Genomic DNA, 144,179 nt, shown 5'->3' on the forward strand with positions numbered 1-144,179 from the left:
CTTCTTTGAACTTGACCATTCAAAGTGAGAGGAAATAAAATTTAGATTGGCTTGGTCAGATTGCTCAAACTTCAACTAGAATCCAACTAAGCATTGAATCATGTTGCCATTTACCCACTAAAATTCAACCCAGCACAGTCATATAAAGTTTCAATCATACTGAAGCATTGGTCAGATCTGATCGGGGCCTGTACATGCACCTGAATGTTATCATGAATCATATCATGTCTAACTAGGTATAGCCTGTGGTATGAATTACCAAGTATTACATAGGCCAACAGCAAATACTTGATGGTTAGTTAAATTCTTGGAAATGTAGATAAATATAATCTTGCTGTGCTTAGATGCTTTTTTACTGCAATTGGGTTTCATGTTTAGGGTTTTGTGAGAAATACAAACAATGCATTATTTTTATCATGAAACAGCATACTTGCTAATACCGTTTATTTAGGTTAGACAATTTATATGATCATGGATTCATGGTCACAGACCGATTATTTGGCATTCTATATTTGGAACAGATAAATAGATAGACAGCAGATATATATTAAGGAGACATATGTATATGGATATGTATGTAAGTTTGTATGTATGTATTTATATACATATATGTATGTATATATGTGTGTGTGTGTATGTATGTATATATGTATATGTATGCATACATGCATATATTTATGTGTGTATGTGTGTGTCTACCAATATATATACATAAAAATAATGAGAACCATTATAAACTTTGGCAAAAACTGGTCTAGATTCTAGCATTACTCTTCCAAATCACATTACTAGAATCTTTTTCAGAAAATATACTACCATACTCCAGATTTCAATAAAGATAATGGCATTATTTTAGTTCACCGCTCTTCATTTTTTCCAAAAGAATACATTTTTCTCCCTACGAGCTTCAGGGCAATATTTTGTTTTATTTGTTCTTACCATTCTAAGTTCAAGTGATGCTGTTTTGTCTTTAAATTGGAGAACGCCCATTTTATCCTTTTATTGCTGGTTTTATTTGTTCTTTATTTTAGGAAATTACGAGCTTTCTGGAGAAGAAAAATTTTATTTCTTCACTTCAAGAACACGCAAGTATCCAAATGGGAGCCGTCCAGCTTGCACTGCTGGTGGTGGATATTGGAAAGCCAAAGGGTCTGAAAAGAAAATCTACAATGATGATGAGCTAGTGGGAGTGAAAAAAACTTTGGTATACTATAGAGGAAAGGCTAAAAAAAATGGTGTAAAGACTGACTGGACAATGCAAGAGTATATAAGTGAGATCACAACTTGCAAGTCTGGTGATTCAATGAAGGTAAGTGAACAATGATTTAAGATAAAGCGAGCTTTATAAGTATTTATTATTCTTCCTTATTATCTTTTGGACATGTTTCTTTTTATAACAAAATCGTGCATTAAACATACTTATAAAGTTGACATTGTTTCTTTTTTCTCTTTCTTTCAGCTTGATGATTGGGTCTTATGCTGCATTCATAAGAAAAGAGGTGCTGTAGATAATCCTCATAAGCTACAAAAAATTTCTCAAGCTCAATCAGACATGCCAACTGAACAATATATAAATAATAATCAAAGCTATCAGACTTTTATTGACTCAAATGGTAGCTATGGTAATGTCATTATGGCACAACTATTAGTAGCAGCACCAGATATGCAAATTACTGAATTTAATGGTAGTATGGTCCCACCATTAGCAGTAGAACCAAGTGTGCAAATTACACCAAGCATACAATCGACTGAACTTAAGGATATGGTCGCATCATCAGCAATAGCATCAAGTGAGTAAATGATTGATTCTGATAGAATGCTATAACAATTAGCAGTAGCAACAAGGATGCAAATGACTGAATTTAATGATATTTTCCAACCATCAGCAACAGCACCAAGTGGGCGGATGATTGATTTTAATGGAATGATATCATAATTAGGAGAAGCCTATGCTGAGCTAATGGATAATCATGGTTACATGGTACAAAAACCAGCAATATCTCCAACTGAGTCAATGACTAATTTTAATTATATGGCACCACGATTTGTAGCAGCACCAATCGAACAAATGATTGACTTCAATGATATGATACAGCTCTCTGAAATTGCTAATTTCAATACTATGAGACTACCATCACCATATGCACCAATGATTGAATATAATGGGATCATGAGCATTCGCAATAATCATTCAACTGAGCAAGGTTTCCAGCAGAACTTGAGCGATGCAACAACATCTGGCAGAGATCATGTGGATCAGTTTGAAATGGCATATGGTGAAAGAGATAGTCATAGATCCAATGAAACTACTTTGTTATCAGCCAGCAATTGAAATAGATAATATTTTAACTGATAGTATCGAACCAAAAGAGTTAGATGCTGATGAACATAATAGACATGATGCTAGTTGCAGGCATGCTGAAAATTTTACTAAGCCGGATCCATGATTTGGCTTTGGATTTTTCATTTTAGGATTTCTCCATAGAATTACCTTATTAGAATTACGAAGTGCAAGAACTTGAATTTTGGGTTTGGCATTTTTATGATACTTAGCATAAAAAATGTGTTTGTTTTTCTAGTATTTTTTTGAGTGCAGAAAGAAAAGAAGTGCAAGCAAATTTAAGGCAAGCATTTGCTCTCTTCCGATAAAAATATGCATTTGTTACATAGATGGTTAGGAGAGCTTTTAGAAGTTTTTGAACTTTATAGTTGATTCTAGTATTCTACATTTGATACTGAAGTTAGGTAGGCTTATTGTTCTTGCTAAGGGGAGGGAAGGGAAACATATGCATAGTGATTCTACATTATGATATACTAGGATCACCTAATTATATTTCTCCAATATCTTTTCCAACTGTATCTGAATATCTTTAAATATCCTGCATTTTTGTAGCTTAGTGCCTTCTTAAAAATATTAAACATGACAAGATACTTTTAAAGAAATATTTATTTATTTGAAGTAGTCAACAGTCATGATTGCCTAATTACAATTCTTTAAACCCTCATATTAATCAACAAGAACTAACTTTCAAATGATGAAAGATTTTTGGTTTCATAGCCATTTTATATAGTGAGTGTTGCCATGAGATTTGAGATTCAATGTCATTTCAATTAAAAAAAATCTGTAAAATATGTGGTAGATACACTGCCATGTTTATTGAATAATGAAAGTCATCATTATATTGAACTTTCTAAAGTATTCTATGAAGCTTTTTATGGTAGGAACTTAAACTCTACTAACTATAGTTTTAACATTTTGTTAGAATATCAGCACCAAGGTTTAAGGTACATAAAAGTGGATGTGGAAAATAACTTGCAACTTGCCAGAGATGGACAATAAAATCCTTAGAAGTTCTTTTAAAAGTGAATCTTTTCTAGATGCATTAAAATTGCTGGACTGCTATATTACCTTAGTTGCAATTCAAAGAGGTTCTAGTCAAGGGCTAACCTGTGCATAACATATTTCTTTTTCTATTTCTTTTTTTATTGAAAAAACCTAACATGTTTCTTGGGCTACCCAATTCTAACCTAACCCTTCTTTGAACTTGACCATTCAAATTGAGAGGAAATGAAATTTGGATTGGCTTGGTCAGATTGCTCAAACTTCAACTAGAATCCAACTGAGCATTGAATCATGTTGCCATTTACCCACTAAAATCCAACCCAGCATAGCTGTATAAAGTTCCAATCATACTGAAGCATTGGTCAGATCTGATCGGGGCCTGTACATGCACCTGAATGTTATCATGAATCATATCATATCTAACTAGGTATAGCCTGTGGTACGAATTACCAAGTACTACATAGGCCAACAGCAAATACTTTATGGTTAGTTAAATTCTTGGAAACGTAGATAAATATAATCTTGCTGGGGTTAGATGCTTTTTTACTGCAATTGGGTTCAATGTTTAGGGTTTTGAGAGAAATACAAACAATGCATTATTTTTATCATGAAACAGCATACTTGTTAATACCGTTTATTTAGGTTAGATAATTTATATGATCATGGATTCATGGTCACAGACCGATTATTTAGCATTCTATATTTGGAATAGATAAATAGATAGACAGTAGATATATATTAATTAAGGAGACAAATATTATGATGGCCAGACTATTGACATGTGAAAGGATCATAGGTATTGGCCAAGTATGGGGGGTTATAAAGCTAAGCTGAATTTAATGGTATGGTCCCATCATTAGCAGCAGAACCAAGTGTGAAAATTACACCAAATGTGCAATTGACTGAACTTAATGATATGGTCGCACCATCAGCAATAGCACTAAGTGAGCAAATGATTGATTCTAATGGAATGGTACAATAATTAGTAATAGCAGCAAGGATGTGAATGACTGAATTTAATGGTATGTTCCAACCATCAGCAATAGCACAAAGTGGGCAGATGATTGATTTTAATAGAATGACACCACAATTAGGAGAAGCTTATGCTGAGCTAATGGATAATCATGGTTGCATGGTACAAAAAACAGCAATATCACCAACTGAGCCAATGACTGATTTCAACTATATGGCACCACGATTTGCCGCAGCACCAATCGAACAAATGATTGGCTTCAATGATACGATACAGCTCTCTGAAATTGCTGATTTCAATGCCATGAGACAACCATCACCATGTGCACCAATGACTGAACATATTGGGATCATGAGCATCCACAATTATCATTCAACTGGGCAAGGTTTCCAGTAGAACTTGATCAATGCAACGACATCTGACAGAGATCATGTGGACCAGTTTGGAATGGCATATGGTGAAAGAGATGAAGTCATAGATCCAATGAAACTGCTTTGTTATCCACCAGCAATTGAAATAGACAATATTTTAAGTGATAGTATCGAACCAAAAGAGCTAGATGCTGATGAACGTAGTAGACATGATGCTTATGATGCTGGTTGCTGGCATGCTGAAGATTTTTCTAAGCCAGATCCATGATTTAGCTTCGGATTTTTCATTTTAGGATTTCTGCCATAGAATTACTTTATTAGAATTATGAAGTGCCAGAACTTGAATTTTGGGTTTGGCATTTTTTTGTGATACTTAGCATCAAAAAGATGTTTATTTTTCCAGTATTTTTTAGAGTGCAGAAAGAAAGAAAGTGCAAGCAAATTTAAGGAAAGCATTTTCTCTCTTCTGATAAAAATATGCATTTGTTACATAGATGGTTAGGAGAGCTTTTAGAAGTTTTTGAACTTTGTAGTTGATTCTACATCTGATACTGAAACCAGGTAGGCTTATTGTTTTTGCTCAGGGGAGGGGAGGGAAATATATGCATAGTGGTTTTGCATTATAATATACTAGGATCACCTAATTATATTTCTCCAACATCTTTTCCAATAGTATCTGAATATCATTAAATATCCTGTATTTTTGTAGCTTATTGCTTTCTTAAAAACGTTAAATATGACAAGATACTTTTAAAGATATATTTATTTATTTGAAGTAGTCAACAGTCATAATTGCCTAATTACAATCCTTTAAACCCTCATATTAATCAACAAGAGCTAACTTTCAAAAGATGAAAGATTTTTGGTTTTATAGCCATTTTATATAGCGAGTGTTGACATGAAAATTGAGATTCAATGCCATTTCAATTAAAAAAAAAATCTGTAAAACGTGTGATAGATATACTGCCACGTTTATTGAATAATGAAAGTAGTCATTGTATTGAACTTTCTAAACTATTCTATAAAGTATTTTATGGTAGGAACTTAAACTCTACGAACCATAATTTTAACATTTTGTTAAAATATCGGTGCCAAGGTTTGCTGTACCGTACCATATGCTGGTACCAAATTGGTATGCATCTTTATACCATACCAATTGTCAATATGCCTGGCCATCTTGTACTATAATATCTACCAACATTGTAATAAAATAATACCGATATGGGATCCAATACTGAGATAGTGAGAACCTTGATCAGTATTAATAAAGACTAGCAAATACTGCACATAGAAACATGAGCATTCCAAGCATTTAACTAAATGAGATTAAGTGATGCAAGCCTTCTATGATAGCTTAACACAAAAGATGTTCTATGATGCTGCGCTTGTTGGCATAAAAACATGGATATTAAAACTATCATAACAAATTTTTTCATAGACATTAATCATAGTGAACTAAGCAGGACCTAGTGAGTTGTTGAAATTTTTAAAGAGAAGGAGGCTGTGTATCAAATAATAATGAATTAAGGATCTCGCTGGTAATAGGTGGCGCGGCAATACATAGTGGCTGAAGTAAACAAAAGACAGCAATTTGTAAAGGCACCATATCAAAACTACATCTTTTCCCACTAATGATAAGATTGTTATCTTTGATATTATTTAAAGAACTTGTTTAGTTTGCATTATGATGCAGCACATCCATGTGTTGATGGGTACTAAGAGGGTGCAGAGTCAAATCCAACAATTAACCTGAATCACATTCTTGAATTCCTTCAATGTGCCCTTGTTGTGCCTTGCATCATATTGCGAGGCAAACCGTTTCCATCATTTAACTTTGCTGTCATAATCTTCAATACTTTATTTCATTGTCTGCAGAACAATTATGATCAGGCGAATAAACTTGACATGTATACCGGTCATAGTTTGATAAGAAAATCTGCCATCGGTGAATATTATGTTCTGACCTAAGATTCTTTCCATTACTTCAGTAATAAATATTCATTAATTGCATGGGTATCACAATTTGTCAGCAATTTGTATTTCAGTTATATGTATACTTCTTACCATAGGAAGAACGTTATAGAGCTTTTGATCTTTTCTCTATGCATTTGTTTTTTCAAAGATGGACTCCAGCTTGATGGACCCACTGGATATAGTTCACCGTGTTCTGGGTCTGTGATGAGTGAACATTGGTTACCGACTGCGACATCACATTCAGGGGCTCTCAGAGCTTAAGAAGCCCCTCAATACCAAGCTGGAGCAACTGAGATCAGTAAGTCCACTGAATCATTTGCTCTATTTATTTGGTGTATGTAATACTAATTTTTCCTGTATTGATGGCTGCAGGACTTCCAGGAACTGAGGATCACAATTCGGAAGAGACAGGAGGATGCTGCTGCTAGTTTAAATAATTTATGGGTACTCAACCAGCACTTAGACTAAATGCAGCATTATATTTGGCTCAGGGACATGTTGTTTTATGTTCATGTCGTGGCAATATATAAAGAGTTCAACAAGATTATTTGACTTCATATCAGCTAGAAAACTCTGAAAAAACTCGGGCTAAGTCATAGGAACATGTAACAAAATTGGAGTTATTTGTGGGCTGTCCTCTACCTGTAAGACCTCTTCTTTGGTTTTGTAGCGATCCCAGTCCATTAGATCAGATTTTTTCAACATAAATTCTCACTAGCTACAAGACAATATGGCAATTACTGTTTTGGAATAGTAATAATGACAATTCCTCAACCACTTATGTACGTGTATACAGATAGAGATGCCAAACTGTTTATTTGAGGTGGACACTAGCTGTATCTTTCTATTTGGAAATAAGATGTTACTTTTACCTTTCAGATGGAAGATGCACCTGAAAATTCTGAGGGAAGTGAGAAGGAGATAACTTGGAGAAAGCACAATCCATCTCACTGGGTAGCACAGTGGATGGTACAACATCATGCAATATTCCGATGGTCCTTCTTTCAAGAATTTGTTCTAGGTACTCTTACTTCCCAGAATGCCTCTTCCACTGCTTATCCAGAATTCCAGACATGGTTCGATCAATTATTGCCCCTCTAATTGCATCGAAAAGCTTCAAAGTTTATATTCTTGTGTAGCAGAGAAACATCACTCTTGGTCGCGAACTTAAACCCTAAAAAAGGAAGTGAGAATATTGGAATGAATTGAAGTAATGAATATATATATATAAGGTGATTGCAAGGTCCAAAATATATGGAGAAGAAAATTTTAACTTTAGGTGGTTGTTGGAGAACAGATAATAACCATGTAATTAGAAGAAAAATGCTCAGTGAGCTGAGAGGTGAAAGTGTCGAATTTTCTTTTTTTGGATCATTTCCCTTTTCTTTTCAGAAAAAGAAAGGGTTGCTGCAAAGCTGTCTTGGAATCATTTAGATCGCATGTATGGACAACACCAGACAACGTGGTCGAATGGAAGGAGAACAGGGGCTATGGCAGAGATCTAGTAGCTATTAATACTAAAACCCCCATGTCTTAGGCTGCATCACAATTATTGTTAAGAAGGGATGTCCAATATATAATAATGTCCGGTGGAGGATTCTAAAATGAAGCGATTCAAGCGTCTCCATTTCTAACGTGCTTGTGACCAGGCCCAACCTGAGGCCACGAGGAGAATTAGTCTCGGCCTGGCCCAACCTTGGATTCGACCCTGAACGCTTTCAGGCCCTGAGAAATAAGAACCAGCCCATGATGCATACTGGCTGGGCTGCATAAGGCTTGCACGCTTACTATTACCAAGATCGCGCTTCCCTCCTGAGCTGTGCAATTCACTCAGAAACTTGCGTAGATTCATGTTACATGCTTAGGAATTTTACCCACATCAAGTCATCGCTGGTCCGCCGAGGTCTTGCATCCATTTTAATATATATCTATATATATATATTAGATTTAAATAGTTGGAATAGAGCATATTCTCAAGACTCTGGATGGATCTCAAACTTTCAGTAGAGTACAGCTCTGGTTATTTGTATCGGAGACGGATTGTGCACTTCGGTCCAAAGATGGACTCCCTTCGGGCGGATGCACACCGTCGATCGGTGGGTGATCCAACGGTGGACTCGCGTATCCTTGCGCGCGGTGCGGAAAGGCGGACCTCGGCGCGTTTAAACGTACTTGGACTCTCGCGGCAGCTTGGGCACCGGCGACTATAAATTTTCTTTTTTTTTCCAGTTTTTGGTGGAACAGTAGTAGCTTTGAGGCCACCAAAAGCTCAGCCATACATGGAGATGGACCCAGAAAATATTGAAGCAGTGATTCACCAAAGATATGGAGTTCCAGAGGGGGAGAATAGCGGCCCTTCTTTGAGGTTTCCTCCTGGCTTTAACTTCAACCCGAACGATCAAGAGCTGATACGTTTGTATCTCGACCGCAAGATCAAGGGTGAGCCATTGCTTTACAATGTATTCAAGGATGTCAATCTTTATGATTACGACCCGGAAGAACTAGTTGGTTAGTACCATAATTTCTTTTTCTCTATAATTTAGAAATATACAGAGCAACTCAATATCTAACGACTTATGTATGTTTCAACTGTAATATCTTATTGTTTATGACATGTTTGTTATGCAATTCTTCTACGTGAGATTTTTTTTTTCCTTCCTTGCAATCAAAAAAATATATATATTTCATGGAATATCTTAGTTCAATAGTTTTAGTTTTTTTAAAAAAAATTGGTTTATATATGTTAGGTACTCATCAAAGAAATTTTTATTTAGAATATATAAAACAACTTCATATCTAGTGGTTTATGCATGTTTGACATGTAAAATCTTATTGTTTATGACATGTTTATCATGTAATTCTTCTATGAGGATCTTTTTTCCTTTGCTTGCTATCAAAAAAGTATATATTTTTCATGGAATATCTTAGTTCAATGCTTCAATAGTTTAAGTTTTTTTTTTTAAAAAAAATTATTATATGTGTTAGTGCTCAGGAAAGAAGTTTTTTTTTTTTAATTAAGAATATATAAAACAACTTGATATCTAATGGTTTATGCATGTTTCACATATAATATACCTTATTGTTTATGACATGTTTATCACATAATTCTTCTTTGTGAGATCTTTTTTTTCCTTGCTTCTCATAAAAAATTATAGATATTTTTATATGGAATATCTTAGTTCAATAGTTTTAGTTTTTTTCTTTAAAAAAAATTGTTTATATGTGATAAGTATCCAATAAAGAAGTATGAGATTGAGAAAAATTAATAGGTGAATGTTCCAGCTTCCTTTTTAGGATTTGTTTGGAAGTTCCTACAAGATTGCAGAATTTGTGGATTGCATCGTCCATTTAAGCATGGCTCTGTATCAACCAAATACCATCCAACCCAAAACCTCCTATCTCAAAGGCTAGGATCTTAGGAAGCCCAAGATAGATGGACTAATAGAATCAATTCTCACAGAATTTTTGGCCTTATTCTGTAGAAATATCTAAACAGGCCCTTATTTTTTTTTTAAATTCTAACCTTTCTACCAACTGAAGTTTAAACACTTTGATTTCGTCAAATAATAGACCCCTCTAGTGCAGTTATTTGTCCCCCCTGAAACTGTCAGCATGGTAGGCCAACCATGCATCACCTGGCAGACTTGTTCAGTATTCACAACATAAGGTTAGTATTTACCGACTACATCTGGTACTTACCTGACAATTACATTATTGTAAGCACTCCCATAGGAGCCAGCCACGTTTTTAACCTACGGCCTCAAAGATGGGAGCAATCTCCTTAACCATTAAAGGTTCAGAACCAATGTGCTTCCATGAACCCATTTAACAAAAATTGTAGTTTCTTTATTTACTGGTAAAGAATAGAATGTTTTTTTTTTTTGTCCTTTCTTTTTCCTCTGTCTTTCCTGAGATTTTAGTTCCGAGTTAGTTTCTATGCTGCAGCTATGGTAACATGCACTCAGCAGCTGAGATTATAAAAATTATTTGCTTCCTTGAACTATGTTTCTGATATTATAGCTAAAAATAGATGACGTGTAGAGCACAATGCACAAGTGTAAATGAAAACAAGATTTCAGAATGAGCCCATTACCATGGTCTAGCACTTTAGATTAAGTCTGCACAGCATTTGATTTTGGTGGTACAGGGCCCTTCTTGAACAACCAATAATATGCTTGTTGGAAACTTGAAAAACCTGAATGGCACAGTTGTTTGTCATCATTACAGCGATACTATGTTATTAACTTAGCCTTTTTATTTGTTTGAAATGATGTTATAAACTTAGTACCACCACATATGTTGTGTTTATTTGAAAAAGAGTAATGAAGATAACAGTTTATAATGGAAGAATAACAGCCTTATTTTCTCCTTTTTCTTTCACTTAAAAAAATTAGTTTTTCAAATCAAACAATGTTCTATGATTAAAATATTAGTTCATTATATGTATATGGATATGTATGTATATATGTATGTGTGTGTGTGTGTATGTATGTATTTTGTATGTATACGTATGCATACATGCATATATTTATGTGTGTATGCATGTGTCTACCTATATATATACATAAAAGTAATGAGAACCATTATAAACTTTGGCATAACTTAGTCTAGATTCCAGCATTACTCCTCCAAATCACACTACTAGAATCTTTTTCAGAAAATATACTACCAGACTCCAGATTTCAATAAAGATAAATGACATTATTTTAGCTCACCGCTCCTCTTCATTTTCTTCAAAGGAATACATTTTCTCTCTATGAGCTTCAGGGCAATGTTTTGTTTTATTTGTTCTTACCATTCTAAGTTCAAGTGATACCGTTTTGTCTTTAAATTGGTGAACGCCCATTCTATCCTTTTATTGCTGTTTTTATTTGTTCTTTGTTCTAGGAAATTACGAGCTTTCTGGAGAAGAAAAATTTTATTTCTTCACTTCAAGAACACGCAAATATCCAAATGGGAGCCGTCCAGCTCGTGCTGCTGGTGGTGGATATTGGAAAGCCACAGGGTCTGAAAAGAAAATCTACAATGATGATGATGAGCTAGTGGGAGTGAAAAAAACCTTGGTATACTATAGAGGAAAGGCTAAAGAAAATGATGGTGTAAAGACTGACTGGATAATGCAAGAGTATATAAGTGAGATCACAACTTGCAAGCCTGGTGATTCAATGAAGGTAAGTGAATAATGATTTAATGTAAAGCGAGCTTTATAAGTATTTATTGTTCTTTCTTATTATTTTTTGGATATATTTCTCTTTATAACAAAATCACACATTAAACATACTTATAAAGCTGATATTGTTTCTTCTATCTCTCTCTTTCAGCTTGATGATTGGGTTTTATGCTGCATTCATAAGAAAAGAGGTGCTATAGACAATCCTCACAACCTACAGAATATTTCTCAAGCTCAATCAAACATGCCAACCGAACAAGATGCAAAGAATAATCAAAGCTATCAGACTTTTATTGACTCAAATGGTGGCTATGATAATGCCATTATGGTACAACGATTAGTAGCAGCACCAGGTATGCAAATTACTGAATTTAATGGTAGTATGGTCCCATCATTAGCAGCAGAACCAAGTGTGCAAATTACACCAAGCATGCAATTAACTGAACTTAATGATATGGTCGCACCATCAATAATAGCACCAAGTGATCAAATGATTGGTTCTAATGGAATGCTACAACAATTTGCAGTAGCAACAAGGATGCAAATGACTGAATTTAATGGTATGTTCCAACCATCAGCAATAGCACCAAGTGGACAGATGATTGATTTTAATAGAAGGATGCCACAATTAGGAGAAGCCTATGCTGAGCTAATGGATAATCATGATTGCATGGTACAAAAATCAGCAATATCTCCAACTGAGCCAATGACTGATTTCAATTATATGGCACCACGATTTGCAGCAGCTCCAATCGAACAAATGATGGGCTTCTATGATAAGACACAGCTCTCTGAAATTGCTGATTTCAATGCTATGAGACAACCATCACCACCAATGACTGAACATAATGGGATCATGAGCATCTGCAATAATCATTCAACCGAGCAAAGTTTCCAACAGAACTTGAGCAATGCAATGATATCTGGTAAAGATCATGTGGATCAGTTTGGAATGGCATATGGTGAAAGAGATGAAGTCATAGGTCCAATGAAACTGCTTTGTTATGAGCCAGCAATTGAAATACACGATGTTTTAAGTGATAGTATTGAACCAAAAGAGTTACATGCTGATGAACGTAGTAGACATGATGTTGGTTGCAGGCATGCTGAAGATTTTAGTAAGCTGGATCCATGATTTGGCTTTGGATTTGTGATTTTAGGATTTCTCCATAGAATTACCTTATTAGAATTATGAAGTGCAAGAACTTGAATTTTGGGTTTGGCATTTTTTGTGATACTGAGCATCAAAAAGGTGTTTGTTTTTCTAGTATTTTTTTTTGGGTGTAGAAAGAAAAGAAGTGCAAATTTAAGGAAAGCATTTTCTCTCTTCTGATAAAATATACATTTGTTACATAGATGGTTAGGAGAGCTTTTAGAAGTTTTGGAACTTTGTAGTTGATTCTAGTATTCTACATCTGATACTGAAGTTAGGTAGGCTTGTTGTTCTTGCTAAGGGGATGGAAGAGAAATATATGCATAGTGATTCTGCATTATAATATGCTAGGATCACCTAATTATATTTCTCCAACATCTTTTCCAACTGTATCTGAATATCTTTAAATATCCTGCATTTTTGTAGCTTAATGCTTTCTTAAAAACATTAAACATGACAAGATACTTTTAAAGATATATTTATTTATTTGAAGTAGTCAACAGTCATGATTGCCTAATTACAATTCTTTAAACCCTCATATTAATCAACAAGAACTAACTTTCAAATGATGAAAGATTTTTGGTTTTATAGCCATTTTATATAGCGAGTGTTGCCATGAGATTTGAGATTCAATGTCATTTCAATTAAAAGAAATCTGTAAAACATGTGGTAGATACACTGCCATGTTTATTGAATAATGAAAGTCGTCATTGTATTGAACTTTCTAAAATATTCTTTGAAGCTTTTTATGGTAGGAACTTAAACTCTACTAACTATAGTTTTAAGGTACATAAAAGTGGATGTGGAAAATAACTTGCAACTTGCCAGAGATGGACAATAAAATCCTTAGAAGTTCTTTCAAAAGTGAATCTTTTCTAGATGCATTAAAATTGCTGGACTGCTATATTACCTTACTTGCAACTCAAAGAGGTTCCGATCAAGGGCTAACATGTGCCTCACATGTTTCTTTTGCTTTTTTTATTGATAAAAACCTAACATGTTTCTTGGGCTACCCAATTCTGACCTAACCCTTCTTTGAACTTGACCATTCAAAGTGAGAGGAAATAAAATTTAGATTGGCTTGGTCAGATTGCTCAAACTTTAACTAGAATCCAACTAAGCATTGAATCATGTTGCCATTTACCCACTTAAATCCAACCCAGCACAGTCGTATAAAGTTTCAATCATACTAAAGCATTGGTCAGATCTGATTGGGGCCTGTAGATGCGTCTGAATGTTATCATGAATCATATCATGTCTAACTAGGTATAGCCTGTGGTATGAATTACCAAGTACTACATAGGCCAACAGCAAATACTTGATGGTTAGTTAAATTCTTGGAAATGTAGATAAATATAATCTTGCTGCGGTTAGATGCTTTTTTACTGCAATTGGGTTCAATGTTTAGGGTTTTGAGAGAAATACAAACGATACATTATTTTTATCATGAAACAGCATACTTGCTAATACCGTTTATTTAGGTTAGACAATTTATATGATCATGGATTCATAGTCACAGACCGATTATTTGGCATTCTATATTTGGAACAGATAAATAGATAGACAGCAGATATATATTAAGGAGACATATGTATATGGATATGTATGTATGTTTGTATGTATGTATTTATATACATATATGTATGTATATATGTATGTGTGTGTGTATGTATGTATATGTATGCATACATGCATATATTTATGTGTGTATGTGTGTGTCTACCAATATATATACATAAAAATAATGAGAACCATTAGAAACTTTGGCATAAACTGGTCTAGATTCTAGCATTACTCTTCCAAATCACATTACTAGAATCTTTTTCAAAAAATATACTACCAGACTCCAGATTTCAATAAAGATAATGGCATTATTTTAGTTCACCGCTCTTCATTTTTTTCAAAAGAATACATTTTTCTCCCTACGAGCTTCAGGGCAATGTTTTGTTTTATTTGTTCTTACCATTCTAAGTTCAAGTGATGCTGTTTTGTCTTTAAATTGGGGAACGCCCATTTTATCCTTTTATTGCTGGTTTTATTTGTTCTTTGTTTTAGGAAATTACGAGCTTTCTAGAGAAGAAAAATTTTATTTCTTTACTTCAAGAACACGCAAGTATCCAAATGGGAGCCGTCCAGCTTGCACTGCTGGCGGTGGATATTGGAAAGCCAAAGGGTCTGAAAAGAAAATCTACAGTGATGATGAGCTAGTGGGAGTGAAAAAAACTTTGGTATACTATAGAGGAAAGGCTAAAAAAAATGGTGTAAAGACTGACTGGACAATGCAAGAGTATATAAGTGAGATCACAACTTGCAAGCCTGGTGATTCAATGAAGGTAAGTGAACAATGATTTAAGGTAAAGCGAGCTTTATAAGTATTTATTATTCTTCCTTATTATCTTTTGGACATGTTTCTTTTTATAACAAAATCGTGCATTAAACATACTTATAAAGCTGACATTGTTTTTTTTTTCTCCCTCTTTCAGCTTGATGATTGGGTCTTATGCTGCATTCATAAGAAAAAGGGTGCTGTAGATAATCCTCATAAGCTACAAAAAATTTCTCAAGCTCAATCAGACATGCCAACTGAACAAGATATAAATAATAATCAAAGCTATCAGACTTTTATTGACTCAAATGGTAGCTATGGTAATGTCATTATGGCACAACGATTAGTAGCAGCACTAGATGTGCAAATTACTAAATTTAATGGTAGTATGGTCCCATTATTAGCAGCAGAATCAAGTGTGCAAATTACACCAAGCATACAATCGACTGAACTTAATGATATGGTCGCATCATCAGCAATAGCACCAAGTGAGTAAATGATTGATTCTGATGGAATGCTATAACAATTAGCAGTAGCAGCAAGGATGCAAATGATTGAATTTAATGGTATGTTCCAACCATCAGCAACAGCACCAAGTGGGCAGATGATTGATTTTAATGGAATGATATCACAATTAGGAGAAGCCTATGCTGAGCTAATGGATAATCATGGTTACATGGTACAAAAACTAGTAATATCTCCAACTGAGTCAATGACTAATTTTAATTATATGGCACCACGATTTGTAGCAGCACCAATCGAACAAATGATTGACTTCAATGATATGATACAGCTCTCTAAAATTGCTGATTTCAATGCTATGAGACTACCATCACCATGTGCACCAATGATTGAATATAATGGGATCATGAGCATTTGTAATAATCATTCAACTGAGCAAGGTTTCCAGCAGAACTTGAGCAATGCAACATCTAGCAGAGATCATGTGGATCCGTTTGAAATGGCATATGGTGAAAGAGATAAAGTCATAGATTCAATGAAACTACTTTGTTATCAGCCAGCAATTGAAATGGACAATATTTTAGGTGATAGTATCGAACCAAAAGAGTTAGATGCTGATGAACGTAATAGACATGATGCTAGTTGCAAGCATGCTGAAAATTTTACTAAGCCGGATCCATAATTTGGCTTTGGATTTTCCATTTTAGGATTTCTCCATAGAATTACCATATTAGAATTATGAAGTGCAAGAACTTGAATTTTGGGTTTGGCATTTTTTATGATACTTAGCATAAAAAATGTGTTTGTTTTTCTAGTATTTTTTTGAGTGCGGAAAGAAAAGAAGTGCAAGCAAATTTAAGGAAAGCATTTTCTCTCTTCTGATAAAAATATGCATTTGTTACATAGGTGGTTAGGAGAGCTTTTAGAAGTTTTTGAACTTTGTAGTTGATTCTAGTATTCTATATTTGATACTGAAGTTAGGTAGGCTTATTGTTCTTCCTAAGGGGAGGGAAGGGAAACATATGCATAGTGATTCTGCATTATAATATACTAGGATCACCTAATTATATTTCTCGAATATCTTTTCCAACAGTATCTGAATATCTTTAAATATCCTGCATTTTTGTAGCTTAGTGCCTTCTTAAAAATATTAAACATGACAAGATACTTTTAAAGATAATATTTATTTATTTGAAGTAGTCAACAGTCATGATTGCCTAATTACAATTCTTTAAACCCTCATATTAATCAACAAGAACTAACTTTCAAATGATGAAAGATTTTTGGTTTTATAGCCATTTTATATAGCGAGTGTTGCCATGAGATTTGAGATTCAATGTCATTTCAATTAAAAGAAATCTGTAAAACATGTGGTAGATACACTGCCATGTTTATTGAATAATGAAAGTCGTCATTATATTGAACTTTCTAAAGTATTCTATGAAGCTTTTTATGGTAGGAACTTAAACTCTACTAACTATAGTTTTAACATTTTGTTAGAATATCAGCGCCAAGGTTTAACGTACATAAAAGTGGATGTGGAAAATAACTTGCAACTTGCCAGAGATGGGCAATAAAATCCTTAGAAGTTCTTTTAAAAGTGAATCTTTTCTAGATGCATTAAAATTGCGCGACTGCTATATTACCTTAGTTGTAATTCAAAGAGGTTCTGGTCAAGGGCTGACCTGTGCTTAACATGTTTCTTTTTCTATTTCTTTTTTTATTGATAAAAACCTAACATATTTCTTGGGCTACCCAATTCTAACCTAACCCTTCTTTGAACTTGACCATTCAAATTGAGAGGAAATGAAATTTGGATCGGCTTGGTCAGATTGCTCAAACTTCAACTAGAATCCAACCGAGCATTGAATCATGTTGCCATTTACCCACTAAAATCCAATCCAGCATAGCTGTATAAAGTTCCAATCATACTGAAGCATTGGTCAGGTCTGATCGGGGCCTGTACATGCACCTGAATGTTATCATGAATCATATCATGTCTAACTAGGTATAGCCTGTGGTACGAATTACCAAGTACTACATAGGCCAACAGCAAATGCTTGATGGTTAGTTAAATTCTTGGAAACGTAGATAAATATAATCTTGCTGGGGTTAGATGCTTTTTTACTGCAATTGGGTTCAATGTTTAGGGTTTTGAGAGAAATACAAACAATGCATTATTTTTATCATGAAACAGCATACTTGCTAATATCGTTTATTTAGGTTAGATAATTTATATGATCATGGATTCATGGTCATAGACCGATTATTTGGCATTCTATATTTGGAACAGATAAATAGGTAGACAGTAGATATATATTAAGGAGACAAATATTATGATGGCCACACTATTGACATGTGAAAGGATCGTGGGTATTGGCCAAGTATGGGGGGTTATAAAGCTAAGCTGAATTTAATGGTATGGTCCTATCATTAGCAGCAGAACCAAGTGTGCAAATTATACCAAATGTGCAATTGACTGAACTTAATGATATGGTCGCACCATCAGCAATAGCACTAAGTGAGCAAATGATTGATTCTAATAGAATGGTACAATAATTAGTAATAGCAGCAGGGATGCGAATGACTGAATTTAATGGTATGTTCCAACCATCAGCAATAGCACCAAGTGGGCAGATGATTGATTTTAATAGAATGATACCACAATTAGGAGAAGCCTATGCTGAGCTAATGGATAATCACGGTTGCATGGTACAAAAAATAGCAATATCACCAACTGAGCCAATGACTGATTTCAACTATATGGCACCACGATTTGCCGCAGCACCAATCGAACAAATGATTGGCTTCAATGATACGATACAGCTCTCTGAAATTGCTGAATTCAATGCCATGAGACAACCATCACCATGTGCACCAATGACTGAACATATTGGGATCATGAGCATCCACAATTATCATTCAATTAGGCAAGGTTTCCAGCAGAACTTGATCAATGCAACGACATCTGACAGAGATCATGTGGACCAGTTTGGAATGGCATATAGTGAAAGAGATGAAGTCATAGATCCAATGAAACTGCTTTGTTATCAACCAGCAATTGAAATAGACAATATTTTAAGTGATAGTATCGAACCCAAAGAGCTAGATGCTGATGAACGTAGTAGACATGATGCTTATGATGCTGGTTGCTGGCATGCTGAAGATTATTCTAAGCCAGATCCATGATTTAGCTTCGAATTTTTTATTTTAGGATTTCTGCCATAGAATTACTTTATTAGAATTATGAAGTGCCAGAACTTGAATTTTGGGTTTGGCATTTTTTTTGTGATACTTAGCATCAAAAAGATGTTTATTTTTCTAGTATTTTTTTTAGTGCAGAAAGAAAGAAAGTGCAAGCAAATTTAAGGAAAGCATTTTTTCTCTTCGGATAAACATATGCATTTGTTACATAGATGGTTAGGAGAGCTTTTAGAAGTTTTTGAACTTTGTAGTTGATTCTACATCTGATACTGAAACCAGGTAGGCTTATTGTTTTTGCTTAGGGGAGGGGAGGGAAATATATGCATAGTGGTTCTGCATTATAATATACTAGGATCACCTAATTATATTTCTCCAACATCTTTTCCAATAGTATCTGAATATCGTTAAATATCCTGTATTTTTGTACCTTATTGCCTTCTTAAAAATGTTAAATATGACAAGATACTTTTAAAGATACATTTATTTATTTGTAGTCAACCGTCATAATTGCCTAATTACAATCCTTTAGACCCTCATATTAATCAACAAGAGCTAACTTTCAAAAGATGAAAGATTTTTGGTTTTATAGCCATTATATATAGCGAGTGTTGACATGAAAATTGAGATTCAATGCCATTTCAATTAAAAAAAAAACTGTAAAACGTGTGATAGATATACTGCCACGTTTATTGAATAATGAAAGTAGTCATTGTATTGAACTTTCTAAATTATTCTATAAAGCATTTTATGGTAGGAACTTAAACTCTACTAACCATAATTTTAACATTTTGTTAGAATATCGGTGCCAAGGTTTGCTGTACCATACCATATGCTGGTACCAAATTGGTATGCATCTTTATACCATACCAATTGTCAATATGCCTGGCCATCTTGTACTATACTATCTACCAATATTGTAATAAAATGGTACCGATATGGGATTCAATACTGAGATGGTGAGAACCTTGATCAGTATTAATAAAGACTAGCAAATACTGCACATAGAAACATGAGCATTCCAAGCATTTAACTAAATGAGATTAAGTGATGCAAGCCTTCTATGATAGCTTAACACAAAAGATGTTCTATGATGCTGTGCTTGTTGGCATAAAAACATGGAGCAACTGAGATCAGCAAGTCCACTGAATCATTTGCTCTATTTATTTGGTGTGTGTAATACTAATTTTTCCTGTATTGATGTCTGCAGGACTTCCAGGAACTGAGGATCACAATTCAGAAGAGACAGGAGGATGCTGCTGCTAGTTTAAATAATTTATGGGTACTCAACCAGCACTTAGACTAAATGCAGCATTATATTTTGCTCAGGGACATGTTGTTTTATGTTCATGTCGTGGCAATATATAAAGAGTTCAACAAGATTATTTGACTTCATATCAGCTAGAAAACTCTGAAAAAACTCGGGCTAAGTCATAGGAACATGTAACAAAATTGGAGTTATTTGTGGGCTGTCCTCTACCTGTAAGACCTCTTCTTTGGCTTTGTAGCGATCCCAGTCCATTAGATCAGATTTTGTCAACATAAATTCTCACTAGCTAGAAGACAATATGGCAATTACTGTTTTGGAATAGTCATAATGACAATTCCTCAACCACTTATGTACGTGTATACAGATAGAGATGCCAAACTGTTTATTTGAGGTGGACACTAGCTGTATCTTTCTATTTGGAAATAAGATGTTACTTTTACCTTTCAGATGGAAGATGCACCTGAAAATTCTGAGGGAAGTGAGAAGGAGATAACTTGGAGAAAGCACAATCCATCTCACTGGGTAGCACAGTGGAAATTAATATTTCTTTGGAGAGTCCTGTTATAAAATCTTCTCCTTGATGTGTTGTAAGTAAGAACATTTAGCAATGGGAGTAATATTAACCATGGTTGACTGTTATGTAGCATGGCTACATGTCAAATATCTTTGGGAAAGAACTGAGAAACATCTATCTCATTGACATATTAGTACTCCTAGTGTTGCAAGTCTGAAAAAAATGTTTCATATTGCAGACCTACATTTGAGTTGCTACTTGAGCAAAGGCTTTATCCCTTTCATTAGGTTTAAGGTAAATCATAGTAGATGTGGAAAATAACTTGCAACTTGCCAGAGATGGGCAATAAAATATTTAGAAGTTCTTTCAAACATGAATATTTTCTGGATGCATTAAAATTTCTGGACTGTTATATTACCTTAGCATTGTAACTCAAAGAGGTTCTGGTCAAAGGCTAAGCTGTGCCTAACATATTTCTTTTTTTTTTTTTTTTTATTGATTAAAACCTGACATGTTTCTTGGGCTATCCAATTCTAACCCAACCCATCTTTGAACTTGACCAATCAAATTGAGAGGAAATGAAATTTGAATTGGCTTGGTCAGATTGCTCAAACTTCAATTAGAATCCAACTGAGCATTCAATCATGTTGCCATTTACCCACTGAAATCCAACCCAGCATAGTTGTATAAAGTCCCAATCATATTGAAGCATTGGTCAGATCGGATCGGGGCCTATACATGCACACGTTATCAAATAGGGCACAAGAAGTTTGCTCACCTAAAAAGGATCTGGCTCTGATCTTCCAAGTGATAACAATTTCTTTTTGGTAAAATTATGATAATAATTTTGACATCTGCTGTTAGCAATTATATAACTTTCATAGAGCTACAATGCTGGTAGTAATCATAAAGCATTTTACTGCAACATGTACCCATGTTTCAAGCCAATGTAGTGGAGGACGGGCTTTCTTCTTGTCTAGCCGAGAAAAGTTGAATTTGCTTATGGTCGGGAGACCCTCTAAAAACTCTACCACCAACAATAATTCCAAATAAGATAAAGTTGTCACTCCAACCTACAAGGCAAAACTATTGGAAAATGATAAAAAGAAAAAATAATAAACATGCTTCAAATATTTGATAGGCTACTCTATTAAATAACTTTAATGGGATAACTGGTTTGGCATGCATTTTCACCAAGATAATATCTGTACTAAAGTGCAAACAAGTTGAACCGAGTTACTCAAGCTTGGCTTGAGTCCAAACTCTACTCGGCTCAGTTTTTATGGAGTATAATTTTTTGAATCAAACTCGAATAGCAGGATGCTCGGCTCTAAAACTGATAAATATATTTGAGTGTGTGTGTGTGTGTGTATATATATATATGTGTTAAGATTCAAATTTCGAACTCGAATTCGAGTATAGTTCGATTGATATTTAAGTCGAGTATAATTGATCTCAAATTTTACCTATTTTTCATTAAACTGAGTTTGGGCTTGAGGTATTAAAGCTCAATCGATCTCGAATTAAATTTCGGGTTGAAATATTTTGAATGGAGTTGAGCTCGAGCTTCCAACTATTTAACTTGACTCGGTTCGATTGCACCACTAATTTATACAACTTTCAAAATTATTGTAATATATAATTTAGAACTATATTGCTGCATGTATGCATGGTTTTATGATTGTGGTTGTATTGGTTTATTAGTATGCTACTTTTATTACATGGGATCAAATTGCCTTGTGCGCCTAAGAAATATAGTCCAAGAGCTCTCACAGAATAGAGAGATTTTTCTAACATATCAATTTTAAAACTAATAACAATTATCTAAATTATAAATAAAATAATAATTAAAATAATATATTATTTTATTTATCTATTTTATTATATTTATTTTATATATTTTTTAAATAATTAAAATAATTAAAAATTATATTATGTATAGTATAGATTACACGTTATTAGATAAATTTTATGAAGATCGACAATCCTGATTTTGCAAAGCCTCTTCTCACACACTCTTCAATTCTCTCAATAGCAGAGCCGATAATGCTGTCTGTCCGTCGTCACTACCATCAATAATAGTAGTATTTTTGAGTTCGAGATCAGATAAAAATATATAGATATAGTGATAGATGATGGTTTTACGAGTTATCGATTAAAAATGTTAAAATTTTAAATTTTAAATTATTTTAAAAAAAATTATCTCTCTTAACGTTTAGAAAAAAAATATATTTTTTAAAATTTAAAATAATCTGAAATAATTTGCAGGCTCCTCAACTTTAGATAGAGAAATAGAAAAACAACCTCCCAACGAACGGAGATGAAATGACCGTCCCGTTTTTCCCAAATCCCACGACATCTCCCCGTACTCCCTCGCCCTCGGACGCATCCCATCCGCCTCCTCATCTCCCCCCATTATCCTCCCCTCTTCTCCTCTGCCGCTGTGCCCTGCCGCTGGCACCGGTCTAGCCGTCGAGGGCGCCTTCCACCCCGGCGTCGAGACCGCCGCCCCGCTCCGTGCCGAGGGCGTCGAGGTGCGCGACGCCGTCGTCGTCATCGACCGCAAGCAGGGCGGCCGTGAGAATCTCGCTACCCAGAGCATCCGCCTCCACACGCTCACTACGCTGTCCGATGTCCTTCGGGTGCTACACTGGCGGGCGGGAGATCCCCGCGTAGGTCCGCGGTTAGGTGCAGCAGAGGAAACCGCCGGTAGCGGGTCTTCCCCACGGTGGCGACGCACTCCGCCATCCCTGCCGAGCCCAGCCTCCCGCCGCCACCATGCCGCCTTTGAGCTCTTCCGCGACCTCTTCCCCCACATCAAGTCATCGCTGGTCCGCCAAGGTCTTGCATCCATTTTAATATATATCTATCTATCTATCTATTTATATATATATATATATATATATATATATATATATATATATATATATATATATATATATATAAGCATATTCTCAAGACTCTGGATGGATCTCAAACTTTCAGTAGAGTACAGCTCTGGTTATTTGTATCGGAGACGGATTGTGCACTTCGGTCCAAACATGGACCCCCTTCGGGCGGATGCACACCGTCGATCGGTGGGTGATCCAACGGTGGACTCGCGTATCCTTGCGCGCGGTGCGGAAAGGCGGACCTCGGCGCGTTTAAACGTACTTGGACTCTCGCGGCAGCTTGGGCACCGGCGACTATAAATTTTCTTTTTTTTCCAGTTCTTGGTGGAACAGTAGTAGCTTTGAGGCCACCAAAAGCTCAGCCATACATGGAGATGGACCCAGAAAATATTGAAGCAGTGATTCACCAAAGATATGGAGTTCCAGAGGGGGAGAATAGCGGCCCTTCTTTGAGGTTTCCTCCTGGCTTTAACTTCAACCCGAACGATCAAGAGCTGATACGTTTGTATCTCGACCGCAAGATCAAGGGTGAGCCATTGCTTTACAATGTATTCAAGGATGTCAATCTTTATGATTACGACCCGGAAGAACTAGTTGGTTAGTACCATAATTTCTTTTTCTCTATAATTTAGAAATATACAGAGCAACTCGATATCTAACGACTTATGTATGTTTCAACTGTAATATCTTATTGTTTATGACATGTTTGTTATGCAATTCTTCTATGTGAGATTTTTTTTTTCCTTCCTTACAAACAAAAAATATATATATTTCATGGAATATCTTAGTTCAATAGTTTTAGTTTTTTTTTAAAAAATTGGTTTATATATGTTAGGTACTCATCAAAGAAATTTTTATTTAGAATATATAAAACAACTTTATATCTAGTGGTTTAAGCATGTTTGACATGTAAAATCTTATTGTTTATGACATGTTTATCATGTAATTCTTCTATGAGGATCTTTTTTTCTTTGCTTGCTATCAAAAAAGTATATATTTTTCATGGAATATCTTAGTTTAATGCTTCAATAGTTTAAGTTTTTTTTTTAAAAAAAAATTGTTATATGTGTTAGTGCTCAGGAAAGAAGCTTTTTTTTTTTTTTAAATTAAGAATATATAAAACAACTTGATATCTAATGGTTTATGCATGTTTCACATGTAATATACCTTATTGTTTATGACATGTTTATCACATAATTCTTCTTTGTGAGATCTTTTTTTTCCTTGCTTCTCATAAAAAAATTATAGATATTTTTTTATGGAATATCTTAGTTCAATAGTTTTAGTTTTTTTCTTTAAAAAAAATTGTTTATATGTGATAAGTATCCAATAAAGAAGTATGAGATTGAGAAAAATTAATAGATGAATGTTCCAGCTTCCTTTTTAGGATTTGTTTGGATGTTCCTACAAGATTGCAGAATTTGTGGATTGCATCGTCCGTTTAAGCATGGCTCTGTATCAACCAAATACCATCCAACCCAAAACCTCCTATCTCAAAGGCTAGGATCTTAGGAAGCCCAAGATAGATGGACTAATAGAACCAATTCTCACAGAATTTTTGGCCTTATTCTGTAGAAATATCTAAACAGGCCCTTTTTTTTTTTTAAATTCTAACCCTTCTACCAACTGAAGTTTAAACACTTTGATTTCGTCAAATAATAGACCCCTCTAGTGCAGTTATTTGTCCCCCCTGAAACTGTCAGCATGGTAGGCCAACCATGCATCACCTGGCAGACTTGTTCAGTATTCACAACATAAGGTTAGTATTTACCGACTACATCTGGTACTTACCTGACAATTACATTATTGTAAGCACTCTCATAGGAGCCAGCCACGTTTTTAACCTACGGCCTCAAAGATGGGAGCAATCTCCTTAACCATTAAAGGTTCAGAACCAATGTGCTTCCATGAACCCATTTAACAAAAATTGTAGTTTCTTTATTTACTGGTAAAGAATAGAATGCTTTTTTTTTTTTGTCCTTTCTTTTTCCTCTGTCTTTCCTGAGATTTTAGTTCCGAGTTAGTTTGTATGCTGCAGCTATGGTAACATGCACTCAGCAGCTGAGATTATAAAAATTTTTTGCTTCCTTGAACTATGTTTCTGATATTATAGCTAAAAATAGATGACGTGTAGAGCACAATGCACAAGTGTAAATGAAAACAAGATTTCAGAATGAGCCCATTACCATGGTCTAGCACTTTAGATTAAGTCTGCACAGCATTTGATTTTGGTGGTACAGGGCCCTTCTTGAACAACCAATAATATGCTTGTTGGAAACTTGAAAAATCTGAATGGCACAGTTGTTTGTCATCATTACAGCGATACTATGTTATTAACTTAGCCTTTTTATTTGTTTGAAATGATGTTATAAACTTAGTACCACCACATATGTTGTGTTTATTGGAAGAAGAGTAATGAAGATAACAGTTTATAATGGAAGAATAACAATCTTATTTTCCCCTTTTTCTTTCACTTAAAAAATATAGTTTTTCAAATCAAACAATGTTCTATGATTAAAATATTAGTTCATTATATGTATATGGATATGTATGTATATATGTATGTGTGTGTGTATGTATGTATGTATTTTGTATGTATACGTATGCATACATGCATATATTTATGTGTGTATGCATGTGTCTACCTATATATATACATAAAAGTAATGAGAACCATTATAAACTTTGGCATAAACTAGTCTAGATTCTAGCATTACTCCTCCAAATCACACTACTAGAATCTTTTTCAGAAAATATACTACCAGACTCCAGATTTCAATAAAGATAAATGACATTATTTTAGCTCACCTCTCTTCATTTTCTTCAAAGGAATACATTTTCTCCCTATGAGCTTCAGGGCAATGTTTTGTTTTATTTGTTCTTACCATTCTAAGTTCAAGTGATACCGTTTTGTCTTTAAATTGGTGAACGCCCATTCTATCCTTTTATTGCTGGTTTTATTTGTTCTTTGTTCTAGGAAATTACGAGCTTTCTGGAGAAGAAAAATTTTATTTCTTTACTTCAAGAACACGCAAATATCCAAATGGGAGCCGTCCAGCTCGTGCTGCTGGTGGTGGATATTGGAAAGCCACAGGGTCTGAAAAGAAAATCTACAATGATGATGATGAGCTAGTGGGAGTGAAAAAAACCTTGGTATACTATAGAGGAAAGGCTAAAGAAAATGATGGTGTAAAGACTGACTGGATAATGCAAGAGTATATAAGTGAGATCACAACTTGCAAGCCTGGTGATTCAATGAAGGTAAGTGAATAATGATTTAATGTAAAGCGAGCTTTATAAGTATTTATTGTTCTTTCTTATTATTTTTTGGATATATTTCTCTTTATAACAAAATCACACATTAAACATACTTATAAAGCTGATATTGTTTCTTCTATCTCTCTCTTTCAGCTTGATGATTGGGTCTTATGCTGCATTCATAAGAAAAGAGGTGCTATAGACAATCCTCACAAGCTACAGAATGTTTCTCAAGCTCAATCAGACATGCCAACCGAACAAGATGCAAAGAATAATCAAAGCTATCAGACTTTTATTGACTCAAATGGTGGCTATGATAATGCCATTATGGTACAACGATTAGTAGCAGCACCAGGTATGCAAATTACTGAATTTAATTGTAGTATGGTCCCATCATTAGCAGCAGAACCAAGTGTGCAAATTACACCAAGCATGCAATTAACTGAACTTAATGATATGGTCGCACCATCAATAATAGCACCAAGTGATCAAATGATTGGTTCTAATGGAATGCTACAACAATTTGCAGTAGCAACAAGGATGCAAATGACTGAATTTAATGGTATGTTCCAACCATCTGCAATAGCACCAAGCGGACAGATGATTGATTTTAATAGAAGGATGCCACAATTAGGAGAAGCCTATGCTGAGCTAATGGATAATCATGATTGCATGGTACAAAAATCAGCAATATCTCCAACTGAGCCAATGACTGATTTCAATTATATGGCACCACGATTTGCAGCAGCTCCAATCGAACAAATGATGGGCTTCTATGATATGACACAGCTCTCTGAAATTGCTGATTTCAATGCTATGAGACAACCATCACCACCAATGACTGAACATAATGGGATCATGAGCATCTGCAATAATCATTCAACCGGGCAAGGTTTCCAACAGAACTTGAGCAATGCAATGATATCTGGCAAAGATCATGTGGATCAGTTCGGAATGGCATATGGTGAAAGAGATGAAGTCATAGGTCCAATGAAACTGCTTTGTTATGAGCCAGCAATTGAAATAGACGATGTTTTAAGTGATAGTATTGAACCAAAAGAGTTAGATGCTGATGAACGTAGTAGACATGATGTTGGTTGCAGGCATGCTGAAGATTTTAGTAAGCTGGATCCATGATTTGGCTTTGGATTTGTGATTTTAGGATTTCTCCATAGAATTACCTTATTAGAATTATGAAATGCAAGAACTTGAATTTTGGGTTTGGCATTTTTTGTGATACTGAGCATCAAAAAGGTGTTTGTTTTTCTAGTATTTTTTTTTGGGTGCAGAAAGAAAAGAAGTGCAAATTTAAGGAAAGCATTTTCTCTCTTCTGATAAAAATATACATTTGTTACATAGATGGTTAGGAGAGCTTTTAGAAGTTTTGGTACTTTGTAGTTGATTCTAGTATTCTACATCTGATACTGAAGTTAGGTAGGCTTGTTGTTCTTGCTAAGGGGATGGAAGAGAAATATATGCATAGTAATTCTGCATTATAATATGCTAGGATCACCTAATTATATTTCTCCAACATCTTTTCCAACTGTATCTGAATATCTTTAAATATCCTGCATTTTTGTAGCTTAATGCTTTCTTAAAAACATTAAACATGACAAGATACTTTTAAAGATATATTTATTTATTTGAAGTAGTCAACAGTCATGATGCCTAATTACAATTCTTTAAACCCTCATATTAATCAACAAGAACTAACTTCAAATGATGAAAGATTTTTGGTTTTATAGCCATTTTATATAGCAAGTGTTGCCATGAGATTTTAGATTCAATGTCATTTCAATTAAAAAAAATCTGTAAAACATGTGGTAGATATACTGCCACGTTTATTGAATAATGAAAGTAGTCATTGTATTGAACTTTCTAAAATATTCTATGAAGCTTTTTATGGTAGGAACTTAAACTCTACTAACTATAGTTTTAACATTTTGTTAGAATATCAATGCCAAGGTTTAAGGTACATAAAAGTGGATGTAGAAAATAACTTGCAACTTGCCAGAGATGGGCAATAAAATCCTTAGAAGTTCTTTCAAAAGTGAATCTTTTCTAGATGCATTAAAATTGCTGGACTGCTATATTACCTTACTTGCAACTCAAAGAGGTTCCGATCAAGGGCTAACATGTGCCTCACATGTTTCTTTTGCTTTTTTTATTGATAAAAACCTAACATGTTTCTTGGGCTACCCAGTTCTGACCTAACCCTTCTTTGAACTTGACCATTCAAAGTGAGAGGAAATAAAATTTAGATTGGCTTGGTCAGATTGCTCAAACTTCAACTAGAATCCAACTAAGCATTGAATCATGTTGCCATTTACCCACTTAAATCCAACCCAGCACAGTCGTATAAAGTTTCAATCATACTAAAGCATTGGTCAGATCTGATTGGGGCCTGTAGATGCATTTGAATGTTATCATGAATCATATCATGTCTAACTAGGTATAGCCTGTGCTATGAATTACCAAGTACTACATAGGCCAACAGCAAATACTTGATGGTTAGTTAAATTCTTGGAAACGTAGATAAATATAATCTTGCTGCGGTTAGATGCTTTTTTACTGCAATTGGGTTCAATGTTTAGGGTTTTGAGAGAAATACAAACGATACATTATTTTTATCATGAAACAGCATACTTGCTAATACCGTTTATTTAGGTTAGACAATTTATATGATCATGGATTCATAGTCACAGACCGATTATTTGGCATTCTATATTTGGAACAGATAAATAGATAGACAGCAGATATATATTAAGGAGACATATGTATATGGATATGTATGTATGTTTGTATGTATGTATTTATATACATATATGTATGTATATATGTATGTGTGTGTGTATGTATATGTATGCATACATGCATATATTTATGTGTGTATGTGTGTGTCTACCAATATATACATAAAAATAATGAGAACCATTATAAACTTTGGCATAAACTGGTCTAGATTCTAGCATTACTCTTCCAAATCATATTACTAGAATCTTTTTCAGAAAATATACTACCAGACTCCAGATTTCAATAAAGATAATGGCATTATTTTAGTTCACCGCTCTTCATTTTTTTCAAAAGAATACATTTTTCTCCCTACGAGCTTCAGGGCAATGTTTTGTTTTATTTGTTCTTACCATTCTAAGTTCAAGTGATGCTGTTTTGTCTTTAAATTGGGGAACGCCCATTTTATCCTTTTATTGCTGGTTTTATTTGTTCTTTGTTTTAGGAAATTACGAGCTTTCTAGAGAAGAAAAATTTTATTTCTTTACTTCAAGAACACGCAAGTATCCAAATGGGAGCCGTCCAGCTTGCACTGCTGGCGGTGGATATTGGAAAGCCAAAGGGTCTGAAAAGAAAAACTACAGTGATGATGAGCTAGTGGGAGTGAAAAAAACTTTGGTATACTATAGAGGAAAGGCTAAAAAAAATGGTGTAAAGACTGACTGGACAATGCAAGAGTATATAAGTGAGATCACAACTTGCAAGCCTGGTGATTCAATGAAGGTAAGTGAACAATGATTTAAGGTAAAGCGAGCTTTATAAGTATTTATTATTCTTCCTTATTATCTTTTGGACATGTTTTTTTTTATAACAAAATCGTGCATTAAACATACTTATAAAGCTGACATTGTTTCTTTTTTCTCCCTCTTTCAGCTTGATGATTGGGTCTTATGCTGCATTCATAAGAAAAAGGGTGCTGTAGATAATCCTCATAAGCTACAAAAAATTTCTCAAGCTCAATCAGACATGCCAACTGAACAAGATATAAATAATAATCAAAGCTATCAGACTTTTATTGACTCAAATGGTAGCTATGGTAATGTCATTACGGCACAACGATTAGTAGCAGCACTAGATGTGCAAATTACTAAATTTAATGGTAGTATGGTCCCATTATTAGCAGCAGAATCAAGTGTGCAAATTACACCAAGCATACAATCGACTGAACTTAATGATATGGTCGCATCATCAGCAATAGCACCAAGTGAGTAAATGATTGATTCTGATGGAATGCTATAACAATAAGCAGTAGCAGCAAGGATGCAAATGACTGAATTTAATGGTATGTTCCAACCATCAGCAACAGCACCAAGTGGGCAGATGATTGATTTTAATGGAATGATATCACAATTAGGAGAAGCCTATGCTGAGCTAATAGATAATCATGGTTACATGGTACAAAAATCAGCAATATCTCCAACTGAGTCAATGACTAATTTTAATTATATGGCACCACGATTTGTAGCAGCACCAATCGAACAAATGATTGACTTCAATGATATGATACAGCTCTCTAAAATAGCTGATTTCAATGCTATGAGACTACCATCACCATGTGCACCAATGATTGAATATAATGGGATCATGAGCATTTGTAATAATCATTCAACTGAGCAAGGTTTCCAGCAGAACTTGAGCAATGCAACATCTAGCAGAGATCATGTGGATCAGTTTGAAATGGCATATGGTGAAAGAGATAAAGTCATAGATTCAATGAAACTACTTTGTTATCAGCCAGCAATTGAAATAGACAATATTTTAAGTGATAGTATCGAACCAAAAGAGTTAGATGCTGATGAACGTAATAGACATGATGCTAGTTGCAAGCATGCTGAAAATTTTACTAAGCCGGATCCATAATTTGGCTTTGGATTTTTCATTTTAGGATTTCTCCATAGAATTACCATATTAGAATTATGAAGTGCAAGAACTTGAATTTTGGGTTTGGCATTTTTTATGATACTTAGCATAAAAAATGTGTTTGTTTTTCTAGTATTTTTTTGAGTGCGGAAAGAAAAGAAGTGCAAGCAAATTTAAGGAAAGCATTTGCTCTCTTCTGATAAAAATATGCATTTGTTACATAGGTGGTTAGGAGAGCTTTTAGAAGTTTTTGAACTTTGTAGTTGATTCTAGTATTCTACATTTGATACTGAAGTTAGGTAGGCTTATTGTTCTTCCTAAGGGGAGGGAAGGGAAACATATGCATAGTGATTTTGCATTATAATATACTAGGATCATCTAATTATATTTCTCCAATATCTTTTCCAACTGTATCTGAATATCTCTAAATATCCTGCATTTTTGTAGCTTAGTGCCTTCTTAAAAATATTAAACATGACAAGATACTTTTAAAGATAATATTTATTTATTTGAAGTAGTCAACAGTCATGATTGCCTAATTACAATTCTTTAAACCCTCATATTAATCAACAAGAACTAACTTTCAAATGATGAAAGATTTTTGGTTTTATAGCCATTTTATATAACGAGTGTTGCCATGAGATTTGAGATTCAATGTCATTTCAATTAAAAGAAATCTGTAAAACATGTGGTAGATACACTGCCATGTTTATTGAATAATGAAAGTCGTCATTATATTGAACTTTCTAAAGTATTCTATGAAGCTTTTTATGGTAGGAACTTAAACTCTACTAACTATAGTTTTAACATTTTGTTAGAATATCAGCACCAAGGTTTAAGGTACATAAAAGTGGATGTGGAAAATAACTTGCAACTTGCCAGAGATGGGCAATAAAATCCTTAGAAGTTCTTTTAAAAGTGAATCTTTTCTAGATGCATTAAAATTGCGGGACTGCTATATTACCTTAGTTGCAATTCAAAGAGGTTCTGGTCAAGGGCTAACCTGTGCTTAACATGTTTCTTTTTCTATTTCTTTTTTTATTGATAAAAACCTAACATATTTCTTGGGCTACCCAATTCTAACCTAACCCTTCTTTGAATTTGACCATTCAAATTGAGAGGAAATGAAATTTGGATTGGCTTGGTCAGATTGCTCAAACTTCAACTAGAATCCAATCGAGCATTGAATCATGTTGCCATTTACCCACTAAAATCCAATCCAGCATAGCTGTATAAAGTTCCAATCATACTGAAGCATTGGTCAGGTCTGATCGGGGCCTGTACATGCACCTGAATGTTATCATGAATCATATCATGTCTAACTAGGTATAGCCTGTGGTACGAATTACCAAGTACTACATAGGCCAACAGCAAATGCTTGATGGTTAGTTAAATTCTTGGAAACGTAGATAAATATAATCTTGCTGGGGTTAGATGCTTTTTTACTGCAATTGGGTTCAATGTTTAGGGTTTTGAGAGAAATACAAACAATGCATTATTTTTATCATGAAACAGCATACTTGATAATATCGTTTATTTAGGTTAGATAATTTATATGATCATGGATTCATGGTCATAGACCGATTATTTGGCATTCTATATTTGGAACAGATAAATAGGTAGACAGTAGATATATATTAAGGAGACAAATATTATGATGGCCACACTATTGACATGTGAAAGGATCGAGGGTATTGGCCAAGTATGGGGGGTTATAAAGCTAAGCTGAATTTAATGGTATGGTCCTATCATTAGCAGCAGAACCAAGTGTGCAAATTATACCAAATGTGCAATTGACTGAACTTAATGATATGGTCGCACCATCAGCAATAGCACTAAGTGAGCAAATGATTGATTCTAATGGAATGGTACAACAATTAGTAATAGCAGCAGGGATGCGAATGACTGAATTTAATGGTATGTTCCAACCATCAGCAATAGCACCAAGTGGGCAGATGATTGATTTTAATAGAATGATACCACAATTAGGAGAAGCCTATGCTGAGCCAATGGATAATCATGGTTGCATGGTACAAAAAACAGCAATATCACCAACTGAGCCAATGACTGATTTCAACTATATGGCACCACGATTTGCCGCAGCACCAATCGAACAAATGATTGGCTTCAATGATACGATACAGCTCTCTGAAATTGCTGAATTCAATGCCATGAGACAACCATCACCATGTGCACCAATGACTGAACATATTGGGATCATGAGCATCTGCAATTATCATTCAACTGGGCAAGGTTTCCAGCAGAACTTGATCAATGCAACGACATCTGACAAAGATCATGTGGACCAGTTTGGAATGGCATATAGTGAAAGAGATGAAGTCATAGATCCAATGAAACTGCTTTGTTATCAACCAGCAATTGAAATAGACAATATTTTAAGTGATAGTATCGAATCAAAAGAGCTAGATGCTGATGAACATAGTAGACATGATGCTTATGATGCTGGTTGCTGGCATGCTGAAGATTATTCTAAGCCAGATCCATGATTTAGCTTCGAATTTTTCATTTTAGGATTTCTGTCATAGAATTACTTTATTAGAATTATGAAGTGCCAGAACTTGAATTTTGGGTTTGGCATTTTTTTTGTGATACTTAGCATCAAAATGATGTTTATTTTTCTAGTATTTTTTTGAGTGCAGAAAGAAAGAAAGTGCAAGCAAATTTAAGGAAAGCATTTTTTCTCTTCTGATAAACATATGCATTTGTTACATAGGTGGTTAGGAGAGGTTTTAGAAGTTTTTGAACTTTGTAGTTGATTCTACATCTGTTATTGAAACCAAGTAGGCTTTTTGTTTTTGCTCAGGGGAGGGGAGGGAAATATATGCATAGTGGTTCTGCATTATAATATACTAGGATCACCTAATTATATTTCTCCAACATCTTTTCGAATAGTATCTGAATATCGTTAAATATCCTGTATTTTTGTACCTTATTGCCTTCTTAAAAATGTTAAATATGACAAGATACTTTTAAAGATACATTTATTTATTTGTAGTCAACCATCATAATTGCCTAATTACAATCCTTTAAACCCTCATATTAATCAACAAGAGCTAACTTTCAAAAGATGAAAGATTTTTGGTTTTATAGCCATTTTATATAGCGAGTGTTGACATGAAAATTGAGATTCAATGCCATTTCAATTAAAAAAAAAATCTGTAAAACGTGTGATAGATATACTGCCACGTTTATTGAATAATGAAAGTAGTCATTGTTTTGAACTTTCTAAATTATTCTATAAAGCATTTTATGGTAGGAACTTAAACTCTACTAACCATAATTTTAACATTTTGTTAGAATATCGGTGCCAAGGTTTGCTGTACCATACCATATGCTGGTACCAAATTGGTATGCATCTTTATACCATACCAATTGTCAATATGCCTGGCCATCTTGTACTATACTATCTACCAATATTGTAATAAAATGGTACCGATATGGGATTCAATACTGAGATGGTGAGAACCTTGATCAGTATTAATAAAGACTAGCAAATACTGCACATAGAAACATGAGCATTCCAAGCATTTAACTAAATGAGATTAAGTGATGCAAGCCTTCTATGATAGCTTAACACAAAAGATGTTCTATGATGCTGTGCTTGTTGGCATAAAAACATGGAGCAACTGAGATCAGCAAGTCCACTGAATCATTTGCTCTATTTATTTGGTGTATGTAATACTAATTTTTCCTGTATTGATGTCTGCAGGACTTCCAGGAACTGAGGATCACAATTCAGAAGAGACAGGAGGATGCTGCTGCTAGTTTAAATAATTTATGGGTACTCAACCAGCACTTAGACTAAATGCAGCATTATATTTTGCTCAGGGACATGTTGTTTTATGTTCATGTCGTGGCAATATATAAAGAGTTCAACAAGATTATTTGACTTCATATCAGCTAGAAAACTCTGAAAAAACTCGGGCTAAGTCATAGGAACATGTAACAAAATTGGAGTTATTTGTGGGCTGTCCTTTACCTGTAAGACCTCTTCTTCGGCTTTGTAGCGATCCCAGTCCATTAGATCAGATTTTTTCAACATAAATTCTCACTAGCTGCAAGACAATATGGCAATTACTGTTTTGGAATAGTAATAATGACAATTCCTCAACCACTTATGTACGTGTATACAGATAGAGATGCCAAACTGTTTATTTGAGGTGGACACTAGCTGTATCTTTCTATTTGGAAATAAGATGTTACTTTTACCTTTCAGATGGAAGATGCACCTGAAAATTCTGATGGAAGTGAGAAGGAGATAACTTGGAGAAAGCACAATCCATCTCACTGGGTAGCACAGTGGAAATTAATATTTCTTTGGAGAGTCCTGTTATAAAATTTTCTCCTTGATGTGTTGTAAGTAAGAACATTTAGCAATGGGAGTAATATTAACCATGGTTGACTGTTATGTAGCATGGCTACATGTCAAATATCTTTGGGAAAGAACTGAGAAACATCTATCTCATTGACATATTAGTACTCCTAGTGTTGCAAGTCTAAAAAAAATGTTTCATATTGCAGACCTACATTTGAGTTGCTACTTGAGCAAAGGCTTTATCCCTTTCATTTGGTTTAAGGTAAATCATAGTAGATGTGGAAAATAACTTGCAACTTGCCAGAGATGGGCAATAAAATATTTAGAAGTTCTTTCAAACATGAATATTTTCTAGATGCATTAAAATTTCTGGACTGCTATATTACCTTAGCATTGTAACTCAAAGAGGTTCAGGTCAAAGGCTAAGCTGTGCCAAACTGTTTCTTTTTCTTTTTTTTTTTTATTGATAAAAACCTGACATGTTTCTTGGGCTACCCAATTCTAACCCAACCCATCTTTGAACTTGACCAATCAAATTGAGAGGAAATGAAATTTGAATTGGCTTGGTCAGATTTCTCAAACTTCAACTAGAATCCAACTGAGAATTGAATCATGTTGCCATTTACCCATTGAAATCCAACCCAGCATAGCTGTCTAAAGTCCCAATCATATTGAAGCATTGGTCAGATCGGATCGGGTCCTATACATGCACACGTTATCAAATAGGGCACAAGAAGTTTGCTCACCTAAAAAGGATCTGGCTCCGATCTTCCAAGTGATAACAATTTTTTTTTGGTAAAATTATGATAATAATTTTGACATCTGCTGTTAGCAATTATATACCTTTCATAGAGCTACAATGCTGGTAGTAATCATAAAGCATTTTACTGCAACATATATCCATGTTTCAAGCCAATGTAGTGGAGGACGGGCTTTCTTCTTGTCTAGCCGAGAAAAGTTGAATTTGCTTATGGTCGGGAGACTGTCTAAAAACTCTACCACCAACAATAATCCCAAATAAGATAAAGTTGTCACTCCAACCTACAAGGCAAAACTATTGGAAAATGATAAAAGGAAAAAATAATAAATATGCTTCAAATATTTGATAGGCTACGCTATTAAATAACTTTAATAGGATAACTGGTTTGGCATGCATTTTCACCAAGATAACATCTATACTAAAGTACAAACAAGTTGAACTAAGTTACTCAAGCTTGACTTGAGTCCAAACTCTACTGATTCAGTTTTTATCGAGTATAATTTTTTGAATCAAACTCGAATAGCGGGATGCTCAGCTTTAAAACTGACAAATCTATTTGAATATATATATATATATATATATATATATATATATTATTAGGTAAAGATTCAAATTTCGAACTAAAACTCAAGTATAGTCCGATTGATATTTAAATCGAGTATAGTTGATCTCAAATTTTGTCTATTTTTCATCAAGCTGAGTTTGAGCTTGAGGTATTAAAGCTCAATCGATCTCGAATTAAATTTCGAGTCAAAATATTTTGAATGGAGTCGAGCTCGAGCTTCCAACTATTTAACTTGACTCGATTCGATTGCACCACTAATTTATACAACTTTCAGAATTATAGTAATATATAATTTAGAACTATATTGGCGTATGTATACATGGTTTTATGATTGTGGTTGTACAGGTTTATTAGTATGCTACTTTTATTACATGGGATCAAATTGCCTTGTGCGCCTAAGAAGTATAGTCCAAGGGCTCTTAGAGAATAGAGAGATTTTTCTAACATATCAATTTTAGAGCTAATAACAATTATTTGAATTATAAATAAAATAATAATTAAAATAATATATTATTTTATTTATCTATTTTATTATATTTATTTTATATATTTTTTAAATAATTAAAATAATTAAAAATTATATTATGTATAGTATAGATTACAAATTATTAGATAAATTTTATGAAGATCGACAATCCTGATTTTACAAAGCCTCTTCTCACACACTCTTCAATTCTCTCAATAGCAGAGCCGACAATGCTGTCTGTTCGTCGTCACTACCATCAATAATAGTAGTATTTTTGAGTTCGAGATCAAATAAAAATATATAGATATAGTGATAGATGATGGTTTTATGAGTTATCCATTAAAAATGTTAAAAATTTAAATTTTAAATTATTTTTTTAAAAAAATTATCTCTCTTGACGTTTAGAAAAAAAGATATTTTTTAAAATTTAAAATAATCTAAACTAATTTGCAGGCTCCTCAACATTGGATAGAGAAATAGAAAAACAACCTCCCAACGAATGGAGATGAAATGACCGTCCCGTTTTTCCCAAATCCCACGACATCTCGGACGCATCCCATCCGCCTCCTCATCTCCCCCCACTATCCTCCCCACTTCTCCTCTGCCGCTGTGCCCTGCCGCTGGCACCGGTCTAGCCGTCGAGGGCGCCTTCCACCCCGGCGTCGAGACCGCCGCCCCGCTCCGTGCCGAGGGCGTCGAGGTGCGCAACGCCATCGTCGTCATCGACCGCAAGCAGGGCGGCCGTGAGAATCTCGCTACCCAGAGCATCCGCCTCCACACGCTCACTACGCTGTCCGACGTCCTTCGGGTGCTACACTGGCGGGCGGGAGATCCCCGCGTAGGTCCGCGGTTAGGTGCAGCAGAGGAAACCGCCGGTAGCGGGTCTTCCCCACGGTGGCGACGCACTCCGCCATCCCTGCCGAGCCCAGCCTCCCGCCGCCACCATGCCGCCTTTGAGCTCTTCCGCGACCTCTTCCCCCACATCAAGTCATCGCTGGTCCGCCGAGGTCTTGCATCCATTTTAATATATATCTATATATATATATATATATATATATATATATATATATATATATATATATATATATATAAAAGCATATTCTCAAGACTCTGGATGGATCTCAAACTTTCAGTAGAGTACAGCTCTGGTTATTTGCATCGGAGACGGATTGTGCACTTCGGTCCAAAGATGGACTCCCTTCGGGCGGATGCACACCGTCGATCGGTGGGTGATCCAACGGTGGACTCGCGTATCCTTGCGCGCGGTGCGGAAAGGCGGACCTCGGCGCGTTTAAACGTACTTGGACTCTCGCGGCAGCTTGGGCACCGGCGACTATAAATTTTCTTTTTTTTCCAGTTCTTGGTGGAACAGTAGTAGCTTTGAGGCCACCAAAAGCTCAGCCATACATGGAGATGGACCCAGAAAATATTGAAGCAGTGATTCACCAAAGATATGGAGTTCCAGAGGGGGAGAATAGCGGCCCTTCTTTGAGGTTTCCTCCTGGCTTTAACTTCAACCCGAACGATCAAGAGCTGATACGTTTGTATCTCGACCGCAAGATCAAGGGTGAGCCATTGCTTTACAATGTATTCAAGGATGTCAATCTTTATGATTACGACCCGGAAGAACTAGTTGGTTAGTACCATAATTTCTTTTTCTCTATAATTTAGAAATATACAGAGCAACTCGATATCTAACGACTTATGTATGTTTCAACTGTAATATCTTATTGTTTATGACATGTTTGTTATGCAATTCTTCTATGTGAGATTTTTTTTTTCTTTCCTTACAAACAAAAAATATATATATTTCATGAAATATCTTAGTTCAATAATTTTAGTTTTTTTAAAAAAAATTGGTTTATATATGTTAGGTACTCATCAAAGAAATTTTTATTTAGAATATATAAAACAACTTTATATCTAGTGGTTTAAGCATGTTTGACATGTAAAATCTTATTGTTTATGACATGTTTATCATGTAATTCTTCTATGAGGATCTTTTTTTCTTTGCTTGCTATCAAAAAAGTATATATTTTTCATGGAATATCTTAGTTCAATGCTTCAATAGTTTAAGTTTTTTTTTTAAAAAAAAAATTGTTATATGTGTTAGTGCTCAGGAAAGAAGTTTTTTTTTTTAATTAAGAATATATAAAACAACTTGATATCTAATGGTTTATGCATGTTTCACATATAATATACCTTATTGTTTATGACATGTTTATCACATAATTCTTTTTTGTGAGATCTTTTTTTTCCTTGCTTCTCATAAAAAATTATAGATATTTTTTTATGGAATATCTTAGTTCCATAGTTTTAGTTTTTTCTTTAAAAAAAATTGTTTATATGTGATAAGTATCCAATAAAGAAGTATGAGATTGAGAAAAATTAATAAATGAATGTTCCAGCTTCCTTTTTAGGATTTGTTTGGATGTTCCTACAAGATTGCAGAATTTGTGGATTGCATCGTCCGTTTAAGCATGGCTCTGTATCAACCAAATACCATCCAACCCAAAACCTCCTATCTCAAAGGCTAGGATCTTAGGAAGCCCAAGATAGATGGACTAATAGAACCAATTCTCACAGAATTTTTGGCCATATTCTGTAGAAATATCTAAACAGGCCCTTATTTTTTTTTTTAATTCTAACCCTTCTACCAACTGAAGTTTAAACACTTTGATTTCGTCAAATAATAGACCCCTCTAGTGCAGTTATTTGTCCCCCCTGAAACTGTCAGCATGGTAGGCCAACCATGCATCACCTGGCAGACTTGTTCAGTATTCACAATATAAGGTTAGTATTTACCAACTACATTTGGTACTTACCTGACAATTACATTATTGTAAGCACTCTCATAGGAGCCAGCCACGTTTTTAACCTACGGCCTCAAAGATGGGAGCAATCTCCTTAACCATTAAAGGTTCAGAACCAATGTGCTTCCATGAACCCATTTAACAAAAATTGTAGTTTCTTTATTTACTGGTAAAGAATAGAATGTTTTTTTTTTGTCCTTTCTTTTTCCTCTGTCTTTCCTGAGATTTTAGTTCCGAGTTAGTTTCTATGCTGCAGCTATGGTAACATGCACTCAGCAGCTGAGATTATAAAAATTATTTGCTTCCTTGAACTATGTTTCTGATATTATAGCTAAAAATAGATGACGTGTAGAGCACAATGCACAAGTGTAAATGAAAACAAGATTTCAGAATGAGCCCATTACCATGGTCTAGCACTTTAGATTAAGTTTGCACAGCATTTGATTTTGGTGGTACCGGGCCCTTCTTGAACAACCAATAATATGCTTGTTGGAAACTTGAAAAATCTGAATGGCACAGTTATTTGTCATCATTACAACGATACTATGTTATTAACATAGCCTTTTTATTTGTTTGAAATGATGTTATAAACTTAGTACCACCATATATGTTGTGTTTATTTGAAGAAGAGTAATGAAGATAACAGTTTATAATGGAAGAATAACAGTCTTATTTTCCCCTTTTTCTTTCACTTAAAAAAAATAGTTTTTCAAATCAAACAATGTTCTATGATTAAAATATTAGTTCATTATATGTATATGGATATGTATGTATATATGTATGTGTGTGTGTGTATGTATGTATGTATTTTGTATGTATACGTATGCATACATGCATATATTTATGTGTGTATGCATGTGTCTACCTATATATATACATAAAAGTAATGAGAACCATTATAAACTTTGGCATAAACTAGTCTAGATTCTAGCATTACTCCTCCAAATCACACTACTAGAATCTTTTTCAGAAAATATACTACCAGACTCCAGATTTCAATAAAGATAAATGACATTATTTTAGCTCACCTCTCTTCATTTTCTTCAAAGGAATACATTTTCTCCCTATGAGCTTCAGGGCAATGTTTTGTTTTATTTGTTCTTACCATTCTAAGTTCAAGTGATACCGTTTTGTCTTTAAATTGGTGAACGCCCATTCTATCCTTTTATTGCTGGTTTTATTTGTTCTTTGTTCTAGAAAATTACGAGCTTTCTGGAGAAGAAAAATTTTATTTCTTTACTTCAAGAACACGCAAATATCCAAATGGGAGCCGTCCAGCTCGTGCTGCTGGTGGTGGATATTGGAAAGCCACAGGGTCTGAAAAGAAAATCTACAATGATGATGATGAGCTAGTGGGAGTGAAAAAAACCTTGGTATACTATAGAGGAAAGGCTAAAGAAAATGATGGTGTAAAGACTGACTGGATAATGCAAGAGTATATAAGTGAGATCACAACTTGCAAGCCTGGTGATTCAATGAAGGTAAGTGAATAATGATTTAATGTAAAGCGAGCTTTATAAGTATTTATTGTTCTTTCTTATTATTTTTTGGATATATTTCTCTTTATAAAAAAATCACACATTAAACATACTTATAAAGCTGATATTGTTTCTTCTATCTCTCTCTTTCAGCTTGATGATTGGGTCTTATGCTGCATTCATAAGAAAAGAGGTGCTATAGACAATCCTCACAAGCTACAGAATGTTTCTCAAGCTCAATCAAACATGCCAACCGAACAAGATGCAAAGAATAATCAAAGCTATCAGACTTTTATTGACTCAAATGGTGGCTATGATAATGCCATTATGGTACAACGATTAGTAGCAGCACCAGGTATGCAAATTACTGAATTTAATGGTAGTATGGTCCCATCATTAGCAGCAGAACCAAGTGTGCAAATTACACCAAGCATACAATTAACTGAACTTAATGATATGGTCGCACCATCAATAATAGCACCAAGTGATCAAATGATTGGTTCTAATGGAATGCTACAACAATTTGCAGTAGCAACAAGGATGCAAATGACTGAATTTAATGGTATGTTCCAACCATCAGCAATAGCACCAAGTGGACAGATGATTGATTTTAATAGAAGGATGCCACAATTAGGAGAAGCCTATGCTGAGCTAATGGATAATCATGATTGCATGGTACAAAAATCAGCAATATCTCCAACTGAGCCAATGACTGATTTCAATTATATGGCACCACGATTTGCAGCAGCTCCAATCGAACAAATGATGGGCTTCTATGATATGACACAGCTCTCTGAAATTGCTGATTTCAATGCTATGAGACAACCATCACCACCAATGACTGAACATAATGGGTTCATGAGCATCTGCAATAATCATTCAACCGGGCAAGGTTTCCAACAGAACTTGAGCAATGCAATGATATCTGGCAAAGATCATGTGGATCAGTTTGGAATGGCATATGGTGAAAGAGATGAAGTCATACGTCCAATGAAACTGCTTTGTTATGAGCCAGCAATTGAAATAGACGATGTTTTAAGTGATAGTATTGAACCAAAAGAGTTAGATGCTGATGAACGTAGTAGACATGATGTTGGTTGCAGGCATGCTGAAGATTTTAGTAAGCTGGATCCATGATTTGGCTTTGGATTTGTGATTTTAGGATTTCTCCATAGAATTACCTTATTAGAATTATGAAATGCAAGAACTTGAATTTTGGGTTTGGCATTTTTTGTGATACTGGGCATCAAAAAGGTGTTTGTTTTTCTAGTATTTTTTTTTGGGTGCAGAAAGAAAAGAAGTGCAAATTTAAGGAAAGCATTTTCTCTCTTCTGATAAAAATATACATTTGTTACATAGATGGTTAGGAGAGCTTTTAGAAGTTTTGGAACTTTGTAGTTGATTCTAGTATTCTACATCTGATACTGAAGTTAGGTAGGCTTGTTGTTCTTGCTAAGAGGATGGAAGAGAAATATATGCATAGTGATTCTGCATTATAATATGCTAGGATCACCTAATTATATTTCTCCAACATCTTTTCCAACTGTATCTGAATATCTTTAAATATCCTGCATTTTTGTAGCTTAATGCTTTCTTAAAAACATTAAACATGACAAGATACTTTTAAAGATATATTTATATATATATATATATATATATATATATATATATATATATATATATATATATATATATATATATATATATATATATATATATATTAGATTTAAATAGTTGGAATAAAGCATATTCTCAAGACTCTGGATGGATCTCAAACTTTCAGTAGAGTACAGCTCTGGTTATTTGTATCGGAGACGGATTGTGCACTTCGGTCCAAAGACCGTCGATCGGTGGGTGATCCAACGGTGGACTCGCGTATCCTTGCGCGCGGTGCGGAAAGGCGGACCTCGGCGCGTTTAAACGTACTTGGACTCTCGCGGCAGCTTGGGCACCGGCGACTATAAATTTTCTTTTTTTTCCAGTTCTTGGTGGAACAGTAGTAGCTTTGAGGCCACCAAAAGCTCAGCCATACATGGAGATGGACCCAGAAAATATTGAAGCAGTGATTCACCAAAGATATGGAGTTCCAGAGGGGGAGAATAGCGGCCCTTCTTTGAGGTTTCCTCCTGGCTTTAACTTCAACCCGAACGATCAAGAGCTGATACGTTTGTATCTCGACCGCAAGATCAAGGGTGAGCCATTGCTTTACAATGTATTCAAGGATGTCAATCTTTATGATTACGACCCGGAAGAACTAGTTGGTTAGTACCATAATTTCTTTTTCTCTATAATTTAGAAATATACAGAGCAACTCGATATCTAACGACTTATGTATGTTTCAACTGTAATATCTTATTGTTTATGACATGTTTGTTATGCAATTCTTCTGTGTGAGATTTTTTTTTTCCTTCCTTACAAACAAAAAATATATATATTTCATGGAATATCTTAGTTCAATAGTTTTAGTTTTTTTTAAAAAAATTGGTTTATATATGTTAGGTACTCATCAAAGAAATTTTTATTTAGAATATATAAAACAACTTTATATCTAGTGGTTTAAGCATGTTTGACATGTAAAATCTTATTGTTTATGACATGTTTATCATGTAATTCTTCTATGAGGATCTTTTTTTCTTTGCTTGCTATCAAAAAAGTATATATTTTTCATGGAATATCTTAGTTCAATGCTTCAATAGTTTAAGTTTTTTTTAAAAAAAAAATTTGTTATATGTGTTAAGTGCCCAGGAAAGAAGTTTTTTTTTTTTTTTTAATTAAGAATATATAAAACAACTTGATATCTAATGGTTTATGCATGTTTCACATGTAATATACCTTATTGTTTATGACATGTTTATCACATAATTCTTCTTTGTGAGATCTTTTTTTTCTTGCTTCTCATAAAAAATTATAGATATTTTTTTATGGAATATCTTAGTTCAATAGTTTTAGTTTTTTTTTTTTAAAAATTATTTATATGTGATAAGTATCCATTAAAGAAGTATGAGATTGAGAAAAATTAGTAGATGAATATTCCAGCTTTCTTTTTAGGATTTGTTTGGATGTTCCTACAAGATTACAGAATTTGTGGATTGCGTCGTCCGTTTAAGCATGGCTCTGTATCAACCAAATACCATCCAACCTAAAACCTCCTATCTCAAAGGCTAGGATCTTAGGAAGCCCAAGATAGATGGACTAATAGAACCAATTTTCACAGAATTTTTGGCCCTATTCTGTAGAAATATCTAAACATGCCCTTTTTTTTTTTTTTAATTCTAACCCTTCTACCAACTGAAGTTTAAACACTTTGATTTCGTCAAATAATAGACCCTCTAGTGCAGTTATTTGTCCCCCCTGGAACTGTCGGTATGGTTGGCCAACCATGCATCACCTGGCAGACTTGTTCAGTATTCACAACATAAGGTTAGTATTTGCCGACTACATCTGGTACTTACCTGACAATTATATTATTGGAAGCACTCTCATGGGAGCCAGCCATGTTTTTAACCTACAGCCTCAAAGATGGGAGCAATCTCCTTAACCATTAAAGGTTTAGAACCAATGTGCTTCTGTGAACCCATTTAACAAAAATTATAGTTTTTTTATTTACTGGTAAAGAATAGAATGTTTTTTTTTTGTCCTTTCTTTTTCCTCTGTCTTTCCTGAGATTTTTGTTTCGAGTTAGTTTCCATGCTGCAGCTATGGTAACATGCACTCAGCAGTTGAGATTATAAAAATTATTTGCTTCCTTGAACTATGTTTCTGATATTATAGCTAAATTAGATGACGTGTAGAGCACAATGCACAAGTGTAAATGAAAATGAGATTTCAGAATGAGCCCATTACCATGGTCTAGCACTTTAGATTAAGTCTGCATAGCATTTGATTTTGGTGGTACAGGGCCCTTCTTGAACAACCAATAATATGCTTGTTGGAAACTTGAAAAATCTGAATGTCACAGTTGTTTGTCATCATTACAACGATACTATGTTATTAACTTAGCTTTTTTATTTGTTTGAAATGATGTTATAAACTTAGAACCACCATATATGTTGTGTTTATTTGAAAAAGAGTAATGAAGATAACAGTTTATAATGGAAGAATAACAGTCTTATTTTCCCCTTTTTCTTTCACTTAAAAAAAATAGTTTTTCAAATCAAACAATGTTCTATGATTAAAATATTAGTTCATTATATGTATATGGATATGTATGTATATATGTATGTGTGTGTATGTATGTATGTATTTTGTATGTATACATACGCATACATGCATATATTTATGTGTGTATGCATGTGTCTACCTATATATATACATAAAAGTAATGAGAAGCATTTTAAACTTTGGCATAAACTAGTTTAGATTCTAGCATTACTCCTCCAAATCACACTACTAGAATCTTTTTCAGAAAATATACTACCAGACTCCAGATTTCAATAAAGATAAATGACATTATTTTAGCTCACCGCTCCTCTTCATTTTCTTCAAAGGAATACATTTTCTCCCTATGAGCTTCAGGGCAATGTTTTGTTTTATTTGTTCTTACCATTCTCAGTTCAAGTGATACCATTTTGTCTTTAAATTGGTGAACGCCCATTCTATCCTTTTATTGCTGGTTTTATTTGTTCTTTGTTCTAGAAAATTACAAGCTTTCTGGAGAAGAAAAATTTTATTTCTTCACTTCAAGAACACGCAAATATCCAAATGGGAGCCGTCCAGCTCGCGCTGCTGCTGGTGGATATTGGAAAGCCACAGGATCTGAAAAAAAAATCTACAATGATGATGATGAGCTAGTGAGAGTGAAAAAAACCTTGGTATACTATAGAGAAAAGGCTAAAGAAAATGATGGTGTAAAGACTGACCGGATAATGCAAGAGTATATAAGTGAGATCACAACTTGCAAGCCTGGTGATTCAATGAAGGTAAGTGAATAATGATTTAATGTAAAGCGAGCTTTATAAGTATTTATTGTTCTTTCTTATTATTTTTTGGATATATTTCTCTTTATAACAAAATCACACATTAAACATACTTATAAAGCTGATATTATTTCTTCTATCTCTCTCTTTCAGCTTGATGATTGGGTCTTATGCTGCATTCATAAGAAAAGAGGTGCTGTAGATATTCCTCACAAGCTACAGAATGTTTCTCAAGCTCAATTAGACATGCCAACCGAACAAGATGCAAAGAATAATCAAAGCTATCAGATTTTTATTGACTCAAAAGGTGGCTATGGTAATGCCATTATGGTACAATGATTAGTAGCAGCACCAGGTGTGCAAATTACTGAATTTAATGGTAGTATGGTCCCATCATTAGCAGCAGAACCAAGTGTGCAAATTACACCAAGCATGCAATTAACTGAACTTAATGATATGGTCGCACCATCAATAATAGCACCAAGTGATCAAATGATTGGTTCTAATAGAATGCTACAACAATTTGCAGTAGCAACAAGGATGCAAATGACTGAATTTAATGGTATGTTCCAACCATCAGCAATAGCACCAAGTGGACAGATGATTGATTTTAATAAAAGGATGCCACAATTAGGAGAAGCCTATGCTGAGCAAATGGATAATCATGATTGCATGGTACAAAAATCAGCAATATCTCTAACTGAGCCAATGACTAATTTCAATTATATGGCACCACGATTTGCAGCAGCTCCAATCGAACAAATGATGGGCTTCTATGATATGACACAGCTCTCTGAAATTGCTGATTTCAATGCTATGAGACAACCATCACCACCAATGACTGAACATAATGGGATCATGAGCATCTGCAATAATCATTCAACCGGGCAAGGTTTCCAACAGAACTTGAGCAATGCAATGATATATGGCAAAGATCATGTGGATCAGTTTGGAATGGCATATGGTGAAAGAGATGAAGTCATAGATCCAATAAAACTTCTTTGATATGAGCCTGCAATTGAAATAGACAATATTTTAAGTGATAGTATTGAACCAAAAGAGTTAGATGCTGATGAACGTAGTAGACATGATGCTGGTTGCAGGCATGCTGAAGATTTTAGTAAGCTAAATCCATAATTTGGCTTTGGATTTGTGATTTTAGGATTTCTCCATAGAATTACCTTATTAGAATTATGATGTGCAAGAACTTGAATTTTGGGTTTGGCATTTTTTGTGATGCTGAGCATCAAAAAGGTGTTTGTTTTTCTAATTTTTTTTTTGGGTGCAGAAAGAAAAGAAGTGCAAATTTAAGGACAGCATTTGCTCTCTTCTGATAAAAATATACATTTGTTACATAGATGGTTAGGAGAGCTTTTAGAAGTTTTTGAACTTTGTAGTTGATTCTAGTATTCTACATCTGATACTGAAGTTAGGTAGGCTTGTTGTTCTTGCTATGGGGAGAGAAGGAAAATATATGCATAGTGATTCTGCATTATAATATGCTAGGATCACCTAATTATATTTCTCCAACATCTTTTCCAACTGTATCTGAATATCTTTAAATATCCTGTATTTTTGTAGCTAATGCTTTCTTAAAAATATTAAACATGACAAGATACTTTTAAATATATATTTATTTATTTGAAGTAGTCAACAGTCATGATTGCCTAATTACAATTCTTTAAACCCTCATATTAATCAACAAGAACTAACATTCAAATGATGAAAGATTTTTGGTTTTATAGCCATTTTATATAGCGAGTGTTGCCATGAGATTTTAGATTCAATGTCATTTCAATTAAAAAAAAAATCTGTAAAACATGTGGTAGATATACTGCCATGTTTATTGAATAATGAAAGTAGTCATTGTATTGAACTTTCTAAAATATTCTATGAAGCTTTTTATGGTAGGAACTTAAACTCTACTAACTATAGTTTTAACATTTTGTTAGAATATCAGCGCCAAGGTTTAAGGTACATAAAAGTGGATGTAGAAAATAACTTGCAACTTGCCAGAGATGGGCAATAAAATCCTTAGAAGTTCTTTCAAAAGTGAATCTTTTCTAGATGCATTAAAATTGCTGGACTGCTATATTACCTTAGTTGCAACTCAAAGAGGTTCCGATCAAGGGCTAACCTGTGCCTCACATGTTTCTTTTGCTTTTTTTATTGATAAAAATCTAACATGTTTTTTGGGCTACCCAATTCTGACCTAACCCTTCTTTGAACTTGACCATTCAAAGTGAGAGGAAATAAAATTTAGATTGGCTTGGTCAGATTGCTCAAACTTCAACTAGAATCCAACTAAGCATTGAATCATGTTGCCATTTACCCACTAAAATCCAACCCAGCACAGTCGTATAAAGTTTCAATCATACTGAAGCATTGGTCAGATCTGATCGGAGCCTGTACATGCACCTGAATGTTATCATGTATCATATCATGTCTAACTAGGTATAGCCTGTGGTATGAATTACCAAGTACTACATAGGCCAACATCAAATACTTGATGGTTAGTTAAATTCTTGAAAACGTAGATAAATATAATCTTGCTGCAGTTAGATGCTTTTTTACTGCAATTGGGTTCAATGTTTAGGGTTTTGAGAGAAATACAAACAATGCATTATTTTTATCATGAAACAGCATACTTGCTAATACCATTTATTTAGGTTAGACAATTTATATGATCATAGATTCATGGTCACAGATCGATTATTTGGCATTCTATATTTGGAATAGATAAATGGATAGACAGCAGATATATATTAAGGAGACAAATATTATGATGGCCACACTATTGACATGTGAAAGGATCATGAGTACTGGCCAACTATGGGGGGGTATAAAGCTAAGCTTTATGAAGGTTTATCAAGGGGCGCCAGTTGCATGGTGTCCTCTCAGACAAGGATGGAGAAAAGGATGAATAATGGAGCAAGGTGGCATTACCTAAAAAGCTAACAGCATAACAATAGCATTCATCTTAAAGAGCTGCAAGAGGGAACATTGATTTGCCTAGTGCTCCATCCACTAAGCTATGAGATCAACTTACCAGGAGACATATGGATATCAGCAGATATCAGGATCCAATCTATATCTATCATGGATGCTCGCACTCAACTATATTTATCATTCTCAACTTTAGCAGTCTTCTGAATCGATGGCCTTATGGCACCTAATTGATTTAGGATCTACAAATCTACTTATACTGCACCGATCTTTGCATCTTGCGCTTTGCTCTTTAGTGCATGCATGTCTATCTTCAAGATCAAAGCCTCTCATTCGATCTTCTTCTTTTTTCATTTTGGTGGCTCACCTATCTAAAGTTTAAGGATGTTATGAGGGAGTGCACTTAGTTCAAGTTTCATTTTGAGTCGCATGATAGTTAAATCCACTTGATATGCTGCATTACTAGTTTGCCTTCCTAGCTTTGCTCATTGCAGAGCTCAAACTGACTGCTTCACTTCTAAGTTAAAATAAAAGCAAAGGCTGCTACTAGTTTTCCATCTTAATGGGCACTTTTGAAGTATTTGTTTGTTCAAAATATACTTAAAATCAAAACTTCTGCTAGATTTACACAGCTAAACTTGGAGTAGTGCAACTGAAGTCACTGAACAAGGTCACTCTTTGCTATGCTTGGCAGGGAACCAGAAACTATGACATGCTGGATGGCACCACAGTAGCAAATTTATTTGCAAATATGGTGATATCTTCTTTCCCAGCATGCACCTTTACAACCACATTAAAAATATTCATAGTTTTGAGATGTGCAGCATATTGGAAACCCTAGAAAAGTGCAAACAGTCTCATGAGCTAATAACTATTCAATGTGTTGTCAAGAGAAGCTTTTTACCCTCCACTTGTCTGGGTTCTCCTATCCCTCTAGCCTATTAATAAACAAATCCTATCTCTTTGCACTCCAACTTTCTAAAAGACTAGCTAAATGGGTTATTGGATTGAAGCATAGAAAAATTAGATTTGGGATTGGCATTTGATAAGAAAGAAAAAGACAACCTTCTATTCATTGGATGCAACAAAATTCTCTTTTTTTTCCATAAAAGTAAGATCTAAATCCAAACAAAAAGAAACTTGTTATATGTGACCTTTGATGTTTCATGGCTCCTTCTGCTTTATACTGCTCACTCCATACTGACTTGGATCCCATATATTGCCACCATCAGGAAGCCTACCTAAATCTCATATTCCTACTAAAATGGCCATTTTTTAAATCAGCATCAGACCTTTTTCTCAAAAGCATATTAGCACTGAACCAAAACCTTACAATCAACATCAAAGTTACTAATCTGGATCACATATTTTGCTTAACAGAAAAAAAGCTATGCAAGGCTAATGGTGATAGAAAAACAGGATGATCTCCATCAGATCACATGAGAAAGGGTGGTCATTCCACCAGACATGATCCATGTACCTCAATCTCTCTCCCTCTCTCCCTCCCCCACCACCCACACCACCCCTACCCCCCCCCCCCCAACAACCACAACAGGGGTGTGAAGCCACCTGTTATTCTTCCATTGGCAAGCTCAAACCACAGCTCATTTAATTGAACCTATAGGAAAGCTCTAATCGCCCTCTCTTGCTCAAAGGGAGTACCAGTTTGATACGACAAATGAGTTCTATTATTCCTTTTGTTGTGTTAATTTATGGCTTACAATAGAGGATCAAAAGGCTAAAGGGTTGGTGAGAAAATTATAAGCTATGCCCTTTACTAAGTTAGAAACCACCCACCATCTGCATTCTTTCTTGCTTCCTAACACAGAGAAGTCAATGCACCGACTAGACCTGGCTCTCCCAAATACTCTGAAAAAAGAAGAGAGAGAGAGTTTGAGCTTTTAATAGGTGTAAGAAAAGAAGCTAAACAATAAAAAACTTTTTGAAGTATCAAAGAATCAGGTGTTTTTCTTTCCCTCTGGAATAGCTGATGCCAGCCAGCAATTATAGAGAGGACTATAATAGAAATGGGGTAGCTTTGTGCAATATAGGTTGGCCCTTACAATTACATCATCCATGATGGAATCGATTCTCCTTCTTCTGATCCAAAAAAGTACATTCTGATCTTGAATAGTTTGGTAATAATGGTGCATATGATCGTGGGGCATCTTAATTTATTATGGCGCTATTTCTCCTTCAAGATAAAAATGAGCTCAAAATTTGATATTTTAATTTTTTTTATTAAATTTAAAATAATTATCTATTTAAGTTTCAAATAAAAAAAATTTATTTGAAATATAACTTAAAGAGCTCAAAATTTGATATTTTAATTTTTTTATTAAATTTAAAATAATTATCTATTTAAGTTTCAAATAAAAAAAAATTATTTGAAATATAACTTAAAAGCAATATCCAAATGAGATGAAATGATCCAATTATCCTTGCAGTTATAAAATAACAATACACTATTATAAAGTAATACTGTACTATTATAAAATGATACTGCATTATAATAAAAGCAATACTATACTTATAAAGTAATACTACACTATTATAAAGTTATACCATATTATTATAAAGCAACTCTATATTATTGTGAAGTAATACTATAATAAAGGAATATTACACTATGATAATGTAATACTACCTTATTGTAAAAGAATACTACACTAATATAATATAATACTATTTTATTATAAAAAAATACTATACTAATATAATATAGTAAAATAATATTATATTATTATAAAAAAATATTATATTAATATAATATAATACTATCTTATTGTAAAAGAATACTGTACTATGATAATGTAATATTGTGGTATTTTAAAGGATATAAGGATAATTTCAATCAAAAGCCTTTAACTTATGTTTAGAATGGATAGGTATTTTTTCATAAAATTCATTTGGGGAGCTTCTTTTAACTTGAAAATAGAGCTGGAGATTTATCTCTAATTCTCTAATAAAAATATAAGCTTAATTACTTTAAAAATATTAGACTTTTTAGGATTTTTATTTATATCCTAAACTTTAATTCATTGTAATTAGCTCCTTAAACTTTTATAAAGTTGTAATTTCTCTGCTGAGTGCTATTTCCGTCTGACAATCGTAATGAAAATATCATGTGTTATCATATGATACAGTAAAAATTGGTGTGGCATAGAATTAGTTGATGTGGAATCTTAAACTTCTTCTTCTTCCATATTTCTTTTTTTTAGCTATATTTTTTACTTTTTATTTCATCTTTTTTTCTTTATCTTTTTGGAGCATAACCCACCTGAAAAGAAAAAAAGGGAGAACAAAGTATAGAGGATTAGAATTAGTTATTCTTTTCTTCTTCTTAACTTTTTTTTTTAAATTTAGATTCTTCAAGGTTAACTTTATGAGTTTATAAGATTAATTATAGATCAAACAAAAATAAATAATTTAAATCATTACAAACCTAAAAACCTTATTAATCATACAATTTTTTAAGCAAATATAAATAAAAAAAAGAAGACAACTAAGATCTCCGTGACCTTAAAGTTTAAATTACTTGATAAAAAGGATGGTGATGGAAGCAGCCTTAATGATGGCTGTGACCTCTGTAGAGAAGGGTTTAGAGATGGTGATGGTATAGATAGAGATATCGATGGTGGTGTAGGAGGCAGTAGAGTTTTAGAAAAGATAGTAGTGGAGAGAAAATGATGAAATTGGAAGAAAAAATCCTAGCTAAAAAGAAGAAATAGAAAAGAATGTATTTAAGATTCTACATCAACTTTTATTACGTATTACATAATAGCACGTGATATTTTCATTACGGTCATCAAATAGAAATATCATTCAAAGAAGAAATTATAATATTATAAAAGTTTGAAGATCTGATTGCAATAAATTGAAGTTCAAGATAAAAATAAAAATTCTCAAAAAATCTAAAATTTTGAAAGTAATTAAGCCAAAAATATTTTTTTTTCATTTTTTTTAAACAAGTGAACATGTATTACAAAAAGAAAGGAAAAAGAAAATAAGTAAAGAGGTTGGAAGACCCTACCACCATGTAAATGGAGAAAGAGAATGCTGAGAAGTAATTTATGTAATTTTGACTTTCTTTCTTTCCTGTTTTTTTTTACTTACTTTTTGTAATCTCTTAAATAATTTTATATTCACAAGAAATTCTTCACTTTCTATGTCCAAATAATAAGTTTAAATTTTTTATGTTTGTATGATAAATAGTTGTCTAAAAGTTCTCTCCATGGACATTCATCCACCAGTCAGGATTAGAATATGTGAGATGCATGGGACAAAAGTAGGACTGTTTTAATTCTAAATCCAATTAAAAATATTTAATAACATGAATTAATAAATATATTTAAATTGTTGGGGTCGCACCTATCACATTTCTTTCCCTTAAGGATTTAACCAAGTCAGACATGTTTTAGGAAATGGGAATAGCTATTAGACTGTGGCCAAGAGGGCCTTGGGCTGCTTTTACATAAAAGCAAGAAGTTTTGCATGTGAAAAGTAAAACGTTGGGCATCATATATCAAAGCTTTCGTGTCAATGTCATTGATCCAAATTAGTGACATATAATATGGCTTTTTCTTTTTCATGATAATCTACTTCTCTTTTCCTTACAATAATAGGTTGCTAAGAATTTTCAATATTATCATATAACACCTAGATAAAAAGCCTAAGATCAAAAGATTGGATCACGAGAAAGCGGCAATGGCAGCATTAGCTATTTGTAGCAAGAATTCAATGATCCCTCTCTTTTCCATATTAATCATCAATGAGTACTTTTACAAAAGGGAAAAGAAAAAGAAAACCTTGCATACTCTCCAACCCTAAACTAAAATTCAAATTTAATTACAAATCAAATCAAATTCATCCATAAATATCATGATGTATCTATAGTCAATCCCAATCTCAAACAAGATCGTGCTGTAAGGATCTAAAGTTCTCCAAGTAGATCATGTACACTAGCTCTATTACGATACTATTTATAATAATCTAGAACACCATCAAAAAAAAAAATCTAATCAAAAAATATTATTATTATTTTTGATCTGATTAATCAAGATCTATTTAATGAATCTTCGATATAGACTAAAATATATATTCTCATGGGTCCTCGCATAAGTTTAACCTATGAATCAGCCACATCATTAATCAAGATTTGAAGAGCCTAATGATAATGACATGAGTGGATATGATGAATGTTTCATGCTTTCATCTAAATCAATTATGTGCTTTCAATGTTTGTCAAACCGTATGGATGGCCATGATAAGCTCTCCATGTCAGGAGGGCATTTTTGTCCAGATACTGACGCCGAGTTCGATGGACGGTGATTTCCATCTCCCATACCCTCCGGTGCCTACACACGAGCGTGTGTCATTTCCTGTACCTCCCACAAAACCCACAAACAAAACACCGACAAATCCTCCCACCCTTCTCTCTTTCCTGCTCCCTTCCGTTTCTTTTCTCTCTATTTACATTCCCCTTTCCCTCTCCGCTCGTTTCCACTGCCTTCATTCCACTCTCTCTCTCTCTCTCTCTCTCATGGCCTCATCTGAAGAAGGTCCAGAACCGCTGAAATACCAGGTAGTTGAGTTTAAAATCCAATGTCTTTCCTCTGCTGTGCTCTGTTTTTTTCTTTTTTTCCCTTGCCAATGAAAAGTTCCATGGAAAACAAGGTTCAAAGTAATGGTTTTGTTGTGGTGTAGACTTTGACCTTGAAGGTCTCCATTCACTGTGAAGGTTGCCAGAAGAAAGTGAAGAAGGTCCTCCAAAGCATCGAAGGTAAACTCTGTCAGTTTAGGATTCCCCTGTTCTTCTCTGTTCTTGAGTTCTCTTCACCAAGACTGGATTTTTATGGAGTTCGCTTCACCAAGATTGGATTTTTATGGGGTTATCTTGGAAATTTCTCAGGTGTCTATAAGACTACCATCGACTCGCAGCAACAGAAGGTGGTCGTCACCGGGAACGTTGAGGCGGAGACCCTGATCAAGAAACTCCTCAAGAATGGGAAACACGCCGAGCTCTGGCCGGAGAAGAAGCTCAACAACCCCGGCGGCGGCAAGAAGAACAAGAACAAGGCCTCCAGCAAACCAAACGAGCCGTCGGAAAACCCCGACACCGATCAAACCCACAAGGCTTCCGGCGATGATCCTTCTCCCGACTCCTCTACTAAGTCCGATGGCGAAGCCCCGAAGAACGGCTGCAAGGATTCCCCAAAGGCCGATAAAAAGGAAGCTGGAAACTCCCCGCCACCTGTGAAACAAGACGCCGGCGCCGCCAGCAGCGGCGGCGGTGGCGGCGGCAAGAAGAAAGGTAAAAAGGGTCAGAAGGAGAACAATGGCGGCGGCGGCGATGGAGGTGATGTTCAAGTGGTGTCAGAGGAGATTGGCAGCAAAGCAAGTGGTGGCGGCTTTCCGACATTCAATTATCCGGCATACCCGGCATCGCAGCCACCGGCCTATGTGGTAAGCTACAGCTCAGTGCAGCCAACTGCGAGCTACGGCGGTGCCTACTATCCGATGCCGACCAATCAGAGCGGTTATTTTTACTCCGGTGCGTACCACCCGATGCCGACCAATCAGAGCAGCTATTTCTACTCCGGTGCGATGGCAGCGGTGGCGCCAGGATCGTACTATGTCTTTAGTGATGAGAATGCCAATGCTTGCAGAATTATGTGAGGAAGTTGGAATCCTGATCTTATGCAGGCCTTTTGTACCCATGGTGTAGTGTAATTTGCAGTAGTTCTAGTTGTTAGACTGAAAGTATGTATGAATGAATGAATGATGAATGAATGTGGGAGTGTTGAGCTTATACTACTTGTGTAAGTGTAATGGTTGGAAAGTGGAGGTGAACACTGTTTGTTTGGATGATTCTTGTAGCTTTTTAAGAGTGTAGATTGTGGAAAAGATGGGAAAAGTTGAGGGTTTGTTGCTTTTTGTAGTTGTTTTCCATTAGGTGGTCGTTACAGGAAGCAAAGTTGACATCTTATTTTTGAGTTAGGGTTTCCCTCCTTTGTTGAGGGTGAGGACAATGATCTCAAGCTGTGGGGTAACTGGGGGAGTTACATTTACCTTTGAGCTGGGTAATTTATTTTTCAGGACTGTTAGATGTATGGCTGTTGGCAGCTTTTATCTATGTGTTGCATATGTGGCGTTTTGATTCATGTGGGACGTTGGATTCGAAGAGAAAGCAACAACTTTTGTTTGATGGCAATGTAAATTTAGCAAACTTCATACACTTTTGTGGTTGAAAAATTACATGTAAAAGCAAGTATATTTGTCAGATATTAACTAACCTTCTCTCAGCTTGAGGATATACTTAACCGATCACACCCACCCACCCACCCACCCCTGTAAGCAACAATTTTTGTCTGATAGTAAGAGTTGTTGGTGCTGCATGCTCAATTGGACACAATGCAGCTTTATCTACAGATATCCTTGTAAAGTTTGGTCCAACTTCTGTGTATATCATATAGGAATTTCTATCTGAATGTAGATACTTGCAACCTTGTTATGTTGATATTATTAAATTAATGTAAATTACTATTATTTGTACCATATTGAAAGTCGTATTTTTCTCGAACTTAATATAAAAATTTAGCATCTCAAAGAAAAAAGCCATTTATTGGAGGATTCCCTGAGTTTGATTCAGAAACGTTCAGGTAACTGATGAATATTTGGTAGTTCGTGAATCATCCAAATTATTTAAGAGTACTTCCTGAACTGCTAGTGCATTCATATATTATTATTATTATTAATTTTAATACAGTTTTTCTTTTTCTTTAGTTCTTGAATTCTTTCCTAGCCTATTTATTTATGAATGTCAAAGTTGTGGCCATTCATCATCACCTGAGGGTACCACACTTTTTCTCACCTTGGCTTCCATAATACTACAGTTTTATTGTAAATGCTCTCTCTCTCTCTCTCTTCCCCCATCTTATTATAATTTAAAGCATCTTTATCCCAGATTGCTTAAAAGAGGGTTGAATGGTTGTCAGAAGAATTTGAATGACAATTGTCATGTTTAAGCTTGTTTGTGGGGGGCCCTTCTCAATAAAGCGAACTCCATCAATTCATGTGCAATAGTGCAGATATATTCCTTAGGTCGATAATGAAGACAAACACCAAAGTTTAAGCTTCTTGGGTCAAGTGGGATTTTAACTGCATGTCTTGAATCAACTGATAATGTGATAGTTGGAGGGAAAAATAGGATGATAATAAAATGCACAGGGCCTCATCTGAGTGTCAGTGGACTGACACTTTCGTTTCAAGGCACAAGCTTAAACCTAATGGTGCGAAGATGACCAAGTTTGAGCATGTTGACCCCTTCTTTTGACAAAGTTGACTGAGTGTCTTAAAAAAAAAAAAAGCTCTTTTTACAATTTTTTTTTTTTAAAAGAAGCTCTACCCTCCGACGTTCATTCATTCTAGCCATGAACCATTAAGGTGGCAAAAATCTAGGGAAGGAAAAAACATTGAAGGCCACAAGTACTTGGTGTGATATATTTCTTATTAACACTATTGTTCACCATAGACTTGGTTTGCGAAGGATTTTATCTTATTGGAATATATTTCATGGGAAGTTGATGCCTGGTAGTTCCAATTTTCAACAGAGTCACTTGGATTAACTTGGCGTCATTCACACATACACACACACAAAAGCAAAAAGAGAGGCCGTATAAGCTATCCTACCCGTGTCCCCAACTTGGGACCACTTGACAGCAATAATGTCGTATTTTTCATTTTTTATTATCTATTTCCCAAAAACTTTGTTTTGTAGTTTTTTGGTTTGGTAGATAGAAGTTGTTTTCATTTTTTATTATCTATTTCCTAAAAACTTTGTTTTGTAGTTTTTGGCTTGGTAGGTAGGAGTAGTGTTCCAAATTGTGTCACAACTGACTCAGGTCTGCCCAGCTCAGTTAATGCGACTTCTTAAATATAAGGGCATGGAGTGCATTAGTAAGAAGGCCACTTAGGCTGGGATATTTTGAGATATTTGAATATCTAAGAAATAGTAAAATAGAATGTTCGAGTCTAGATAATTTAACACAAGAGCCGCTCGGTAGATGCTTATTCCATGCTATTTCCAAATTGCCAGATGGCCAGGGTTATCCTTATGAAATGCTTAGGCCTCTGACTCTCCATCTGACCTTTGGGTCAGATGGGAACCTTCTTTTCCTGTCAAACAAAGTCTCTTCTACTAGAGACCACAATCTCTCTCTCTCTCTCTCTGTGGAAACTTGGGGGAGTATAAACATGAAGGTGAGATGTTGCGATTTCTTTAGTGATGGTAGCTACTCCCATCCCAAATTGTTGTTGGTATCACCGTTGGCATCTATCTAACAGGAGAAAAAGGACATGCACTTTCTACCATGGCCAATTGGCTACATTTTCCTCTATTTTACACCCTTCTGAGAACAATGCCATTGGTATCCAACATATATCCCCACCCAACGTCCTTATGGGACCACTTGGGTATTCTTAGGTACGCCTCAACTCAAATCTGCAGATCATGTCCCCCCATCAGGCCGAGATCTCGATATGCATGGAGACGAGATGAACATGCTCAGAATAATTTGAAGAACAACGAGAATAGCATCCTTAAGAGGCACTAGGCATATTTTTAGCAAAAGATATTAGACCTCGTGATGCCTTCTATTAAAAGTAGGAATCTAGCATGGGAACTGTTTGGCATCCTTCAAAAGACAAGCCAAGGACGATTTGCTAAAAAGATTTGTTGTGCTAGTGACATGGTAGAGAGACCTGAAACACATAAATAAATTTGTAAATCTTAATTGGAATCAAATGCATGGCTTCTTCCATAGGCATACCGTTGAACCATCGGAATTACCACTATACCATCTTGCTCCTGATGGCGTTCCTAATAGCTATCTCTATGTCCAAATCCACCTCATATCTTCGGAATTGCAGCGCTTACCCACGCTAACCTGAAATTAGGATGTAGAATAAAAATGTTATGTGCCGATGAGGCTACGAATTCCATCCCAGCCAACCAACCTAAAGAACATTTCATGCTGCGTCACAAGTTGAGATTTGGCCAACTTAAGTCAATGTTCATACCTTTAAGAGCAAAATGTAATTAGCAACAAATCGAGTTCATTACAAATGACACCTTAATTTATTATTCAAAAGATCTTTGACGATCCAAGGATTGATCCAAGAGCAGCAAGGATCATGTATTTGTAGTACAATTACCCAGTGTCCTATGGATCAGACCATCACTGCGGAGCTGGAAAGCCTGATCTCTGTAAAAGTAGTTTTGTATGATGAGGCAATGAAAGATGAAAAGAACATGTAATTCATGTAATAACGCACAGGCAATCTTACATGCCGTCAAAAACTCGAATTTTCAACAACTAGATGGTTATTGATGTGTTGATGCAGTAGATGTTCGATGGTCGATGCCGAGGAGTATCACAATGACAGTCACGTCATCATGATATTCTCTTCTCATACCAGCAGGGATGTCCATCAACTCTTCAAGACTCAGCCCTGCAGCCAACCAGATACAGGGATTAGGAAATTTACACAAGTCATGTGCAAAGCTCGATCAACTTTATGAGATATATTTAAGAACTGGGCCCAAGCTTGAGCAGAATCTAATGAGAATATATCAGGCATTCAGAAATCAAGTTGTCCTTTTTGTTAAATCCACCAAAAGTAGGTGTTGACTGACCAGAAAACATGCAACATTAATGGTGAATCACCACAATCATTTATCACTGGATGTACTGCAGAACTGGCTCAAGCTTGGGCAGAACTTAATGATAATATATCAGGCACTCAGATATCAAATTGTCACTTTTCTTAGATCTGCTGAAAGTTGGTTTTGATAACCAGAAAATACACATTCTCTGTTTGAAATTATTAATGGTGAATCACCACAATCATTTATCACTGAATGTACTTCGAATTTGTGTTAACTAAAGACTAACAGAAAAGGACAAGTACGTCACCAACCCAACCAATAATTGCAGACCACGGGAAGCATTCGTACTTGAAAAAGACTGTGCAGCCTGGATTGCATTGAATGATCCATGCATGTTATTGTAACTTGCAAGCAAAAGGACAATAGACTAGGATACATAACATGACAGTCCATCAAGCTGAAAATGAAGGCAATATGAATGGGGAAAAACTGACTAATTTTATCCATGAAATAATTGTGATACCATGAAGTCTTCTGAAACAAGAACAAATAATGCTAAATGTTCCAGGATCCATCCTCGTCTTCCCAAATGGAAAGCTATCAAACAACTACCATGTCAAACATTGTCATTTTGATAGCAGAAGACTCTCTCTCTCTCTCTCTCTCTCTCTCTCTCTAGCTTATCCAGCAGGAAACACTCTGTGCAAGACCATTTCTTCTCCGTACATTGAAGGCTTCAACTGCTTCAGCTCAAGATTAGTAACCTAAACCTTTTATAGTTAGTAGTTTGTACAAACCACAAACTATAACTCAAGCAAGTAAATCTAGTCACCCAAATCCAATAACCACCACCAAAATCTGACCAAACATTTTCTCATGATACTAAACTTTCTAAACGACATCCATCCAAACACAAATTCATAAACATAACCAAAATGTGAAGCTCAATTAACTAAATGTTCCTTTCCCCAAGGTAAATCTAAAATTAACTTGGCTAGCCATGACCAAACTCCTCTACAACCATGAACCAACTAGCCAAGGCAATTAATCTCAACCCATGAAACCAAGGCTGAATAGCCAATCCTATCTATTGTCCAACTAGATGAGCCCAGCCTAATACAATTGCATGATGGAAAGCCAGAACCTCCTCCTTGGCCAGAGAAGTGCATTATTATTTAGGCATCTTAAAGCCACTTTATAACTACTCTATGCAAGTCATTCTATCACCAGTCTAGAAGCCAACCTATATGCCACACGCTCAATTACCAACCCAACTAATCATATTTCTACATCTGTAAACACTTCCATTCTCATGTTGGAGGAGGTAGGAAGAAAACAAGTGCATCTTTTAAGAGAAACTTCACTCTTAGCAGCCCTAAGGATCCGTTTGGCTTACGGAAAGAACTTTCCTTTTCAGAAAGTAACTTATTGGGAAGTTACTTTTTGAAAAATTATTTTCTAAGAATAGGATTTTGGTATGTTTGGTTGACCATGGAAAAGTGACTTATTGCAAAGTAGTTTATGTTTAGTTGAGCACCCATTTTTCTGAGAAAACTATGTAGAGTACCTATCATACCTTTAATAAATATAAGACCACATCTTTTTGCTCCCAAATTTTAAATAATAATATTATATTAATATTAATATTATATAAAATTAATATATTATGATATAATATTAGATCATAATAATTTATTATATTAATATAAAACTAATATATATTAATATTATATTAATATAATATTAATACTTTAATATACTAAATTTATTAGTATAAATACTATATTAATATTAATATGAATATTATATTAGTATAAATATTAAAATAATACTTAAATATAATAAATATTATAATATTAATATTAATATAAACATTATATTATATTCATATAAATATTAAGAAAATATTAATATAATATTATATTAATATTTATAGGGACAATATTTAAATGATATTTTCGAGAATTTGTATGCTCCAAAATCACATATTTACAAAATCATCATCATCATAACCATCCAATGATATTTTGTAAAATCTTAGCCGTAGATCTTAAAAGGATATTTTTGGAAAGAAAAAAAATACCATTAATTCCAGTCTCATAGAAAGTTCCAAAACCTACCTCCCTCATGGATTTCCATTTTTCATGAAACGTAGGAAGTGTCTTCCCATGGAAAGAGATTTTTTCATTCTTTCTCCTCTTAAAACTCCAACCAAATAAGAGGTCCTCTTTCCACTTCTTAGGAATTGCCTCTTTATCCCTCTACTTTTTGTGAACCAAACGAGTCCTAAATATCTTTGCTTCATCTTCAATAACTCAAAGCCTTGGGCATTTGAAATTGACAACTAAACCCAAAAGCCTTGTCCACCTTCCTTCCACATCCAGACCCATTCTTAGCCTTTTAAAACTGTATTTAGGTTTTCTTTTTCTTTGAGCATTGATGGTAAATTTCCAACACCAGGGTTAAAACCCCTGGACCTCCCTCCAAGGGCAAGTCTTCTAGAGAGGTGTCAAACTAGCGAAGCTAGCTAAACAGCTATTGGCAAAACCATATTTAGCTAAACGGCATAAAAACATGATTTCAATTAGAAAGCTTAATGAAAGTTGTCTACTTGGACACAAAGGAGTTAAATTATTAAAGTATATGTCGACATGATATGATTATACCTGCCCCTTTGGCTGCTCGTGACATAAGTTGCTCCACAAGGAATTTTGCTGGATTGCTTGATGGTGAGGTGATAATAAAAGAATGTACCATCTTTACAACTTCCTCGTTACTAAAGAAGTCAAACAGTCCATCACTTGCAACTACAACGAATTGATCATCTTTTGAAATTCTGTGAATGTTGAGTGATGGTTGTGTTGAAATATATGGTGGACTCAAAAGGTTTGGAACTTGAAGAATACCCATTAGAGCATCATTCAATTTCTTCTGCAAATATTAGGAAAATATAAAATTCCAATTAAAAAGGCCGAATATATTTTATCTCTTAAAAACAACAAGAGACAAAAAGTATAATTTTTTAATCAATGTTTTACCTTTTTCAAATAACCTACTCCAAATGCACGAGTTACCTTGAGTTTTCCTTTCACCTTTCCATGTGAAATTGTCTTCAGGTCATCAGGGTGCTCAGACAAAAGCCTCATTCTCTCTGCCTCATTATCAACCGAGTGACAATCAGTAAGCTGAATTGCTTCCAAATTTTCAGCATTGATGCCTTTTGTTTTCGCCAATATGGCTCGGCTATCACCTAAGCTAAGTGAATATAAATCCTGCCCATGGATAAGCACAACCAAAACACAAGATCCTATTGAGACCAAATCAGGTCGGTCATCCATTTCCTGTTCAACCATATACAAGAAATCACTTTCTGCTTGTGCAAGAGCTTGTTCAAGACAACTAATGACAGAATTTTTGAATGCATCAGATGCGCCTTCCTCTTTTTGCACCATGGCAACACCCATATCATTAACATTGCTAGCTTCCAAAGACATATTTTCATGGAAACTATTGCCTTCTATAAGATATGGGAGGGAACTATCTGGACAAAAGTCATCTGGCATCATAACACTACTAGTCATCATTTTTGAGTTTAATGTGTTCAAATATAACCTAATGTTTTCATATAAAGTTCCAGCTAAAAAGTCAGCTGCATCTCGCCCATTAAAACCATCATAAATTGCACAGAAAAGCCATCCATTTTCTTCAGAACAAACTGCTTGGACTCTATCTTCCCCAGCAGCCCCACCTGCTATTTCCACTTCCATTGCATTGAGAAAGCCTTCACTATTGGAAGGAGCACTCATAGATTTCAACATGCTTGTGTCCCATTCTGAACAATCACTTTGAGAAGATATGAACCCACTTAAATTTGATGTATTGCTTTGCATAGAAGATGATAAAACATCCAAACTAGACAGTGATGGTGAAGAAGGTACTCTTTGGAATGTCTTTGGAGAATCCAAACTGGGCAATATCCCTGTTCCAATCAAACCATTGCAAATATTTGTGTTTGCTAAAGTGAAATTTGCACTTAGAGCAGCTCCTGATAAGCAAAAAAATGAACTTTTGCACACTTGAACCTTCTCGTTGTCATCATATGCAGTTCCTTGTCTACCCAAACATTGGTAGCCAAAACTAACATTAAGTTTCCCATCAGATTTGCTAAGCATAATTTACGAATAAACCGATCAAACAAATTCCTTGGAAGTGCTTTAGCTGAAACAATAATTTAGATCATGTATTAGATTGAGAACAATATCTATCAGACAATGAATCGGGTAAAGAATCAGGAAAAAGAATTATTTTCAATGACCATTTTATAGAAAAGAGATGTAGTATTCATATGATTTTTTGCCCTTCATGTATTCTTGATAGTTACAACAGATAAAAACTTTACTCCAAGACAGTTATCATAACAGATACAATAACCCCAAAGCATATCCAAACTTATGCAATTGAAAAAATAGTAAGTATATCAATATGAAGCTTTATGCAAGGATTAAGTTCACTACTCGGATGGTTGGTAATAGTTAGCAACTTTCACAAGACAGCCTCAAAGCCTTTGTACTTAATTAAGAAAAAGTAGACATATTCACGGTACTTTAACACGCTCCCATGCCCATGAGGATTGTAAGATGATGAATAGATTACTATGATATGATAAGCATGTGTAGTGAGATTGAATTGCTTTTTAAGTATTAAAATAATGGACATTGAAATTTTTCCATAGAATCTATAGAAATTCAATTACTTAACAATAGTGCCACGTAAGTATATACTGAAAACATGCAGTAATTAATGACCATGGCATCATACTATCTGCTGCCATACATAGATGCTGCGATAAAAGCTTACAAATAAAAAATATACTAGGTTAGTTTATAAACTCACTGATATTTGGTTACTGTGTTCCCCCTCACAATCGTGCTTGTGAAGTTCTAAAATGCTGCACAACTAAGGAAATATGCAGACAACTTATCATATAGTGTTCAATATCCATCGAATTTGTGTTATTCTTGGAAAAAGTCTACATGTCATTCTCTGTGTAGGCACGGCAGATAGCTCTACTGTGTAAACTTGGCTAAGATACATGAAACTTATGTGGATACTGTCTGACCTATCATTTACAGGTAACATATGGAGTTTAGTTTTTGTCTCTTACTTCATGTTCATGTGATCCAAATTTCTATCCTATTTGCATATGAAGTGGTAACAAAACCTTACTTGCCTTTTGCTTTTCACCTCTCCACTCTCTCATACTTCAAGATGAGAGGACTGTCCACCAGACCAGGATGTATTGCACAACATATAAAGTATGAACCCCACATATTTCAATACTTGGCTTTCACAAGCAAAATTACAGCTTTTGAATTAAACCCAAGTGTAAAGTTGCACATGGTCTCCTCAAATTAATATTGTATCAAACCATGATAAAAAAAATAATGATAAATGAATCTGCCATGCTGTAGTATTTTTTTTTACATTTAGCAAATAAAATATTTACAAAACAACTAACAGAACTTCAAATTATAGAAGCCTCTATTATAATATCTGAACACCAATATCAAAAACATCTTTGCAGACAACAGAAATTCACTTATATCAATGGTTACGGCCAAGGCCTTCCACACCTTTAATACTCAAGCAGTCTAGGTGTTTTATTAGAATCTGAGCTTTTACCATTGAGCCACGACAACCATAGCCATCTAGCCCCTTCCAAATATTTGGCTAAGATTTATGGATCCTTATTCCACTGAGCATTTCTATTTTGGTTTTCTTCCATTTCATATCCTTTTCCACAACCTCCATTAATGTAACCTAAGGTCTTCCCTTCCTTGTGTTACATACTTTAACACAATTTCAAGTACCTCCCTCTTTGGAGCACCCTCAGATATTTGTTTTACATGCTCATAGTATTTTAGTTAATTTTTTTCCATCGCTCTGTTTTTAATTTTTGCAACTCTTACTGTTCATTCAATATGCTCAACACAACCTATACCAGTCCCAAACCCAAATGAAGAAGGTCAAGGGTTGACATAAGAGCATTCAAATTCAGTATTCTACCAAAATAGAACCTTCAAAATTTAGGTGTGTTTGAACATTTTATGTCGAAAACCGACATAGACAAAAAGCAGATCTAAGGCTGTCTGCATCTCCCAAACCTCATGAAGACCCAAGCTTTTGGCAATTGTACAGGATCAATCCAAAGCCTTTGCATCTCTCCCTCAGAATTTAGGTGGACTAAGGATTTTCACATCCATATCCTCCAAACAAGTATTTTTAAATCAGCTAACATATAGACCTTTTTTGCGATATAAGATCATCCAATCACCCCTAAAGCCATAGATAATCACAAAGAGTTAATTTAAAAATAATAATAATAAAAGAAGAAGAAATGAAGGGAATAGAAACTATGAATTGCCCATGCCTCTCGGCCATCAAATATTAGTGGTAGTAGCGAAATAAATCCACAGAAACCTTCATGGTAAATAAAGTAAAAGAAGCACAACATAGAAATTTTTGAATTGCTAATGAAGCAGAATCAAACAATCTAAAAAGAGGAGAACAAGAAATCGATGGTACCAAGGCCAACAATTGTATCGAAGAAGGATGGGAGGGAAAAAAAAAAAAAAGCAGTACCAGAAGAACTTAAACTGGACTGAGCACTCTGCGTTTGATTCCCCCCGGCTTTGATCGACCTCAGAAGGGAGGAGAGAAACGGATGGGAAGGCGAAAGAGGAGTCGAAGTTGTGGCTTCTCGTAGTTTGTGGGGACTCCGAGCGGGGGAGAAATTGGCGGGCGTGGTTGGCCCTTCTTTGTGGACTTCCCGCAAGAACAAAACCAGGTCACGTAAGACAACTAGGGCAAGTGCAATGCACGTGAGAGAAATCTTGATTTTTTTTTTTTTTCCTTGTGCTTTTTAGAATTGGTTAATCTAGTTTTAATTTGGGCCAGTGCAGTCGTGTCAAGAAAATTGCATTATGATAATGATAGTAATTATTGAGCACCGGATAAGAAAATTATCTTGGATAGGCATGATATGGCTCATACCTTCTATCTAGTAACTAAAGATCTTGAATTTGAATTTGAGAAGGTATATCCTCAAAAAATCAATACTTAGATAAATATAGTGGGGATATGTCTCTATTTTTTTAAAAAAAACTGATTGGATGGTATTTGTTATAGCTGAATATACTGAAGAAAATTCTTGGATTATGGGGAATTATTTCGAAGCAATTTTGAGATATTCTATTTTTAAATTTTTTTGATTATATTTATATAAAATTTATTTGAATGAACCATTTTATTGAAAAAAAAAATTGATTGAAAAAAATATTATGATTATATTCTCATATTATGTTTCTGTACTAATTAATATATTGCTATATGAGTTATAAAATTTTGGTTTGGATATTGCATTAAGATAATACTTTGCAAATAGATGATTTTGCTTGTACGTACATGTATATAAATTTTTTATCTTTTTAAAATAGATCACAGCAATATGTTCAAATTGGAGGTTTAGATTTTATAGCATCCAAGTTTGGTGGCTATGTTGCATGGACTCCAGTGCAAGAATCGAGTGTGGAGGGATGTCTTAGATGCTCTCTTCATTTATTCTTTAAAAAATTTCTCATTGACCCATGCCCAAATGCATGGTAAAAATTGTAAATGACTCGCGAATGACCCTACATAAGTCAAGGTGGTGCTTTTTACAAAAATCTTTAATCTTTTGTTAGCTTTTGAATTCAATACATAGAAACAAATGATGTTGAAGAAATATCGATGCTTACATGATTTTCTAAACTAAGATAGTGAACCTGCCACATCCACTTAGCTCCGAGGTTGAATGTTTCAATATATAATGTTATGTGTAACTAACCCTTAATAACCCTAGCTGAAGGAGACTTGAGTTGGCTTGCCGATAGCCTTTGGTGCAGCCATGTTATGTCGAGCTAGTCGCTACCATGTTGCCCATGATGGTTGGTTTGGCTTGACATAAAACATAGGTTGCAGGGCAGTTGCAAAGATTTCATCAACTGCAAATCTCCCATGTAATGGTATCTCAACGTGAGCCTTTAGAATCCTCTAATGGAGTTAGAATCCCTACATAAGCATAGCACAATGGTGACAGCTCAAGATTGTAACTAACGCTCAAGTAAAGCCTATCACATTTTAAATCTTGTCCACAAAAAATTGGGATGGGACATATTTGTCTATTTTTGAGTAAAAGGTTCATCAAGATTTCTTCCGTTTGGGTTCAAGATTTCTTCCGTTTCACTCCATTCAATTAGGGATATACAATCTCCCACGACCACTAGCATAATTTCGAATGCAAAAATCAAGTGGTGTCAAAAATACAGCGGATTTGAAAAAGAAAGTGCAAGTATTAGACATGTGGCATGGGATAGTGTTCAAATTTAGACCCTCCCACTTTGCCTGCTGATTAAAGTCAAGATTGAGTCCCATTTTTCGATTGTGACACATTAATGCGATCAGAAAACTAAGATGGTAATTAGGTATATAAAAAATCTATTAATTTGAACCCAACTTTTTTATTAAACAGATAATCCATATTTAAGCCTGACTATTTTATGAAAATGGACAGTCTAGCTGGATCTAGGACAAGTTGAAACAAGTAAAACAGATTAAGGGTTCACCATTGCCACCACAGAATTATTCCTTCTAACGTGCTTGCAATTAAAATGTGTTACTACATCAAAATTTTTTCCCTTTCCTTTTATTCCTATATTTGCTCCATTAACTTTGCTGGACCAGATATAAAACTAGAAGAATAGATCTCTAAAATAGACATTGCTCAAGAGAAATAAAAAATCTGGCTTGATGAGTGTCACTGACCCTGACCCTCATATATATGAGAGCTTGCCAATCAAAGTATTAATCATGTCTCAACACACCGCCATACAAATTCAGTAGCCTACAATCAACCTCAGCTCCTTGTCAAAAACTGATGTCACCATGCCGCTTTGTTGATGGAGTGATACCCAGCTAGATTGTAAGTCTCTCAACAACATTATGATTGCATTTGATAGCTGACAATCTATTCAGATTACTGGCAATTTAATGTGATAATTCAGATTATTGCATTTAGTATGCTTTTTGGATGATAATACAGATTATCTTGGCAATCCAGATTACCTCATGGGAGGCAATCTAGATTGCTTTAAGGAGTGGCTATCCAGATTACCACTTCTTTGATAATGTTACAATAAAAATTTTGGACAAAATTATTCCACAAAAAAAATCACACAAAACCCATTGCCCAACCCTCCTCCCTTCCCTCCACCCCCCTCTGCGTGCGTCCCTAATCTGTGGCTCTTCCATCTCCCCTTATCGACCCGTGACTCCTCCGTCCTTAACCCCCACCCTCCCGTGGCTTCTCCATATTCGTTCCTACCATCCTCATGGCTCCACATGCATCTGCCCCCTCCCTACCCCCTCAGTGCCCGTGATTTCCCATATCCCTCGGTCCGCCACTTCTTAGCACCACCACCATACTCATATCACTTTCGTTACTCCTCACAGGGGAAAAGAAGAGCACTAGAGCAAAATTATTGAAGATATTTTAAAATTTTGATTTCATATTATCGATAATCTGATTGTCATATCAATTATGCCAATCAAGATTGTCATACTGCATTGACTAATCTCTCTGTGTAGAAAACTTAAAGAGATATTTTCTAGAAAAAGATAATCACGCATTGACTAATCGAAAGGCATACAAGACAATTAAAAGTTGAAACATAGACCACAGTCATCAATAGCTTTTGATTCAATAAATGCAACACATTCATATCCTTTTTGAGTGTGTTTTTAGATTCTTTCGTATATCCTTTTTTTTCTCACAATGGAAACAACATTCCAATGATAAGGATTACATTTATCCCTTGAACTGGGACCCTTCTGATGTACTATAGAATCCTCTTAAGATTGCCAACATTTATATATTATGCCTACGCTGATGATAAATGATCAGGAACTGATGCTATAGGATACTTTAGTGAGTCCTTTCTTCATCCGGATTCGAGTAACCTGAAAAAAGGTACGAGGGGCAAATGCAGAAAAATGAGATTTACTATGAACATCTGATATGTTGTATTATTTCATGTTACACGCTGTTACTATGATGGCCATATCCAAAGGACAAATGCATAAGGTAGTAATTTTAAGGCCAAGAATAAGCAATGGACAGCACACAAAGTCATGTAATGCATGGTTGACTCTTCACATACCTAAAAGGCTTACCTTCAATTAAAAGTCAATTCAGGCAAGTCTTTGAAATGCCTTGTAGCATCTCTGTCATCGATGGACAAGGTACATGTTTACCAAGGAGATACCCCAATTTCCAATTTTTTCATCAACGCTTAGGTCTCAGGCAGCAGTGGAGCCAGGGTTTTCCATTATAGGGGTCAATAATATATGAAATTAACTATATACATCGTAACCATGTTTCATGATGTTATTCCAAAGTAATTACCAAGTGACCATATGTCCTTAAAGAAGCATTATTCAATGGAAAAATAGAGGGTTCTGTTGGCAACACCAAGTATATCTCTTTAAGATTTTCATGCATGCATTGCTAGCATGTAATGAATCAAAGTGTGGCTTTGCCTGAGTGTGCAGACTGGCAGCACCTTGGTTCTCATAGCTCGTCCTTGATAAGTGCGTACAGGAGAAATTTTTTTTGCTTTGGTTCATCCAGGATGTTGTTTATGTATCAAGAGATGGATTATATTGTGAAAGGACTCCTACAAAAGTTCTGGTATTGCCTAAAAGGGATATTTCTGATGAAGGTAATTAGTTACAAGCATACATAAAAAGATTCTAGTTATATCTGGGTGTGGTGTGGGGATCCATGGCCCACCTTACACGTCTACACAACTGGACTGTTTGGTACAAGTTAGAAAGTAAACAAATAAGGGAAAAAAGGGAGAGAAGCTGAAAGCAAACAATGTAAAAGTACATTACATTGTGCAACCCTTAAGCATCATTGTTACCATTTATAAGCATCCGATTAATTTATCCTTTTTTGGATATTTTTGTTACTTGGAGATTGGGTTCACAAGCTAAATGTGTTTCACAAGATTCAAGTGTCATAAAAGATATTGGGCTCAGGTGGTAAAGAAATCTGCTGCATCACTATTATTGGTCCCTTAAGGATATCAGAATACCATTTAGATTAAGAGTTTGGCTAGACACATTTTTTTCTGAGATAAGCATATCCTATATAGATGTGGCATGTCTATTGGCATCTGAGAAAGACCAAAGAAATTATTGACTCTCTCAGGAGATTGCAGAATAACTGAATATCATACATGATACATGTATGTACCAAATACTATCCAATCAATATTCTGAACATGCCCAGAAGCAAAAAGTTGATAAAGTGATTGAGCCCAAGTAGTTTTGCAGCCTCCAATAGGGATGCACATGGGTTTGGTTGGTTCAGGTTCAAAGCTAACTGCAACTAACAAAATTCTCATTAACCCTCAATTTTTAGAACTGAAATCTCAAGGTCTGAAATCAAACAGCACAACCCAGCCAAGATCAGGTTGGTTTTGATTGATTCTCCAGCTACCCAGACATTCAAATTAGTAAAATTCAGCACATAAAGTATCGGTTTTATTCAAGAACATTTACTAAGCATACATAAAGCGACATCTATTCAAAGGAATGTTACAACAACAAAATCCAAAAAGTCTATAAATCTAATTATAACATGTTACAGCTACAACAAGAAGAAACCAATATTTTATTCCAGAAAAACAATATTTAACATAAACCATGAATCTATGAAATGTAATGTAGACATAATGTATGATATAAGCACTAAAATAAACCTAATGGGACAAAAATCTGTTCAAGAAAAATACGATTCATCAAAAAAACAAATCTATCATGATGTTTGACGGCAGCAGCAGCAGCAAATAAAACCCCATAAAGACAACAAAAAATTGAATTTTCTTCGACCCCTGCTTTAAAATGTGATGAAGATGAAGACTTGTACAGATACTAAGATAATGAAGATTATGATGATGATGTCATTGTTGTTTTGTAGCATCATTGACTACAACAAGGTGAGAGCAAGCTTTAAGGGGCTGAAGCTGGAAAGAAGGGTAAGTTTTGGGCCTCAGCTTCATCTTTGTGAAAAGAATCAATGCACGAGAGAGAGCTGTGGACTTAGCACTGCAGGTTATAGGGACAAATGGTGAATAGATGGTTGTGGAAGTGGTTTATTGAAAAGACTATAGAGCACAAAGGAAGGATTATGGATTCAGCATCGTGAGACTGAGGTAATGAGCCATGGAGTTGAGGAGGATCCATCAGCTGCTGGTCATGCTTGAGGCTGTGGGTGATGAGGTCATTCAGCAATTGGATGGAAGTTTGAGCCTTTGAGGATAGATTGTGAGGAGTTGATGTTAGGACCAATGAAATAGGGTTCGTGTTTGAGAGTAAGAGGAAAGAGAAGCTTGAAAGTTGGAGTCTCTCTCTCCCTCGTGCGCATGCTCGCTCACTTTCTACCTCCCTCCATCCCTTCCTCCCTGGCCCCCAATCTATATTTCTCTCTCGTTGTTCAAAATTTAACACGTCACTAAGATGGTTGGTCCCACAATGGGAGTTGGCATAAATAACTAAGGAGAAGGGGAGCGTCGGTCAAGGGTGCCTCAGGCTTCAAATCGATTATGAGTCCCTGGACATATCAGCACATATTATCACATAAAAACATAATATAAACACACAAAAAACAAAGCACATCCACCTTATCACCAAAGAAAAAGAAACAGCATGCACCCACCTGAGTGTCAAGAAGTAAAAATGAAAAAGAATGCAGTTTATTGTTATAATATTATATTAATAATACTCAAATCAGATGTGGAGATTCAGTTGCAAGTAATTAAGCCATCATTACCTTCAAGCTCCTAATATTTGCAATGTCAGCCACATGAGTCCCTCCACAAGGCCCTCCTGGGTGGTCACCAAACTTCACAATCCGGGGAGTGCTACTCTGAATGATTTCATGATCATTAGATTACCACTTTCATTAAAAAAAATTAGTATTGCAATTTCAACAAAATCATAAAGCAAGTTCAACTCACAACTAGTCATTTTAAAGCTTTTCCACAGTTTTATCCGTCAATCATGATGTGTAACTTATTAACCACAATTTTAATTCTAAGTGTCAAGCTTCTCAAGGTTTAGATACATGTCATTTGAGAATAGACACACAACAAGGGGAAGAAAGGAAAATAAGAAAGAAACAAGAAAGGTGTTCGCTTTCACTTCGCAATTTGTTACATTCACTTTCAGTCAGATTTTTTTTCTTTTTTTAAAAAAAAAAAAAACTCAATGGATCACTGTCAATTATTTGTCATATTATATCCAGTGCAAATTCAATTTGATACATACTCCATTGGTAAAGAAGTATTGCACCTTGCCTGTCTCAAACTGTGACAAGTACATACAAATTATATATCCATTTAGACTGCATATCTTACTCATGCCTAAGAAAGTAACGTCTTTAAACTTCCTTATCTTGTTTGTTGTGAATAACAGTGAAGTTAAGTAGGTGTCTGTTACAGGAAATGCTGTTGAAAGGAGATAATACGAGATAAAGTGCCTTTGAAAGAAGCTTCGACTTCTAGAACTTATTTTACTCTAACAACACATAATAATGCAAACTCATGCCCTGCAAACAGTCTGTTCCATCAATGCCTTCTAACTTTCCAGTGTGACCTAAGCTGCAACTTACCACACTTATCAAGTCTCTCTTGATATTCACATCTAAAGTACATAATAACATGGCCTATGTTACTTCATAATTATAAATTGATTCTTTGCATCAATGTTTAGAAAGCTGGAGGCATAAGGTGAGGCAGTTTGATTCTCAATGAGCCTTAGATCTAAAGCTTAAGTTGTGAGGCACAAGCTTTACAGGTTTTCCTTCAAATAAAAAATATAAGAAATAAAAAAGGATAAGCAAAGTAAAGGTTACAAGTAGAGTATAGTCAAACAGGAATCTAACATTGGGCTCAATTACGCCTTGTAGTTTGTGTAGAAATTATTAACTGCACAATAACATTCAACAGCAGCTACATTTTACATTTTAAAAAATTCATGTGTACAGCCAAAATAGATATAAGAAGGTTTTAAATCTCATGAGATGAGAGCATCCTGCTTTCTTCACAGAAAGGGATGCCCTACCATCCTGCCCTATCCCGACAACCATTATTGTTGAGCATCAAGTAAGTATCCTCTCTATCCCTTCTTCTTTCCTTTCTTCTTTCTTTGTTTCTTTTCCTCCTTTCTTCTTTCCTTTCCTTCCTTTTCTTCTTCCTTCCTTTCCATTTTTCCCTCTTTCTTTCCCTTCTTCCTTCTTGCCTCCCTTTTTCTTTCTTCCTTTTTCTTCTTCTTTCATTCCTTTCTTTTTTTCCTTTTCTTCTTCTTTCCTTCATTTCTTTCTTCTTGTTTCTTCTTCATTTCCACATGGATTGGTTTTCAAATCCTGCCAGGATTTAAAAGAGTGGATATAGGAACATCCTCTTCCTTTTATTATAGTGGAAAACTGGAAATAATTAAATCTTAGTGTCTATGCCTTATTGCCTCCCATAGAAGTTCTAGGATCGGCACAAGGTGCATGCTTCACAAGAGCCTCCATACATGATGGGCCTGTAAGCCTCAAGGAACTTTTTGGCGACCCACATCTTAAGGTATGAGGCAAGCCAAGCCTTCCTTAAGGTATTTTAAGGTATTATGATGATGATATCAGATTTTCATAACAACCAATTCTTGATAAAATGATTTTAAGAGTAACATGCATTGAAATCATCTTTGAGAACAGTAACACTAAAAATACAAAGTATGGAAAAGTTGCCCGACATACCTTGGAAATATAACTAGGGAGATCACCACCACACCATTTAGAAGCCTCTTCATATGGTAACATAGAAGCTTTCACCTGAGAGCATATTCATCATCAAATAAAGTGATGAAGAGAACATTGCAACAGACAGAAGGCAATGTTGCAAAACCAGCAATTACTTTCATGATCTGATGCCCACCTTCCCACCAGAAGAAATTAATGCATTTGCTTCTATTTCCAACTCTCTTTGTTTAGTCTGCAATTGATCTTGTGGGATTATGCCCTTATACTCAACAAATGGCCTGAAAAAAAAATGAAAGAATTAATAATATTTAATCCAGTTTGCAAGATCCTTGTTACAGAAACAAAGATGTGAGTCCTAAAATGTAACAAGTTTGTGGAATAAGTACATATTCAAAAAACTATAAAAACAATAAGATAAGAAGAGACAACTACATTTGCTTCTTAATGCAGTGTGCCACTTTCATGGCAGACAAAAAAATAATTAAATATGAGCAGCAGGTGATACTAGCTCAAAAACAAAAGCGTGATCAAAGACAACAGACATGCATTAAGAATGAAATGGCTTCCAGTGGATGATTTAAGTCTGAACTAGCATTGAGTTATAACAAGTATATATTCTGAGCAGCATGGAATACAATTCATGCACAAGTTCAACCTGTCTTGGGGTGCTGTAAAGATGTAGTGGAAGAAAATGCTGACAGAGGATATCATAGCATCACATTGAACCATAACATATTATCTGGAGTCGCATTATCAGACGGTAACATAGTGAAAGGAAGAAATCTGTGAAAATATTTTGTATTAAAAGAAGCAATGATGATGAATTAAGATGGTCTCAATTGTTTTAGGCAACAGATCATTCTAGGCACAACTCCAGGGACAAATAGTGTGCAGTGAGTATAACAATTTCTGGGACCATTCAGAGTTTGGGAAGCCATGAAAGTCACTGAGACATTGTAGCAGAGCTATGTAGAGGAAATTTTGTTGATTGCAGCAGCTTTAAAATCTTTCAGCTATAATATGGCAGGTACTGGAGCAAATATTACAGCAAATATAGTGCATCGCAACAGCAGCTATTCTGGATGATACAGTTATGGACTAGCATGAAAGCTTTTAGCTCCCATAGGAAACTAGAAGAATGAATGAAACTTCAAATCTTAATTTCAGAAAAACAAGGATCTCCCTTCATGTCAAATTAAGAGAATTTTGAGAATTTTGCAAGTTGAATCTGGCAGTGTGCACAACATACAACGACATGAGACAAACTGAAAGAATAAAATCTACGAAATCACAACTATTTTCCATGCAACAATACCAAAACCAAAATGTACCGGACATATCAATATTTTATAATAGACAAATATATATAGATCCATCTTGATGATGACATTGATAAATAGACAATAAACTCAGAGTCATGGCCTTATCAAAAGGAAATTAAAGAAAGAAATATATGATAAATAGGGTACAAAACTGCTCCCACATCATACCCATCAGGAAAATGATGACCTTTCCCAGGCTCGAGATGAGATAAGCCTAAATTGTGCATGCATATATCCAACAAATGCCCTGCTGAATGAAGTCTGCAACATAATAAATGGGGGGTTAAGGCAAAAACCCTTGTATTAAAAAGCTTAGGTGCAGTAACAGTCATACAAAGTAGAATTGGACAGGAAAAATGCACATCATAGCCCCAATCCAGCCCCATCTGTATACAGAGTTACGAGATAAACAAAGGAAGTGATCCTCAGATAAATGTGTGTGTTTGAGAGAGAGAGAGAGAGGCACCAGGCACATAAGACTTTCACTATTTAGTTTATGAATGTACAAGGTGAGATCCAGGAGCTTCTCTCTTGACAGTGATGCAGGCACTTCATTTTCTATTAGATACACATTCACTATAGTTATCTCCTTACATGGTTGTAAATTGTAATAATGCCATTATAATCATGTAACAGCCATGACATTAAACAGTTACGAGCCATTATACCATTATAACAGATCGCTACTCAGTAAACAGCCATTATTAGTTCCAAACTTCAGATGGCAAATAACAGCTTATAAAAGAAAAATGAGGACCTTATGAATATCATGTAAACCATACAGTATTATTTTGTAAATCAATAATAATACTATGAGTCCATGACAACAATATAAGAATAAGATCAAGTTATTGAAATAGTGAAAGTGTTACTTATGGCTGTTATGACCATTATATAACACCATTATAGCAACAACAACCCAATATAGCCATCTCTATAAAGTATAGACTGTCATAAAAGTTTATAACATATTGGCACCGTCCCAAGATTGTTATAACAGATGTTACACAATTACAATTTTCATTATCTGAAATTATGCTCCAGGCAGAATTTAAGAGAAACAAAAAAGCAAAGAGATTGCATCTGACAAAACCAGAGTGCTTTAATTTATTTCCTCCCACAGCAAACTTTGGCATCATGATAAGGCAGGACAATGTACCATGACAGTATTGGAACTTGTGGGTAAACACAGGAACTTTGTGAAATAAGCTTCATGACACTGGACATTGCATGATGATCTCAGTGACAAATCCAATTTCAAATAAGAGAAGATGATGTTTATTCACAGTATGGGCTTTAATATTTAATATATAAAGGTAGCAACATTTTGATCAAGATATCAAATATATAATTGAAGAAATAATTGAATGGTACTGTAAATGGACATCCACAGAATGGATTTCAGTTCACCATCTCTTATCCTTTCAGCTGAGGCTGATTAAAGTTTTCACTAGAATAAATTATTTTACTTTGGACATTGAATATATAAACTATTAACTTGAGAACTCAGTTTCGGAAGAACTTATTGCAATTTTCTGAGAAATCTATACCTGGAATTGAGGTCACGCCTTTCGGCATCGACATACAAGCTGACTTCTTGTCCCTCTTTGAGTTTGAATTCCCATCCCTCTTGCACATCTTTGAAAAACCCATAGTGGAAAACCTAACAAAATGCATCATCATTAATACAAAACAACATCCACATAACTGAAATATGAAACCTGCCATCTGAAAGGGATCAGAGCAGACCATGAAATCAAATTCAGGGGAAGAAATGAAGAGCATCTTCCATTCTTACCTAAGATTATGAAAACTTAATTAGGTAATGATATCAGACTTGCTTGCTCCATTAATCAAGGAATTTATTTAGCTTTAGGTTATTGATAAGGAAGTTCCATTCACTTATTAATTAATTATTTCAGCTGTTCTTGGTTAATCAATAGACATCGACAAGGAACTTATTGAATGCCTCAGCAAGCAATTCAATTTAACTATTCATAGTTTAATTTCGTTTCACTGGGCATATGAAACACAGAGTTATGCTTGATCCTTATTTCTTTTACAGAAACAGTATGAGCAACATCTGAAAGGATCACACTAGCCAGCTTTTTAGTATCCTCCAAATCAGAAAATAAGGAAAACACCTTCCCTATAGTAGTGCAGGTGCATTAGAGAAAAATCTTTCAGAACAATCATCTACAAGTTACCGAAACTGATAAAAATGGATTATAACACTGATTACTAAGATTATAGTCAGTACTAAAGCTTTCTTCACCTCTAGCACCTTTAGTTATAATTACAGTCATAATTAACAACAAAAGTTGGTCTTTATGATAGATTATCCCTTCTCACTTGTTAATAACTTCTTGAACTAAACAATTTGATGATGATATCTAAATATCCATTTCAAAACTCAAATTTGAGCTCCTATTGAAATAAATAATCGAACACATCATATGCAACTGTTATGAACAAAAAAGCGCAAAAAAAAGACCCCAAATTGCAATCGAAGAAGAACACAAGATGGGAAAATTCCCACAATCAAGAATTCTCACCAATCCATCTTTCAATCTCACGTCCTCTACCATGAACTTCAAATCGGAGCTAGGACTCGTGATGAATCCCGTATCGGCCGGCTGCCCACCGCCCTGAGGGTGGAAAATAGTGGAATCCAAGATCACCGCTTGGCGGCCGTCCTCCACCTTCCAATTCCAAAATTAGGTTTTCAGCGGCGAAGAATCGAAACAATTAGGGCTTAGAAAAAAGGTTTTTAGAAGCGAGACCTGGAGGCACGAGAGAAAAACGGCAGTGGATTCGAGAGTCCACATGTCGTCGAAGTAGGCGAGCTTCGTCGGACTTAACGCCATGGCCATCCGCTGCTAAAATCTCTCCGGCGCGGGATTCGGGTCCGATCGGCGGCGGTTCAGACTACCGTCTGAAAAAATTTAAAAGAAGACGGAAGAGAGTGCTTTGATCATTGGTGACGAAAGGCCGTTAGATCTTAGCCGTCCAAATTTTACAGGTGATATATCAGCGCTGTAACACTAAAAGTCGGGGCGGCGTCAATTGCGTTAGGCAAATAAAATGCTGGGTAGACTTAATTTACTCCACGTGCTTTGAACAAGTTTAATAAAAAATAATATATCGGCATTTTGAAGAAAATCTAATCTAATCTTATATATCCCCTGTCCCTTATAAAGCAAAACAAAAGATTTCCAAAGAACCAATCTTTCCTCTTTTATCTTAAAAGCCGCTCGCAGGAAAGAAAGAAAGAAGTCCATCTCGTCAAAGAAACGTAGCCAAGATGTCTTCTCCGAGCAAACGCCGCACGATGGACTTGATGAAACTGTGAATATCCCGAACTCATTGCCCGTCTGATGGATGGATTGCTCACCCCCCCCCCCCCCCCCCCCTCTCTTTTTCTCTTATTCTTAAGAGTTTTTCTTAGTTTTCGATTTTCACCATGGATCTAGGTAGTTGGTGTACTCACTCTGGTAGGAAAAAATATCCTGATTTTTTTTTTCTTCTAATCTTCTTTGTTCCTAAAGATAATTTTTTTATCAATTTACGAAAAAAAAAATTTTCCTGAGGTTGTCAATTGTCATTGTTTATGCTATCTTATGTATTTGTTCAGAGTTACTCTTATTATGTATACAATAATATGGTTTAGAATTTATTGGAGTAAATCGATCGACTTTCATAAACCGACTGATCTCCGACACACACCGACCAACATCCGACTCTGACCCATCAAATGAACAGACAATCCCGAAAGCGATTACCAACTATATATCAGCTGAGCAGACCGACGCTGCTCTCGACCGACCAACCGAACATCCCTCACTGAATCAAGATCGGTAGGCGGCCGATGTTCGAACTCTACAGACAATAAACTATTTCGGCCGTCGGTATTTCAAAATTACTAACCAACAACCAACTCCCGACGCACAGTCAGCCGACTCATTCAAATATATCATAACCGTCATGGACGGTTACTCCACTGATACCGTGGTGTAATCCATGGGGATTAATAACCCACTACGAGATTACCGTCCTGTGATTCTACATCGCTAAATGCGGGAACATATCCGACAGTTACGACGATCTACTTTATAAAAAGGGGGTAAGGCAACAAGTTTCAGTAAGCTAATTTTTACCAACTAATTTTTATACGCTGAGCTCTGTCTTCATTCTGATACTACTGTTGTCCAGTCTCCTCCTCTAACTTAGGCATCGGAGGGTCTCCATCGGAGATAACTCCAGTCAGTGCGGACTTTATTTTGCAAGTGCTCGTTCCCGGCGAACAGACGACAAGGGGATTGGCAGCAACAGATTGGCGCGCCAGGAAGGGGAAAGACAGCGGCAAGAAAGAAACTCACAATGACGAGAACCAGAGCTCAACGATCAACGACGTCTGGCTCGATGAGACACTCTTCCCATCGGGAAGAGGCCCCTCCCCTGCCTCTAGTAGCAGAGCCCAATTCTCCAATCCTCGTGGTTACCACAGATGCTCAGATTGCTGGGATCATGCAACAAATAAACGTCCTCGCGGAGGTAGTCAAAAGCCTCCAACAATAGCAAACCCAGCCACCACAACCACCAGCGGAGCAACCAGTGGCGCATTCAGCACCTTCCAAGCATAGCCGCCGTCATCCACGATGATCTCTGTCTCCTCCACCAGAACGGCGATCTCGGCTCTCTCAATGGGATGAGCAGCGGTACTCGCGGCAATCTCGACGCGCCACCCACCATTCATGCCGCTCCTCTCCTTCCTAGTTAGATAAAGCAAGAAAGGGAAAGCAACTGCGAACACCGTCTGCCTCTAATTTATCGGGAGGATCAACCCCCGGAGTCTCCCACCAACGGCGGCTTGAAGACTACGAATGTAAGTTCGAAAAAATTGACCACCGACTCGTCCAGCTCCAGACAAACGGTCAGAAATCATCAAACGACTTCGATTTCCATACCGCCCAGCCTCTCTCCCGACTTATTTTGAACGAACCAATCCTGACTCGATTCAAGATGCCGTATGTGGAGCCCTATGACGGTTCCACCGACCCAAACGATCACCTCGAGAGTTACAAAGCTCTCATGACAATCTAGGAAGCAACCGACGCCCTCCTGTGCATCGGCTTCTCGGCTACACTTCGGAAAGCTGCTCGAGCCTGGTACTCTGGACTTCGGTCGGAAAGTATCCACTCCTTTGAGCAGCTGGAACATTCCTTCATGACCCATTTCAGTACCAGCCAAAGGCCACCACGAATTTCGGATAGTCTCTTTTCGATCAAACAATGAGAGACCGAAACACTTCGAGATTTTGTGGTCCGATTCAACGTGGCCACGCTTGAGGTCAAGGACCTCAATGAAGACATGGCCATGTCGACCATGAAAAGAGGTCTGAGGGGATCCCGATTCACGTACTTACTGGATAAAACCCTCCCTCGGACGTATGCTGAACTCTTAGAATGTGCGTACAAATATATGCGCGCAGACGAAGGAGACAAAAAACAAAGGTCAGAAGAAAAAGCAGAAGAAAAGTGAGGCTCCGATCGAAACAAGTAGGCCCCCATCCAATAAGCAAGCCTCACCTCGACGACGGAGTCTGAGGTCGACACATAACAGGTATAATTCCTATACCCCTCTCTCTGCTCCTCGTGCACAGATCCTCATGGAGATCGAAGGGACGGAATATCTACGACACCCTCCACCGATGAAAGTGAGGAACCGTGATCGAAGGAAGTATTGCTGGTTTCATCGAGACCACGGCCACGACATCGAATAATGCATCCAGCTCAAGGATGAAATAGAAGCCCTGATACGATGTGGCTACCTCGAAAAATATAGGAGGGAGCTGCCAACTCAACCCCCTCTCAATTGACGACCCCAAACGACTGAGGAAGCTGTGAATAACCAACCGACCATGAGAGTCATCAACATGATCACCAGACGGCTGGATCGGGGGGCAACTTTCGACAAGGAGTCAACGAAGTGACCAAGACTCCATGATGTAATAACCTTCTCGGAGGAAGATGCTCGAAGAATTCAAACTCCCCACGATGATGCTGTTGTTGTTTCAGCAACAATAGCGAATTATGATGTAAAAAGGATACTTATTGATAATGGAAGCTTAACTGATGTTCTGTTTTACTTGACCTTCTTCCGAATAAAATTATCGATGGACCGACTCAGAAAAATCTCGACACCGTTAGTCGGCTTCATTGGAGATGCAGTCATAGTGGAAGGAGAAATCACTCTCCCCCTAACCGCTGGGATTGAACCACAATAAAGCACTATCTTTATAACCTTTACGATCATTCGAGCGCCCTTGACCTATAACGCCATACTCGAAAGATCTGGACTAAATGTCTTGAGGGCGATAGTCTCGACATACCACCTGTTGGTCCGATTCTCGATCAAAAATGACGTCGAAGAAATGCGTGGAGATCAACAACTCACCCGATGCTGTTTCACGATCTCCGCCCAAAATAATAAACCTGAAGACTCCCTGCCGGCCGACAAATTAGATCAAAGGGAGAACCAGGAAATGGGTGAGCCAACCGAACAATTGACTTCATCCCGATAACAGAAAATCCCAAGCAAACAATCTGAATCGGGTCACAATTGTCCGACTTGGAGTGATAATAACTAATCAAATTGCTTAAAGTCAACGCCAACATTTTTGCTTGGTCGGCCATAGACATGCCCGATATTTCTTCGAAAATAATGACTCAACGACTCAACATCAGCCCAAACATCAAGCCAGTGAGACAGAAAAAGCGATCCTTTGCCTTGAAAAGACAGAAAGCCATCGATGAGGAAGTCGACAAACTACTCGCAGCGGGCTTCATCAGAGAAGCCACATATCCAGACTGGCTCGCCAATATAGTCATGGTAAAAAAGACCAACGAAAAATGAAGGAACTGCATCGACTACACTGATCTGAATCGAGCCTATCCGAAAGACAGCTTCCCACTGTCAAAGATCGACCACCTGGTAGATGCGACATCGGGTCATCGACTACTGAGCTTCATGGATGCCTTTGTTGGATATAATCAAATCCGCATGGCACCAGAGGATGAGGAATATACGGCTTTCGTGACCGACAAGGGCTTATACTGCTACAAAGTAATACCTTTCAGTCTGAAAAATATCGAAGCCACCTATCAACGACTCGTCAATAAAATCTTCAAAGCACAACTCAGACGAAACATGGAAGTATACATGGATGACATGCTGATGAAAAGCATCCAGACTTCAAACCATATTCGAGATTTGGAAGAAGCTTTCAACATGCTCCAACAACACCAAATGAGGTTAAATCCGACCAAATGTGCGTTCGGAGTGACCTCGAAAAAAATTTTTGGATTTCTTATTTTACAATGAGGGATCGAAGCCAACCCCGAAAAAATAAAAGCTATCATCAACATGAAGCATCCAAACACGAAGAAGGAGGTATAACAACTGAATGGCAGAATCGCCGCACTCAGCCGATTTATCTCTAGGTCGGTCGAGAGGTGTCTACCATTCTTCAAGACTTTGAGGCAAACGAATGATTTCTCCTGGTCAGATGAATGTCGACAAGCCTTCGAAGATCTGAAGAAGTACCTGGCTTCTCCACCTTTACTCATAAAACCAAAAGTCGGAGAAATACTATATCTCTACTTGGCGACATCGACAGAAGCGGTTAGCTTGGTACTCATTCGAGAAGACAAAAATTGAATTCACTGATCCATCTACTACACCAGCAAAGTACTCCACAAAGTCGAAGTCCGATATTCAAGAGCGGAGAAAATGATCTACGCTTTAATCATATCGGCGCAATGGCTTCGCCCTTACTTACAGGCACACTTCATTGTGGTCCTTACCGATCAACCATTAAAAATGATCCTGCACCATCTTGATACATCGGGACGAATGGCGAAGTGGACGGTGAAGCTAGGCAAATTCGACATACAATACTGACCACGGCCGTTCATGAAGGCACAAGTTCTAGCCGACTTCATCACAGAATGTACAATAGCCGACAACAAGTCGGAAGATGCAACTACGAAGAAGGCTGCAACCCCCGAGCCCGACCTAAGGTCAACCTGGGTGCTGCATATCAATGGGGCATCAAATGCTCAAGGCAGTGGAGCTGGCCTCATTCTCACCAACTCAGAAGGGGGAGTCACCGAGTACGCCCTTTGGTTTGACTTCAAAGCTTCAAATAATCAAGCTAAATACGAAGCTCTCTTAGTCGGTTTGAAAATGACTAAGGAGCTCGAGATTGACAGTCTGAAAGTCTTCACCGACTCTCAACTGATCGTGGGACAAGTCAAAGATGAATTCGAAACTCGAGACCCGATCATGGTAATATACCTTCAAAAGGTGAAAGACCTCGTGATGAATTTAAGATACTTTGAGATCTTCCACATACCCAAGATCGAGAATGCTCGAGCCAATGTACTTTTCAGACTGGCAACGACTGCTTACAGTTTACTGGATCAAACATTCATGGAGTGTCTTAAGAAACCGAGCATCCACAAAAATAAAAAAGTGTTACAGCTAACAGCCGAACCTAGTTGGATGGATCCGATCATCCGATATTTGTCTGACAGAATCCTCCCTGAAGATCTTGCGGAAGCAAAATGAACCCGATGGGCAGCTTCCCAATATGTGATGATGGATGGTCGTCTCTACAAAAGGTCATTCTCTCTTCCCTTACTGAAGTGCCTAGGACCGATCGATGCCGACTATGCACTTAGGGAAGTACATGAAGGAATTTATGAAAGCCACTTGGGGGGCTAGTCCCTAGCCTATAAGATTTTGCGACAAGGTTACTATTAGCCCACCATGAAAAAAGATGCGGCTGACTTGGTCTGGAGGTGCGAACCATGCTAGAAGTATGCCAACATACAGCATCAACCCATCGGTCGACTAACATCCATTATCGCATCCTGACCTTTCACTCAGTGGAGAATCGATATACTCGATCCTTTTCTCCCGACGTCTGGCCAAAGAAAATTCATAATGGTCGCAATCGACTATTTCACCAAGTGGATAGAAGCCGAACCCCTGGCCCAAATCATCGAATGCAAAATAGAAGACTTCGTTCAAAAATTCATCATCTACAGATTCGGACTGCCGCATACCATCATTATCGACAACGAACGACAATTCGATAATCAAGACTTCAGAGAATTCTATACGAAGTTTCATATTATACATAAGCTTACATCAATCGGGCACCTGCAATCAAACAGAGAGGTTGAGATGACCAACCGAACAATCTTGCACGGGTTAAAGATCCGACTGAATGAGACTAAAGGTCTTTAGGTCGAAGAGCTATATCCAGTCTTATGGACATATCAAACAACTCCCTGTATACCGACTGGAGAGTCTCCTTTCAATTTAGCCTACAAGATGGAGGCGATGATCTCACTCGAGATCGTATTACCATCGACAAGAGTTGAGCAATATAATGAACCGAACAATTTCGAGTGTCAGAGAGCTGACTTAGATCTCCTACTAGAACTCCGACATGAAGCTCAACTTCGCATGGCCACGTACCAACAGAAGATAGCTCGGTACTATAACACCAAAGTCAAGCCGAAAGTTTTTCGACCAGAAGACTTAGTTCTAAGAAAAGCAAAAATTTTAAAATCTCTAAATCAAGAAAAGCTATTTCCAAACTGGGAAGGACCCTATAAGATATCAGAGACAAATAGACCAGGTGCCTATCGGCTCGAAACCTTGGAAGGTTCGGCTATTTTCCTAACATGAAATACCGATAATCTAAAACTGTACTATCAGTAATCCTTGTACGTATTTGGAAATACAATTCTGTTCTGAAATCGTAAACCAGACTTCTAATGAAATATCGGTCCTCATTGTGGAGGCCGGATCATCGATGTCACAGCTTGGGGTCCGACTTTTCAAAGAAGTCAAAAACCTTCAGTCTGACCACCGACTGCATCTTGACTCCCCCGCAGAACCGACCTATCTACTTCAACGGGAGGCTAGCGTCGGCTATGCAGATTTTCTCCATAAAAACCACGCCGCCCCTATAGTCAGCTTTCCGTTCAAATGGCTGGCTAATTTGCCGACTTGGTATCAACTAAGGAAGGCAAAATATCAAAATGATCACGGTCGGATTGAAATTACACCAACATGACCACAGCTAGTCAAGAGATATTCGGCTTGCCACCATTTATCAGATAATATGACGTATAAACCCGATCAAGATCCGGATAATGGATATATGACTTACTATCATTATCCTAATTAAATATGTTGGAAACTATACGACTAGCAGACCTTACAATCTGTGAAATAGTCGGATCTACGATCTACATTTGGAGATTACTCTACGGACGGACATCACAAACATTTCAGCAAATAAAAATTCTTTCTTGAAGGAAAATATTTTTATTCATTATCAAAAAAGAAAGTACAAAATCAGACCAAAATCCAACTACAAGCATCAGGCTACAAAAAAAAAGATACATTGACTAAGCATCGTCATCATTCTTTTGTTCGGGAGTAGCGTCGCCAACTTGAACGATTTCGAGCTCGATCGGTGCTTCACCCTGTGTCAGAGCGGCTTCTTCTTCATCAGCACCATCTTCTAATCTCGGAGAGACGATGCTGCCCAGATCGAGGTCTAGGTATAACTTTCCGACCGCATCGCGGCCGTCTTCATACCCAACATGATATGAAGCGAAGCCACCTTCGAGGATCTCTTCTTTGAACTCTTTCGAGCTTCGAAAATCTTCGACTGTCCAATCCAGTGCTTCTTTTGCCGACTTTGCTTCTGCCTTTGCCAAATCAACATTAGCTCGAGTAGACGATAATTCTTCTTCGACCAGTGCCAACCTTTCCAGGCTAGCCCGATGACGTCCACGTTCGGCTTCGAGTTCTTCAATGCACCCATCTCACTCTCATCGAAGCTGGTAAAGAGAATGCCTCTTGCTCTTGACCTGCACATCAAGAGTCGAAATAGTCTCATGAGCCAATTTAAGTTCAGCCCCCAAGGATGCCAGGTCGTCGGTAAGTCAGGAAACCTCCTCTTGAAGTTTAGCTTCCCACTCCGCCGTCGACTTGAGTTGTTCAAGCGCGATAGCCTTTTCGACGTCAGTGGCTGCTACCTTATTCTTCCACGCACTTTGAATATCGACGGACTTTGTGTAGCCAACCTCCAAATCGGACATATCATGGATCAACTGCAGACAAAGGATAAGTCGGTTAAAAAAAAGAAGAAGAAGAGAGAAAAAGAAAGAAGGGTTTTACCGAAGAAACTTATCCCGATGATTGTCGGATAAAAAGACGAAAACATCTCGACCACCGACCGCTTCCTCCAGCGCTCTCGATCAACCGAAAGAAGGGTCGCCTGGCACAATCGCTCGGCCAATACAGAATTGGCCAAAACTGATTCACCCTCGGGCACTTGGAGATCGAAGTGCACCGTGTAGCCCTCTGAGGTGGCTTCATCCATCGATGCCACCGGAGCTTTCCCCCGATCTCTTGTCGGCGGCCCCATATTCGAGAGCGAGGGAAAGCTCGAGCTCGATTATGCTCCGATTGAAGGAGCGATCGGTACAGCTTCAAATTGCTCGGGTTCTCCTACCTCGGCCCGAACCTCCTTAGATGGTGGGACCATCGATGTTGCTTCAGTGGTCCCCCTTACCGCCTTCTCCTCGGATGGTACAGTAGGAAGCACTGTCAGAGCCGACAGTAACAAGATAGGTTTGGAACCCAATACCGATGGGACGTCGGGTTCGACAGCCGACGTTGAAATGTCGGTCGGAGCTGGTGCCTGATGCCTCTTCGGCAGACGTGAAGGCCCGGCCTCAGATGCTGTCTTCTTCTTGACAGCGTACTGACGAATGTTGGCATCCAACACACGTACTCTTTGCTGCATAGCTGCAATTACAATGGAGGTCAGTGTAAGTTAGCAAGCAGGAAGAAAATCAAGAATAACCGACCAATTATACTGTACTATACCTAGGTGAGGAACCAAACTAAGACCGGCATCATAAAGAGCCTGTTCGGTTACAAGCTCTTTCTGCTTCGAGACCGACATATTTCTCAACTAATGAAAGTCCTCCTGGTCATCAACCTCCACTCGACTGTTGTCATTAGGACCAGTTCGGGGGTTGCCCCAATGAGAAGGAAACCCCAGGGAAGAGAAGAAGAGGCGAAAAAAAATTGGTTCTTCCATCCATGAATGGATGATGAAAGATCGGTGATGAATGAAAGATCTTTCCGGGGGGTTGAAGAACCACCACCCTCAGACCTTCAGGTGAGGTCAGAGGACAAAGAAAATTCGAAAAAGAGAAGGACGAGAGATGGTCGGCAACATCCGACACAATAAGGCAAAGCTGATTATCAACCGGACCGAATTCGGTGCCAGCTGAGCTGGGCAGAGTCCGTAGTAATCCAAGATATTCTGGATAAATTTCAGAATCAAAAATTGAAGATCTTCGACGTAGAAAGCCATCTGACCTGATTGTGGGTTATTCACTCGATCATCGACCCCGGGGGCGGAAAGTTGAAACTACTTCGGGATGCCAAATTGCTCCCGAAGTCGTTCAATGTTCGGTTCTGAAAGTGAAGAAGCCTCCACGTCCAGACTCGATTGGGACTCATCAGTCGGATTCTCCGATCGATCTTCCCGAGAAGGAGAAACCCTAGCTATGAAAATGACTCTAAAGAAGATAAAAACTTCAAGGAAAAAAGACTCGAAAGAAAAGTTAACCTGAGCTGGAGCAACAACCCTGGGTGTAGGGGCAACGATCTGGCAGAGTCCCAGTACCAAAAATAGAGAAAAGTGAAGATTTGGCTGAGAGCGACCCTATATGTAGGATCTATCAACGATCGAGATGAAAGCAGTCGAATCAAAGATCTACCGAATGATGACACGTGACAACATCTTGGCCGACCATGGATCAGACGGTTCGACGCATCTGTCCCAGATTGAACCATGACATCCCTATCCGCATGAACGTCTCCGACCCAATGGCACCCTGATACATAGCGAAAATCTACATGCCAGAATTAAATCCCGTGACATTAGTTACGACACCTGACATCAGATCCTTCTGCCGATACGATGGCTCGAAAGTGACAAAATGACTGTTCGATCGTACTCCAATGAAAGTGGTGTCAGAGTCGGGATTCGACATGACAGACAACAACTCCTTTCATCCAAAGCGATTAACCATGTGACGACGCATGCGATGATTCACCATTGGACATGGGAGTGGGGGAGCAACTATTGGAGTAAACTGATCGATCTTCGACACACACCGACCGACGTCTGACTCTGACCCACCAAACGAACAGACAATCCTGGAAGCGATTACCAACTATATGTCGGCTGAGCAGGGCGACGCTGCTTTCGACCGACCAATCGAACATCCCTCACCGAATCAAGATCGGTAGGCGGTCGATGTTCGGACTCTACAGACAATAAACTACTTCGGCCGTCGGTATTTCAGAGTTACTAACCAACAACCGACTTCCGACGCACAGTCAGCCGACTCATTCAAATATATCATAACCGTCACGGACGGTTACTCCACTGATACCGCGACGTAATCTATAGAGATTAATAACCCACTACGAGATTACCGTCCTGTGATTCTACGCCGTTAAATGTGGGACCATATCCGATAGTTAGGACGATCTACTCCATAAAAAGGGGGTAAGGCAATAAGTTTCGGTAAGCTAATTTTTACAAGCTAATTTTTATACGCTGAGCTCTGTCTCCATTCTGATACTACTGTTGTCCAGTCTCTCCTTCTAACTTAGGCATCGGAGGGTTCTTATCGGAGACAACTCCAGTCAGTACGGATTTCATTTTGCAGGTGCTCGTTTCCGATGAACAGACGACGAGAGGATTGACAGCAACAGAACTCAATATGAAGTTTTGATTTTTATCTGTTAATATTCCTAATCACGAGTGTAAAGCCCTGCAGCCTACTAATGTTTTCATAAATTTCTTTGAGTAGTTTATCGATTTCATCTTGTAGTACTTTGATCTCTACGTAGTTTAATGATGTCCTGAATTTTTACTGGAGTCATAATCGGTTATTTAAGAGAGTTCTTTGTGATTCAATTATGGGATGTGTCAGGTCTTTATCAAGGGGAGTATGGACGGTCCAAGTGGAATTGCCTGATGCTTATCCCTACAAATCTCCATCAATTGCCTTTGTTGATAAGATTTATCATCCAAATTTGATGAAATGTGAGTTTGTGAGTTTAAAATATCTAACACTATAGCTTTTTAAACTTTAAGGGAGATATTCTTCTATCGTCACTATTTATTGCTTATGGTATACTAAATCAATAGAAAAAATGACTTTGCAGTTTGCATCTTACAATTTTTTTCTTTTGAACTTTATTTTTGGAGAGATAAAAGGAGAAGAAGAGATAAAAAAGTTTAAAAATTATTAAAGATAAAATAACAAAAAAAGCATGAATTTATGAAAGAGCTTTGCGGAATCATAATCGTTGATCTTTATAAAATTTATCTGATAATTTATAATCCATGTTATACACTAAAAATAATTTTTTATTATTTTTATTATTTTTAATATATATAAAATAGGCATAATAGAATAGATAAATAAAATGAAATATTTTTTAAAAAAATTATATTCTGTACATGGTATGAGATTATAAGCTAGTATTATATAATAATCTTAACACATCCGAGCTTAACCATCCCAACATATTGCTTCTTATCTTATATTATCTCTTTCAATAAAATCTTGTTTAAAATGATTTGGATAGTTTTTTCAAAAAGTTGAAGAATCTTAACTCTCGTTATTCTAATCTTGTTAAAGATTATCAAAATATTTTTAATTTTTTTTTATTGGTTACATTATAAATTTAAAATTTTTGCATGTATACCCTTCTAAATATCTAAATTTACGTGAATATCCTTTCAAAATTGATATTTACATGTATATCCTTATAAAATATTTAATTTGCATGTATACCCTTCTTTTTCTTTATTTTTTGTATATATATCCAGGTCATCTAATGCCTTTAAAAAATTAATGGTTTAAAATTTAAATGACTGAAATACCCTTATGGGTATATATGCAAAAAAAATTTATAAGAGTATATATGTAATTAGTAATTTACAAGGGTATACAAATAAATATTAATTTTGAAAGGATATTTATGCAAATTTTGATGTTTAGGAGGGTATACAGACAAAAATTTTTAATTTAATTTTTTTCTATTATATGTTATTTTAATGAGATGGAAAGAATTTAAACACATTAATTAATGTCATAGTAAGGGTGATTCAAATACATTAATTTTTATCTATTACTTCTTTATTGGATACAATTTTTTTTTATTTTTATATCATATTAATTTTTATTTCATATATAATTTATCATGAATAGTTGCTTATTCCATCTCTAGGCTTATTAAAATGGAACAATTGCTTCTCAAATTGAAGATGAAATTTGGAGGTTATTTTAAGAAGATTAAGAATTCTACAAGAATAAAATATTATTTTGGGAGATAAAAAAGCTGGTTAGTTGATGTTGCCCGCTATTCTTACATAGATCTATATGATGATATAGTGCACATATTCAATTTGAAGCTTGAAGAGACCATAAAAATTTAGTTTGTGATTAGACATTTATCACCTAAGTCTTATATGATTTTAGATATAGATCATAAACTAATGAGTTTGTTTGAAGAATATAAAGATTTGATGGAGTGCTTCTTATTTATCACAAAAGAGACTAATGATATACAGTTTTCTCAATCAACACTAGGTAGTCAAGATCAAAATAGAGGTGAAGTAGCTGTAATAGGAGAGATTCAAATGGATGACCAAAAGGAGGACCAAAGACAGAATAAAATTGAGCATCTAACTGCATTAGGGACTGATATCTCAGCTATTGCTATTGAGAATAATGACAATAGATGAATAAAATTTTTAAACAAGTGAACCATCTCTACTATAAACACCAATAAAGAAGTAATACATAAAAATTAATGTACTTGAATCACTCTTACTTTGATATTAATTAATATATTTAAATTCTTTTCATCTTGTTAAAATAACATACAATAGAAAAAAATTAAATTAAAAATTTTTTCTATATACCTTTTTAAACATCAAAATATGCATGAATATCCTTTCAAAATTAATATTTATTTGTATATCCTCATAAATTGCTAATTACATATATATATATATATATATATATATATATACCCTTATAATTATTTTTTTTGCATATATACCCATAAGGGCATTTCAGTCATTTAAATTTTAAACCATTAATTTTTTAACGGTGTTAGATGACGTGGGTATATATACAAAAAATAAAGAAAAAGAAGAATATACATGCAAATCAAGTATTTTATAAGGATATACATGTAAATATCAATTTTGAAAAAATATCCACGTAAATTTGGATATTTAGAAAGATATACATGCAAAAATTTCTATAAATTTTTTCTCATCTTCTTAATTTTGTCCCATACTCATCATATATGAAAAACTATAAAATACACATGATTTTAGTCAACCATAAAGCCTGAAAAATTCTTATACAATTTAACTCTTGTTTATTAACTTTATCATATAATAAATTTCAGAATCCTCTTTTTCTTTATCATATATAAGTCTTTCATTTATTATTACTTATCACATTCTTATCTGGACACTGCCAAGACCATGTAAACCAAGATGATCACGGCTTTGTTTCCAACCATAGTAGCATCTGAATTCTTATATTATTTTGTGTCACCAAATATATGTTTTATATTCTTATTATTATTCTCACTTTTTTTTCTTTCAATGTCTTCAAATTTTCTTTCACTTTTGTATTGTTTTTGCTATCAAATTACCTTCTTTTCCCATCAATTCCTGTCATTCTCCTATCAGAAAGAAGACAGAGCGTAAACTTCTATAGTTGGAACATCAAAATTTATCATATGATAATAAAATTAAATAATTCTTTGTATTCTTTATATTCCATTCACATAATAAAAAGATGCATATACAACAAGCATGTGAATTTACTACTGATAAATAGCACAAATATATTTGACCCTATATTTTCAAATCATATTTTTCATGATTAGTAATTAAACATTGTTTGCACTCTCCATTTTCATATAACATATCCCCCCTTATCTCTTAAAACTTTTCCCCCAATAACATGAATACCACTAAAATATTTTTGTTACTATAACTCAACTCTAAAAAATATTCCTGCATTAAAGTCTTACCTCATAAATCCAATCCAAATATTTGCAATGAAAGTTTATTATTAGACAGATAATTGTCATCTAGCTCATTAACACCATTTCTTTTGGGTAAAAACATAGGAGGCAGTGGCTATATATCGAATAGTAACAAAGTAAGAATACCAGAGTATACATAAAGATACAAGGGTCACCAAACAACTACAAACGGTCTCCTGTGATTCAAACAAAAATACAACATACAAACAGCTAAGTGGAACATGTACCAAAACGAGCTAAGTGGCATATAATATAGAACATATAATTACAAAATACAGCTGAAATGGACCATAAAATACAAGATGTATGTTGACGATGAAAGGTAGTTGGTAATGAAAAGAGAAGCTTCTGCAGACATCATTGCAATTTATAAAAAGTTGATAATCTGGAAGTGAAGAAACTGTGCTAAACTATCAGTAGAGCACTGATTAGTTGAGTAAAATTGAGCAGGGCGAAAAGAGATTCGTCAAGTAACTTCCTAAAGCCATCTGTGTGACATATAGAATGTACCCAGAACAGCCCATCAAATGATTGTAGAGCATCTGAGGATGATACCAACTAGTGTAGAGATTGGAAACTAGTGAAATAAACCTGCTGTTGCAATAACTGGGGAACTGCAGCATGAACAGTAAAAATAAACAGCGTCCCAACAGATAATGAGAAAGATGCCAACCAAATTGAAGGCATAACATAGACAAACTATAAGCATCCAGAACTGACGAAGATAGAGCTGATGATATGTCAAAGCAAGAAATCATACCGGTGTAATGCCAGCCATTGAAGATATCCATGAATCAAGACTCGATGTCTTAATATCGAATTTCATACCAGTACTATCCTATTATAATATCGATATATAGTTTGGTACGATACAATAATATCAGTATGAGATAATACATCGTATCAATATGATATCAATATAGTATGATATGGTATGATATATATAGTATCTGATGGTATCCAAAACCATGAACAGGAAACATTGAAATGATAAAGTCCAGGAGCAGGAATGTGTTGCTGGCCAGAGAAACCAACGTCCCCTCCTAAGTCGATGGAAGGCTAGATTTTCCTTCTTTCCTTTGTATGTTTTCCTATCGCCACTTCCGAGCATGCTTGGACCTGCGCCAGGCTCAGAAGAGATTATATCCAACGCCCGGTGTACCGGCTCAGCGATTCACTGGGCCAATTTATTTACGCCAGGTGGACTCTCTCGTTCCAAAATCCTGGCCGGTCGCCCTCCAGCCGCCATGGCCTCCGCCGTAGCCGCCGTGCGCCCCTCTCGTCACCCTCCAGCCCGTTGAGGGCGACATCGCCAGCGAGGGATCCAACTCCGCCCCCATCCCCGACGTCCTCAAGGCCTCGATCCGCTCCGACATTGTCCTTTTCGTCCTCAAGGGCCATTAGACCTCTGCGGCGGCGCTGTTGGTGGGTGTCCTCCTCGTCTCCAGTTTCGTCTGCGGCGGCGACCGCTCCCTCCTCTGCTCCGCCACCTACTCCTCCTCCTCCCATTCGGCGGAGCTCACGGCGGCGCTCCTTCACTACGCCACCACAGCGCCGTCCCCGCAGCGCCTCCTGCAACTTCCTTGTCTTCGGCCTCGGCCATGACTCCCTGATGTGGTCGGCCTTCAACGCCGGTGGCACCACCGTCTTCCTCGAACAAGACCCCGCATGGTTCCGATCCGTCACCAAGGACTCCCCGACCCTCCGCGTCCACACCGGCGGTTACTGTACCCGCCCTGTCGACGCCGACGATCTCCTCAAAACCCACCGATCGGAGCCCTACTGCCTCCCGCCACCGCCGGCGCCTCTCAAGAACAACCATCGCTGCCTCCGGCCACGCGGTACGCGGGCGACAAAACCAAAACGGGGCAGCGCTTGGTGTCAACATGGCAAGATACCATTGGCCCGGTGTATGGCTGAGTTAGTACACCGGGTGTAGGAATTGACCCTTTCTCCATCATCTTCCCATCTCCCTCTCTGGACAGTGATTGCTTTCCATCCCCAACCATTTCTTCAAAACCCGCCGAGAGAAAAATAAATAAATAAATAAAAAGCTTAGATCAGCCACGACTTCAATATCTCTGCCAAGTGACATTTAATTCGTGACTCACTTCCACTTCTTCCAGCTTTCTGAGATTCTGAGACGGAGTTGTGGATCGTGATGGCTTATACTCTTCCGAAGGATTCTCTTTACCTTGGATTTGATTGCTCTACCCAGTAAGTTGTTCTTCACCTTCTCCTTTTTTGAATGGAAATTTATTGCGATTCAGTGTTTTAGTCCTTGATTAGGATGATTTCATGCTTATTGTTTTGCTTTTCTTTTTCCCCTGAACTTCTGTGTAATTGCTGGTACTTTTAACGGGATGATTTGTGTACTGAGTCATTGGTTTTTTTCACTTGCACAAGCACAACTGTATATGAGAAGTGATGAATTATGTAGTTTATGGTTCAAAATAATATCTGTCAAGGTTTTAAATCTCATGGGATGGAGGTATCTGATCTCTCCATAGAACTGGTTGCCGTGCTGTCCCATCCCGTCCTAGCAACAATCCCGATCATGCATCCTGGTAGACATACTCCATCTCTCTCCCCTGCTTCTTTCCTTTCTTTCTTTTTTTTTTTTTTTTTTTTTATCTTTCTTTCCTTCCACCTTTCTTTCTTTTTCTTCTCCCTTGCTTTCTTCTTTTAATTTTTCTTCTTCTTTTCCTTCATTTTCCTTTTTTTCATCTTTCCTTCCTTTACTTTTTTCCTCTTTCTTCTCTCACCATGTAAATAAGTTTCGGAGTCCTAAACCGGTTCCATTTTCTCACACGAGCAAGATGAAATGGCCAGGACACCCCCTGTCCCATTGGGACATAAAACCTTGATGCCTATTATGATTTGTTGGGGCTCACTCCGTTGTGTTATGTGTAATAATTGGCGAAAGATAATCACTATTGTAATTATTACAGGTTATTTAATGTCATGGAAGATATTTGCATTGTTTTCTTGAAAAAATAATATTTCTTTTCAAAACTCAAATTATTAAAAAAATTTTCCCTCCAAAAAGTTTGTACCACATGAAGATATAACTTTTTCACACTAATGCTGTTCTTTATCCATATTACCCGTTTCAATGCTGTAAAATAACTGCAAAGTCACACAGGTTAGGGCAAACAATGGCCTTTGTAATGATCCATAATGGTTTCGATGTGGAGACCACTATGACTGACTCATGCCTTTATTGAACCTTGATATCATTTACTTGATTTAGATTTGATTTTCATTTATTGGTTTATGTGGATGATGTTTTAAACAAATTTTCAGTAATAAGACATGGCATTAGAATCAATAGTCTTGACCTAGACCAGCTGATCCCAATTTTTCTTGGATTTGGCACTATAGGTCCTATATCCATAGGTTTTTGTACTCACTGTACTAATATGGCAATGAAATTTCTTGGAATAGCTGCTAGTAGAATTTCAGTAAGAAAAAATTCTTTCAGTTTTAAAGAATATAAGACCCCTTAGGTATGACATGCAAGAGTTACGTCATGTACTTCAGTAATATTAAGTAGGATATTAGTCTATAGTCCCTCTGGTATATTTTGTTGTTTTGAGTATCAAGAATTACTTAGGAGCATTTGGTATTTTCATTTTTTTTGTTTTTTTCTCTACATGTTTATAATAGAAAAGAAACATATTGCTCACTAAGTTCCAGGATTTTGTGCATTTTTAGACTTTCAAGGCACTTAGCTTTTTCTAGGCAGTGTGGCTATCTGTTATTGGTTGTGCATAACTTTTGTGTTTCCCCCACAGAAGAATGTCAGATCCTCTAAAATCAACGTAAAGCATACCTCTTATGTAATTTAAATATACAATCTCTGCCTGCAGGTCTCTAAAGGCAACAGTGCTGGATGCCAGCCTTGTTATTGTTGCTTCAGAATTTGTCCATTTTGATTCTGAATTGCCGCACTACAAAACCAAAGATGGGGTCCACAGGGACCCCTGGGTCAATGGTAGGATTGTTTCTCCTACGTTGATGTGGGTGCAGGCTTTGGACATCTTACTTGAAAAACTGAAAGCAAAAGTGGATTACGGAAAAGTTGCGGCCATTTCAGGGAGTGCACAGCAACATGGCACTGTGTACTGGAAGAAGGGCAGTACAGCCATGTTGGCCTCTTTGGACCCCAGTAAACCTTTGGTAACTCATCTTGGTGATGCTTTCTCTCTAAAGGACTCACCAATATGGATGGATTGTAGCACCACCTCACAGTGCAGGGAAATAGAAAAAGCTGTGGGTGGTGCATTGGAGTTATCAAAACTTACTGGGTCTTGTGCTCATGAGAGATATCCAGGACCTCAGATTCGGAAGATATTTGAAACACAACCAGAAGTTTACAATGACACTGAGAGGATCTCACTTGTTAGTTCCTTCATGGCCTCTCTTCTTATTGGAGGCCATGCTAGCATTGATGAGACGGATGGAGCAGGGATGAACCTGATGGATATTAAACGTCATGTCTGGTCGAATATTGCATTGGAGGTTTGTCTGTTACTACTTCAGCTTAATAGTTTTGGATGGTCATAACTTCCATTTTTGCTTATTCACACATTCTTTGGTAGGCAACAGCACCAGGTTTAAACGAAAAACTTGGGAAATTGGCACCAGCTTATGCAGTTGCTGGTCTGATAGCCCCTTATTTTGTTGAGAGGTGAGTCGTACGCTTGTCGTACTTGTTTTTCTAAGTATGTAATCTGGCACTTTCATTTTTAATAAGATAGAATTCTTGAGAATTGTGATTATTTATTTGTGATTGTTATGTTCATATTTTATTGAAAATATGTTGTCAGTTTCTGTCCAAAATGATTTTTTCCATTATGTTTCTGTTATGATTCAAATTTCAAAGGATGGTGGCACTAAAAATGTCTCAGTAAAGATTGTTGGATTTGATTTCTGCATGACAGAGGCTTGGGAAGTTGGGATATTTTCCCTGATATGCACTTAGAGAATGAAACATGAAAATTTAGCTTGCTTGCAAGTATCAAAGTGTTTGAGAGAATTACCAAATTAAGACAATGTTCAAGAGGACACTATATGTTGGCCCAAGAGTGCCCTGATTTCTTAACATCCAGATCCTTATATTTGGAAGCATTGAATTTTAGAAATTGTCAGTTTACTTATCTCCATTTCACATAGTTTGTTAAGAATATTTGATGATCCATTATTATGATTAACAAGAATCTCTTTGATAAACACTTGAGCTTACCATTGCAGATGTTATTCTGTCAACATTTCTCCATGTGAGGCCATTTACTTTTGTTTAAGGGGATGACCATTCCTCTAGAAAGAATTCGTGCTGACCATGGATGTATTGAATCTTCTCCAAATCATATACCAAAGTTATATTGAATCTTCTCCAAATCATATACCAAAGTTATATTGAATCTTCTCCAAATCATATACCAAAGTTACGATACCCTGATCCTTTGATCTAGCCTAAAGTACTTGCATCCTACACTTAAAAATAGATATTGGTATGACACTGGGGCATGGGTATATAAGAAATTCTTAGGTGTTAAAAGGATCTGAGACTTGGACACACCCGAACCCAGTGCACAAATCCGAGTCCATGTCACACAGTATCAAAGTATCATCATGCTTTGTTTTTAGGATTATAAATTTTTCTTTCTTTCTTTCTTTTTCAAGGGAAGGTGGGAAAAACTGTGGAGCACTCTATCACTGTTCACTAAATTTTACAGCTGCATGAGAGACCCTATTCTCTGTAAAATGATGATACAATACTTAAATCCCCTCTCCTACAGCTTTTTGTTGAAAAAAAATAATCCTTATGCAAGATGGTGAGCAAGAACCAAGTGCTAGTAAAGAAACCTGAGTAATCATTAATAGTGGTTTTGATGAATCTTTCATAAATACTCGAGCAAATAGAGCTAGCTATAGGAAGGCAATGAAATCCTTATCTCTGCTATTTATTTGGAACTTCTTTATTTTGTACTTTGTAGTGGTGGGCAAAGTTCGGTCCTTCAAATTTCTGTCCTAAACATTGATATTTTCTATTTTAATAAATTGGTAGATTTTTGTTACCTCTTTGGTGATTTTGATATTGCACAACTTCTGCATGTAGGTGCTTAGTGTTTTATACGGATACTGAGTCAACTTTGCCTGCCTTCTCAATGATAGCTAAGTTTGTAAGATGTTACATTGTATTATCATCTGAAATTTTGCTTTGATTGTAGATGTTGGTACCCTTCTCTGTAGTATGTGTGATCCTTGTATGTAGTCTGAATATAATAAGACTTAAAGATAGTGAATGATATCTTGCTATTTCTTATTATGTGAGTAACAAGTCTTAATTGCATTAAATCCTTGCAGGTTCCAGTTTAAAGACAGCTGTCTAATTATTCAGTGGTCTGGAGATAACCCTAATAGTTTGGCAGGTTTTTGATAATGTCTTTAATCTATTCTTCAACTCTGTTAACTCTTAACGTTTAATAATTAAAAAAAAAAAAAAACTCTGTTAACTCTTAATCTTGTAAATTACAAATCTGTATGCTACTGAAGTTTGTTGTTCATTGGTATATGTAGGTGAGCTATAAAGAAGTCTTTTCGTGATATCTTTTAGTGACTTCAAAGATCAAATAGACAGCCTTCAATCCACAAGACCACATCGGAGACTAAACGAGATACTAAATGAGATATGCATCTTTGTGTTGAACATTTTCTTCTTGTGAAACTTGAATGATAGGATTTCAATAACTAATTATTTTGTCACTAGGGTGTCAGTTGGTGGGTAATGGCATTTCTTGCAATCCAGCCTTGGAGCAATCCCTAAACATAATAGTGCTTTCTGCTCTCAGCTAATCATGGGATCTAAGCATTTCATAATATGTATACCATATTAAATATTTATTAGTGGTATTTCTTTTAATTAATTGTGAATAAGTCAAGGAAAATTCTTTGGTTAAAGTAGTATATCATTATTGACACCACATGGTTGTCTAATCATGCACAGGTTTGGCTCTCAATACTCCTGGTGATCTTGCAATCAGTCTTGGAACCAGTGATACAGTAAGTTGTGATACCTAAATTTCTTTGATTAAGATTGTTTACATTCTTAATATTGTAAGTAGCAATACAAAGCGATATCTAAATACTGGTGGATATTTTAACTTTTGTGCATACTGTCTGCTCATGGCTGTTTAGGTATTTGGGATAACTACTGAGCCTCAACCTAGCATAGAAGGACATGTTTTCCCTAATCCTGTTGATCCAACTTGTTATATGGTAATGCTGGTCTACAAAAATGGTTCTCTAACTCGAGAAGGTAACTATGATTACTTTTATCGATTCTAATCAAGTCATTTCTGCTAGTGACCTCTAACCAACTCTAGCTTGCAACATGGTAATAGATGTGCGCAATCAGTATGCAGAGCACTCTTGGGATGTTTTCAACAAGTATTTAGAAAAAACACCTCCTCTAAATGGTATATGCTCATATTAAAGCTAAATTCTTTGATATCATCTTTTTTATGTATTCTCCCAGTAGATGGGTTTCTTAAGGCAATGAACCTAGAAACTCTCCTGTATCATGTTCAAAGCTCGCATGAACTGCATTCTGTATTGGGAGGTTTAGAGTATACTGCACAGGGAGAAAGTTCAGCATTTTTATGACTCTGCTAAGTGGTAAGGCATGATTTTTCATGCATGAAACCATTTTTTTGCTTAATTCCTTCTTATTCTTTATAACTTCTCGGTCCTTTCATCATCATAAATATAAAGCATCATATCATCATAAATATAAAGCATCATATTTTCTAATGCTTTATCTTACTATTTTTGGATTTCATATAGTTTTTGGTCAGATATTATCTGTTGGAAGCAAACCCATCATGTCAAACTGCTTTGTGTCTTTGTATTATCTTTTCCATCTATGCATTTATATTATGTTTTTCCATCTATTAATGTGACTTCATGATTATGTTTAAGGTTATTACCATTCATCATTCCTAGAATGCTAGCTTCAGGCTCCTATTCCTTTGAAAAATTTGTTATTTTTTCTTTCATATTTTTTTGCATTATTCTTTTCTTTTATGCAACAGGTGGAAAGTTAGGATTCTTCTACAAAGAGCATGAAATATTGCCTCCCCTGCCAGGTATTTAACAGTTTGTATCCCCTTTCTTTGCATTATTATTATTATTTTAGTGTCTGCATGGTTGTTAAAATGCAATAGCTAAAAGTATTGTTTTCTGACATGCGAATGACTATGGTATTCAGTTGGGTGCCACCGATATGTTCTGGAAAGCTTAAGCTGTGACTCACTAGATGAAATAAAAGAGCATGAGGTGCGGGAGTTTGATCCTCCTTCTGAGGTCTGCATAGCATTAAATCTTGTTAATTGATTCACTAACATTAAACATAAGAGGTGTTAAGGCCTAACAACTACTATCGATTTAGGTGCGTGCCATCATAGAAGGTCAATTTCTGTCAATGCGTGGTCATGCAGAAAGGATTGGTATGCCAACTCCCAAGCGGATAATAGCAACTGGTGGGGCATCATCAAATGCGTGCATACTTAAAGTGATTGCAAATATTTTTGGTTGTCCTATTTATACCGTCCAAAGACCTGGTACGTAGAAGAGCTGATCCTTCTTAAATGTGACGAACTGCAAATTTTGTTCAGATGTAGCATAGTGTTGCTATCGTTGAATGTATTCCTTTAGCCGAGTAAATTGTCATTTACTCTTACTATACTTGTGGCACATATAAATTAATAAGTATTGGACTATTAATAGAAAATGACAAAAGCTGAGATAGTGAGAGATGTATGGCTGAGTGGCATATTTGTGCGTTCAGATCAACCAGTGCTTAAATCCTTTGAGAAGTACCTCACTGTCATACTTGACTCCATATTATGTTGCAACCAATTTACATTACATAAAGAAATACACAACTGCATGCCTCTGACACATGCTCTGATGACAACCGATGCCTAAATCTTTTGAGAAGTACCTGACAGTCATACTTGACTCCATATTATATTGCAACCAATTTACATTACATAAACAAATACACAACTGCATGCCTCTGACACATGCTCTGTTGTTTCCTATTAGATTTGTGGTTCCTATGATACAAGGCTAAAAGTGTGGTGTCAATTCATCTCCAACTACTAAGCTTTAATCATGCTTATGATCCTGATTAACCCTTTGTTAATAGAAGAGATATAAAAGAACATAAAGTGCAAACCAACTTCTATTAGAAAACATCAGTCTATGCATTTTGTAATAGTCACTTTTTATTTGGTAAAAAAGAAAAAATATTGAGATCTTATGCATTTGCGCATCTCATCCTCTGCATGTATATTTTGTCTACAATGCAATATTCTTCCAAATCTTATTGTGCTAAGTTTCACTTTGAGTAACTCTAACAACTTCTACTGCATATTGTTTCTATTTGCTACTATCTATAACAACCACAAGTTTCCTATTGTTATGGGTTTTGTCATTTCTTGAAACCATGTATCATCCGTTAAATAGATGATACCATCAAAATAGTGGATTATCTGGTTCATTATTAAGAATAGAAAATTAGCATTGGATAAAGATTAATATTTCACCTTTTTTCTTTTCTATACATTGCACTGGATTGAGTTTTATTGCATCCACTTAGAGCATGATGGATTATCCTATGATTATAATTTATTTGGCCATAAGTAGTATAAAATAGACTATATTTCCATCAAGGTTTGTTATTTTGCTTTAACATGACTCTAATATGTTTTTCAGTTTTATACTACTATGGATAATTAAATATTATAAGCTGCTTCATTGTCTTAGGAAATTGTAGTTTGTAAGTGGGTCAAAAAGGAAGCATATCTGAAAGAAGATAAGCAAACTGAGCTCTGATACAGAATGCCCTCAGCCACAAGGATGATTATGAACTATCATCAGTTGCTATCCCAAGAGATATTAGTACAAGGTGTGTAAAGCAAGAAACTGTATTTTGAATAAAAAAATTATTAAAAAAAAAGATCAACTTGCTATCAGCATCAACCATAATACCCTAATTCCAGTATTCAAATGTTTTGAAAAATGAGACCCTCTTAAAATATATATATGCTTAATTAAGTTGGGTGAAATTTGTATTACTATATTGGTCTGTTGAAAAAAATTACTTCTATATGTTGTCAAGATAATGGTAAGCAACCGAGTTGATTTCTAAAGCTGCAGTTGGCCTGCCATCTGATTTTGTCATAGAAAATAGTCATACCAAATGCAATACACTTGCATGATCCTATTTTTGCGAGTATTAAACCTTGGCAGGTGAAATCATGACCCATATGTTTGACTAATAGACCTCTTTCTAGACCTTTTAATCCCTCATGTATATAAACATGACTCAAGGATCCCACAGGATGCAACAGTTTTTAGGTTTCTTCATTTTCGTAGGCTAATAATCTTAACAATGACAAACACTGGATCTGGTTAAAAGAAATTCTTATTTTGAGTAGATTTGATTCTTGGAAATTCATGAAATTCAGAAATTGGCACTAGAAATGAAATTCTTATTGCTACTATCTATAACAACCACAATTTTCGTATTGTTATGGGTTTTGTCATTTCTTGAAACCATGTATCATCTGTTAAATAGATGATACCATCAAAATAGTGGATTATCTGGTTCATTATTAAGAATGGAAAATTAGCATTGGATAAAGATTAATATTTCACCTTTTTTTTCTTTTCTATACATTACAGTGGATTGAGTTTTATTGCATCCACTTAGAGCATGATGGATTATCCTATGCCTTTTGCAACAGATTCTGCTTCGCTGGGTGCTGCCTTGAGGGCAGCTCATGGGTGGTTGTGCAATAAAGAAAGTGTTTTCATTCCCATCTCATGCATGTACAAGGACAAGTTAGATAAAACATCGCTCAGTGCAAAACTTGTGATCCCTGCTGGGGACAAAGAGCTTACATCCAAGTACACCTTGCTGATGAAAAAGAGAATGCAAATTGAGAAAGATCTTGTTGATAAGTTTGGGCGCAGTTAGGCCAGCTACTGAAAATTGATGCGCCGCATGTTACAAAGTTACCAGATGATAAAGTTTATTCCAGAATAAAATATCCCCTATTTTAAATGCAGGTACATCTAGCAGACTGATGTGATATCGATTCTCTAATAACATTTGGAAGAAACAAATGCTAATGAGAATATAATTTGTTAACCTATTAGTGTTCTTACTGAGGCAATCTTCTTTGAAGTATTTATGCTAAATGTTCACATTCTGCATTGTTGAAATTGTTTAGGCAGTGTATCTGCTTTATTTTCATGAGCTAGACAACTGGGTGGCCTTCTTTCAGGTTGGACCTATCCCTAATATTTAGGCTAGGGATTTCACAAATAGCACCACCCAAGACTGGATGAAGAAGGCCAATGGTTGATGTTAAGTTGATAGTTGTATCTGAAAAGCATATCAAACTGTGAAATGATAGCTGGGATGAGATCTAAGCTTAGATTTCTCATTATGTACTCAACCAATCGTTAATTTGAGTATGGATTAGATGTTACAGTGGGTAACTGAGAAGATTGATTCCACAAGCACCGCAATCAGTAGTTTCTCAGTGTCTATTCATAATCTTACACTGTTCTTTTTTTGTTTTTTTTTGGGTCAAATGATCAAGTGAAATTGTTATGACACCCACTACAAGCATTTGTAGGAAACTATCATAACCTCATAGCTGAGGGCGATGATATGGTATAAGGGTAGCCATGTGACATTAACTTCAAAGATATCCAACATTGTGTCTCAGATAATAAATTTGGAAAACCACTGGCATTAAATGAATTAAATATGTTGATCGCAGCTGTCACTGACGGAAGAATAGGGGAATCAGAGAACAATTACAAGCACCTTTCATCTATTCAATTGTTCCCTCCAACTCTCACCCTAAGCTTTACACAGTGCCTTAAATAGTATTTATAGTCGGATAATATTCTTTATTCTAAAGAATAAGCATCAATCATAATCTTATCACATGTCTGTACACTTGGCCTTCGCCGCCAGGATAGAATATTTGCACCTTGACAGCTTAATCTAGCTGAGCAACACGCAAGCTCGACTTTTGTTTTGTTTTTTTTTTTTTTTTAATAATAATATATTTATTAAGTCTAAGATTTGAATTGAACAATGCCCTGTAAATATGATATCCAGAATTAAAGAAGCAAGTGGCCACTGGTAAATGTATGAATTGTGAGATGTGAGAGATGTTCTGTTTTATGAAGGAAAATTGTCACCAATATTTAGTACTGTTACAAGAAAACAAAGATGTTCAGTAGCAGAAGTGAAAAACAAGAGCCGGAAATGGGAGTCAACAAGATGTGTTCCTTGTTTTACAGAGGGAACCTAACTACATTATAAGGTAAATGTAGCAAGAAAAGTAGATGTTCTGTAATTAGTGAAAAAAAATGAAGGATAGGAGCACAAAATTATTGCTGCAGCCCTTGGTTATGGAATATATAAAGTACATCATAATCTTATGACCTGCTAGTAGAATTGCTTGCAGGAATATTATAACCGTGTCTGAATAGATGCATGAAAAATTCACTTGATACTTGGTAGTTGCAGCAAAGGTCATTTAATCCTCTGAGAATTTTGGTATATCCGGAGAATTGCCCAATAAGTTTCCCCAGAAGTGCCAATAGTGCAAGGAATAATGGAAAGTGAAAGTCCTTGCAACTATGATCTGAATACATTGAAATAATTCACTTGCTGTCATTATCTTTTTGTGCCACTAGACCAGTACATGGAGTCCAGCTTGATGATAGGAAAAAAAGAAGACAAATGAACACAAGAAGATGGGACCACTGGAGCGGCTATTCTGTTCTGCTATCGCACGATGACAGTGGTAGGTATATCTTATCCCCACAAACCAATGAGAATATGATAGCATTCCCCTCCATGATGTGTCACCACATCAGTAGGCCTAGTGCACATCCTCTTCCACTTGCAGAACTTTGCCTATAAATATTCAACTTCACCAATCCTTCTGAGCTACATTACATTAATCAATTCAGTATCAGATCAATGAAACCACCACAGATGGGTGAGGGCGATTGGGGCATAGAGATGAAGCAGGTTATTGAAGATAAACCAAAGAAGGCTTGTAATTCTGCTTCGATTTCCTCGATAGATCTGATTGAGAAGGCATGTGATCCTCCAAAGTCTAAGAAAACTTATCGGCAGTCAAGCTTCGAAGACCCCATAAGAAGAATGATGTTCTTGGGCCCTTGGAGTCACACATAGAGCTGTAAATAAACACTGCACTCTGAGTCTTTCATGCTTCTCTTAGTTAAGACTCCTAATGAGGTTCTCAGGCCCTTGAAGTCACACATAAAGCTGTAAATAAATTTAACACTGCCCTTTGAATCTTTCATGCTTCTCTTAGTTAAGGCTCTTATGGGAGGAAAGTGTCAGATATACATGTATGAGCCGCATTGAATTCAATCAGTGTAACCGCTATGATGGAAATTTGAGTTAAGAAGTTATAATATGAATAAAATATTGTGAAGACTGGAATTAGATTGGATGCTTTTAGCTGCTTGACATTGATCTCCTTATAAATGCTAGATGTCATATCCTCTTATTTTTAACTGGTTGAGGACTCTTTTGGCTACCGAAGAATTTTATACTTCAAAACAAATCTGGTAGAAAGGGATTCTGTGATGTTCAGTGATCAATAGTTGAGATTGCTTAGGATTAAGCATTTGACTGAAAGATTTTTTTTTTTTTCCTTTTTCTTTTAAAATTAATGGAACCAAATAACAGCCTGTGTTAAGCAGCCTGTATTTGGTTTGGGACCGAGCTTGTTAAAGGGAATTCAGCGTATATTAGTTAGAATTTTCTTGAAAGGTGTGTTTCTTCCACTCTCTAATCCACTCTATCAAGTTAATAAATTTCCTGTAATTGAGTTGTCTCAGAGGTTGCTGCAAATTATTCTGTGAGTCAGAAGTAAATAAGCATTAGAGGGAAGAGGCATTATTATGAATCTCCAAAATAAAACGTGAGGCTTGGATAACAGATTGAATCCAATGCCCAAGGTGGTGGATTAGTGAAGCAGAATAAGAAGAAGAAGAATGGAAAATAGTTACCAAGATGGGAAACAAATATGGAAAAGAATACATAAGCAAGAATAGAATCAACAAATGGTCAACAGAAAAGTTTGCAGTGCAGGAATCAGAAGCATCATGGAAACGAGGATGGAATAACTTTAATGACCTGTGAGCAGAAGCAAATCACCATCTCTAATACTCTTACACTTAATTTTTCAATCCTGCGTGTGTTGATCTAAACCCAACTTAAATTTTAGCATGTCACTGAAAAACGGAAAGTTCTATTTTGCGTATGGTCTGTTGTTGCAAAATAAAAGCACTCATTAGGGTGCTGCAATTATCCTAATACTATCAAATTTACATTGGCTTAGGGTTCAACATAAACTCATCAATCAAATTTACATAAGATTTGATTGATAACCACACATAATTGTAATAAACAACATAAATTATTGATAAATTATATCATGAAAAGAAGGTTAATTCTTATATTCGAGAAGGATTTTGAAATATATAGTATAACAATTTTGAATCATTTCTGGTTGGGATTGAGAATTTAGAGATCCATGTCCGGTGCATTTCTGAAACAAGTCATTTTTTTTGGATCATAGCTTAAGCCAAATGACTTCAGTTTGGTTTGGATTGGATTGATTTTGGATTTGTTCCAGAAAGTGGGTCCGTTCAATCTACTTGCAGCCCTCAGTACAGCCCAGAGCCAGTTCTACTGCAAACATAGATTGTTAATACTTTTTCACAAAATCATAATAGTTAATTTTATGACTTGTTATGGCCAATCTCCTATTGCGCCTGTTGCCAGTGAAGAGTACCTGTAAAATAAAGTTCACATTGATCGAAATTATGTCCGATAAGGATCCTCCGATGCTTAAATCAGTAGGAAATAGTGAACAGCAGATAAGTATTAAAAGTGACAGAGTATCAGTCTAGAAATCATCTTCTCAAATGCTGTTCATTTACCTCTTTTTATAGGCAAGTACTTGGTAACCATCTGTAACGGTTAGACACATAGGTCTTGCTCGTTCCGGCAGTATGTGATCGTGAGATGGATGGTTATACCCGCCACTGATCATGTTCTGACCATTTTGCGCTTTCTGCATTGATAATTTTTGGTAAGCCAACTATATGTCGGTAATCAAAGTATGTCGATCGTATGTCGGTAGTCGTGAAAATCCGAATGAGCATCGGTCGGTAACTCTGATATGCCGATGATCATTGGTGTGAGATCAGCCAAGTTGTCATAGTTAAGTTTGTTAATGGCTGAGGTTAGCCAACTGTCAGTTGGCCAATCAATTGACAGTCGGCAGATCGTGCTTATCAGGCCGATCAAAAATCATAATCGAGGAGTCAGCTAAATTGTCCTAACAATTGCCCTCCACTCCTAAGTCCAAGGCAGTCTGACATGCGTATTGTCACATGGTCTGTCACGTTGGACGAAGGGACTTGCCACGTGTTGTCTCGAGCTCCGATTCAACTGCAGGCATTAATGATTTTTTGAAATACGAAAGGTCTCTAGCCATTTTGTTGTTTCGATAACTGTTAGATCATCATTGGGGTGTCGCTTCGAGAAGATAATTCGACGTCCGGAGAATCCGGATGATTTGATTCTGACTAGTAGATTTTGACCACATGTCCAGATGTCATTGACTTTATGCCATTCACGCAAATAGCGGTGAGGGAGTAGGTACGTCGAACCATCTAATCAATGGTCGATTTTATGTAGCCACATATCGATATCTGAGGAAATCCTGATTTGAATAATTTCAATCGAACTGTTGATGGGTCATATATATATAAAGTCACTTTCATTTGGACTTTCTGCTTTTGCATTCGTCATTCTCCTCTGCAATAGAAGGTTCTACTCCAGTGTTGAGAGCTTTCGAAGTTTCTGTTCTTTGCATCATCCTTAGCTCCAGATCAAGTTTTCATTCCTTCCTCTTAGGTTTTTCTTCTTTTTCTTCTGGGTTCTTTTATTTCTAATGGCAAGTAAAAAAATGAAGGCTTCATCTTCTCGAGATAGTCGGTCGGAGAATCCGACCAGCACTCTCCTTTGGGTCCGGAGATGGAGGTTTCCTTCTTGTCCAGACCAAATATCGATCAGCTCCATGAACAGTACCCTATCTCGAAGCAGTTTCAACTTTTTGCCCCTGGTTCGGACAGCTGGGTGAACTCTCCTCCTCCGGATCAGGTTGCATTCTATGTCGAGAAATTTTGGATCGGTCTTCGATTTTCGATTTCAGAGTTCGTCTGAAATTTTTTTGATTATTATCAACTTTATCTCGCTCAGATGGCTCCGAATTTTATTCGGTTGATTATCAGCTTTGCCTTGTTGTGTCATCTTATCTCGACGAACCCTCGTTCTTCTCTTTTTTGGACTTTTTTTGTTCTTCATCCTCATCCCAAAATCAATAGATGGTGGTTTTTCAATCCGAGGAAGGATCTTTCTTTCATCTCCAATCTTCCATCGTCCATTCACGGATGAAAGAATCAATTTTTCTTCATTTCTTCTTCATCTCCTTGAAGCTTTCCTTCGCACTGGGATGATCCGAGAACCGGCCCTAACGAGCATAGTCGGGTTGACATCATCGATCGAGAAGACTTCCTCCAACTTAAAGATATGGAAGTTCCACCGCAATGAGAGTTGATGACAGAGCAGGCTCTCTATGATGTCGGACTTAGTTTGATAATTTTTTTAGGTATAGCATAGTCGGTCACGTCACTTTTTTTCTTGTTTATTTCTTAATTTTGTACTAAACTGTCTTTTGATTGCAACCATGCCGATGAAAGCACGAGTCTCAGCCACTGATATCCGTCTGCATGCCGCTAAGAAGAGGGCAGCGATTGACGTCGGACCATCCCAACCATCAAAAAAAAGTCGGATCGATTCCTAGTCGGTACCTACAAGGGAGTCCGACGTTCTGTCAATATCGACTCCTGAACCGGTTATAGTGTTGTTAGCTCTAACAACACTTCCTCCGATTGAAGTGTCGTCAGCTGGAATCGAGATGGCAAGAGATGAAGATGCCGCACCAGAACCATCGACGGCTCCATCAATTGGGGTTCGGGTCGATTCTGCAGTCGTGGCTGAACCACAACTATCAGTTACTGCGCAAGCTGTTTCTCCAGCGGAGCGATCTCAGACGCAATCAAGCACCGATTTTCTGGCAGTCTTAAGCATACGACCGCTGACTGGGGATCGGAGAAAGACACCAGCTAATTTTGCCAATAATGGATCATCTGCGGGCCTCCCTACCCTCTTTGACATCCGAATCTCTATCGGTGAGTCGGCCTTGCCAATCCGTCATTAGCCAGATGACTCATCGAAGCTGTACTTCTCTCGATTGATGGGGAGAACAGAAGAAATCGGACAGTGTCCGAAATATTTTTTTCATTTTACCCGATGATACTTGGGGTAAATTAACAATATTCTTCTTCTCTCTTTTTTTTTTATCCAACTTGACTTATCTTTTTCTTTCAGTGGACACACGATATGTATGCTCTAGAGATCGGATATCGAAATTCGTTGATCTTCATCGGGCATGGATGGACAAAGTAGCGATCGCCAACGTCGAAAAAACTATTGCCGTTGAACAACTACAGACAGCAACTAAACGGGAGAAGATGCTCCAAGAAGAGATCTCCCATATGATGGCCGATCTACAATCCTCCAAAATCGAACTTGAGTCGACTCATCAGAGCATCACATCTCTCAAATCTCGGATCAAAAGCAAGAAGCATTCCATCAGTCGGCTCCAGAGAGAGAGAGACGGATGCATCGAGGAGTTTGAAATGGAGCGCGGAAGGCATCGGGCCACCATGAAAATGCTAGCACTGGTCGATGCAGAATTAGCCTCCATAAAGGAAGAAGCTGAGTCGGCGAGAGGCACTTTAAGTTTGGCCATTGAGAATTTCAAAGATTTACAAAAATTCAAGGATAAAATTTTCGAGGGAAGATTTGCCTCTTACTGCATCAAATACGAGGATGGTAGAGATGCAATCAAAAAATTATATCCGAACCTGGATCTGAGCAGCGTCGTTCTTCTTAGTTCGGGAGAAGAGGTTGTTGAGGAGACTGCCGTGCCAACTGAAGGAGATGCACCGATTGTACCAGAACCTGCTCCAACCACCTAAGTTGTGCCGGAGTAAGATGATTGGTGTAATATTTTTTCTTTTTTTTTTTGTAATTGGACTAAGTCTAATTTTGTAATCGGATATTAAGTCCAATTTTGTAATCTTTTCTTCAACGAATGAAAAAAAAATTTCTAAGTATGGAATCTCTTTTTAAACTTGTACTTCCAATGTCGTAGAATAACAGTCAAATTTTTGATCATCCATCGATAAATTAAATATCGATCAATAGTTGCAGTAGAGTTTGTCCGCTAGTCGGGTGTCAGCCGACTTAGTGTATATATTTTTTAGATATTTGATAGATGGTGGTAGGCCGAATATCCTTCGACTGACCATAGTCAAGTCGATGTATTTTTCACTTGATCGGGATCGAGTCGGCATAATGTTTCGCTTAGCTAAAGCTATGTCAGCATGAGTAGTCATTCGACTTAAATCAATTTTTACAGTAAAAAATTAAAATATAGTCAGTATAAATTGATCGATTATTTATCGACTTAATATCATCGTTTGACTTAAATCAATTTTTACTGTGAAAATCGAGATACAATCGGTACAAGTTAACTGATTACTTGTCGGTCTGATGCCATTTTGTTGATAACTTGTAGTTGATTAAAGATTTCAAGATTTAGTATACATGTGAACATACATATAATCGACTTTATTGATAGTACATCTTCAAATTATCGACATTTCAAGTCCGAGATATAGTCGTTCCATTGAGAGTTTCTAGCCGATAGGCATCCGATCGAAGTGTCTCGATTACTCTGTAGGGTTCTTTCTAATTTGAAGATAATTTTTTTTGATCCAGAGATTTTGAAACTTCTGTTTTTCTTAAGATCAAGTCTTCTGGATGAAAAATCTTCAGCTTGATTTTTGCATTGTAATACTGGACTACTCTCTATTAATATGCTACCATCTGAACTTAAGTTTGGTGTTGGACTTTCGAAAGTAAGTCTAGGTCGGCTTTCTGATATTCAGAATTGCTCGGCTCATTATACTATTCCACTCTTGCTGATGGTAATCCGATCTCAAGTGAAATCATCACTTCTGTCCCATAGGTTAGATTGAATAGCGATTCTTCTATCGGCATACGAGGAGTTATCTAATATGTCCATAAGATCGGATATAATTCTTCCATCCAGAGGCCTTTAGCTTCATTCAGTTTGGTCTTGAAATCATGTAGGATTGTTCAGTTTGTCATCTCCACTTCACCGTTAGACTGTGGATATCAGATTGAGGTGAGTTTGTGCATAATATGAAATTTCGCACAAAACTCTTTAAAGTTCTGATTGTCGAATTATTGACCATTGTCGGTGATGATGATATGTGGTAAATCGAATATACATATGATTAACTTTTGAATGAAGTCTTCTATTTTACTTTCAGTGATTTGCGTCAAGGGTTCAGCTTCTACCCATTTGGTGAAATAATCAATGGTAACTACTATAAATTTTCTCTGATCGGATGTCGGAAGGAAAGGACTAAGTATGTCAATCCCTCATCATGTGAAGGGCCATGGAGCAACGATTGATGTTAGCTGGCTAGCTGGTTGATGTTGTATGTTAGCATACTTCTGACATAGTTCACATCTTCAGATAAGTTTAGCTGCATCTTTTTTCATGGTGGGTCAATAATATCCTTGTCGTAAAATTTTATAAGCTAAAGATTTGCCCCCCAAATGATTTTTACAAATCCCTTCATAAACTTCTCAAAGTGCATAGTCGGTATTCACTGGTCTTAAACACTTCAATAAAGGAAGAGAAAATGATCTTTTATAAAGTTGTCCATTCATTAAAATATATTACGAGGCCATCCATCATAGTCTTTGGCTTCTGAGGGATCTGCAGGTAGAATTCTATTAGTCAAATACTGAATGATCGGATCCATCCAGCATGGCTTGTCATTGATTTGTAGTATTTTTTCGACTTTATTAATGCTCGATTGTTCAAGACATTCGATGAATATCCAATCGAGCGAGTTGAATGAAGTGATTGTGAGTCAGAAAAATACGTCAGTTCGAGCATTCTCTGTTCTTGAAATATGAGAGATCTCAAAATATTTTAAAATCAATGTAAGATCTTTCACTTTCTAAATATACTTCATCATAACAGGGTCTCAGGCTTCAAACTTGCTCTTAACTTATTCGATAATTAATTGTAAGTCGGTGAAGACCTTCAGGTTGTCAATATCAAGTTCTTTGACAATCTTCAAGCCGACTAGAAGAGCTTCATACTCGGCTTGGTTATTTGAAGCTTTAAAATTAAATCAAAGGGCATATTTGGTTATAATTTTTTTGAAATTGGTGAGGATGAGGCTGGCTCCACTGTCTTGTACGTTGGATGCTCCATCAATATGTAGCACCCACACCGATGCTAAGTTAGCCTCAGGAGTTTCAATTTGTTTTAATTTGTCGTCAGGCCTATCCTCAAGATTATTGTTAGATATGGTGCACTCGACGATAAAACTGATCAAAACTTGTATCTTCATTGATGATCATGGGCGATATTGAATATCAAACTTACTAAATTTTATTATCCATTTCGTCATTCGACTTGAAGTGTTAGGTCGACATAGAATTGTCTTCAACGGTTGATCTGTCAAAACGACTATAGGATGTGCTTGAAAATATAGATGAAGTCGCTGTGATGATATAATTAGAGTATAGATCATCTTCTTTACTTAAATATCTTATTTTAGCATTATGAAGCACCTTGCTAGTATAGTAAATTGATCATTAAATTTGATTTTTATCCTTCTGGATGAGTACCAAACTAATTGCCTCTCTCAAAGTCGTCAGATAGAGATACAAAGTTTCTCCCACCTTCGATTTTGTAAGTAATGATGGAAATACCAAATATCTTTTTAGATTTTCAAAGAATTATCGACACTCGTCTAATCATGAAAATCTTTTGTTTGTCTCAAAGTCTTGAAGAAGGATAAATATCTTTCTGCCAACCTTGAGATGAATCGATTGAGTGTGGCAATCCTTTCATTAAGTTGCCGTATCTCTTTCTTGGAGCTTGGATGCTTCATATTGATGATAGCCTTTATTTTCTTAAGATTAGCTTCAATTCCTCATCGTGACAGAAAAAATTTAAAAAAAAATTCGAAAGTTACTCCGAATGCACACTTAGTCGGATTCAATTTCATCTGATATTGTCGAAGTGTATCGAAAGCTTCTTTCAAGTTTTGAATATGATCGAAAGTTTGAGAGTTTTTCACTAACATGTCATCTATGTAGACTTTCATATTTTGTCCAATTTGTACTTTGAACAGTTTGTTGACTAGCCATTGATAAGTAGCTTCGACGTTCTTTAAACTGAATGGTATTATTTTGTAATAGTAGATGCCTTTGTCGGTTATGAAGGCAGTATGTTCCTCATCTTCGGATGCCATCCAAATCTGATTATAGCCCACAAAGACGTCCATGAAGCTTAAAAGTCGGTGTCCCAAAGTCGCATCCACTAGTTGATCGATTTTTAATAAAAAAAACTGTCTTTCGGACAAGTTTCATTTAGATTTGTTAGTCATTTCGGCATTATGTGATCGTAGGATTGGTGGTTATACCCGCCACTGATCATGTTCTGGCCATTATGCATTTTCTATGCTGGCAATTTCCTATGAGCCGACTATATGTCGTTAATCAAAATATATCGATCATATGTCGGTAGTCGTAGAAGTCCGAATGAACATCGATCGATAACTCTGATATGCCGATGGTCATTGATCTGAGATCAGTCGAGTTGTCATGATTAAGTTTGTTGATGGCTGAGGTTAACCGACTGTCAGTCAGTCAATCAATTGATAGTCGGCAGATCGTGCTTATCAGATCGATCGAAAGTCAGAAACAAAAAATCAGCTAAATTGCCCCAATATCACTGATGCTAAATATGATATGTATATTTGTAAACAGATCAAAGGAGACTGGATAAAACCAGGAGGTGCAGTAATTAATGTTGGAACTAATACCGTTGATGACCCGAGTAGGAAATCAGGTTATAGACTTGTTGGGGATGTGGACTTCGAAGGAGCAATCAAGGTGGATGGATGGATCACTCCCCCTCCAGGGAGTGTTGGCCCAATGAGTATCGCAATGTTGCTCAAGAACGCTCTGGATGGTGCTGAACGTAAAATTCTACAGTAAAAAGTAGGTTCTGTGTTCAGCTAAATTTGTTCTTGTGGTCGTGCATCTCATCTTGTTTAGTCGGGAATAATAAAATGAATTGATTTAAGAGTTTTTTTTTCCTTCAAATCTCATTCTGCAGCGCAGGATTGTGAGCTTAGTGCGAATTTTTAGGCCTAGGTATTAAAAGGAATCCCTGAATGTGACAACCTGAGGATGTTGAGAACTTGAGACTGAGATTTCGAAAAACTATTCGATATTTCTCTAGGTTGTGCCGGAGTAAGATGATGAAAAAGCCGACTGATAATCAGTGTAATATTTTTTTTTTGTAATTGGACTAAGTCTAATTTTATAATCGGACATTAAGTCCAATTTTGTAATCTTTTCTTCAATGAATGACAAAAAAATTTCTAAGTATGGAATCTCTTTTTACACTTGTACTTCCAATGTCGTAGAATAACAGATGAATTTTTGATCATCCATCGGTAAATTAAATGTCAATCAATATTTGTAGTAGAGTTTGTCCGCTAGTCGGGTGTCAGCCGACTTAGTGTATATATTTTTTAGATATTTGATAGATGGTGGTAGGTCGAATATCCTTCGACTAACCGTAGTCAAGTCGGTGTATTTTTCACTTGATCGGGGTCGAGTCGGCATAATGTTCTGCTTAGCTAAAGCTATGTCGGCATGAGTAGTCATTCGATTTAAATCAATTTTTACAGTAAAAAATTAAAATATAGTCGGTATAAGTTGATCGATTATTTATCGATTTGATGTCGTCGTTCGACTTAAATCAATTTTTATTGTGAAAATCAAGATACAGTCGGTACAAGTTAACTCATTACTTATCGGTTTGATGCCATTTTGTTGATAACTTGTAGTTGATTAAAGATTTCAAGATTTAGTATACATGTGAACATACATATAATCGACTTTATTGATAGTACATCTTCAAATTATCGGTATTTCAAGTCTGAGGTATAGTCATTCCATCGAGAGTTTCTAGTCGATAGGCATCCAATCGAAGGTTCTCGATTACTCTATAGGGTCCTTCCTAATTTGGAGATAATTTTTTTTAATCCAGAGATTTTGAAACTTCTGTTTTTCATAAGATCAAGTCTTCTGGATGAAAAATCTTCAGCTTGATTTTTACATTGTAATACTGGACTACTCTCTATTGATATGCTACCATCCGAACTTGAGTTTGGTGTTGAACTTTCGAAAGTAAGTCTAAGTCGGCTTTCTGATATTCAGAATTGCTCGGCTCATTACACTGTTTCACTCTTGCTGATGGTAATCCGATCTCAAGTGAAATCATCATCTCTATCCCATAGGCTAAGTTGAATAGCGATTCTCCTGTCGGCATACGAGGAGTTATCCGATATGCCTATAAGATCGGATATAATTCTTCCATCCAGAGGCCTTTAGCTTCATTCAGTTTGGTCTTGAAACCATGTAGGATTGTTCGGTTTGTCATCTCCACTTCACTGTTAGACTGTGGATATCTGACTGAGGTGAGTTTATGCATAATATGAAATTTCACATAAAATTCTTTGAAGTTCTGATTGTCAAATTATTGACCATTGTCAGTGATGATGATGTGTGGTAAATCGAATCTACATATGATTGACTTTTGGATGAAGTCTTCCATTTTACTTTCAGTGATTTGTGCCAAGAGTTCAGCTTCTACCCATTTGGTGAAATAATCGATGGTAACTACTATAATTTTTTTCTGATCGGATGCCAGAGGAAAAGAACCAAGTATGTCAATCCCTCATCATGCGAAGGGCCATGGTGCAATGATTGATGTCAGCTGGCTAGTCGGTTGATGTTGTATGTTAGCATACTTTTAATATGGTTCACATCTTCAAACAAGTTCTTTTACATCTTTCTTCATGGTGGGTCAATAATATCTTTGTCGTAAAATTTTATAAGCTAAAGATTTGCCCCCCAAATGATTTTCACAAATTTCTTCATGAACTTCTCAAAGTGCATAGTCGGTATTCACTGGTCTCAAACACTTCAGTAAAGAAAGAGAGAATGACCTTTTATAAAGTTGTTCATTTATTAAAATATATTGCGAGGCCATCCATCGTAGTCGTTGGCTTCTGAGGGATCTGCAGATAGAATTCTATTAGTCAAATACCGGATGATCGGATCTATCCAGCATGGCTCGTCATTGATTTGTAGCACTTTTTTGACTTTATCAATGTTCAGTTGTTCAAGACATTCGATGAATATCTGATCGAGCGAGTTGAATGAAGTGATTGTGAGTCAGAAAAGTATGTCAGTTCGAGCATTCTCTGATCTTGAAATGTGAGAGATCTCAAAATATTTTAGAATCAATGTAAGATCTTTCACTTTCTGAATATACTTCATCAAAACAGGGTCTCAGGCTTCAAACTCACTCTTAACTTATCCGATAATCAACTGTAAGTCAGTGAAAACCTTCAGGGTGTCAATGTCAAGCTCTTTGGCATTCTTCAAGCCGACTAGGAGAGCTTCATACTCGACTTGGTTATTTGAAGCTTTAAAATTAAATCAAAGGGCATATTCGGTTATAATTCTTTCAAAATTGGTGAGGATGAGGCTGGCTCCACTGTCTTGTGCATTGGATGCTCCATCAACATGTAGCACCCACACCGATACTAAGTTAGCCTCAGAAGTTTCAATTTGCTTTAATTTGTCGTCAGGCCTATCCTCAAGATTATTATCAGATATGGTGCACTCGACGATAAAATTGATCAAAAATTGTATCTTCATTGACGGTCGTGGGCGATATTGAATATCAAACTCACTAAATTTTATTGTCCATTTCGCCATTCGATTTGAAGTGTTAGGTCGGCATAGAATTGCCTTCAATGGTTGATCTGTCAAAACGACTATAGGATGTGCTTTAAAATATAGACGAAGTCGCTGTGATGATATAATTAGAGCATAGATCATCTTCTCCACTCTTAAATATCTTATTTTAGCATTATGAAGTACTTTGCTAGTATAGTAAATTGACCATTAAATTTAATTTTTATCCTCCTGGATGAGTACCAAACTAATTGCCTCTATCGAAGTCGTCAGATAGAGATACAAAGTTTCTCCCACCTTCGATTTTGTAAGTAATGATGGAGATGCCAAATATCTTTTTAGATCTTCAAAGAATTATCGACACTCGTCTAACCATGAAAATCTTTTGTTTGTCTCAAAGTCTTGAAGAAGGATAAATATCTTTTTGCCAACTTTGAGATGAATCGACTGAGTGTGGCAATCTTTTCATTAAGTTGCTGTATCTCTTTCTTGGAGCTTGGATGCTTCATATTGATGATAGCCTTTATTTTCTTAAGATTAGCTTCAATTCCTCATCGTGACAGAAAAAATTTAAGAAATTTTTCGAAAGTTACTCCGAATGCACACTTAGTCGGATTCAATTTCATCTGATATTGTCGAAGTGTATCGAAAGCTTCTTTCAAGTTTTGAATATGATCAGAACTTTGAGAGTTTTTCACTAATATGTCATCCATGTAGACTTTCATATTTTGTCTAATTTGTGCTTTGAACAGTTTGTTGACTAGCCATTGATAAGTAGCTTCGACGTTCTTTAAACTGAATGGTATTATTTTGTAATAGTAGATGCCTTTGTCGATTATGAAGGCAGTATATTCCTCATCTTCGGATGCCATCCAAATCTGATTATAGCCCACAAAGACGTCCATGAAGCTTAAAAGTCGGTGTCCCGAAGTCGCATCCACTAGTTGATCGATTTTTAACAAAAAAAAAACTGTCTTTCGGACAAGTTTCATTTAGATTTGTATAGTCGATGCAGATTCTCTATTTTTCATTGGCTTTTCTCACCATCACTATATTGACGAGCCAATCAGAATAATTTGCTTCTTTGATGAAGCCAGCTGTGAGGAGCTTGTCGACCTCTTCGTCGATGACCTTCTGTCTTTTAAGAGCAAAAGATCTTTTCTTTTATCTTATCGGTCTAACTTTAGGATTAATGTTCAGTCGATGAGTTATTACATCTAGAGAAATTCTTGACATATCGGTTGCTGATTAAGCAAAAATATCGATATTTATTTTTAGTAGATTCATCAGTTGTTGCCACTCTGGATCAGACAATTGCAACCCAATTTGGACCGTCTTCTTAAGATCTTCTTCTTTTAACGGGATAGAAATCAGTTGCTCAGCTGGTTCACCCCTTTCTTCATTTTTTCTTTGGTCCAATTTATCAACGGATAAAGAGTCTTCGTTTGATTATTCTTTATAGAGATCAGAAAGTAACGTCGAGCAAGTTGTTGATCTCCATGTATTTCTCTGACTTCATTTTTTATTGAAAATTAGATCAATAAATGGTATGTTGAAACTACTATTCTCAGGACATTAAGTCCAGATCGTCCAAGTATGGTATTATAAGTCGATAGAACTCAAATGACTGTAAATATCAAGAGAACAGTACTTTATTGTGAATCTGTTCTCACGATTAGTAGAAAAGTAATTTCTCCTTCCACGGTAACTATCTTCAGTAAAACTGACTAATAGCGTCGAGACTCTTTTGAGTCGATAAGTCGGTAGTCGCATTCGAAAGAAAATTGAGTAAAAGAGAACATCAGTTGAGCTTTCATTATCGACTAGAATTTTTTTTACATCATAGTTTGCTATCATCGTCGAAATGATGATAGCATCATCATGGAGAGTTTGTATCCCCCTAACATCATCTTTCAAAAAAAATTATATTATCAAGTTATCATTTCTTTACCAACTCTTCTTTGGAAGCTACCCCCGAGGCCTTCGGTCGTCCAAAAATCATATCGATTACTCTTGTCGTTGGTCAATTGTTGATCATTTTTTCAGCTTGTAATCGAGACTGTTGGTCGGTGGGAGGTTGAGTTAGGCGATCTCGTTGAAATTTTTTAAATAGCCACATCAAATCAGGATCTTTATTTTGTCTCTGAATTGAATATACTATTCGATATCGTGATCGTGATCACAATGAAACCGATGGTACTTTTTCTTGTCACAACTCTTCGATGGTGCTTTCATCGACAGGAGATGTCGAAGATACTCTCTCCTTCAATCTCCATTAAAATATGCACACGGAGAGCAGAAAGAGGAATATAGGAGTCATACCTGCCATAATTTTTCGGTCTTGAACTTCGTCGACAGGGTGAAGCTCACTTATTGGCAGTTGACCACTTGGTTCGATTAGAGCTTCAGTTTTATTTTGTTTCTTTTTCTGACCATTTTCTTCTGTCTGGTGCTGGTCAGAAGCACCTTCATCCGTGCGAATATACTTGTATGCGTGCTCCAAGAGTTTAGCATAGGTCCAGGGGAAAGTCTTATCCAGAGAATAAGTGAATCTAAATCTCCTCAAACCCCTCTTCATGGCTGATATGGCTATATCTTCATTAAGGTCCCTGACCTCAAGTGTGATCGTATTGGAGCGAGTCACGAAATCTCTCAATATCTCTGTCTCACCTTGTTTAATAGAGAAGAGACTGTCTGATATCCGTGGCACCTTTCGACTAGTATTGAAATGGGTCACGAAGAATACTCGAGTTGCTCGAAAGAATTTATGCTCTCTAAGAAGCCAATACATAGGAGGGTGTTAGTTGCCTTCTGGATCATCATGAGAACCTTATAGCTCTCTAAATGATCAATTAAGTCGGTGGAGCTGTCATATAACTTCATTTGCGGCATCTTGAATCGAGGTGGGATCGACTCATCTAGAATACACTAAGAGAAAGATTGGGCAGTGTGGAAGTCATAGTCGTTGGAGGACTTCCGACCTTCCATCTGAAGTCAGACAAATTGACAGTCGATCTCTTTGAACTTACACTCATAATCGTCGAGCCATCATTATTGAAAAAATCTAGGGATAGAATCCTCTGAAAAACTCGAAGATGGAGAAGCAGAAGGTACACGCGGCCTCTTTTCCTTCTTGATACTATGTACACGGGAAGGAGAGGGAGATCACCGCAAAGGATGAGCGGCATGATAGGAATGCCGAGAATGCGGTTGCTCGACTCGGTGAGAGTATCGAGACGGTCGTCGTTCTACAGATGAAGATGGTGAACGTCGTGGAGCACGACGGCTGTGCCTGATGGCACCGAATGAGCCACCGGCTCCTCTGCTGGTGGTTGCTGCTGTTGCTGTATCTGTTGTTGTTGGAGGCTGTGGACCGCCTCTGTCAACACCTTCATTTGCTGCATTAGAGCAGTAATTTGTACATCTGTAGTAATTACTGAACGCGAAGAGCTAGGCTCTACCAATAGAGGTGGGGGAGGAAGATCTTCCCGATGGAAAGATTGTCTCGCTGATCCCGTTGAATGTTGAGCTCTAGTCTTAGCCATGATTATTCGTATTCTATCCCCTACCTGGTGCGCCAATTTGTTGCGGTCAATCTCCTGTTGCGCCTGTTGTCGGTGAAGAGCACCTGCAAAATGAAGTCCACACTGATCGAAATTGTGTCCGATAGAAATCCTCTGATGCTTAAGTCAGTGGGGAGTGATGAACAGTAGATAAGTATTAAAAATGACAGAGTATCAATCTAGAAATTGCCTTCTCAAATACTGTTCATTTACCTTCTTTTATAGACGAGTAGTTGATAACCGTCTGTAACGGTTAGACACGTAGATCCCGCTCGTTTCGACATTATGTGATCATGGGATGGGTGGTTATACCCACCACTGATCATGTTCTAGCCATTATGCGTTTTCTGTGCTGACAATTTTCGATAAGCCGACTATATGTCGTTAATCAAAGTATATCGATCATATGTCGGTAGTCGTAGAAGTCCGAATGAACATCGGTCGATAACTCTGATATGCCGATGGTCATTAATCTGAGATCAACCGAGTTGTCATGGTTAAGTTTGTTGATGGCTGAGGTTAGCCGACTGTCAGTTGGCCAATCGATTGACAGTCGGCAGGTCGTGCTTATCAGATCGATCGAAAGTCAGAAACAGAAATTCAGCTAAATCGCCTCAACATTGCTGATGCTAAATATGATATGTATATTTGTAAACAGATCAAAGGAGACTGGATAAAACCAGGAGCTGCAGTAATTGATGTTGGAACTAATACCGTTGATGACCCGAGTAGGAAATCAAGTTATAGACTTGTTGGGGATGTGGACTTCGAAGGAGCAATCAAGGTGGATGCATGGATCACTCCACCTCCAGGGAGTGTTGGCCCAATGAGCGTCGCAATGTTGCTCAAGAACGCTCTGGATGGTGCTGAACGTAAAATTCTACAGTAAAAAGTAGGTTCTGTGTTCAGCTAAATTTGTTCTTGTTGTTGTGCATCTCATCTTGTTTAGTCGGGAATAATAAAATGAATTGATTTAAAAGTTTTTTTTTTTTTTTTCCTTCAAATCTCATTCTGCAGTGCAGGATTGTGAGCTTAGTGCGAATTTTTAGGCCTAGGTATTAAAAGGAATCCCTGAATGTGACAACCTGAGGATGTTGAGAACTTGAGACTGAGATTTCGGAAAACTATTCGATATTTCTCTAGGATTGTCTGCACCAATAAATCATGGGCAATCTAATGGGTGGCTTAGTCATGACTATATTTCTCGGAACCGAGGTATGTACTCAAAAGAAAATTAGTGATTATGTGTTCTCATCATCATTCTAATCTGGCTTGGATGCATTTTCTCCATGATTATCATCCTGGTAATTACAGAGCACAGCTTGGGAAAATTTTCTAACGGCTTCCGTCAAATTATTTTTTCTTGAAGTGCCGAATTTTGAAGGCAAAACCTCCTTGCTAATCATTTTTTTGTTGCCTTTTCAATCCACTGGACATCATGTCCGCCAAAGACAGATGTGGAGTAATTTTATGTCACCTGTACGGCCTCTAATGGCCTGCCTTTTCTTTTTCTGAAAGAAAACGACAATGAAATTTTAGAACCACAGGTGCTTAGTGAGGAGCCCCGGCTTGAGCAAACCGGGCGATATCAACAACCCTAATCTCCCTGAGACTGCGAGTCACCCGATTATTCAGTTTTGAGGGATAAAATCCACCTCATGCTATCTAGAATTTCTTGAGACTGCTTTTGTCATTCTCAATTTATTACAGAATAATACTGTTGTTTGATGTTTCTAAAATGACAACATCTTGCTACAAAAATCTCGGCTGTGGATGTGCACCAACAGCTTCAGCAGCGACCATCGTAGATGGGGATTTGCGGACACAGGACCGAGAAATAAATTCCCGCGGACAGCTATTTGTGGAAAAAGTAGATAGTTCCACCAGCCAACAAGCCCTAACTAGCCATTTTTTAATTATAAGTTCACAATTATGTTTAATTATAAGTCCTGTAGTTTAATTAAGTTCATAATTATGTTATAAGTTTATAATAATCACATCTACCAAAAAGAGTAACCCAGCAAAATTTTCCCTGTATTTTTATAATTTAACATATAGCTCCAAGTAAACTTCCAAGACCCTGCAATTGTGGAAGTCTTCTTTAAGAGCTGGTTATCTTTTCAGACGCCTCACATGTAATGCATAGCGGAAAAGCTATAAAAGGTGCAACAAACTCTGTTTCTGAAAATGTGATACCAAGATCTGTGAAATTAGGTCAATATTCCCCACATACGAGGCTAATGAGCTAAAATGACAATAATCACAGCACCAATTACGACATCAAAAGGTATTGATAGTTGCAAGGGTTTAAAAAGATCGATCAGCAGCAATCGATAGTTGCAGGTGTCACTGACATACAGACGAAATTTAGAGCTCACCGTATGGCAGTAGACAAACTAAAGAGCAACTAATAAAGCCAAATCCGTTCCAGGACAAAGGAAATATCACTAAACTACCATGACCAAAATTATTAATGTCTATTGCTGCCGGATTTCAGCCTTCTTCTTCTGCCAGAGTCTATCCAGAGCACTGTCAGCATCTCCCTAAAGAACAAGGCAATATAAGATTCACATAGATGTACAAATGAAAGTCCAGGCACACAAAGCAGCAAATCCATCAGTTAAAACAGATGCAGATCATTCAGAACATGTTGTGAACTTAATTAACTACTGCAAAATGTCAAGCTGCATTCAGTTGGCCACTGCTAATACAAGAATCAGCTACGTAAAGAAAAGAACACAATTGTTTAAATGGAACATTATTTTGTTTGCAATGACAACTACGGCACACATCATCGCTTTCAGTTTTGATGCCATTATAAACATTAAAAATGGACGATATATGAAAACTGTTATAATGGTTGATACAACTATTTAATTGACATTCTTACAAAACTATGGCAATTATGAAACACTGGTATTGCTTCGCTGACTGTTGAAACCTGCAAACTAAGGGACAAAATGGGATGAAAGTCATTAAGCAACCGAGTTGAGCAGAGCTGCAATTTTTTTCTTGCTTATATGAACTTTTAGCTCCTACAAACTATCATGGGGTCTCAAAGAATCTGATAAAATGATACGCCTTCCTTTTTGGCTCATTTTGGAGCCTCCATTTTGGGCCTTTGGCTTGTTTCATAGGAACACCATCATTTATGTTTCCTTTTTCAATTACTGCATCTAGTACGTTTCATTCTGATTTTTAAAAACAAGGAGCAATTTGGGCCTAAATACTTTTAAAAAAATTGTAAGAGAACCGTTGGCTTAAAAAAAAAAAAAAAAAAGAGTAAATAGATGATAATTTATCCAATGTCTATTTTCAATGTTTATTACTATTATGATTAGGGTCCGATCAGTGTTAGATGAACCTGAACAAAAGGGATTACTAAAGCATGTGCAAGAATTAAGCTGGTTATCTTAAAAATAGGGGCTTTAGTGAGGACCCTCGCATCAGATAGATCAGCTTTTGCTATGGGAAAGGCTACGACAACTTGTTCACAGTCTAAGGCATTAGATCGATGTTTCCAAGATAAGAGGGACAGGAAGACCATTGTTTGTTGTTAATAAGGGTCGCAATACTAGCCAAGATTTTGTAAACAAACCAAGTATTAAAAGGCAAACAAAACCATAGAAAATTAAAACATTAAAGTATTTAACACTCTACCATAAACCAATAGAAGGAGACACGAACAAGAACCATACTATTTGAAAACAGTCACAGTCGCCGATGCAACGTGTATGTCAAGCCTATCCAATCTCTCAGAAACCCAATAAAGGCCCTAACTCTAGGATTTACCTTGGAATTATGCAATTCAACAAGCATAATAGCACAAGCTTTCATAAAAATCCACAGTTTCATAAACAATCAACAACATCATAGTCTCTTGCTTTCAGAGGATCCTATTATCACCTTCTTTATCAACTTTTTCTCCATTGGGTTCATGCGATCACATGCTGACAGCATACACAAATTCAGAAAAGAGAAGCTTTTTTTAAGAGCATCGTAATTGGACACGAAAAACAAAAACTTTTCTGGCTGGATTATTCAGTTACGTAGAATCTCTTGAATATAAGATATATTGACTGTAAATCACTTCAGGAAGTAAGTCCTAACTGAGTTGTCACCATGTTTTTCTAATCAGGTTTTTGGGAAAAAGGTCAAGTATACAATGTCCTCATCTTGGATTTTACCCTTATTCACAAGAGGCTTTGACCATGTCAAACCTCGACTAGGCTGGAAGAGTGCGTTGCTATTGGGAACAGCAAAGCAGACTGGACCCTGCAACTAACACATGATCATCTGAAAAAAGTCAAAATTCTACAAGCCTGATTAATCACGAAATATATCAATTATCAGAATTAATTGAGTCATAAATGATTTTCTTTAGCTCTCATGCTGATTATCATCATTTATTTCTTCCATCTTCAAAAGGGCAAATTGTTGTCAAATGAATTTACCAGCATTTCTAATGCGGCAGCGACAGAATCCATGGGCACAAAGAATTTAATTAATGAGAATCTTGTGAAAACACTTGATCCCTGTTTTTATCAACCCTTTTTTTTCCAAACTTAAAGAGGCATAAAACTCGTACATGCTATAAGCATGCATAAGCCCCTCGTGACCTGCCTCTTTCTCAGACATCCAGATAAGAAACATGAATTCTTCAGCCTTATACAATAAACAGTGTTTTCCAAAAGGTCCAGCATTTATACTATTCATTTACCTCCATAACAGATATATTTCTATCATCAAAGCAAGTACTAATCAAATGTTAGCAACCACAACATGATGTACAGATTTCAGGTGAAACCAGAAACGTGGAAAGAGAAAAGCACAAATCACAAAATTAGAGGAAAAATCAGCAAATTCAGCAATATCAACAGTCAGTACAAATGTGCATATATTACGATTCAAGGTGATGTGTTGACTTCACATCAAAAAAATTTCTGATATGAATTCACAATTTCAGCAACATCTTCATTTTACATATGACCAAGCAGTTATAATGTGATACAAGTCTATCTGCTAAACTTTTCCTGGGTAGAAAAGTTGCCTTTGAAGCTATTCATCATCTCTCATAAAATTAGACAACGTAACAAGACTATCAGGTAAAGTCAAATTAACAAAATGCAACTCTGCCAGCTTCAAAAGAGACAGATTCTAACTAAAATAAATTAAACTTTCCAGATAAAGGATACAGACCTGAGCACGGATGAAGCCGCTGAGTGCAAAAGTGGTAAACTGGCCATTGTAAACCCCATTCTCATCTAAATGCCCAATGTTAATCTGGACTGATGCATGGTCTTTTGCAGTGATAAGCCTATTTGTTGCCGAACTACATGAAAAAAATGTTCAAGAATTAAGCACCAATAAGGTGGAAGCTAAAATATGAATTTAAATAAACTGATAACAAAGTAACAACTAAAGTTATGCTATGACAAGCTGATCCTCGTCAAAACATACCATTTTCTTGGGATGTAGAGATCCATCATCTTGCCCTCTTCGTTCTGCATCTTGTTGGTGAATTTGGTTGCACAGTGGTTTATACAACAAGGAAATAGCCTGAAAGAAAGAAAACAAAAACCTTCACAACAAAATTCCAAAAGGAAGATGAAAAATATTTCTTCCACAATTTCAATCAGATTTTTTTTTTAAATCCGCATTCCACTGTAGAACTCTTCTCTTTCAATATTCAAGTCTTTGTCCATTATAAGGATTGCATAAACTCATAATTAACAATCAAAAAAAAAATCTTTAATTAGCTCATCTGACAAAGATTGAGAATGAATTTCATGATAGAAAATGCCAAATATAACAAATCTATAATGCTAGCAAAAGAAGAAATTCAATTAATAATCAATTTTTTTTCTAGAGCAAAAGGAATAAATCAAGCATATTGTTAGGACGCGGAAAAATATCCACAAACTGAAACTAGAAATGACCCGAGGAAAAAGAAAAAAAATGCGGACCTCATGTGGAAAACAAGGAAACGAAAAAAAAACTATAAATAACATAAACATCAAGGAAGGTCGACTAAAAATCCCTAATTTCTCACATTTTCACCGTACTAAAATGATGATAATTATTGGAAAACGCTAAAAATGAATCAAACCCAGTTTTCAAAAAAAAATTATAGAGAAAGCATGTACATAGCTCACTTGCCGAGAACAACAAATCATCATTAATTGTATAAATGCCGGAGACCATAATATCTAGTGTTACGAAACGAGAATTTAGCAACCTAAGTGCATGAAAACTGCACCCAATGCATTGATCAGTGTTTAATAAAAAAGACAAACAAAACATAAAATTAATCATCAAGAGAAACATTAATTTCTAGCATTTCCAGACAACAAACAAACAAACCTTATATAAGATCAAAACTTTAAGGAAACATAACGAAATCGTAATAGAATAAGCAAGTGAGCAAAAAATCCCACAAAAAAAAGACGAAAAATCGCGGATGCAAACCTAATCTTTGCCAAGGAACGAGAAAAAGAATCGAAAGATGGAAACCTTTAGACCTCTTGGACTCTAGAGCAAAGCTACGAACAATGGAAACAGGGTATTGAGATGAGATTGTACCTGGGCGAGAACGCGAGGATGATGGGAGGAGGCGGCGATGTCCTAAGAGCTCTTTAGATATGGTCCCCAAAAACCCTAGGGTTTTCGGGGAGGAGTTTTAAATGCCGGGATCCGACCCGATTAAGACCCATCCGTACCGAGAGAAGGAAAAAAAAAAAAAAAAAAGAGGTGGTTTTGGTTCTTATGTGATTGTTAAAAAAAAAAAAAAAAATGAATTTTTTACTTTTAAAAATAGTGAAAGTAAGGATATTTCTAGTTACATTTGTAGAACTAATAAATATAATTTTTAAAGATAAAAAATAAAAATAATAATACAAATATAATTTTTCAATTTTTATAATTTTATTTATAATTAAAAATTAAAAATGGTACCAAACACCTTCTAAATTTGAGCTCCAATAGCTAGGGTGGAGATTTATCTCAGTATTCCTTTCCCACCTAATCAAATCTAAACAAATTTGATAAAAATAATTCAAATAATTAGCATGTCCATCACTAACCACACTATTAGATTATGGATCAAATCAAAAAGGTGATGCATAAATCACCTTCAAGTATTCTGATTCAAAACCGATGTGTAGATCAAGTTGGATACAATTCATGCTTATGCTTTATCATGTGGTTAATGAGTGTTTGTGATTTGTTGAAACATGTCTAGGCTAAGACATATGTTAAAAAGGGAACATGATATGGTTTTAAGTCTCCTTTAAATTTGGCTCCAAATATTAGATTCAAAGATACCTCAAAAATATATCAGCCAACCTTAATGTAGGATTGACTCGAGCAAAAGAACATAATTGTTGAGATTGTCAAAATTGATCCATCCAAACTTAGATATATAGTGCTGAATTAGTCAACCTTGAACTCTGTAACTGGTGCTGTTATACCATACTCATGCTAGCTCAGACATTGAAGTCAAAATTCTATTGCATCATTCTCACAAGATATATGCTGTGCATAATTAGATTGTTTCTTTGTAATCTTTTGCACTGCTGGCGCTTTAGTACAATTCTTAGTTATATTTTGAATAAGAAGCAATAGTGTTATACAAAATACTATATCTATTCAAAGGGAAAAAGAAGGAAAAGTTGATATAAAAGAAAATAGCAAAAGGAAAAAAGAAAGGAAAAAAAAAAAGAAAAGACAAAGAAATAGGAAAAAAGAAAAAGAAAAAATAGAAAGAAAAAAGGAAAAGAAAAAAGCAAAGGAGAAAGCAAAAAAATGGAACAAGGGAATGAAAACAAATATGTTTATTACTAATTTTATTTTCTTTTGGTTATAAGTTTCTATATTAAAACATCTTGGCATATATCATCTCTTTTATAGTAATTATTTGATCTTAGATTATTACATTAAAGAATACAGACTTCGCTAGAGGAGCTGGAGGTATTGGCATCAAGGGATGCTTTGCATGATTACTTTAGATCATAACTTCTGTTATGTTGCCTACTTAGATTATTGGAAAATAGGTGATTACTGTTGCAAATCAACAATGAACAAGGACATTTCATTCAGTATTATGCTGATAGTGGGTTGCTCAGCCCATGATTGGGCTCTTAACCAAGCTGATTCTGTAGGATTAATGCTGAAAATTTTGTATCGGAGTAGTTTGGATAAATCTAATTTCAAATCCTTATGTTGTTACTTGAATAGCGTAGACTCTTTGGATTATATGTGGCAAAGTGGTACTCATACTTATTTGTTTCCTACTTCATTGGGTTATCAGCACAAGAGTCAATTACACCATCATCCTGGAGTGTGCTTATATGTTTCAACTTCATCAGGATCAATGCATCATTAACTGGATTTTCTAAAAGACATTCAAGATTTTTGTGCATCCTTTTATTTTTTTAAGTTTTACTGACAAAAGCTCTTGGCACCTTCCAACCATGGCACAATTTCTACTATGCTTTATCTCAACAAATGAAGATATGCAATTTTAGGGAGTTTGCTAGTCTTTTATATATATATATATATATATATATATCAATGACGCTTATGTGCTTATGCTTCTTTGGAGTTAGGCTATCAGCATAGTAGAAGCTATGGGTCAACTTCATTGTTACATATTGATCAAAATCATATTTTCAATCCATAGCTAAATGGTTTCATACTTTTATGCTGGTCGGATGATTTGAATGCTCATATACCACTCTCTGTATTTCTAAATATGGTGTTATGTTTATACGTACTGGTGAATCATCATTTTGTAATGAGCTATTTAGCTGGATGGTTGTAAATATGTATATTGTCATGGATCTTTACTTTTGATAATATAGCAGCTGATACTTCTTACCAAAAAAATTTAGATCTATATTTTATATCTAAATCATATAATCTAATGGGAAAGAAAATTGTTGTTTTAGATTCCATAGGTCAAATTTTGCAATTAGAATAGATTGTTGAAATCTTGGATAGGTCTTGTTTCTATTTTCCCCTAACTTATTGACTTTTAATGATGCTCTTCTTCCTATAATTATGCTAGATATAATGCAACTTCCAAATATCAAACTATTGTTGAGGAGTCTTTATATTTCGAGATTTCTCTTTTTTTCTTTTCTTCTTTTCCATGCATGATTGCATTAGTTTAATTGCTGAAGCATTAGAAATTGATTAAGGGGAGCTTGGTTGCAAGTTGGATGACTGTAGCAAGTGCTGAGAAACACAAAAGGTAAGTTCATAAAGCTGGCTATAATATTGGGAAAATGTGCAAAGTGTTTTGCTTTAGGAGTTTATCCAATGTACTCTTTAGAAGCTTAACTCTGACATAGAAGTTTTCAGAGATGCATATTAGTAAAGCTAAAAGAGGATCAAATAATATCTTTCTGTATCCATTTTCATATTTAAACTGTCGGAATTTAAATAAAAATTTGAGTATCTCATTGATACTTGTATCCTCAGATTTATAAAACTGGCTGAAAAGTATAGTACTATATTGCTGGTTTGGTACAATATAGTTTAATATATATACTATAACGATGTAGGCTCCTAGTTCTAGTTTATTTTACTTATTACTTTTAGCAATGATACCGTTTGTGACCAATCGATATAGAGTAAGGTCCTGTTTGAAATTGCTGTCGGCAGTGGAATTTTTAGAGCTTTTGAAAATAGAACTTTTGAGAAGTAAAATTTTTGGAAATAGAGTTTTTGCAAAAAGCTATTTGTTGTTTGGAAACTATATTTATAAAGTACTTAGGAACATTAATATATGTTTGATAACTAAAATAAAAAAATACTTTTGATATGATAAAATGACAATAAAAGATATTACATAGTATTATATAATGAAGAATAATATAATATATTTAAATAATATTATATTATATTATTATCATATAATAATATTAATATAATTATAAATAATTTATATGTAATATAATATATTAGTTGTAATATAATATAATAAAAAATTATTATAATAATTATATTATATTATTATTAAAATATTATTATGTTATATTGTATTATTATAGTGTAATAATATTATAATAGATTATATTATATGTCTATAACATAAATATTATTATATTTTAAAATTTTATTTTATTATATAATATTATCATCATATAATATATACTGTAATATAATATTATTATAATTATGATGTAATATATAATATAATATAATCTAATGGATTATAATCTAATCTAATCTAATAATAAATTATAATATAACAGATTATATTATATTATTATAATGTAATAATATTATAATATTAATAAATATTGTTATATCAAATTATATTTTAATAATATAATATTATATTATATTATATTATATATTTATAATATATCATAATATTAATTTATTATTATATTATATTATATTTATAGTATAATAATATAATATGATATAATAAGATGTAATTAGGAGATTTATTAGTAGGTATTTTGGTCGATAAAAAATTTTATTGAAATCAAAACAGCTTTTCGACATTAGACAAAAAGTATTTTTGGGAAAAACTTCAAAATATAGCTTTCTCTAAGTAGACTTTTTCAGTTTTCTACCAAAATCAAAATAGCTTTTCGATTTTTTATCAAATATCACCATACCATCCAAAAATACTTTCTAATACTCTAAAAGTTTAGTCAAACATGAGTTTAATTTGATTCATATCCTATACTAGATTTTGATACTATAGCAATACCTTACTAATACAATAAAATTTTTAACAGTATGAGTCAGTAAGGTAGACCTTGCCTATCTACATTTATATTCATTAAAAAAATAAAAATAAATATAGAAAGATAACTATCTGGTTCATGTTTGAATTTCCATTCTATTTGTAATCTTATTTATTTTTATATAACTCTTATAAATTTTTAAGGAAAACATATGTTCGCATTAACATGTTCATTTATAATAGGAGAGGAACACTTTCAAACTACACATATACAAGAGCTTGCTGCAAGGAGCTTGTTAATATGTAGATTTTGGCAAGTTTGCGGCTGCACGTTTCTTGTTACCTAAGGTTAGAACAAGGTAGGCATGATTAAGGTAGCGATATGGATAAGGATGATAACATTTGACCTGGATCTACCAATCTATTTGAAATAAATGGGCTTAGATGAGGGTCGTTGGTAATTGGGCCGAGTATGGGTTAGCCGAACCCGATATGGTCATAAATGGATTGGGAATGAATTTAGCTTTCTAATCCAATGATTTGAACAATGGTAGGAAGGGAAAAAAAATATATTTTTTTTTTTTCAAAAAAATAGTGAAGAGAACATTATATTTAAGATTTGTTATATATTTTTAAATTTATTTTCTTCATCTTCTCATGTTAGTTGGATGCCAATGCTAGATTTGCTTATTTTTCATTTTATTTCTTCGTTCGCTGCTCTGCCGCGGCAGCTTCTCTGGTGCCAAAGGCCAAGCCTCTCCCCCTCCCACGCAACTTCTCGGATCCCAAAGGAAATGTCTCGTCCTCGTGGTCTTTTCGTCCTCTCTGCCGGCTGCCTCCTCGGACGCCAGCAGTCGGAGAACCAAGTCTTGCGTCAGTTTGGGCCTCTCCCCCCAACCCAGGAGAGGGGAAGACCACCAAGTCACACCTCCATTTAAATCTCATCACGTGGGTACCTTTGGGCCCTGTCGCTTTTATTTTTTTTAAATAAAATTATAAAAATATTAATATATATATATATTATTATTTTAATTTTAAAAATTAATCGTTGTAATCTATTTAGAGATGGCAATAGATCGGATATAGATTAAATTAGTCCATACTCATATCCATCCCATAAATAAAAATTTCAAACCATATCTACTATGCATTCATCTTGATTGGATTGGATCAAATAAAGATGCAGATCAAGTTGGATTGGATAGATATGAGAGGTTGGATCAAATCAGGATGGGTCAAATACATAAAATCATTATAATTTTGAAAGGAGATATATATTAAGGTTATATTGGACCAGTTCGAAGCGGGGCATATACCATGATCCATATCCAATCTAAACCTACGTTGGATATTTTTCTATAATATATGTCCCAAGTTCTAATTGGATCGAATAAAATCTGCTCCATTTGGATTAGATTGGATTAAATATCCGACAGATCGATTAAAATTGCCACATCTAAATCTATCACTTTTACTGATCTTACTAATATTATAGCCACGATCGTCATCACTCTATCATATCATCAGCACCTCCACCTCTACTAGTACTACTATCATCATCGCCGTTATTTCGATTATCATCCTAACCGTAAAAAAATTGTTACTATAGTCATCATTTTTATGCTAATATGTAGAGCTGTCAAAATGGGCTTGGCCCACAAGGCCGGTCCGGCCCAACCCTGTAAATAGGGTGGGTTGGGCTGCCGTATTAGTAACCTAAATAACAACCAAGCTTTTTGGCCCGCCCCACATCAGCCCAAGGGCTGAGATGGGTTGGACCGCGCCAACCCGGTTGGGCCAAGAAAAACTAAAAAAAATTCTAAAAAAAAAATCTATATTTATTTTTTCACTATTCGGCTATTTGCTATCGTCGCTGTCGTTGGACGACCGTCGGTTCCTCTCCTCTCTTTGGCTCTTGAATCTCAATCAGTCAATCTCTTTCTCATGCCCCCCATCCAACCGCCGGCCTCTAGGCTCTTAGATCCCCCTTCCTCATCACCGGCGCTGCTGCCTCCAAGTTCGGTCATGACTCACAAGAATCAAGATCCCTTCCACCAATAGACACCCCATCCAACCTCTCCGGGCTCTCAGAAGTCAGATCCCCCTCCTCCTCCTCATCGCTAGCGCCACCACCTTCGAGTCAGATCCGACTGTGGCATCGACGATGCCTGATCTCTGCCTCCTCTCGGGCTCTCTCAGTCTCTCTCCAGGCTCTCTCTCCCGTGCCTCTTGTCTCGAGCTCTCTCGGACTCTCTCCTGTTTCTCTCTCTTTACTAGTCTATTCTCTCTGGTAAGTGGTATGATCCAGGCTCCAGGCTCTCTATCCCCCTTGAGCTTGACTCCTGAGTATTAAATTATTAATTAAATGACTGTTCCATTAGCATTAGTCATGATAGTATCCTTTTATTCATTATAATTTATGATTTTTAGATATGATTTTTGAAAAATCATAGAGTCTCAGTCATAAGAAATTCTAACTGAAACTGAAATTGAATCTAATATTTCTGGATCAATAAATAAAAAATAAAAAATAGGAACATCAGATGTTTGAAATTTTTTCACAAAAATTGATAAAGCAAAAGATGAAATAGAAAGAGCAGCATGTAATAGTTGGAAGCATGAGTATAAAGTTGGTCCTAAACTTGGTAGTTCAAATTATGGAACTTTACATTTGCATCATCATTTGCAAAGTTGTAAAATGGTTGAATATCATAATGTAGGAGAAATGATCATTGATCAAGTAGGAAAAATAAGATATAGAAAAATAGATCAAATAATTTTTCGTGAAATGCTTGCAGAAGCTATCATTAAACATGACTTATCTTATAATTTTGTTGAATATGATAAGATTAAAGCTTGGGCAAAGTATATAAATCTAGATATAGTGATAAATTCTAGGAATATTGCAGTAACTGGTGTTCAAAAAATTTATCTGAGAGAGAAAGAGAAGCTTAAACAAGCTATGGCTAAGATTCCTAATAGAGTGTATTTGACTTCTGATGTATGGACAGCATACAGTACTGAGGGCTACATTTATTTAACTACTCACTTTGTTGATTAAAATTGGAAACTAAACAGTAAAATCCTTAATTTTACTCGTATAGAACCTCTTCACATTGGAGTTGAATTAGCTTCAACTATATTTGATTGCTTAAAAAAATAGGATATAAAGAAAAAAAAATTTTCTATTACCTTAGATAATGCTTCATCTAATGACAACATGGTAGATATTTTGAAAGGTCATCTTTGTTTGCAAAATAGCTTATTGTGTAATGAAAAATTTATTCATGTGCGTTGCTCTACTCACATACTGAATCTCATTGTTTAAGAAGGCTTGAAGGTAGCTAGTGAATCCCTATATAAAATCAGAAAGAGTGTCAAATATATGAGGGGATCAGATGGGAGAATGAAAAAATTTTAAGAATGTGTTAAGCAAGCGGATCTTGACATATAGATTGGTTTAAGGTTAGATGTATCAATCAGGTGGAATTCAACATATTTGATGCTTGATGGTGCACTCAAATATGAAAAGCTTTTGCTAGTCTTCAATTGTTTGATATAAATTTTAAATATTGTCCAACAGATGATGAATGGAGAAGAGGAGAGAAAATATGTGAATTCTTAAAACTATTTTATGAGACACTAATAAGATCTCTGGTTCATCTTATCCGACTTTCAACTTATATTTTTTGCAAGTTTGAAAAATTGAATGTATGTTGAATGATAATTTGTATTATGAAAATGAGGTTATTAAGGACATGGCTCAAAGAATGAAAGAAAAATTTAACAAATATTGGAAGAAATATAGTATAGTACTTACATTTGGAGCTATTCTTGACCCACACAAGAAGGTTGAATTTTTAGAATTTTGTTACTCAAAGATTGATCCTTCTATTGTGGAAGAGAAAAGAGATTTTGTGAATATGAAATTGTACAAGCTCTATAAATAATATGCAAGCAAGACCAGTGCATCATCAAGTGCAAGTGCAAGTAATTCTCAATCTAATATTTTGCCTATGCCAAGTGGAGGAGCTAAAACCAAGGATACAAAAGTTTTTAATATAAGTTTTGAACATTCTTTAAATTTTATTATTTTAAAATTTTATTTTTTTTCAGCTATATATTATTTGATATTTGATATCTCATCTGTTTCTATTTTTTTCTTATAAATACGTTTAAATTTTTTTCGGAATTCAAGAAATATGGGAGTGTAACTAAATCTAATAATGATAAATTTAAATTAGATCTTTATTTGGAAGAGCAACCAATTGATTATGACCAATTTAGTGATTTGGATGTACTAAGTATTAGAGGGATACTATATAATATCCCAATCTTTCAATTATAGTACGTGATATGCTAAGCATTCCAAGTACTATAGTAGCATCTGAATTTACTTTTAGTAGCTCTCTCTTCTTCCTGAAAATGTCCAAACTCTTATTTGCATGTGAAATTGATTGCATGACTTTGTTTCAAATAATTTTTTTTTAATGTTCTTTGGATTTATTTTAATATCTTGACTAATGATTGATTTTCAATGGGATTGATTATCTAATTCTTTTATTATTGTAAATTTTAGATGAAGAATATAGCCTTGAGACAAGTCTATCAAAAGCAGATTCAAATATTATGCAATTTGAGGAAGAGTCCAATGAAGATGGTGAAATATGATTTGTTGCGGATATTGAATTTTAGTATTTTACATAGTTTGGTGCAATAAATTATGGAATTGGTGATGTTTAAAATTTTGAATTTCTATTTTATTAATATTTGGATTGAATTTTTAAATTTTAGATGTTTGAATTAATGATGTTTTAATTAAAGATACAGTATATATTGATTTTTTTATCAGATTATTGATTTTTACTTTAAATTGCAAGCAGATAAAATACTCAACATATTGCATATCATGATAGGAGATAAGTTTGAACACTTGGAATTTGGTCAGTGACCAGCACTAACAAATTTTGGATGAATTTGTCCAGCAGCAACAATCTTACGTCACATGCATGATATGTGGAGCAAATCAAATAATCTTTATTATGAATGGATGAATGGTTGTCAAATCCAAAAGCATCTGCTATCACTCTCTAATTCAACTTCTATTTGTTCTTTTTAGAAATATTTTTTAATATATGGTGTTCTATTCCAGTATTTCTATTTGTCATAGCCTTACAGTATTTTTGTGTCACTTTGGCTCAGCTCCTCATTACTCCCAACTCTCCAAGTCATTCACAAGCTATTTGCTAACAAAAGAATGTACTAGATCCCAATTGATAGATAAAATGGACAAAACCTTGAGTGTGAACTAATTAAGGTCCATTATTAATTCCATTAGTTGGCGACGTCAGAATCTTTCTAAGATAGTTAGATATAATAGTTTGGCCGTACTAATTTTTTTTTAATATTTTGATAGGCCGGCACAGTCGGCCCGATCCGGGCCACGGCCCTTAAAGGGTCGGGCTGGGTCAGCTATATGCTGTCCCATTTTTTGGCTGGGCCTAGTCTGATCCGACCTATCAAATTTTAGATCTTTATGGGTTGGACTGGACCAATCTTTTTTGATAGCTCTACTAATATGTTGATATCTTTTCCACCATTGCCACCACCCATTATCACTATCATCATCATCTTCTCTACCATATCCCCACCAAATCTTTGCCGCTTCTATTGTTCCATGCAAATTATCATTGCCTACACCATTCTCATCAAGTTTATTTTTAATTATAATTGACTGTTACTAGATATATTTATATTTTTAAAAATTAAAAAAAATAAAGATATTTTTTTTTTGCTAAAATTATTTTTCTATTCTTAAAAATGGCAAAAGCGTAAGTGATGCCGAAGGCACCTTAATATTCCCCTTTATAAGCTAAAGTAACAGGTGGGCGTGGCTGGAAACTTACTGCACCTTTGCAGCTGCCAGTAGCTTTTAGAAAGATCCGTGCTTTCCCGTTTCTGGTTGTCACTCCGAACGTTGGCAGTAGCAAAGCCATTTTTAACCCTGAAAGGATCTGAATTTGGGATAAAGCCTAGATCTTGAGAGCTTTCTCGTGACCAATGATTGTACCAATTCCTTTGCATGTTTAGGAAGTTATGGCCCCGGATGTTAGGCTGTATGGTCCAATATAGTTTCAACTGATTTAAGCATCAAGTATTTGAATTTTGGCGTGAAAATGGTAGCTGTGAATTTGGAGTCGGAAAAAAAAAAAAAATCACGAGCAGTATTGTTGTAAAGTTTTCTTTTTTCTCTTTTCTTTTTTTTTTTGGAGGATAGTATTTTGGAAGCTTCATGAGCAAGTGCAAAAATGAATTATTGTATTACACCTATGGTAAGTAACACAGAACATTGGTTCATAATAGAATGGAATGTTGATTGAGGTATATGTCAGGGGAGAAGAAGCAAACTTGTTTACTAATTATCTGTATTGGAAGGGGACTCAAGATATGCCTTTGGTCGACAAAAGCAAACATAAATTATCTAGTGAAGCTAGTAGTACAGGAGCACTATACAAAGCTAGGACAAAAGAATCAATAGGTGTAGGAGCAAAATTGGAAGTTAAAAAAAAAAGGAGGAAAGGGTTACAAGAGGACAGATGGAGCCCCAATAAAAAGATAGGAATCTTGGGTAGCTTTACAAAAGGTAGATGCTAGACAAAAGTTGTGTGGTAGGATAATCCCTTGGAGATGGTGACATACTTTGAGATATGAAAGCACCGAACAAAGGTATCACGGCAAAAGGAGCCATAACTAAATGGAGGAGTTTTAGGGACTTCATGAAGAATATATACTGAGCAAAGAAATTTATGGAGGGCCACTCCCTTGGAGATGGTGATATACCTTGAGATATGGAAGTGCAGACTGAAGGTAATGAAACGAAGATATTAGGAACTGCTAATTGAGGTAACCTGTTTAGTAGGTTGAGTGCAAGCTTAGCCTGTTCATCAGGAGGCAGAGTAAAAAATACAGCTAAACTGCGAAGTGCATGTGCACCCTTAAGAGCAGAAGGATAAAAACACTTATATGATGGGCACCTTGTAACAAAGAAATGACAAGGCATGAGAGCTAAAATGAGAAGTTGTTGTTGTTTGATCAGTGTTGGTGAGAAGCATACATCCAACCGCTCTTCGCCAATATTTAGTTGTCTGATCAAAGTTGGTGAGAAGGAGTTGTTTGATCAATGTTAATGAAATGCATTGTGCTTACGCCTTTCTTTTATTGTCTAGATCTCTGAACAATCATCATCTTATATACACAAACTTTATCACTAACTTTGGTTCTCATACATCTCATAATTTTCAAATGCTTCGATGTTTTAGGGCTAGTCTTTATTGTAGAGATTGCTAAGTTATAGTGTCAAATTCTCCTCAGTATGTTCTCCGCCCCTTTCCTTTATCATGGTATTTTATACAGCTTGCAGCATGAAACTTCTTGTTCCCTGCATTGAAATTTATTTTCCATCCTATTCCACTCTTGGCTTTTAAGTGCTTGTTGGTAGATGGTAATGCAAATTGAATCCTTTGATGGATCAATTGAAGTTTTTAGAAGCTCTTATTCAGTTTCTTTTTCTTTTTTTCCTTCTCTTTTAAACAATAGGTGGATAATTTACAGTATATAATGATTCTTTGATTTCATTTGTTAGAAACTTCATGTACCCAATGCTGCTGCTAATGGTTGATCTGGCATTGGAGTTGGCAGATTTGAAATAGCTGCACGCTAATGTCAAATCAGATGAAAGTGAACTCGCAAATTAAATTTCTTGTCAGAATTATTTTTGATAGGAATCCTTTGACGCTCAAGTCAGTCATTTAAGAACAATAGAAAAGAGACAGAAAGTGAAATGTGAGAGCCTATATGGAGTTCTCCTTTGCCCCCTATTTACAAATGGTGATAGCTGGCCGCCTTTACAAAAGAGACAGGAGTGGTCGAGAGAATCATACAAGTTTTATCTTATCTGACTGAGGTGAGTAATCATCCATTGGATTTAGGGCATATCTTGAGTGTGGACTGGATATGATAACCACCTGACACGTAACAACCGCCAAGAACCTCGATTTTGTACCTCCGATCGGTAGGCACCAAATCAAGTAGGTCAGTGCTTGATCGAGGCATCGTGGACATTGGTCTTAACCAAGGTAAACTGACATCCCATATCACACAACATGCATGATACAAACAAATTGTTAATGGTTTGGCAAGATTGAAGACTAGAAGCTAGTACAACAACTAGAAGATTTCAAAATCAGTTAGTTGTGAGTAGGTTTCTAAACTGGTGGTGCGAGGCAGTTGGTGGCTAACAATTATGGGGCATTGCTGCTTGCTAAAGGCTTCTGTAATGTTCAGAAAAATTATTCTTCTGGTTCTTATTTTAACAAGATTTATTGACAGGGGCAGCTCTCATTTGATGTAATTATTTTATGGAGAAAACCAGAACTAGCTTCTGGAACTTGGAGGGCAGATTCCTTTTCTTGTTTTCTTGATGGGACTGGGGCTGATTTAATCACCACTACAAAGGTTTTTAAATTAGGAAGTCTATAATCGGTCATGTATTTATTATGAGTATGCGCACGCTCAATTGACCAAGTTTTTTTTTTTTTTTTGGTAAAAGACCAAGTTTTCATATTATCAGTACCGATCTCATGATTTGCTGAGATTGATGCTTCTGGTTGGTGAGAACCGTGTGAACCAAAGATTTTGTCATCTTTAAATATTTATATAAGGGTTTTTACAGAAAAAGGTCCACCTAATATAAAATTTGCACAACAAAGCTTCAATTTCTTCCACCAGTTTTCAAGGTATATTAATCATGTTAGTCGCATTGGTATCTGCTCTGTCCTTTCCAGTTTATGTAATGTTGTGGTCCAATTTTTCTTCTGAAACTTTTTGTGTTGCAAATTATTCATCCATTTTTGTTGAGAAAGCCTTTTTTAAGTGAATTGTGGCTATGAAAACCTAGGCCTCGTGGTTGGACTGTTCAATCTCATGGGGTTGTGATTAGGAAAGCACCAATCAAAGAACTAACATCTAGTTGCAAGGATCATCGAGATCGAGCAAATGTATTGGAAGAAAACTCAAAGATGCTACCTTCAGATGCATCTTGCACCCCATCAATCTTACATTTTACCTCCTTGCTCTCTTACAGACTTTTACTGAATGCCACTCAAGTGATAAGGGTGCCATGAAAATTAATGTGGTAAGTGGCCTAAGATCTTTATATCCATTTACTTCAAGCTCACAATTGCATATATGAATACTACCCAAAATTGTAATTCTAGTTTGCCATCAGCTAAGCCAGTGAAATTCATTAAAAGCACCAATGCCGATCTAAACCAAATCCTCTCACTAAGATATGGTTGTCGGTCTTAATGATATCACTGATACAACATTTACCAACCCAAACATTTAATCATTAGGAACAAGATGTGTACAAAGTCGAAACATTACCTGTGGAATCTTTCAGCACTATCTTTTCTTATATGTGAGCATAACAAAAGTAGGTTTTGACAAGATCATCTTCTTCACTGTTATAATTTGAGAAAGTATTAAAAGAAAGGTAGGAAGTCAATGTTTATGTTTCCTCATGAGGGGTGGTTGATTCTTAATTTCTTTGGTCTAGGAGTTGGTGGGCTGCATGATGTGAGTGTAGGCCAGGCTAAAAGTGGCAGCATGTGGGAGAACAGAGGAAAAGAGGAAAGAATATTGTTGGGTTTAATTCCATTGGGTTTTGGCAAATATACTCGAAAGAAAAAGCTTTATGATAAGAAGAAGAGTAGAGGAGGAAGAAGACAGCATCAAGGGGGATTGAGGAAGCGGAGAGACCGACTTTTTCTTTGTGGGGCCCTACAAAAGAACGCTCAGCATCGTTGATGTGGCTCTGGATTTTTCTATTGAAGTAGTTATGGTTTTTAAGGCAGAGAATGGTCTGCAATTTTTAGTTTCGAGGGAGTTCCCAATTTTGATCAGAATAGTTTTTCATAAGCCAACAAATAATTTATTTATTTATTTATTTTTGAGAAAGAAAATATTTACTTCCATTATAATTATGTACCATATACTGTCTACTGTATATAATGGATTTAGAGCCTTAAGATACTCTCCTCAAAACAGTCTTCCTACAAGAAATAAATAGGTAGGACCCCTAACCCCTCTTTCCCAGGTCTAATTGGTGAATAAATTTTTCATGAAATCACATTTAATCTCGGTCTTCTATGTATGCATGCACATGCACTACTCAATTCCAGTGCTGTATAAACACAATAATTTTGTCATATACCTAGCAGATGTGTTGGTCTACACAAAGAAGTTGTGTCCAAAAGTGGATTGCTATCTAGACATCTAGACTTTCATCTTAAATATAAATTTATAGGTCTTAAATGCAATTGTGTTATAACAATTTTTTTATTTTTCTATTATAGTTATCTAAGCAATGTGATAAATATTATATTATAATAAAAAATGAATAGTTCTTTACCTCACAAAGGATAAGCTTATCATATCTCTCGTTAGATCAAGCAACCTAATAATTATGATTATATTTGAAATTTTTATTCATAAACAATCAAACAAGACCCTTTTGTATAATTATAATTTTAGTTGCAAGCAAGTGAAACGTAGCATGTAACTGAATTGTAGCCAACCAAATAATCCTAATTAATCAATCTAATTGAAACACATGTCATATGTCGAGACATAAGAATCTTTACCAAATAATTTTCAAACAAAATAAATATA

The 144,179-nt window shown here is 35.8% G+C and overlaps 9 protein-coding genes across 29 annotated transcripts; 6 read left to right on the forward strand and 3 right to left on the reverse strand.

The window, feature by feature from the left end:
• Positions 1-7,542: 7,542 nt before the first annotated feature.
• On the forward strand, positions 7,543-21,128 carry LOC140854376 (NAC domain-containing protein 19-like). 5 transcript variants are annotated; one of them, XM_073250293.1, is made up of 7 exons: positions 7,547-9,169; positions 11,549-11,832; positions 11,983-12,184; positions 15,040-15,317; positions 19,772-19,822; positions 20,184-20,255; positions 20,691-21,128. In XM_073250293.1, the coding sequence occupies exons 1-7, from the start codon at positions 8,941-8,943 to the stop codon at positions 20,808-20,810; spliced, it is 1,236 nt and encodes a 411-aa protein (XP_073106394.1). In that variant the 5' UTR covers positions 7,547-8,940; the 3' UTR covers positions 20,811-21,128. The 5 variants fall into 5 exon arrangements, with proteins under 5 accessions (XP_073106389.1, XP_073106394.1, XP_073106397.1 ...); XM_073250296.1 differs by lacking the exon at positions 19,772-19,822; XM_073250288.1 differs by lacking the exons at positions 19,772-19,822; positions 20,184-20,255; positions 20,691-21,128 and having other exon boundaries at positions 7,543-7,682; positions 8,666-9,169; positions 11,983-15,182.
• Positions 21,129-23,064: 1,936 nt separating this feature from the next.
• LOC105035739 (uncharacterized) lies at positions 23,065-35,972 on the forward strand. Of its 6 annotated transcripts, none has more exons than XM_073250300.1 (9): positions 23,065-23,598; positions 23,743-24,245; positions 26,626-26,909; positions 27,060-27,261; positions 27,436-28,026; positions 30,142-30,419; positions 34,875-34,925; positions 35,287-35,358; positions 35,794-35,972. In XM_073250300.1, the coding sequence occupies exons 2-9, from the start codon at positions 24,017-24,019 to the stop codon at positions 35,911-35,913; spliced, it is 1,827 nt and encodes a 608-aa protein (XP_073106401.1). In that variant the 5' UTR covers positions 23,065-23,598; positions 23,743-24,016; the 3' UTR covers positions 35,914-35,972. The 6 variants fall into 6 exon arrangements, with proteins under 6 accessions (XP_073106401.1, XP_073106410.1, XP_073106402.1 ...); XM_073250309.1 differs by having other exon boundaries at positions 23,743-24,176; XM_073250301.1 differs by having other exon boundaries at positions 23,746-24,245.
• Positions 35,973-38,189: 2,217 nt separating this feature from the next.
• LOC140854383 (NAC domain-containing protein 19-like) lies at positions 38,190-43,355 on the forward strand. 5 transcript variants are annotated; one of them, XM_073250336.1, is made up of 5 exons: positions 38,190-38,690; positions 38,817-39,319; positions 41,694-41,977; positions 42,128-42,329; positions 42,504-43,355. In XM_073250336.1, the coding sequence occupies exons 2-5, from the start codon at positions 39,091-39,093 to the stop codon at positions 43,109-43,111; spliced, it is 1,323 nt and encodes a 440-aa protein (XP_073106437.1). In that variant the 5' UTR covers positions 38,190-38,690; positions 38,817-39,090; the 3' UTR covers positions 43,112-43,355. The 5 variants fall into 5 exon arrangements, with proteins under 5 accessions (XP_073106437.1, XP_073106419.1, XP_073106433.1 ...); XM_073250318.1 differs by having other exon boundaries at positions 42,128-43,355; XM_073250332.1 differs by having other exon boundaries at positions 38,817-39,250; positions 42,128-43,355.
• A 268-nt stretch (positions 43,356-43,623) lies between these two features.
• LOC140854388 (NAC domain-containing protein 2-like) lies at positions 43,624-48,381 on the forward strand. Of its 2 annotated transcripts, none has more exons than XM_073250345.1 (3): positions 43,624-44,166; positions 46,610-46,893; positions 47,044-48,381. In XM_073250345.1, the coding sequence occupies exons 1-3, from the start codon at positions 44,007-44,009 to the stop codon at positions 47,227-47,229; spliced, it is 630 nt and encodes a 209-aa protein (XP_073106446.1). In that variant the 5' UTR covers positions 43,624-44,006; the 3' UTR covers positions 47,230-48,381. The 2 variants fall into 2 exon arrangements, with proteins under 2 accessions (XP_073106446.1, XP_073106444.1); XM_073250343.1 differs by having other exon boundaries at positions 43,646-44,235; positions 47,044-48,375.
• A 6,688-nt stretch (positions 48,382-55,069) lies between these two features.
• On the forward strand, positions 55,070-56,904 carry LOC105039828 (uncharacterized). The gene is made up of 3 exons (XM_010916114.4): positions 55,070-55,420; positions 55,543-55,618; positions 55,748-56,904. The coding sequence occupies exons 1-3, from the start codon at positions 55,094-55,096 to the stop codon at positions 56,512-56,514; spliced, it is 1,170 nt and encodes a 389-aa protein (XP_010914416.2). The 5' UTR covers positions 55,070-55,093; the 3' UTR covers positions 56,515-56,904.
• Positions 56,905-59,951: 3,047 nt separating this feature from the next.
• Positions 59,952-67,331, reverse strand: LOC105039829 (probable protein phosphatase 2C 40). 3 transcript variants are annotated; one of them, XM_010916115.3, is made up of 5 exons: positions 67,148-67,329; positions 63,544-64,723; positions 63,172-63,436; positions 60,184-60,348; positions 59,952-60,101 (listed from the first exon to the last, which is right to left on the reverse strand). In XM_010916115.3, exons 2-4 carry the CDS (start codon positions 64,675-64,677, stop codon positions 60,221-60,223), a joined length of 1,527 nt encoding a protein of 508 aa, XP_010914417.1. In that variant the 5' UTR covers positions 64,678-64,723; positions 67,148-67,329; the 3' UTR covers positions 59,952-60,101; positions 60,184-60,220. The 3 variants fall into 3 exon arrangements, with proteins under 3 accessions (XP_010914417.1, XP_029118763.1, XP_029118762.1); XM_029262930.2 differs by having other exon boundaries at positions 59,952-60,348; positions 63,580-64,723; positions 67,148-67,331; XM_029262929.2 differs by having other exon boundaries at positions 59,952-60,348.
• Positions 67,332-70,258: 2,927 nt separating this feature from the next.
• On the reverse strand, positions 70,259-79,682 carry LOC105039830 (uncharacterized). Its single transcript, XM_010916118.4, has 8 exons — positions 79,519-79,682; positions 79,291-79,437; positions 78,286-78,398; positions 76,904-76,996; positions 75,589-75,691; positions 75,411-75,485; positions 73,440-73,535; positions 70,259-70,561 (listed from the first exon to the last, which is right to left on the reverse strand). The coding sequence occupies exons 1-8, from the start codon at positions 79,606-79,608 to the stop codon at positions 70,502-70,504; spliced, it is 777 nt and encodes a 258-aa protein (XP_010914420.1). The 5' UTR covers positions 79,609-79,682; the 3' UTR covers positions 70,259-70,501.
• A 15,321-nt stretch (positions 79,683-95,003) lies between these two features.
• Positions 95,004-105,227, forward strand: LOC105039831 (xylulose kinase 2). 5 transcript variants are annotated; one of them, XR_830994.3, is made up of 12 exons: positions 95,004-96,217; positions 97,873-98,524; positions 98,605-98,693; positions 100,373-100,437; positions 101,013-101,068; positions 101,204-101,324; positions 101,410-101,484; positions 102,100-102,153; positions 102,276-102,370; positions 102,456-102,627; positions 103,838-103,979; positions 104,821-104,993. XR_830994.3 is itself a non-coding variant. In XM_010916120.3 (11 exons), the coding sequence occupies exons 1-11, from the start codon at positions 96,162-96,164 to the stop codon at positions 105,051-105,053; spliced, it is 1,641 nt and encodes a 546-aa protein (XP_010914422.1). In that variant the 5' UTR covers positions 95,010-96,161; the 3' UTR covers positions 105,054-105,227. The 5 variants fall into 5 exon arrangements, 4 of the variants coding, with proteins under 4 accessions (XP_073106474.1, XP_010914422.1, XP_010914423.1 ...); XM_010916120.3 differs by lacking the exon at positions 103,838-103,979 and having other exon boundaries at positions 95,010-96,217; positions 102,276-102,343; positions 104,821-105,227; XM_010916119.3 differs by lacking the exon at positions 103,838-103,979 and having other exon boundaries at positions 95,015-96,217; positions 104,821-105,227.
• A 19,788-nt stretch (positions 105,228-125,015) lies between these two features.
• Positions 125,016-129,457, reverse strand: LOC105039832 (small ribosomal subunit protein eS21). Its single transcript, XM_010916122.3, has 4 exons — positions 129,326-129,457; positions 128,204-128,302; positions 127,943-128,075; positions 125,016-125,286 (listed from the first exon to the last, which is right to left on the reverse strand). The coding sequence occupies exons 2-4, from the start codon at positions 128,251-128,253 to the stop codon at positions 125,221-125,223; spliced, it is 249 nt and encodes an 82-aa protein (XP_010914424.1). The 5' UTR covers positions 128,254-128,302; positions 129,326-129,457; the 3' UTR covers positions 125,016-125,220.
• Between the last annotated feature and the right edge of the window lie 14,722 nt (positions 129,458-144,179).

Source organism: Elaeis guineensis, chromosome 1 (assembly GCF_000442705.2).
Source record: "Elaeis guineensis isolate ETL-2024a chromosome 1, EG11, whole genome shotgun sequence".
Taxonomy (NCBI): Eukaryota; Viridiplantae; Streptophyta; class Magnoliopsida; order Arecales; family Arecaceae; genus Elaeis; species Elaeis guineensis.

What these genes read in the sequence shown, in the direction of transcription:
- LOC140854383 (XM_073250318.1), top strand. Translation starts at nt 39,091, where the DNA reads ATGGAGATGGACCCAGAAAATATTGAAGCAGTGATTCACCAAAGATAT. An exon ending in CGACCCGGAAGAACTAGTTG is followed by an intron (nt 39,320 to 41,693) that starts GTTAGTACCATA and finishes TCTTTGTTCTAG; the next exon opens with AAAATTACGAGCTTTCTGGA. An exon ending in AGCCTGGTGATTCAATGAAG is followed by an intron (nt 41,978 to 42,127) that starts GTAAGTGAATAA and finishes TCTCTCTTTCAG; the next exon opens with CTTGATGATTGGGTCTTATG.
- LOC140854376 (XM_073250288.1), top strand. Translation starts at nt 8,941, where the DNA reads ATGGAGATGGACCCAGAAAATATTGAAGCAGTGATTCACCAAAGATAT. An exon ending in CGACCCGGAAGAACTAGTTG is followed by an intron (nt 9,170 to 11,548) that starts GTTAGTACCATA and finishes TCTTTGTTCTAG; the next exon opens with GAAATTACGAGCTTTCTGGA. An exon ending in AGCCTGGTGATTCAATGAAG is followed by an intron (nt 11,833 to 11,982) that starts GTAAGTGAATAA and finishes TCTCTCTTTCAG; the next exon opens with CTTGATGATTGGGTTTTATG.
- LOC105035739 (XM_073250300.1), top strand. Translation starts at nt 24,017, where the DNA reads ATGGAGATGGACCCAGAAAATATTGAAGCAGTGATTCACCAAAGATAT. An exon ending in CAGGCATGCTGAAGATTTTA is followed by an intron (nt 28,027 to 30,141) that starts GTAAGCTGGATC and finishes TCTTTGTTTTAG; the next exon opens with GAAATTACGAGCTTTCTAGA. An exon ending in CATATGCTGGTACCAAATTG is followed by an intron (nt 34,926 to 35,286) that starts GTATGCATCTTT and finishes TGATGTCTGCAG; the next exon opens with GACTTCCAGGAACTGAGGAT.
- LOC140854388 (XM_073250343.1), top strand. Translation starts at nt 44,007, where the DNA reads ATGGAGATGGACCCAGAAAATATTGAAGCAGTGATTCACCAAAGATAT. An exon ending in CGACCCGGAAGAACTAGTTG is followed by an intron (nt 44,236 to 46,609) that starts GTTAGTACCATA and finishes TCTTTGTTCTAG; the next exon opens with AAAATTACAAGCTTTCTGGA. An exon ending in AGCCTGGTGATTCAATGAAG is followed by an intron (nt 46,894 to 47,043) that starts GTAAGTGAATAA and finishes TCTCTCTTTCAG; the next exon opens with CTTGATGATTGGGTCTTATG.
- LOC105039829 (XM_010916115.3), bottom strand. Translation starts at nt 64,677, where the DNA reads ATGCTTAGCAAATCTGATGGGAAACTTAATGTTAGTTTTGGCTACCAA. An exon ending in GAGTAGGTTATTTGAAAAAG is followed by an intron (nt 63,437 to 63,543) that starts GTAAAACATTGA and finishes TAATATTTGCAG; the next exon opens with AAGAAATTGAATGATGCTCT. An exon ending in ACGAGCAGCCAAAGGGGCAG is followed by an intron (nt 60,349 to 63,171) that starts GTATAATCATAT and finishes GGTTGGCTGCAG; the next exon opens with GGCTGAGTCTTGAAGAGTTG.
- LOC105039832 (XM_010916122.3), bottom strand. Translation starts at nt 128,253, where the DNA reads ATGCAGAACGAAGAGGGCAAGATGATGGATCTCTACATCCCAAGAAAA. An exon ending in CTCTACATCCCAAGAAAATG is followed by an intron (nt 128,076 to 128,203) that starts GTATGTTTTGAC and finishes TTTTTCATGTAG; the next exon opens with TTCGGCAACAAATAGGCTTA. An exon ending in GCGGCTTCATCCGTGCTCAG is followed by an intron (nt 125,287 to 127,942) that starts GTCTGTATCCTT and finishes CTTGTTCTTTAG; the next exon opens with GGAGATGCTGACAGTGCTCT.
- LOC105039828 (XM_010916114.4), top strand. Translation starts at nt 55,094, where the DNA reads ATGGCCATGATAAGCTCTCCATGTCAGGAGGGCATTTTTGTCCAGATA. An exon ending in CAGAACCGCTGAAATACCAG is followed by an intron (nt 55,421 to 55,542) that starts GTAGTTGAGTTT and finishes GTTGTGGTGTAG; the next exon opens with ACTTTGACCTTGAAGGTCTC. An exon ending in GGTCCTCCAAAGCATCGAAG is followed by an intron (nt 55,619 to 55,747) that starts GTAAACTCTGTC and finishes GAAATTTCTCAG; the next exon opens with GTGTCTATAAGACTACCATC.
- LOC105039830 (XM_010916118.4), bottom strand. Translation starts at nt 79,608, where the DNA reads ATGGCCATGGCGTTAAGTCCGACGAAGCTCGCCTACTTCGACGACATG. An exon ending in TGAGATTGAAAGATGGATTG is followed by an intron (nt 78,399 to 79,290) that starts GTGAGAATTCTT and finishes GCATTTTGTTAG; the next exon opens with GTTTTCCACTATGGGTTTTT. An exon ending in CAAATATTAGGAGCTTGAAG is followed by an intron (nt 70,562 to 73,439) that starts GTAATGATGGCT and finishes ACCTTTTTTCAG; the next exon opens with GTTACTCGAATCCGGATGAA.
- LOC105039831 (XM_010916119.3), top strand. Translation starts at nt 96,162, where the DNA reads ATGGCTTATACTCTTCCGAAGGATTCTCTTTACCTTGGATTTGATTGC. An exon ending in GGATTTGATTGCTCTACCCA is followed by an intron (nt 96,218 to 97,872) that starts GTAAGTTGTTCT and finishes CTCTGCCTGCAG; the next exon opens with GTCTCTAAAGGCAACAGTGC. An exon ending in GCCCCTTATTTTGTTGAGAG is followed by an intron (nt 98,694 to 100,372) that starts GTGAGTCGTACG and finishes AAATCCTTGCAG; the next exon opens with GTTCCAGTTTAAAGACAGCT.